The 144,179-nt window shown below is 43.3% G+C and overlaps 2 protein-coding genes across 5 annotated transcripts in view; one reads left to right on the top strand and one right to left on the bottom strand.

The window, feature by feature from the left end:
• Nucleotides 1–35,911: 35,911 nt before the first annotated feature.
• Nucleotides 35,912–115,893, top strand: LOC149433041 (vomeronasal type-2 receptor 26-like). The gene is made up of 5 exons (XM_089664723.1): nucleotides 35,912–36,033; nucleotides 37,456–37,747; nucleotides 85,848–86,072; nucleotides 103,699–103,822; nucleotides 114,974–115,893. The coding sequence occupies exons 1-5, from the start codon at nucleotides 35,912–35,914 to the stop codon at nucleotides 115,891–115,893; spliced, it is 1,683 nt and encodes a 560-aa protein (XP_089520849.1).
• A 12,694-nt stretch (nucleotides 115,894–128,587) lies between these two features.
• Nucleotides 128,588–144,179, bottom strand: part of LOC149433042 (vomeronasal type-2 receptor 26-like) — an 81,279-nt gene continuing 65,687 nt past the window's right edge. For all 4 annotated transcript variants that reach the window (XM_089664720.1, XM_089664719.1, XM_089664722.1 and 1 more), the window contains 2 exons: nucleotides 135,511–135,634; nucleotides 128,588–129,513 (listed from right to left, as the gene is read on the bottom strand). In XM_089664720.1, coding sequence (XP_089520846.1) covers nucleotides 128,609–129,513; nucleotides 135,511–135,634 — 1,029 coding nt within the window. In that variant the 3' untranslated portion in view covers nucleotides 128,588–128,608. The remainder of the gene's footprint in view (nucleotides 129,514–135,510; nucleotides 135,635–144,179) is intronic.

The following is a 144,179-nucleotide window of genomic DNA, read 5'->3' on the forward strand; positions in this document are numbered from 1 at the left end:
TTAGTGTTCAGGATTAACAGGCTTGATATTCTAGTGTCTGCCCGCATTCTGATAGAATTGACAGAAGATGAGACAGACAGTGGATGAAAAATGGAGTAGAAAAGGAAGCAGAAGATGGACTGTTTTGACAACTTTGCTACCTCACTTATTCCCTTGGTTCTATCTAAGATTAGAAATGTAATAAGCAATTAACACCTTTTGCCCACATCAGAATCAGGCCTTGTTGCCTCTCTCTCAGATATAGATTATAACCAATGTGGGTGGCACAGTGGCTAAATGGTTAGCAGTTCTGCCTGGCAGTACTAGGGTGGTTGGTTAGAATCCCAGACACGGCACCACCTGCCTGGAGTTTGCATGTTCTCACTGTGCCTGCGTGGGTTTCCTCCCACACTCCAAAGACATGCTGGTAGGTTAATTGGCTCCTGTCTAAATTGGCCCTCGTATGTGTATGTATGAATGTGAGTTAGGGATCTTAGCTTGTATGCCCCTTGAGGGTTAGGAACCGATGTGAATGTAAAATATATATGTAAAGTGCTGCGCAAAAAACAGAAAGAGAGCAATGGCTTACTTTTATACCCCCTTCCCCTCCATTCCAGGTAGTCACGTCCTTCATGAAGTTCCAGTATTTTGCCATTTCTGTTCAAAGGGGGGCTCTGTGACTTGTGAAAAATATCGGCCATCTGTAGCTCATCAGATGGAATTTATGATAGGCCAATGTCCAGCCGAGCATACCTCCTTTGAAGCCAGTTCCCTCAGGAAGATCTATGACAATAATCCCTAGGAGGTGTTTGGAAACTAATTACAAAGTTTTGACTAAGTGGTACCTAGTCCCGGCGAGGTTTGCTAAATATACCCCCAACTACTCTTCTGAATGTTTTGGGGGTTGCATGATAGTAGGGACTTACTTTCATATCTGGTGGTCCTGCCCGGTTGCCCAAACCTTTTGGGCCAAAGTTTTCCTTATGTTATCCCAGCTTTTTGCAAAATCATTACCTCCAGACCCAACTGTGGTGCTTTTAAATTTGCGCCCCACCTCTCTTTCCAAATCCCAATTTAAACTACTCCTACAAATCACCACCGCAGCTAAACAGATCATGGCCAAATCATGGAAGTTGCCATCTCTGAATATATTAGCAGTTCAAAAAAAGGTCTCACAAGCAATAATCCACGTCTAAATTGAGGCTACCATTTTAGATTCGGTCCCTAAGTTTCCATCAACCTGGACCCCATGGGTGGAATGTTTCCTCCCACCAAACTTTGATGACTCGCTGCTCCTTCCCTGATGTCCTCCGCATCATAATAATCCTAAAAACCGCATCTTGCATTGAACTGGTCCTGAGATTTTCTATTCTCTTCTGGAAGTCATACGCCCTTTCCCTCTCTCTCCCACTCTTTCCATCAGTCTCCCCTAATCCTCCCCCCTCTCTTTTTCTTTCTTCTTTTTCTTCTTTCTGCTCACTTTTATCTCCCTCTTCATGCCTCATACGGAACCCCAAAATGGTCATTGGGAACAGTGCTCCTTCTCTGTTGCTCATTATGGTCCCATCTTCCCTTGTATTTCCATGCCCCTTTATGTTACCCTATGGTTCCTCGCCACAAGTTGTTTATGCAGTAATCCTCCTCTCCGTATATGTTAATGGACTATCCTACAACTGTTTTTTTATGTTACTGAAATTAATAAAAAAGTTTGAACGAGAAATGACAACTCCAGTGTTTATTCAGCCAGGTGGCCATACTGCCATAAACCCCTACAGGAAAGCTTCAAAAAAGGGAGGGGGGGTGTTGAGGTGATGAAACAGATGGTAAATAAGTTGCAGGAATTGAGACTTAGACCCCTATCAGAAGTTCACAATAATGTTAAAAATTATTGTAGGTCCAAAACATCTATCACAGGAGGAAAAAGAGAATAGAAGATGGAGTAATCAGAAATGGTGGCTGATAGGGTGAGCAGAGGATGGAGCAGGGGCAGACTGAAAACTCGTGGGGCCCCCAGGCAATAGGGGATCATGGGGCCCCTGTGTCCTTGCCCAAACTCAAAAAAGCCTATGAAAAAGGTACCAGGGGCATCTCATGGGGCCCCCTACTGACCCCGGGCCCTCGGGCAGTGCCCGAGTTTCCAAATGGTCAGTCCGCCCCTGGGATGGAGTGACAGATTATGTGGAAGTTGAAGATGATGAGGACGGAGAGTGATCGCCCTGGAGTACAAAACAGGGCGTGCAGCAGACAAAGGGGTTATGGGGTGGGCAACCAGGACTTACAGATAAAAAAGATGAAATTTTTCAATTACATATGTAAAACTTTGTTTCTTACTTTCATATATTCATGTATTAGTTTGTGTCTTTCAATTTTAATTTGTGATGTTGAGTTCCAAATGTATACTTTGATATGAAAATTAAGCTGTTCAAATTCTTTTTCTATAAATCAACATTGAATATGTATATACAGTATGTTCCATGTAGAGATTTATTTAACTAAATTGTATTTTTTTCTAAAGAGGGGCCATTGGCACTTAGAATGTGAGCACAAAAGTTTGAAAAAGTTGGCCCATAATGGTTTCATTACCAATATCTGAATATGGTTTGCAGTATATCTTTTAATAACTCCATATAAAGTAAAGTTGGCATCACTGATCTTTTCTTGTCTCTCTCTTTAATAGAAAATAATTATCTTCCATGTTACTATCTTGTCAGGTGCATCTTCGCTCCCCGTATTCCCCTGTCGATCTCCCCATCTCTCTGTACATAGAACTTATCTATATAAAGAGAGCAGAATTTAGCAGGTATCTTCCAGAGCCGCAGATCCCCGAACACTCTGCCGGTAGAGCGCCCTGTAAGTAGAATCATCTTCATCCTTCATGTAGGAGGGAGGGAGGGGGAGATACAGAATAGAGATACACACAGATCATCACTTCATGTCATCTCATCTGACATATTACACACCGAGTCACCTTCCTCTCCAGATAACACGGGAGGGGGACCTACACATCGGAGATCAGTAGAGCTAATCAGAGACATTCACATCTGAGATTAGTAGAGGGGAATACACGAGGCTGAGGATGAATTTTGTACAATGTATCATAGAATAAAGAGACCCTGTCACACACATAGAGTCTTCATCTGACATATAAGTCATCTTCATTCTTGGATGGAATGGAAGGGATATGACACAGAGACATTCACATCTGAGATTAGTAGAGGTGAATACATGAGGCTGAGGATGAATTTTGTACAATGTACCATAGAATAAAGAGACCCTGTCACAGATGTAGAGTCCTCAGCTGAAATATTACAGGCTGAGTCACCTTCATCCCTGAATAGCACGGGGAATGGGGGGACATAGCACAGAGACATTCACATCTGAGATTAGTAGAGGTGAATATACGAGGCTGAGGATGAATTTTGTACAATGTATCATAGAATAAAGAGACCCTGTCACACACATAGAGTCCTCATCTGACATATTACATGCTGAGTCACCTTCATCCCTGGATAGCATGGGGGGCATGGCACAGAGACATTCACATCTGAGATTAGTAGAGGTGAATACACAAGGCTGAGGATGAATTTTGTACAATGTACCAGAGAATAAAGAGACCCTGTCACACACGTAGAGCTTTCATCTGACGTATTAGTTACCTTCATTTCTGGATAGCACGGGGAGGGAATATAACATAGAGACATTCTCATCTGAGATTAGTAGAGGTGAATATATGAGGCTGAGGATGAATTTTGTACAATGTACCATAGAATAAAGAGACCCTGTCACACACGTAGAGTCCTCATATGACATATTACACGCTGAGTCACCTTCATCCCTGGATAGCACGGGGGGAGTGGGGGTGTTGGGGTAGGTAGAGTCCTCATCTGATATACTAGTCCCCTTCATCCCTGGATAGAATGGGGGGGGATATAACACAGAGACATTCACATCTGAGATTAGTAGACTTCATTGTGTCATAGAATGAAGAGATCTGGACACACAATGGGTCTCCTTCACTCTGACACCCTTGTATTTAACATTTCTAAACACAGTAGAAGTCATCTAGGACATATACAAAACTTTTATTCCTCCCAGATCACTTTCTCCGGTGTCCAGATGTCCCTCATTAGTCAGGTTATGAGTGTACAATCAGATCCTAGACACACAGAAGTCTGATTTCTCTAAGCTCAACAAATCTGATCGCACCTAAACTAAACACTCATTGTGAATGGCATCATGGAAGATTCATTACATCCATTTATATGTGTTTACAAATGTCATTTAAATACTTACAAATGCAGGTTAGACAGTGGCGGTGTGAATGGGGCCTTAGGACTAGTTCAATCCGCAATCCCCCGTGCTCAGAATGCTTTTCTATATACGGGTTTACATACATTTTTAATGCATTTATAGTGAATTTCTATAAATTTATAGTGAATTTCTTTGAGTTAAATATATATCAGCCCTTACTGGCATAATCATGATTTTGGCCATTGTGTTATGCTGAAAAAAAAAATCTGCTGAACTTATTTATAAAGCATTGAAACTGAATGCAGTAATAAGGGTGTCATTGCAGCATGTATGCTACAGACAATGGGTAGTAACAATGGGACTTGTAGTAAAGCAAAAAACAGATGCAAATGATGGGACTTATAGCACCAAAGACAATGGATAGCATACTAGTGGAATATAGGAGTGAAATCCCAGCGCTACCTCAATAATGAGAGAGAGGGGAAAAAAAACGCAAACAAGCAGAAAGAAAAATAAAAATTATGATGATAGTGGCTGCTGCTAACATCAAATTGTGTTCCCACAATATTAAAGCAAATTAAAAATAAATAAATGATGTAGCAATGAGGATAGAAATGTGTGACCTCCATCACTTTTAACCCTTTTGCGCAGGCGCCTCCCGGCCTTTATGGGTTCCAGAAGCCGGGAGGTGGGGCGGGGTTTTGGGGTCATGTGACCGCCGTGATTTGCTGTCACGGCGGTTGCATGATCGGGAAAGGTCCCGATCGAAAGAGGAGATCGGGACCATTACGTGAGTACCGAATATGTGTGCTGGGAGCGTGCGGGGCATGCGCTCTCAGCACACATTTTTTTTTTTAATAGAACGCAAATGTGCGGCTGCTCGGCGTCTAGGCCCAGACGCCAGAAGGCCACACATTTGCGTTCGGCCGGCGCCAAGAGGTTAAAGGGACCGATCCCTGGCTCTGGTTTGACAATCTATTGAAAGCTCAAAGGTGTTTGATTACTATCACATGGCTGTGGATTGAAAAAGTGAAGAATCCTTTTGTCTATTTGATATCATAAAGTACATTTCCATGTGCTCCGAGGTGAGAGTTCTGTGAGTACGGAGGTGGCACTATATGTCATGAGCACTGTTTCACTTTATGGTGTTTGGGGATATCAGCACAAGAAGAAAACACATGAATTATGGAAGAATCTTTATTACAAATTGATTGATTTTACATATATTGACTCATTATGGACGTTTTATTCAGCTATGTCACTCTTTTATTTTTTGTAGCTATTATTTAGCAGCGCTACATCACTGATTTATTTTTAATGGACAGCATCATTTTTAGCTTGGCACTAAATAGAAATGTGAGGACTTATATCATAGATATTAACCCCTAAGGGTAAAACAAATCTTAACGCCTAAGCACAATTTTACAACTTTGACATGTGTGTTGTAAAAGCATACATTTCATCACAATTACTTTGTGTATCCAGGTGGATTATACCTTGTTTCTTTTTCAGGACAAATTGGGCTTTCATTTGGTGGCAAATGGTAATGAATATCTCCTGATTTATTTTTATTATCAAAGGAAAACTGGCCAAAAATAGTAAAAAAAAAAAAAATTCAATGTAACTGTATGTTTCTTGCTACTACCATAACCTACCACCAATGAATAACCCCAAATAATTTCTCCTGCTCCTGATGATTGCAGTGATACCTCATATGTATATGTTAGTTGTTGTTTGTAGCCGTAGCACGGCCCAGAAATAATAGTGCACATTTTGCTGACTCTGATACTAATTTAAAGAATTAAAAAAAAAAATCTTGGCAACAAAACAAAATCCTGACCCTTGACCCTGAATTTTGACCATGACCTTTGACCCAAATGTTAACCCTGGCATTGACCTAGATCTCTCTCTCTCTCTCTCTCTCTCTCTCAATCTCTCTCTCTCTCTCTCTCTCTCTCTCAATCTCTCTCTCTCTCAATCTCTCTCTCAATCTCTCTCTCTCTCAATCTCTCTCTCTCAATCTCTCTCTCTCAATCTCTCTCTCTCGATCTCTCTCTCTTTCTTTCTCTCTTCCTCCCTCTTTCTTTCTCAATCTTCCTCTCTCTTTCTTTCTCTCTTCCTCCCTCTTTCTTTCTCAATCTTCCTCTCTCTTTCTTTCTCAATCTTCCTCTCTCTTTCTTTCTCTCTTCCTCCCTCTTTCTTTCTCAATCTTCTTCTCTCTTTCTCTCTTTCTTTCTTATCTAACTCTCTCCTCCATTCAGAGGGAGAAATCACAGGGGCGGGCTTCACGGTGACTGATCCCTGTGATAGCCAATCAGAGGCTATCACAGCGATCGGGTGACCTTGAATCAGGAGTTGCGGGTCCTGATTGTTGTAGTATATTGTTTGTAATATAATTGTTAGAAGAGGACCCAGGTCTCCGTGCTGGGAACGCACTGTGCAGCGCTCTCCCAGCACAAAGACAGCTATGCAAATTAGCGGCCCCACGGAAAAAAGCCCAGTCCAGTGGGGCCCCTAATTTGCATATATGGTTGGCGTGAATGGGGTTAAATGTCAAGTCAGGGACATTTTTAACTACAGATGCTAGAATGTGATGATGTGATTTGTAGTATCACATACACTGGATAGAGATGCTAGGACTTGTAGAATCACATACACTGGATAAAGATGCTGGGACTTGTAGTATCACAGACACTGGATAGAGATGCTGGGACTTGTAGTATCACAGACACTGGATAGAGATGCTGGGACTTGTAGTATCACAGACACTGGATAGAGATGCTGGCACTTGTAGTATCACAGACACTGGATAGAGATGCTGGGATTTGTAGTATCAAGGACATTTTGTAGAGATGTTGGTACTTTTTTTACATGTACAATAGAAAGTAATACTGGAAAACAAAAAATGGTGAAACAACGGAGGAATGAAACATATCAGAGGAGACTGCAGAAATTTAAATTATAACTGAATGCTAAACTTTTTTTTCAGTTTGGATAGAGTGGAGAATGATTAGATGGTTAGGATTATATTTCTATTGGTGTCGGTGTCCTCATTAGGGAGCTTTTCTCTCTCTATTTGCCATTTTGACCGTTATCACCAACAGTGATGGTGAAGGAACAATCCTCCCTTGTGTTGGTGGTCAATGTTATAAAGAATGCCATCTTTTGTTGGTGGTCAGTGTCAAGATCAGGGGCGGACTGACAACTCATGGGGCCCCCGGGCAATAGGACATCATGGGGCCCCTGTGTCCTTGCCCAAACTCAAAAAAGCCTATGAAAAAGGTACCGGGGCATCTCATGGGGCCCCCTACTGTCCCCGGGCCCTCGGGCAGTGCCCGAGTTTTCAAATGGTCAGTCCACCCCTGGTCAGCATTAGGGGTGATCTCCGTGTTCAGTCTAAATGTCAGTTCGGACCAAACACTGGCTGTTCAGATGTTTGTCTGAACATTTAAGGCATTCCATGTGGATGAACATGACAGCTTTCAGCTATTAATGGTTGCTAAGGAAGCAGCAGATGCTTGCACCCACTGCTTCCCTACCAACCATTGACGTCACCCAGCTTTTTTCACTTGCATGGCTGTTAATATCCATTCATATAAATAAATGGGCATCGGTTGGTGAAGGTTACACTGTTGCCTAAATACGATTAAATGGCCATATTTGGACAATGATGTCACCCCTATCCTGGCTCTGTCCTATCAAAGGTTGCTAAGGAAGTAGAGGCTGCTTACAACCACTATGTTCTTACCAACTACTGATGTCAGTCAACCCATTCAATTACATGGCCGGGAATGGAGAATGGAGCATTACAGCATTGCCTAAATATAACCACGGCCATATTTTGGCACTGATGTCATCACTTTCCCAGCCTCTTCCTTCATATAGCTGTTGGCAGCTTTGAGAACTTGTTCTGCTTTGTGTGGGGAGGGTTGACAGGTTATTTTTTTTAGCAAGTTAGGGCTGATATTGCACAGAGCAGACCCAGGCCTCCTATTCTGGGTTCCCCAGCTGGTGCTTTAGCTTTCTCCTCTGCTGTGTCTGCTCCCATAATAAGAGCTTGCTATGGCAGCAGATGTGTGTGTCCATAGACTCAGCCTTGCCTCCCCATCCCGCTCCCTCCTCACAGGATTTGATTGACAGCAGCAGGAGCCAATGGCTCCCACTGTGGACTCCTTGTCCTGTGAGTAGGGCGAGAGCGAACAGTGATGTTGTAGATGGTCACAGCTCTGGATCAAAAGAGAAGCCAAGTAAGTACTGTACATTGGGAGGGGGAAGGGGGGGAGCTGATACTGGAAAGGTTTTCACCCTAATACAGAGAATGCATTAAGGTAAAAAACTGCATGCCTGTAGAACCACTTTATACTTAACGTGTTACTAAACCCCGGACCCTGCATTCACTATATCCAGTCTCCCCGGACCCTGCATTCACTATATCCAGTCTCCCTGGACCCTTCATTCACCATAACTGGTCTCCCCGGACCCTGCATTCACTATATCCAGTCTCCCCTGACCCTGCATTTATTATATCCGGTCTCCCCAGATCCTGCATTCACTATATCCACTCTCCCTGGACCCTGCATTCACTATAAATGGTCTCCCCGGACCCTACATTCATTATATCCAGTCTCCCCAGACCCTGCATTCATTATATCTGGTCTCCCCAGATCCTGCATTCACTATATCCAGTCTCCCCGGACCTTGCATTCACTATATCCAGTCTCCCTGGGCCCTGCATTCACTATATCCGGTCTCCCCGGACCCTGCATTCACTATATCCGGTCTCCCTGGACCCTGTATTCACTATATCCGGTCTCCCCGGGCCCTGCATTCACTATATCTGCTCTCCTCGGACCCTGCATTCACTATATTTGGTCTCCCCGGACCCTGCATTCACTATATCCGGTCTCCCCGGGCCCTACATTCACTATATCTGCTCTCCTCGGACCCTGCATTCACTATAACCGGTCTCCCCGGGCCCTGCATTCACTATATCTGCTCTCCTCGGACCCTGCATTCACTATATCTGGTCTCCCCGGACCCCGCATTCACTATATCTGGACTCCCCGGACCCTGCATTCACTATATCCGGTCTCCCCGGACCCTGCATTCACTATATCTGGTCTCCCCGGACCCTGCATTCACTGTATCCGCTCTCCCGGACCCTGCATTCACTATATCTGCTCTCCTCGGACCCTGAATTCACTATAACCGGTCTCCCCGGGCCCTGCATTCACTATATCCGGTCTCCCCGGACCCTGCATTCACTATATCTGGTCTCCCAGGACCCTTCATTCACTATATCCGGTCTCACTGGACCCTGCATTCACTATATCTGGTCTCCCAGGACCCTGCATTCACTATATCCGGTCTCCCCGGACCCTGCATTCACTATATCTGGTCTCCCCAGACTCTGTATTCACTATATCTGGACTCCCACAGTACAAAAAACATGTAAATGCAATTATTTTAGTAACTATAAACTGCTAAATACCATTTCTCATCAGCAGTTAGAGCAGTCTTGTGACGTCTATCAGTGTTCAGCAGAGCACTGGTTAAAGCTGTTAGGAGGGGTTTTCATTCTCCTCTCACTGCTCTATAAGATTGCATATCCCCTGACCCTCTTTCTGGACAGTGCTGATCACAAGCACTCTTCCAAGTAAAAACAAACAACCTCTCTAGCAATACATACCAAACTGAGCATGTACAGCATGCCCCCAAGGCTCTGTTCTATCAGCAGCAGAAGGAGAGGATCAGAGAAGACAGGATTAAACAGCATTTTTACACAATTCAGAGGGTTAACCCCTTAGGTTTCTTAGTGAGTATAACAAGCATGCTTTACTGCATATACAGACTGATTTTGCTGTTGTGGGTTTAGTAACACTTTAATAACTCTAATAACACCAAAAACTCCCTCTAAATAAAGAAGTGATTTTTTTTCCAGGTAAATTTTGCCTAAGCAGCTCAATAGGTGAAATTAGGAGTTTTCTCTTCGCTGAACCAGAGAGATCCTTTCCACAGTCATCTCCTCAAATAGCAAGGTAAAATTATATGAATTATATGACATGTCACCTAAACAATTTCCTAGTCATATTTCCCATCTCCCCTTTCCTTATTAACTCACATAGTTTACATAGTTAGTCTGGCCGAAAAAAGACAAAAGTACGTATGGTTCCATCATCAAAAATAAAAATAAATAAATAAATACAACTTATAATCGTATACCCACAGTTGATCCAGAGGAAGGCGAAAAAAACCCAGCAAAACATGATCCAATTTGCTCCTGCTGGGAAAAAATTCCTTCCTGATCCCCCGAGAGGCAATCGGATATTCCCTGGATCAACTTTACCTATAAATGTTATATCCAGTTATATTCTGTGTATCCAAGAAAGAATCCAGGACTTTATTAAAGCAATCCACTGAGCTGGCCACAACCAGCTCTTGAGGGAATCTATTCCACATTTTCACAGCTCTCACTGTGAAGAAACCTTTCCATGTTTGGAGATTAAATTTCTTTTCCTCCAGACGTAAAGAGCGCCCCCTTGTCCTCTGTGATGACCTCAGGGTGAATAACTCTACACCGAGTTCACTATAAGGACCACTAATGTATTTATACATGGAGATCATATCCCCCTTATGTATTATACATGGAGATCATATCCCCCCTTATGTATTATACATGGAGATCATATCCCCCCTTATGTATTATACATGGAGATCATATCCCCCCTTATGTATTATACATGGAGATCATATCCCCCTTATGTATTATACATGGAGATCATATCCCCCCTTATGTTTTATACATGGAGATCATATCCCCCCTTATGTATTATACATGGAGATCATATCCCCCCTTATGTATTGTACATGGTGATCATATCCCCCTTATGTATTATACATGGTGATCATATCCCCCCTTATGTATTATACATGGAGATCATATCCCCCTTATGTATTATACATGGTGATCATATCCCCCTTATGTATTATACATGGAGATCATATCCCCCCGTATGTATTATACATGGAGATCATATCCCCCTTATGTATTATACATGGAGATCATATCCCCCCTTATGTATAATACATGGAGATCATATCCCCCCTTATGTATTATACATGGTGATCATATCCCCCTTATGTATTATACATGGTGATCATATCCCCCCTTATGTATTATACATGGAGATCATATCCCCCCTTATGTATTATACATGGTGATCATATCCCCCTTATGTATTATACATGGAGATCATATCCCCCCTTTTGTATTATACATGGAGATCATATCCCCCTTACGTATTATACATGGAGATCATATCCCCCCTTATGTATTATACATGGTGATCATATCCCCCCTTATGTATTATACATGGAGATCATATCCCCCCTTATATATTATACATGGAGATCATATCCCCCCTTATGTATTATACATGGTGATCATATCCCCCCTTATGTATTATACATGGAGATCATATCCCCCCTTATGTATTATACATGGAGATCATATCCCCCCTTATGTATTATACATGGAGATCATATCCCCTCTTATGTATTATACATGGAGATCATATCCCCCCTTATGTATTATACATGGTGATCATATCCCCCTTATGTATTATACATGGAGATCATATCCCCCCTATGTATTATACATGGAGATCATATCCCCCTTATGTATTATACATGGTGATCATATCCCCCCTTATGTATTATACATGGAGATCATTATCCCCTCTTATGTATTATACATGGAGATCATATCCCCCCTTGTGTATTATACATGGAGATCATATCCCCCTTATGAATTATACATGGTGATCATATCCCCCTTGTGTATTATACATGGAGATCATATCCCCTCTTATGTATTATACATGGAGATCATATCCCCCTTGTGTATTATACATGGAGATCATATCCCCCTTGTGTATTATACATGGAGATCATATCCCCCTTATGAATTATAAATGGAGATCATATCCCCCTTGTGTATTATACATGGAGATCATATCCCCCCTTATGTATTATACATGGAGATCATATCCCCTCTTATGTATTATACATGGAGATCATATCCCCCTTATGTATTATACATGGTGATCATATCCCCCCTTATGTATTATACATGGTGATCATATCCCCCCTTATGTATTATACATGGAGATCATATCCCCCCTTATGTATTATACATGGAGATCATATCCCCCCTTATGTATTATACATGGAGATCATATCCCTTCTTATGTATTATACATGGAGATCATATCCCCCCTTATGTATTATACATGGAGATCATATCCCCTCTTATGTATTATACATGGTGATCATATCCCCCCTTATGTATTATACATGGAGATCATATCCCCCCTTATGTATTATACATGGTGATCATATCCCCCCTTATGTATTATACATGGAGATCATATCCCCCCTTATGTATTATACATGGAGATCATATCCCCCTTATGTATTATACATGGAGATCATATCCCCCTTTATGTATTATACATGGAGATCATATCCCCCTTATGTATTATACATGGAGATCATATCCCCCCTTATGTATTATACATGGAGATCATATCCCTTCTTATGTATTATACATGGTGATCATATCCCCCCTTATGTATTATACATGGAGATCATATCCCCTCTTATGTATTATACATGGTGATCATATCCCCCCTTATGTATTATACATGGAGATCATATCCCCCCTATGTATTATACATGGAGATCATATCCCCCTTATATATTATACATGGTGATCATATCCCCCTTATGTATTATACATGGAGATCATATCCCCCTTATGTATTACACATGGTGATCAAATCCCCCCTTATGTATTATACATGGAGATCATATCCCCCCTTATGTATTATACATGGAGATCATATCCCCCTTATGTTTTATACATGGTGATCATATCCCCCCTTATGTATTATACATGGTGATCATATCCCCCCTTATGTATTATACATGGTGATCATATCCCCCCTTATGTATTATACATGGAGATCATATCCCCCTTATGTATTACACATGGTGATCAAATCCCCCCTTATGTATTATACATGGAGATCATATCCCCCCTTATGTATTATACATGGAGATCATATCTCCCCTTATGTATTATACATGGAGATCATATCCCCCCTTATGTATTATACATGGAGATCATATCCCCCTTATGTATTATACATGGAGATCATATCCCCCCTTATGTATTATACATGGAGATCATATCCCCCTTATGTATTATACATGGTGATCATATCCCCCCTTATGTATTATACATGGTGATCATATCCCCCCTTATGTATTATACATGGTGATCATATCCCCCCTTATGTATTATACATGGAGATCATATCCCTTCTTATGTATTATACATGGAAATCATATCCCCCCTTATGTATTATACATGGTGATCATATCCCCCTTATGTATTATACATGGAGATCATATCTCCCCTTATGTATTATACATGGAGATCATATCCCCCCTTATGTATTATACATGGAGATCATATCCCCCTTATGTATTATACATGGTGATCATATCTCCCCTTATGTATTATACATGGAGATCATATCCGCCTGTATGTATTATACATGGAGATCATATCCCCCTTATGTATTATACATGGAGATCATATCCCCCCTTATGTATTATACATGGAGATCATATCCCCCCTTATGTATTATACATGGTGATCATATCCCCCCTTATGTATTATACATGGTGATCATATCCCCCCTTATGTATTATACATGGTGATCATATCCCCCTTATGTATTATACATGGTGATCATATCCCCCCTTATGTATTATACATGGAGATCATATCCCCCCGTATGTATTATACATGTAGATCATATCCCCCCTTATGTATTATACATGGTGATCATATCCCCCCTTATGTATTATACATGGAGATCATATCCCCCCTTATGTATTATACATGGAGATCATATCCCCCTTATGTATTATACATGGAGATCATATCCCCCCCTTATGTATTATACATAGAGATCATTTCCCCCCTTATGTATTATACATGGTGATCATATCCCCCTTATGTATTATACATGTTGATCATATCCCCCCTTATGTATTATACATGGAGATCATATCCCCCCTTATGTATTATACATGTTGATCATATCTCCCCTTATGTATTACACATGGAGATCATACCCCCCTTATGTATTATACAGGTTGATCATATCCCCCCTTATGTATTATACATGGTGATCATATCCCCCCTTATGTATTATACATGGTGATCATATTCCCCCTTATGTATTACACATGGAGATCATACCCCCCTTATGTATTATACATGGTGATCATATCCCTCCTTATGTATTACACATGGAGATCATATCCCCCCTTATGTATTATACATGTTGATCATGTCCCCCCTTATGTATTATACATGGAGATCATATCCCCCCTTAATCTCTTCTCAAGAGAGAATAAATTCAGTTCCTCTAATCTTTCCTCATAGCTGAGCTCCTCCATGCCTCTTATCAGTTTGGTTGTCCTTCTCTGTACTTTCTCCAGTTCCCCAATGTTCTTTTTGTGAATTGGTGCCCAAAACTGAACTGCATATTCCAGATGAGGTATTACTAATGATTTGTACCGGGGGAAATGATATCTCTCTCTCTGGAGTCTATACCTCTTTTAATACAAGAGAGGATTTTGCTCGCTTTACATGCTGGCATTACATGCCATTATTCGGCTTGTGATCTACCAGAACTCCCAGATTTTTTTATCCCAGCAAGAACTCATCTATGTGGTCTTTTATTAAACTCTCCAGTATCTTCCCAACTATAGAAGTTCAACGAAAAGGAACTTGGTAAAGACTTTGATCCCTTTTTAAAAATAGGCACCACATTGGCCTTATCCAATCCAGTGGTACTATGTAAGTAATTAAAGAGTCCCTAAAGAGTCCCTAGTGTTCAGAAAGGTTCTGGGCCCACTTGACTTTGGCCCTTTGGTGAATCCTCCTTTGTATTGGTCCTATTTGGCTTGGTTTGCTAATGAATGTTTTGGAGTCCTAGTTGGCAGATTTAGCCTAGGTGCACACTTGGGCAGGTCAGGAACTAGTGCATAATCGCACACATTCCCGACCCGCAGGCAAAATGCAGATGTGCAGGGGTGACATTCATATTTAATGGCATCCTCACACATCAAAAAACGTGGTGCGCAAAATCGCATGGTGCTAATAATTTTGGTGCTTCCATTTTTTAAAAAAGGCTTGGGGACTTCTTTCCTGTGTTTCAAGTTTAAACCTACTCTTAGGATGGTCACATGATTTCTCTCTGTATGTACCTCATGACGTGATTCCCACATAGTTACCTGAAATGGCGAAGCATCTTTTCTGTTATATTAAAATAAATTGATGTTTATTGGTGTGTACTCTCTATTCACAGGAAAGACACAGGAAACAAGGCCAGAAGAACAGTCATTGCAGAAATTATGACAGTAAGCATTTAAACTATTCTAATGTATTTATGAAGGAAAGGGTCGGATCTAAAATATGTTCCCTTCTAAAAATGTTGCAGCAGCAAATGAACACATCATCTACCATATTATTTATAGCTTTTTTTTTTTTTTTTTTATTCAGCGACAATATTTTACATGGTACTCTACTGTTTACAAAATTCCAAAATTATTATATCATCATATAGGTTCAGTTATGAAGGGGGGAAAATCATGTGTGATTAGGTTCTGATGTAGGCAGCCATTTTCTAGGGCAGTCTGTGGTCTTATAAACACTGCACAGCGCAAATACATTATATGTAAAAATTAAAAATACTATAAATAGCAGTCCAAAAAAATACCTAAAGTCCACACAAAAAATATATATAAATTGTGCTCAATCCAAAAACAAATGTGATCACACCATCCGTGATTAACCACTTGCCTACCGGGCATATATACCCCTTCTTTACCAGGCCAATTTTCAGCTTTCAGTGCTGCCGCACTTTGATTGACAATTGCGCAGTCATGCAAGATTGTACCCATATGAAATTTTTATCATTTTTTTCTCACAAATAGAGCTTTCTATTGGTGGTATTTAACTGCCACTGGGCACTTTACTTTTTGCGCTATAAACAACAAAATTGCAAAATATTTGAAAAAAAAAAGTTTCTTTGTTTCTATTAAAAAAAATTTTTCAAACAGGTAATTTTTCTACTTCACTGATGAGCGTTGATGAGGCTGCACTGATGGACACTAATAGGCGGCACTGATGGACACTAATAGGTGGCACTGATGGGCACTGACAGGCAGCACTGATAGGAGGCACTGATAGGCAGCACTAATGAGGTGGCACGGATAGGCGGCACTGATAGACAGCACTGTTAGGTTGCACTGACTGGTATCACTGCTGGGCACTAACTGGCGGCACTGCTAGGCATTGACTGGCGCAACTGCTGGGCACTGACTGGTGGCACTGCTGGACTGCACTGATGGGCACTGGTGTGTGGCACTGCTGGGCACAGGTAGGTGGCACTTCTGGGCACAGGTGCATTGACTGCTGGGTGGCACAGGTGGGTGGCACTGCTGGAACAGGTGGGTGCACTGCTAGACACAGGTGGGCAGAACTGGTGGGTGGCACTGTTGGGCACCAATCATCAGGGCACTGATCATCAGTGCCCTGATCATCAGTGCCAATCCCTGCTCTGACAACTGCTGGTTCTTGGCAGTACTTTCCTCAAGCTCTGACAGCGTGAGGAAAGTGCAGCCGAGAACCGGCAATTGCATTTCACGGTGATCAGTGTGCCATTGGACACGGATTATCACGTGGTAAAAGGCTGCTGCGATTGGCCTTTTACCACATCACATGATCAGCTGTGTCCATAGGACACAACGATCACGGAGATCGCTGGGTGCGCGCGCATTCTTTCATTTGACGCCCTCCCAGAAATGGCCAGCCGCAGTGTAGCCGTCATTCGGCCATCTGCGGTTGGCAAGTAGTTAATGCTCCATCCCCACTCACCAGATGGGGTGGACTCTTTGCTGATATGGCAAAAGAGTCAAACACGCTAAAAGTGACTGTCATGTCCTCCCAGATAACTCTGTACTCAATAACCTCCAGAAACGACTCCCAGGATTAGATGACAATGGAAAACAAAACAAAAAAACAACAAATAGTGCAATACTGTAAAAAAGCTTTAATTTTTAAAAAAGGCTGCCTTCTATGCACATGTTTAAAATAGTATTCAGGCTTTCATAATAGGCACAAAGGCTCATTCTATAAGGCTGTATCATTTGTAGAAGTGGACTGGCAAAGATAAACCAAAATCCCTTTCCAAATAGCAGGAAATCACTCTGGAACGCCGCAAACCAGCGTGCGTTCCACTCACCGGAAGTCAAGTCACCACACCCCCACCGGAACCGGAAATACATTGACGCGTTTCACCCTCCTCCAGGGCGTTATCCAAGACATCATTTTTCCAGCTCCTAGCATCTATTTATACCTCTCAACTACTCCTACCCTTTCTCCATTCAACCAAATCCATCTCATTAACCCTCTAACACCTCATCCCACCAATCTACTTCCCAATTACAATCTCCAAGCCCACATACACATAACAATATTGATATTAAAACAACAATCACTTAAATTTTACTCCAATTTAATAAAATACATGAAAGAAATATGAAAAACAAACAAAATATAAATAAAAATAAATATAACAAAAAAATAATAAAATTAAAATTAAAATAAATAAAAAACAAAAATAAAAATAAAACAAAAAACAAAAAACAAGAGGTATAAATAGATGCTAGGAGCCAGAAAATGATGTCTTGGATAATGCCCTGGAGGAGGGTGAAACGCGTTGACTTATTTCCACTTCCAGTGGGGGTGTGGTGACGTCACTTCCGGTGAGTGGAATGCACGCTGGTTTGCGGCGTTCTAGAGTGATTTCCTGCTATTTGGAAAGGGATTTCCAATCAGCAGGGGATCAAATACTTATTTCCTTCACTGTATGAGAATAGCTCAGGTGTTTTAGAGTACAGGTGTCTTTTAAGGAATTACCCTAAATAGTGTTTCTTTTTTCAGGCAGGGAATTTTAATGCATTGACCAACATTCTCAATCCACTCCTGCTATCATCAATGTTTCCATTTTCCAAAGACCCTGAAATATACTCAAAATGTGAATTGCAGAAAGCTCTGCTCCCTAGGGAACGACACAGAGAAGGTGATGCGATTGTAGGCGCAGTTCTGCAAATTGGCTATGCTGATTCCTCCTTAGATAAACAATTTTTTATTCTCCCACCCAGACTCGGAGATTGCATTTTGTAAGTATGCACAACATTTACTTGTAATGTTGAAAGTTTTTTTTTTTAATTTTCGAAATGAAGAAAGTGCCCCAACATTACCTGCAAACATTTCTCGCTCCTAGGTTAGGCTGCACTGTGTGCAAAGAGGTCAATGGGACCACCTTTGCTCTGCTGTATGTTGAAAGCCATAAATAGACACTGGTTTAGATGTGAGATTATTTAACCACTTCAAGTCCGGACACTTTCACCCCCTTCCTGCCCACGCCAATTTTCAGCTTTCACACATTGAATGACAATTGCGCGGTCATGCAACACTGTACCCATATGAATTTTATAGCATTTTTTTGAGACAGATAAAACTTTATATTGGTGGTTTTTATTCACCACTTTGATTTTTATTTTTTTGCTATATAAATGAAAAAGACCAAATATTTTGAAAAACAAGTGTTTTTCTTATAAAATTTTGCAAATAAATATTCATTCTTCATAAATCTTGAGCAAAATCTATTCAGCTGTTTTTTAGTAAAAAAAAGCAACCCAAATTAGTTTATAACCAAAAATTATAATTTTTAAAAAATAGTTTTTACATTTTTATTTGATTTTTTTATATTATTATTTGTTTTTTTTTTAACATACTGTCACCGTAGTGACACTGTACTACTTGTGGGGAGAGATGAGGATTTTTTTTTTTACACTGATTGCATTTACACCCATAAAGGCTGTAAAAGCAATCATTTCTCCTTCTCTCTGGCTGCATTCTTGCAGCCATTGAGAAATACGGTGAGAGCTGTGATTGGTCACAGCTTGTCACATGATACAAAGCTATTGTGAATAACCCTGTACCATGTGACCTCTGTGATCATTCACAGATTTAACAAGTAGTAAGCAATGATGTCAGAAGTGACATCTTGTTTACTACTATTCATGTGATCACTGATTGGCCAATCAGTGATCATATGATCGGGACCTCACACAGAGATCCTGTACAGCGATGGGCACAGTAGGCATTGGATCGCGGAGCGTGCGCACCCAGGGAGCGCGCACAGGCAGTGAATACGGGAGGACGTTTAAAAACGGCCACCTGCTCCTGCATTGCTCTTGTCCGGCTGTTTATGTACATGGGTTGGACGGGAAGTGGTTAAAAACCCATTATGAACCTGTCATAGCGATGGCTGTTGTTCTGTCCCCACATGAAGGCGAATAAAGGTATAAATGATAATGGCTGTGTAACTTCCTACCTTCGTATCCAAGCAGTGGAGCAGACCGGACCGGCAGATGCTCAGGTTAGACGGATCCAAAAGTATACACGGAAATGAAATCAGCGTGGGTTTATTTGGTCCAGATACAGCGACAAACAGTGATACAATACTGTAATGTAGTAGAGGTATTGATGCTGTCCTGTGATATGTTTCCTGAGGCTAACTGCTGGTCAAAAACTGATGCCTTCACAAGCCCAGGGTATTGAATGTCCTATCACACAGCTATAAAGCACATAAAAATGGCTGCAGGAAGTGACCAGAACCAAGGCTTGCCTAAAACCATGCCCAGCAGAGAAAACACTTACTAGCTATAACAGAGGCATGCAGCATGCAAATTCTGGCCAGCAGATGGCAGCAACAGATCAAGACATAGAAACAAACATGGTGAAATAAGAATTGGTGATACAATGCACAGTTAAATAACAAATATAAGGGGAACAGCACACTCCCGTCTGAAATTCCATAAGGGATTTCACTATGACGAATGTCCATAAAATATAAAACAACCTGTAACAAAGAACATGTTAGAATGCAATAAACATAACAATATAGTAGATTCCGAGTTGGAATAAGGAAGATCCACAAAGTTCAAGTTCAGTAGAGTTCACCCAGCAGGAATGTTCTCGATGGGTAGTATCAAAATGAGTTCGTTAATTGGCCTTGCAAACGTTTTAAGCTCACCCTTTCTGAAGATCTTCAACTCCACTTTACGGACCTTGCCATCCTTGCTAGGAAGAACCTTTGTAATTAGTCCCATAGGCCAGTCAATCCGTACGGTATGTTGCTCCTTCATCAACACGAGGTCACCTTCTTTTAGGTTTGGTTTGTGGTGTTGCCACTTTCTTCTTCCTTGAAGAATATTGAGATATTCCTTTCGCCACCTGTTCCAGAAGTAATCAGCTAGGTATTGTACACGTTTACAGTGTTTTTGGTAGATATTCGCATGAGTAAATTCTCCACTAGGCATTAGTGTAATCTCAGCTTTTTGGGTAAGTAGGATAGCTGGAGTCAGTACGGCTGGTGTTTCAGGATCCATAGATACTGGCACGAGGGGTCTAGAATTGATGATGGCTGAAACTTCAGCGAGAAGGGTGACTAGAGTCTCATGTGTGAGTCTTGAAGAGTTTACATCCATCAACATAGAATTCAAGATGTTGCGTGAGATTCCAATCATTCTCTCCCAGGAGCCCCCCATGTGGGAACTATTATTATTATTATTATTATTATTATACAGTATTTATAAAGCGCCAATAGTTCACTCAGCGCTGTACATTACAAAGGGGGACAGAACATGTGACAGAACAATACCAATACAATGCAAAACATGAGGGGATCGAGGGCCCTGCTCTTTCGAGCTTACAATCTAGAAGGGATGGGATAGTGGTACAGGAGGAGATAGCTGTGGGGGATGGAGTGGTAGGAAGAGTGGAGGAGGTCAGCAAGTTAGCAGGGGGTGAGGTAGGCTTCCCTGAAGAGATGGGTTTTCAGGGTGCGCCTAAAGGAGAGGAGAGTAGGTGATAATCTGATGGGTTGGGGCAGGGAGTTCCAGAGGATGGGTGACACCCTGGAGAAGTCCTGGAGGCGGGCATGGGAGGAGGAGACCAGGGAACTAGAGAGAAGGAGGTCTTGTGAGGAGCGGAGTGTGCGTGTTGGGCGGTACTTGGATATTAGGTCAGTGATGTAGTTCGGGGCAGTATGGTGGACAGCTTTGTACGTCAGTGTTAGGATTTTAAATTTGATCCGTTGCGCAATCGGAAGCCAGTGGAGGGATTGGCAGAGGGGGGTGGCGGAAATGGAGCGGTTGGAAAGGTGAATGAGTCTGGCAGCCGTATTCAGGATCGACTGAAGCGGGGATAGCCAGCGGCGAGGCAGGCCAGTGAGGAGGGAGTTGCAGTAGTCGAGTCGTGATATGATGAGGGAGTGGATGAGCTGTTTAGTGGTTTCTGGGGTTAGGAACGTGCGGATTTTGGCGATGTTGCGGAGGCGGAGTCTGCACGAGTTTGTTAAAGATTGGACTTGGGGCTGGAAGGATAGGTTGGAGTCCAGAATGACACCAAGTACTCTGGCCTGCAGAGCGGGTTTGATATTGGCGTTGTTGGATGTGATGTAGAAGTCAATGGGGGGTGGGGTTCGGGCTGGGGGGAAGACAAGGAGCTCGGTTTTGGAGAGATTCAGTTTAAGGAAGTGGAGCGACATCCAATCTGATATGTCGCTCAGTAGGTGTGTGATTTGGGCAGAGACCGAAGGGGTGAGGTGGGGGGTTGAGAGATAGATTTGTGTGTCGTCGGCATAGAGGTGGTAGTTGAAGCCGTGAGAGTGTATGAGTTGGCCAAGGGAGGAGGTGTAGATGGAGAAGAGAAGGGGCCCAAGGACAGAGCCTTGAGGGACCCCAACAGAGAGGGGGAGTGAGGGGGAGGTGGTAGCATTATAGGTAACGCTGAAAGAGCGTTGTGACAGGTAGGATGAGAGCCAGGAGAGAGCAGAATCTCTGAGGCCGAGGGAGTGTAGTATTTTGAGGAGGAGGGGGTGGTCAACTGTGTCGAAGGCCGCAGAGAGGTCAAGGAGTAGGAGCACTGAATAGTGGCCATTAGCTTTGGCGGTTAGAAGGTCGTTGGAGAGTTTGAGTAAGGCGGTTTCGGTGGAGTGTAGGGGGCGGAAGCCAGACTGTAGGGGATCGAGGAGGTTGTTGTCGTTGAGGTGAGAGCATAGGCGGGTGTAGACGAGACGCTCGAGGAGTTTAGATGTAAGTGGGAGCAGGGAGATGGGTCTGAGGTTGTTCGGGTCATTGGGGTCCAGGGAGGGCTTTTTAAGTATGGGGGTGATGTGTGCATGCTTCAGTGGGGAGGGGAAAGTGCCGGAGGAGAGGGAGAGATTAAAGATGTGGGTGAGGGAGCGTAGGATGGAGGGGGAGGGAGGTCGTAGGAATTGTGAGGGGATAGGGTCGAGGGGGCAGGTGGTGAGGCGGGCATCAGAGAGGATCTTGGAGACTTCCTCAATGGTAGTAAGGTCAAAGGTGTGGAGTGTTGGGGGAGCTTCAGTATGAGGAATGTAGGGTGGGGTGGGAGTGGAGGTCAGAGCAGTGGTGGGGCCGTGGGAGAGGGGTGATGAGGGGGTAGCTGAGTGAGGGGGAACGGGGTCGGAGGGAGTTTGAGCAGTGACGAAGTCCCTGCGGGTAATGTCGAGGGGGAGGGGGGATGAGGGGGTAGCTGTGTGAGAGGGGACGGGTTGAGAGGGCGTGTGAGTTGCGGCAATGTCCTTGCGAATTGTGTCAATCTTGTTTTTGAAGTGATTGGCAATCTCAAGGGCGGTGAGCGAGGTGCTGGGTGGAGGTGGGGGTGGAGAGAGTAGAGAGTTGAAGGTGGAGAAGAGTCGGCGAGGATTGGAGGAGAGGGCCTTGATGAGGGTCAGGAAGTAGGCTTGTTTGGCTGCGTGGAGGGAGGAGGTGTAGGTGCGGAAGGCAGATTTGTAGCAGGTGAAAGCTTGTTGGGATTTTGTTTTGCGCCATAGTCGCTCCAGGGCACGACTGCGTCGTTTGAGGGTTTTGGTGTGATCAGTCTGCCAGGGCTGGAGCGGTCGGAGTCTGATGTTGCGTGTGGTTAAAGGCGCTAGTGAGTCAAGGGCTGCTGACAGCGCGTTGTTGTAGGCAGTCATAGCCAAGTCGGGGCAGGACAGGGGGAGGATGCGGTCGTGGAGTTGATCAGCTGCAGAGTGGAGGGGGGCAGGGTTAAGGTTGCGGAGGTTACGGCTGGTAGTAGTGTGACATTTGGAGGGGTAGGCGTTGGAGGACGAGGAGATAGAGAAGGTGATCAGGTTGTGGTCAGAGAGAGGGAAGGGGGTGTTAGTGAGGTTGTGGGGAGCGCAGCGGTTGGAGAAGACAAGATCAAGGATATTACCGTCGGAGTGGGTGGTGGATTGTATGCACTGTGCAAGTGCAAAGGAGGAGGTTAAGTGGAGGAGACGGGCTGTGTCCGGGTTGTCAAGGTTGACAGGGATGTTGAAATCCCCAAGAATGATGGTGGGTAGCTCAGAGGAGAGGAAGAAGGGTAGCCAGGAGGAGAAGTCTTCCAGGAAGCGGGGTATGGATCCAGGAGGCCGGTATATCACAGCAATCTTCAGGGGGGTTGGGGAGAATAGTCGGACGCAGTGGGCCTCGAAGGAGGAGAAGGATAGGGAGGGGGGGTTTGGGAGGACTCGGAAGGTGCTCCGCGGTGACAGGAGCAGACCAACTCCACCACCTTTACGACCGTTAGGTCTGGGTGAGTGGGTCCAGGTGAGACCTCCATAGGAGAGTGCAGCAGGGGAGGTAGAGTCAGTGGGCTGGATCCAGGTTTCCGTGATCGCCAGGAGGTTGAGGGAGCGGGAAACAAAGAGGTCGTGGATGGCGGTAAGCTTGTTGCACACCGATCGGGCGTTCAGGAGTGCACATGAAAACGGGGGGGAGATTTTAGGGAGCAGGGGGACAGATACTAGGTTGCGGTAGGACATGGCGGCGGGAGGGTGTTGTGCGGGTGAGGGAGGTGGTGGAGGGCCAGGATTCGGGGAGATGTCTCCCGCGGCTAGGAGGAGGAGAAGGGTGAGAAAGGTGGCATGGGAGTGGGATGTGCAGGAGCGTGAGAAACTCCTAGTGGAGGTGTTGGGGTCAGTGGGAGAGTGGAATAATAGGAGGAGGTGGTGGGTGCCATAGAGGGGCGAAGGAAGCAGTGAGGACACAATGTACAAATGTTTAGGAGGAGCAGAGGGATATAGTGAATGGATTTTGGGAATGGAGGAGAGGAAAATGAGAAGGAGTAGAAGAGGCATTGTGGGGGGTGATGAGAGCAGTAGTAGGGAGATGATAGCAATGAGGGGGAGATGTGCAACTATGAGGAGGATTGAAAATCCAGGTGCAACCCTTTTCCGCCAAGTGATCTTGAATGGATTTGGTGTCTATGTTCAGTTCTCTACAGGCTCCAATGAAGTTGCTTCCACGGTCAGACCTCAACTGTTTCACTGGTCCTCTGATTGCGAAGAACCGTCTTAAGGCATTAATAAGGCTGGATGTGTCCATGGATTCTATGACCTCTAAGTGAACGGCTCGCACACTCATGCAAGTAAATAGTACAGCCCAACGCTTACTGTTTGCGTGACCGCCACGGGTCCTGCGTGCGGACACCATCCATGGCCCGAAGACGTCTAGGCCAACGTAGGTGAAAGGCGGCTCTGTACATAGTCTGTCCGCAGGCAAATCAGCCATTTGTTGGTGTAGTTGTTTTCCTCTAGCTTTGCGACAGTGAACACAGTCATGCAATACTTGGGCCACACGTCTTTTCATACCTATAATCCAAAGGCCAGCAGACCGTAACTTGCCCTCAGTGATTTGCCTGCCCTGGTGTTCAGTCTTTTTGTGGTAGTGTCGGATCAGCAAGACGGTGATATGGTGTTTGCTGGGAATGATGAGAGGATTTTGTTCTGCAACTCCTAGGTGGGCTCGATTCAAACAACCACCAACTCTGAGCAACCCAAAACTGTCAATAACTGGATTTAAGTTGGCAAGAGGGCTTTTTATTGGAATCTGCTGTTTGTTGTATAAGCACTTCCATTCTATATTGAATTCCTCTTGTTGGACGTGACGTATTATGAGGGACTCACTATGAGAGATGTTCTCCGCAGAGAAGGGTTTATGGCAGACGTGCCAACCGTGACAATCCTTATCTTCGTGAGTATTGTGATAACATTTCGCAATGTGCACTAACCTTGCGATAGTACTGACGAGTCTCATCCAACTGGAGAAACGTTCAAAGCGCTGGCAACCGAGGCTGGAGGTTTGCTTTGTTCCAGTGACCAATACACTAACTTCAGCGTGGATTTCTGGATCATTATCCGGATCCTGGATGCTGAAAACTTCCTGTACACATTCGTCCGCCTGTCTTAGCAGAAACTCCGGACCTGTAAGCCAAGTAGAGTTAGTGAAGGAACCTACAGACATAGGTCTAGTGGCATGATATACTCCGAATGAAGGCAAGTAGCAGCACTTGTCGTTCTTCCTTAAGGATGGAGCTGGTTCTGCATGATTATTAAGGAATATTATATCCATAAAGGCAACAATGTGTTCTCTCATTTCAGGCTTGCTGTTCATGGTACGCTGAAGAGAGTTAAATCTAGACAGAGCTTGTTCCCGGTTGTTCGGGAGTCTTACCCTGTTAGCTCGGAAGGGTAATGGAGAAACCCAGTGATTGGTTTTGTCTTTAAAGAACTCACTGTCCATTATCTTGACAAATTCTCTGTCCTCTACTGACAAGGCTACTTTATCATCGTCCTTGGTTGTATGAAAGACTGATCTCCCCAAGTTGTCGGCAAAGAGGGGATTAATGACGTCAGGTAGTTGTACGAGGCTTGGAGACTTCTCTCTCACCTCATAGTGATGAGGACACGGCTTAATGCAAGTTGTGCGTCCATCTGCACGCACGTACGTTTTGAAGGAGTCGATTTTTGGTTGATTTAAGCATACATTTCCTATGATTACCCATCCCAAGTCCAGTCTCTGGGCATATGGCGCATAGTCAGGACCATTACACTTTTGACGCACCTTGTGTACCCTTAGATTGTCTCTGCCGAGCAGGAGCAGAATCTCGGCGTTGATGTCCATAGGTGGGATAACGTTGGCTAGGTGCCTTAGGTGAGGTTGGTAAAATGCAGCTTCTGGGGTAGGAATCTCATCCCTATGGTTGGGTATTTGATCGCATTCGATCAGCGTCGGTAAGGGTATTTCCGTATCCCCACTGACAGGAGAAGCGATGAATCCTTGTGCTCTTCTGCCGCTAGTCTCTATGTGGCCCGAGCAGGTGTTTAAGGTATAGGGTTCGGATGGTCCCTTTATTCCAAAGGCTTCAAAGAATTTAGGACCTGCTAGGGACCGGTTGCTTTGGTCGTCGATGATGGCATACATTTTTACTGCCTTTTCTGGTAGTCCCTCTGGGTAGACCTTGATTAGGCATATTCAGGCACAACATTTCTCACACTGGCCCTCCCCACATACATCCAAGCATGAGTAGGAAACAGCAGTCGCTGCATTAGCGTAATTTTGGGGCTCCCCGCCATGACTTGGAGCAGGACTGGTGGTGATGGCAGTGGGTGAATCTCTGGAGAGTGGGATTGGGTGCATAGCTGAGGCATGTCTTTCACTATGACACTCCTCACACTTGATGACAGATTTACAGTCCTTAGCCATGTGCTCCAATGAAGCGCAGCATCTGAAACATACCCTGAGCTCGGTGAGGATTTTCTTGCGCTCCAGTATGGTTTTGGATCTAAACCCTCTACATTTGTTCAGAGAGTGTGGTTTTTTATGAATGGGACATTCACGATTGAAGGTCTTATCTCCTGATGAGGTAGTGTACTGTTTACCCGTGGGTACTACAGGAAATGGTACTTTAGTCTTTCTAACACTCACGCTGCTCTTGAAGTCTCTGTGTTTATGCGTGATGCTTTCATACCTTGGTGATGATGTCGCTGAAGCTGTAGTGTTGAACTCCAGGAAGTCGAGGCTGGGGTCATTCCTCATCTGGGACTGTTCATCGATAAATCTACAGAAGTGAATAAATGGGGGAAAGGTGATGTCATGCTCTCTTTTGTACCTTGAGACTGATGCCGCCCACTTTTCTTGTAGACTGTATGGTAGCTTCACGACAATTGGGTTCACTCCATGAGCTGTATCCAGGTAGCACAGTCCGGACAGACGAGGGTCACCCTTGGCAAGCTCCAGTTCCATGAGCAGATCACTTAAATCCTGAAGCTTCTAGACATCCTTGAGATTGATTCTTGGAACGTTCTGCAGTCTCTTGAATAGAGCCTTCTCTATTGCTTCTGCACTGCCGAAGGTACGTTCGAGTCTCTGCCAGGCGGCAGCGAGACCTGCTTCTGCTTGTCCCACGTAGACAGTTCTGAGGCTCTTGACACGATTTGTGGAGCCTGGGCCCAGCCATTTGATCAAGAGGTCAAACTTAAATAAAGCTGGCAAACTCAGACATATCTGATTTCTCACTGCTTGTGGCCATGACGACTTGTGATGCCCCTGGGGCGTAAGAGCTGCCTGGCGTGAATGGGTGAGATGCTTCCGGGTAGAATGATGTAGCTGCAGGGTTAAGCTTTCGTTTAGCCTCTGTATATTGTGATGACTGCTGCTTGAGCTGTGGAGGTAGGCCGGAAAACGCCTGATAGCGATCTTTCTGTAACAACCATCCTTGAGAGGGCACATCCGGGTAACGGTTATTAGGTTGCTCGGGTGCTGTGGGTGGCACTGGTACCGCAGGTAGAGCTGACTTGGAGGTTTCAGTGTTGTCGGCTTGGACGGTACTGCAAACTGGGGGTGGCACAGATACCTGATTCAGTACATAGTCACTGGTGCGGTCAACTGGATCATCTATCTCCTGTGGTAGCGAGCAGACTGGATCAAGACCTTGGCTCAATGCTTGCTCAAGTAGTCTTACTTTAGCTAACGCAATATCCTCCTGCATCTCTGATTCGAAAATCTTTATTCGAGCCTCTGCTTCCACTTCTGCCTTCTTGGCCTCTGCCTCTGCCCTCTTGGCCTCTGCCTCTGCTTCTGCCCTCTTGGCCTCTGCCGCTGCCTCTGCCCTCTTGGCCTCTGCCTCTGCCCTTGCAAGAGCTTCTTTTTCTGCGAAGGAGCGTCTCGCTTTGGATTGCTCTGCGTTTATGCGGGCCTCTAGTAATCTGTCGCTCAAGGCTGAGCTTCTTGAGCACGATGATTTGTATGACCGAGAGGAATGTTTAGATGAATTTGATCTGTGTGATCTAGTTTTTTGCAAATGCGAGATACGGAGTTCCGCTTTACCTTTAACATCCAGCACCATGACATCTCTTTGTCTGGCTATTGATTCTGCCTTGCTCAGTTCTGATAGGGCTTCATCGATATTAGAGTCTTTTAGAAAGGTTATATACCTTGTGGACAGTCTCTTGTATCTTTCTTGAGCTGTGTCCAGCCGCCCGATGGCAACTTGTAAGCTTGTGGCATCACCTGAGGAGGATCTAAGTCCAGACATGAGGGAGGAAACTCGTTCCCATTGCTCCTCCAGGTTATCACATAGCTCATCCTTTGTGGTGTGATAATTTTCAATGACCTTTACTGTCGGTTTGAGAGAGCGTCTTGGTCGCACGACTTGTTCTGCTGGAAGTGTGGGTTCTGTTCCCTGCCCTTCATAATGATCAGTATCAGGTTGCATTTGCTTTATTTCATCACTGGGGAACTGTGCAAAGTCCTTTTCGGCCATTTTGACTTAAGGTGCGCTGTCTCTTTAAGAAAATGAACTTTTGAATTGGACGCTGAAAATCGCCGTACAGCTCCGATAGGGCACCTTGACAAAATTTCTAAGATATTTAGAATGAATTGCGGGGTTTTGCGGCGGCCGCGGCAGTGTAAGGAACGTGCATAAACAGTACTTCTGTTATGCGAGGAAAAGTTAATATAGGACTTTAGGAATGGCTTGGCGAGTTGTGGAGGACTTCCAGGCGAGACTATAGATACTGCGTATGTGCAGTGCTTCCGTATAGGCTTGTGGAACATGCACAGATTTGCTGCAAGTGGGCCTGTTGCTAGGGAGATTCCTGAGTGTGGTACTGGACTCTGAGGGAATCTGTAGCGGGGTATGGACTTTAAGGCAGTTTTTGACTGTTCTGTCCCCACATGAAGGCGAATAAAAGTATAACTGATAATGGCTGTGTAACTTCCTACCTTCGTATCCAAGCAGTGGAGCAGACCGGACCGGCAGATGCTCAGGTTAGACGGATCCAAAAGTATACACGGAAATGAAATCAGCGTGGGTTTATTTGGTCCAGATACAGCGACAAACAGTGATACAATACTGTAATGTAGTAGAGGTATTGATGCTGTCCTGCGATATGTTTCCTGAGGCTAACTGCTGGTCAAAAACTGATGCCTTCACAAGCCCAGGGTATTGAATGTCCTATCACACAGCTATAAAGCACATAAAAATGGCTGCAGGAAGTGACCAGAACCAAGGCTTGCCTAAAACCACGCCCAGCAGAGAAAACACTTACTAGCTATAACAGAGGCATGCAGCATGCAAATTCTGGCCAGCAGATGGCAGCAACAGATCAAGACATAGAAACAAACATGGTGAAATAAGAATTGGTGATACAATGCACAGTTAAATAACAAATATAAGGGGAACAGCACAGCTGTAAAAGGGTAATGTATCATCAACACTATGGGGTTGGTTTACTAAAGGCAAATAGAATGTGTACTTTGCAAAGTCAATAGCATGAGAATCCTGAAAGTCAATTCTCTCTATTTTCAAGGCTATTAGGCCAGATTAGGTAGGATCAAGGGAGAGATGATTGCTTTTACAGTCAGCAGTGTAAATAAAAATTCCTGATCACTCCCCACAAGTAGTACAGTGTCAATATGGTGGCACTGTACTGATAGAGCACAGGTATACAAAAAATACATAAATAAAATAAAAATGTAAAACAATATATTTTGTAAAATATATACCGTATTTTCCGGCATATAAGATGACTTTTTACCCCTTGAAAATCTTCTCAAAAGTCGGGGGTCGTCTTATATGCCGGTATACGGCATACTGACACTTTTTTGGGGGGTGGCACGGTGCCGCCGCCACCCCCCCCTTCCAACGGAAGGGACACTAAGTACAGGGGAGGGCAGGGGCTGCTGTTTCTTACCTGGCTCTGGTCCCACGACGATCCGGTCCAGGAAGCGCGGCTGCTCCTTCAGTTCGGCCACTGGATGTTCGCGCGGCTGCTCGGCTCTGCCTCCTCACCGGTGATTGGCCACCAGAACTGTAGCTCAGGAAAGGCACACAGGCGGCCAATCACCGGCGAGGGGGCGGAGCCGAGCGGCCCCATGAAAATCGAGTGAAGGAGCGGCCGGTAAGTGTGCCATGTAGAGGTGCTGCTGCAACTACATATGCTGGCTGCAGCAGCACCATACTAGAACAGGGGTCAGCAAGCGTAATTGGTGTCAGTGGGAGGAATAGTGCCCCATCATTGGTGTCACTGATACCAATGATGGAGCACTATTCCTCCCACTGACACCAACGATGGGGCATTATTCCTCCCCCCCACTGACACCAACGATGGGGCACTATTCCTCCCCCCCACTGACACCAACGATGGGGCACTATTCCTCCCCCCCACTGACACCAACGATGGGGCACTATTCCATCCCCCACTGACATCAATGATGGGACACTATTCCTCCCACTGACACCAATGTTGGGGCACTATTCCTCCCACTGACACCAATGATGGGGCACTATTCCTCCCACTGACACCAATGTTGGGGCACTATTCCTCCCACTGACACCAATGATGGGGCGCTATTCCCCCCACTGATACTAATGATGGGGCACTATTCCTGCCACTGACACCAAAGATGGGGCACGATTCCCCCCACTGACACCAAAGATGGGGCACTATTCCTCCCACTGATACTAATGATGGGGCACGATTCCCCCCACTGACACCAACGATGGGGCACTATTCTTCCCCCTCACTGACACCAACGATGGGGCACTATTCCTCCCCCCACTGACACCAACGATGGGGCACTATTCCACCCCCCACTGACATCAATGATGGGACACTATTCCTCCCACTGACACCAATGTTGGGGCACTATTCCTCCCACTGACACCAATGATGGGGCACTATTCCTCCCACTGACACCAATGATGGGGCACTATTCCCCCCACTGATACTAATGATGGGGCACTATTCCTGCCACTGACACCAAAGATGGGGCACGATTCCCCCCACTGACACCAAAGATGGGGCACTATTCCTCCCACTGATACTAATGATGGGGCACGATTCCCCCCACTGACACCAAAGATGGGGCACTATTCCTCCCACTGATACTAATGATAGGGCATTATTCCTGCCACTGATACCAATGATGGGGCACGATTCCCCTCACTGACACCAATGATGGAGTGCTATTCCTCCCACTGACACCAATGATGGGGGTGCTGTTCCTCCCACTGACACCAATGATGGGGCACGATTCGTCGCTCTGACACCAATGATGGGGCACTATTCCTCCCACTAATACCAATGATGGGGCACTATTCCTTCCACTAATACCAATGATGAGGCACTATTCCTCCCACTAATACCAATGATGGGGCACTATTCCTCCCACTGACACCAATGATGGGGCACTATTCCTCCCACTGACACCGATGATGGGGCACTATTACTCCCACTGGTGTGCATTGGAAGAGGGGTAGTCTTATACGGCGAGTATAGCCCAAATACTACATTTTAGCAGGAAAAGTAGGGGGTTGTCTTATACGCCGAGTCGAAAATACGGTATATATATATATATATATATGTATTTTTTTATATACTGATTTGTGTTTTATTTTATTTAACAAAAAAAGGTAGCAGAATACATTGTGGCCTAAATTTATGAAGAAAGATTATTTTTTTCGAAAAATTATATAAGAAAAACACATTTTTATTCAAAATGTTCAGTCTTTTTTCATTTGTATAGCAAACCCAGTGGTGATCAAATACCACCAAAAGAAAGCTCTATTTGTGTGAAAACAAATGTCACGTCCGACATCAGTACCTGACTTCACAAATGGTCTTCTGGAAGAATGGTCAAACATTCCCACAGACACACTCCTAAATCTTGTGGACGGCCTTCCCAGAAGAGTTGAAGCTGTTATAGCTGCAAAGGGTGGGTCAACTCAATATTCAACCCTACGGACTAAGACTGGCATGCCATTAAAGTTCATATGCGTGTAAAGGCAGGAGTCCCAATATTTTTGGCAATATAGTGTATATATCTACCTATGGTGTCCCTGTCACCCTCTCAAAAGCTAACTCAACTGTTCATACTCCATAGAACATGGTACCCCTCAGAAGTTAATTCAGTTTGGCAGCAGAATAATGTAATGTGTACAGTCCCAACATATGTATTGGAGACGTCCAAAACGTCATAGATATTGGCCGGATGTGTTAACCACAATAAATAATGTTTTTCATATTTCCTTTTTAATGGAACCCAAGCTGTGCTTGCTTGATTTTATGGAAGAAGAAATAATGCCCCCAGCCATTCAGATATCTGTACATTGGGTTCTGTTTTTGGCCCCTAAATTTATTGCACAGTGGTGGACTGCTGCCACTCCGCCATTCCACACTGCATAGATCAACATGGTTAAAGATGTTTTGACATTAGGAAGTTGGGGAAAGAGTGTCTAATTGTCTTAAGGTGGTGTGAGTCTGCATCGCCCTCACCGTGAAGAGTCTGGCAGATAATGTCATGATGCAACTAATAATACTGTGGCTGTGTAAGTAGATGGTCCATGTGTTGGAAAGTCAGTGACTGTGTGCAACGTTTGGTCTGTCAGTGAGCTCTCCCCTGACCCAAATTGATTCCAGGACTCAAGCTTTCACCAGAAGGACAAGCATGCATAATCCAATAAGACGTTGCTTGTCCCTCTGATGACATAGGGTCAGGATAGGTGGATCCATGGATGGACATAGGGAATCAATTAGCCATTACACTGCAAACTGCAGCCACCACATGTGAACCCACCATTACAAGGAGACCCTTAAACTCTTGCTACATTGTATCATAGTGATCTATGGAGGAATCTTATTTACAGCCTTGAGCTCTGAGCATGCAGCCTTCTTTCCTTGTGGTGCCGGTCCTTCCCAGCCGATGACGTCACATCTGCCCGACGAGTTCATTCCTCCTGGTTTTAGGAACTTCCAGGTCCAGCTGCAGCAGCTTTCCCATAAACAGTGATCGTATCTCAGGATCAAGGGATGTTATGGCTGTGGAATCTGGCGGTGCACCTTCATTTGTGTTTACGGGCGGTTTTATATTTCTTATCTCGTGAGTGTTTTTAACTGGAGTTAAATTAAAACTATCTGGCATACTGCACTTAGAAGGTGCTTTTTTCCCTCCCCTCCCTTCTTCTTTTTTCTTTCTTAGAGTTGTCTTGTTCTGGGAAGGCTGCCACTTTGTGCCATATACAATAAGATACATGGACTTTTATAAGTTTATTATGGACTTCTTTTAGGCGCCTTGGAGGCCATGGTCAATTGGTTGATTTCATGTTCTTTTGTGCACTGACCAACTTGCATATACTATTCAAGTCAACCCCATTGTGTCAATGATGTCACCGGAATCCATTGTGATGTCATTCACCAAATAAGGTCATGTCCATATCCATTTGGTCAGTGACATTATCTAGGATCCCATTCTTCTTTGTTTAGATTCACCTGTGGGGCTAGGATATGTCATTTGCACCAAGGTTTTTTGGTGGGTTGACGGGCATCATTTATCATGATTGATGTGACTCTCCATCCCTTGAAGTTCTGATGTGGTGTGATATATTTACATTGTAAATTTCCTCTTATTTATGTAGGGGATGTATATCTGGGTTCCCCTTATTTTAAAGAAAGTTTAAGATTCATATAAGTTTCCCCCATGGATCCCCACATCCACCAGGCTGCAGCTGTGGGGAAGAGGCCACATCAACAAGGAAGCAATGTTTTCCCAGGGGAGGCCTCTCTGGAAAGGTACCCACTTTATGTTGGGGGCACATGACTTGATATGGTTCAGGAGGGGGGTTTACCCCTTTCCCTTTTAAGATCAGGCAGACTGCACACTCTGATAGGAATTTTAGGGGGCCCACATTAACTTTTTTGTGTGGGGTTCCCCATTAAAATCCATACCAGACCCCTATTTAGGATAAGGGTATTTTTTTTAGTTTTTCTTTTATCCAAAAGTATTAATAGTTGTTGTACCATAACAAGTGTAACACCCTGCTATAAATGTCTAATTCAGGATGTTGAAGCCAACACAAGATGGCATTGCCCTGCAGAACAGTAGCAGTCACATGTTGAAGAATAGCCATGTGGAACTTGTATGCTGGATTGTAGGACTTTACTGAAGAACAGTGCACCTAGGAACTACATTTCCCAGAGGAGCTTGCGTGTGGGTGGGGGCATATATAACTCAAAACCCGGGAGACTGGCCAGGATGAGAGCGGGGAGAGATTGAGGGAGGAGGAAGTGTGCTGACTGATGGAGTGTTGTACCAGGCCGCAAACCCAGAGTCAGAGAGAAATGAGGAGCAGAAAAAGTCTGCTGATTGTCAGTCTTACCACGCTGCCCAGTGAGCCAGGCAGGAAACCAACCTGTTGCCTAGTTCTCTCAGCTGCCACCGTTAGAACGTATTTGCATTACAATCCAATCATCCAAACTGACTGCAGGACACAAAGCTGCAGACCAGAGTACAGCAGTGCCAAACTGAAACAGTAATTTACTCTTCTATTACTGTTGCCTGTGGCCCTTGTCAGAGAGAGAGCTGTTCTTGCCTACAGACACTTATGCCAACTGTTACACTTCACCACTTCAAATCTGTCCTTGCTTACTGACTTACAAGGGACCTTACATCAAGTTCACCACCATTAGGAGGAGAGGTACTTACTAACTATCATCTACACTTTAGATCATCTTCACATAATTGGGCCCCAACTAGTGTGCAGAAGACTCCATATTGTTCTTAAAGGGACAATGATTGATTATAGATGAGAGGTCTCTCCATTTTCAAATCTAATCCTTGCCATCAAGTTCTGAGGACCTGCAGTGAGCTTATCTATTTATTGATAGTTGTTCTTGCTCGCTGGTGATTCAACAGCCACCTCAGATTGGAGGCAGTGGATTATTTCTGAAAGCAGGTCTGCTAACAGTTACTGGTATTTTACTGTAGATGCTGTTACTTTACTTAAAGCTGATAAGAGGGATTATATTGTTGCATAGGCTAATGCTATTTTTTTTCACCAAGTTACATTCAAACTCAATATAAACTCCATATTGATTTACACTAACTTGTCTGTGAGTCCCTTTTACAGTGGTGACTTACTCAAGTTACAAGAGTGTGGTGGTGTCAACAGAGGTTGGGCTTTCAGATAGAGGTCCAGAATGACAGGGAACCAAAAAATTACTAAGCAACCCTTAAGGGGGTAAAGGGGGTTGTGCTACACAAATAATGACTGTGAGGCTGCTGGCATCCCAGCTGCCAATGATGTCGCACAGTGTCCTTGGTTGCTAGGATGCAGGTGGCCCCTTGTGTCCTATCAACCAAAGATGCTTACTGCCCTCACAGCAGGAAGTTGTCATTTAGTGGCATGGAATGGCTTCCGACTGCAAACAAAAGTTTGCTTCAGCTGAGCAGGTAAACACAACTTTAGGTGTTCCTATTCATGAACTGCAAGCATCCAGAGTTCATGGCAAACCCTTTGTTATTACAAACTCATCCCTAGTACTTAGCAGATCCCTTTGAGCACCTGGCTGCAAAATCACTGCAGTTCCCCATGTGTCTACGAATTGTTGTTCACTCCTCCGCTTCCTGATGTTATGGAAACCTCTGAAACTGTATAGGAAGGAGGTTGTGTACTCCACAATCGCCATTTGTTCAACGATAAAGATTTAAATTGGCTCCTCATACATTATTTTTTATTAGCATACAATAAAAAATAAAAGCATAAAAAGATTCTTAGGCATACTTTTTAAAAACCACTTCCAGTCCGGACACTTTTACCTCCTTCCCATCCAGGCCAATTTTCAGCTTTCAGCGCTATCTCACTTTGAATGACAATTGCGCGGTCATACAACACTGTACCCATATGAATTTTTTAGCATTTTTTTGAGACAGATAAAGCTTTATTTTGGTGGAATTTATTCATCACTGGGATTTTTATTTTTTTGCTATGTAAATGAAAATGTCCAAAAATTTTGAAAAAAAGTGTTTTTCTTATAAAATTTTGAAAATAAATAGTATTTCATCATAAGTCTTGGCCAAAATTTATTCTGTTATTTTCTTAGTAAAAAAAAATAATCCAAATTAGTTTATAACCAAAAATTATAATTTGTAAACATTTTTTTTTAGTTTTTTTTATATTATTATTATTTATTTATTTACATACTGTCACCCTAGCAGTACAGTGTCACCATGGTGACACTGTACTACTTGTGGGGGGTGATGAAGATTTTTTTTTTTTTACACTGATTGCTTTTACAGTCTTTATGGGTGTAAAAGTAATCATTTCTCCTTCTCTCTAGCTGCATTCTTGCAGCCATTGAGAACTACTGAGTGAGCTGTGATTGGTCACAGCTTGTCGCATGGTACAAGATTGTTGTGAATAGCCTTGTACCATGTGACCTCTGTGATCATTCACAGATTTCACACATAGTAAGCAATAATGTCAGAAGTGACATCTTGCTTACTACTCTGCAAGTGATCACTGATTGGCCAATCAGTGATCATATGATCGGGACCTCGCACAGAGGTCCAGTCCGAAGATTGGTGTTCCACTGTGTCCGGAGGACACAGCGTGCACTGGATCGCGGTGCTGCGTGCTCCCAAGAACACAAGCAGGGGGCGGGGAGGCCGTTTATAAACAGCCACCCGACCCTGCACTGCCACCGTCCGGCCATTTATATACAATGGCCGGACGGGAGGTGGTTAACCTGCCTGATACATTGTCATAGTTAATTTGTTGCTGTCAGGAATTCCACAGCCGCTTAATGAAAAATAAGGAGATTAGGGGTGATTTTTGGTTTACTATACCTTTGTATAAATAATTGTCTCTTTCAGCCCAAGACCAGTTTATCTCCGGCACATGCTGGCATTCATGTTTGCCATAGAGGAAATAAACCGCAGAACAGACATCTTGCCGAACATAACTCTGGGTTACACCATCTACGATACCTGCACTTCACAGCGGAAAGCCATCCAGAGTACTCTCGGTATCATTTCAGGGACAGAGAAGATAGTGCCAAATTACAGCTGTTATAAACAAGGCAAACTGGTTGGAATTATTGGGCACAGGCTATCCTCCTCATCGACTTCCATGGCCAGTGTGACTGGAATCTACAGGTACCCACAGGTGAGCAAATTCTACATATTGAGATTGGCATACTCACAATAATGTTTAGATATTTCTAAAGTATTTGATAAAAGGCCACACAGCACAAACAATGTTCTAAGCCAGAGGTCTCTAAACTTTTTAAACAAAGGGCCAGTTTTCTGGCCTTTAGACTTCAGAGGGGCTAGACTGTGGCCAGAGGGAGTAGAAAATGTGTTGGCATCAGTGGGAGTGAACAATGCCCTATATTTGATATAGTGTCCCATTGTTGGTGTCAGTGGGAGGAATAGTGCCACATCATTGGTGTTAGTGGGCAGAATAGTGTCTCATCATTGGTGTCAGTAGAAGGCATATTGCTTACCGTTGGTATTAGCGGAAGCAATAATGCTCCATCATTGGTGTCAGTGAAAGGAATTATGTTCTATTTTTAATGTCAGTGATATGAATAGTACTCCGAGGGCCGGATAAAGGAAATCAAAGGGCCACATCTGGCCACCACTGTTCTAAGCGATTGTCAGCATGGATTCATTAAAGACCACAAGTATCATGCAAATCTGTCTTTTTATGAGGAAGTAAGCAAAAAGAAAAAAGTTGCTAAACAACCAGCATGGGTTTCACACCAGAACCAGTACCAGACCTTTATCCTTGAGGAGTGTCAGGTATGGATTTAAAGGGGGAACCCCACAAAAAAGTGTAGTTTCCCCCCCAAATCCATACCAGATCTTCATCCAGGCATGCTGCCTAACAGACCAGAAAGGTAGGAACAGCAAGTGTGCATGCCCGCTCCTCCTAAACCATGCTAGACCACGTGCCCTCAAACTTGAAAGGGTACCTTTCTGGTGGAAACCCACAACTGTAATCTAGTGGTTGTGGAGGTCTGTGGGCAGGGACTTAACAGAATCTAGAAGCTCCTTTAAAATGAGAAGGCCCACTGAATGAGTAAGTGGTACAGTACATAATACCCCTTACTGTTTAACCTCTTCTTGACTGTGCTATAGACCAATGATGGCTGCAGCACGGTTATACAGTCCTGGGAGGGCATCATATGACGTGCTCCCAGAATGCGTTCCCCGTGCCCCCAGATGCTTCTTCCTTTGCACACAGATAATCACATAATACAGTAAAGGGCCAATCACAGCTGATCACCATGTAAACACACTTGCCTGTTATCAGCTGCAGTTTCCTCACGCTGTTCCTCAGTTACTGTGTTCTCAGGGAGAAGGCTGATGTTTAAAGGCCTTTCCAATTTTGACACACCAACAATTCTTCACAACATGGCAGGCGTGCTGCCTAATTATTGTCCTCTGGGTGCCCAAGGCTGATCCCCCTCCACTCCAGGAAAAAAAATGATCTATGGCCCTGGGGTATGAGTCACTGGTTGCAAGGACACCAGAGGCAACTGGCTTCTAGCAACCAGAAGCTCCAACAGAAAGCTGTCATTTAGCAGTGCTACTAATACTACTGCTAAATGCAAGACTTTCTGCTGCAACCAGAGCTTTGGCTCAGTAGATGAGAGAATGCTCTATTTAGTTTGCGTTCTCCGAACGCTGAACAGCCAAAGTATTATTATTGGATTATGTGATCATGTATATATATAGACTGATGTTTTATCTTCCTATATTCTTTTTTAATAACATATCTGATTTTTGGATTATCATTTAATGGCCATATTTCTAATACCATAGAATACAGTACATATTTAAAAACACGTTTATGTTTTTCAAGTTTAACCGGTTTCCATCAGAAATTGGCTATGCGCATGTGCGCATTTTATATGGACCTGTATATAATTTCAAATTCTTCCCCAATTAGTAACACGGTCTAAATAGTCCTTTGTTGCAATACATGTGGACACATATTGGAATATTATATACTTTATAATTAGATTATTGGTATATCTCTTCCTGCCTTGTGAGTATACAACGAGGCTGCTGTGAAGTATATCTATGGTAATATGGCGCCCGCATACACGTGGTTGCGGTCTACAATAACATGGCGGCCATGATCTGCGCATGTGCGATTTTATGTATATATAGATCTTACTTTGGCGTCTTTGTGTGCAAGCATACCCCTCATGAATACGTGCCTTAGCAAGAAACGCGTCGGGGAGGAGCCGTGCGCAGTGACGCCTTTGCCGCCGTGACCACGAGGAGGTCCGGTGGCCATCTTAGCACCTGCATGGTCAGTGTTTTACCTGTCTTTACTATACAATAAACGATTATTGCTTGAAATACTGCACAATGGGCTTCCTTCTTTTTGGCTCCCTGTGAGCCGGTACTTGCATAGAGCCCATCCCGGAGAGAGGCCTTAGGTGCTGCTAGCTACCCAGGGGAAGGAGATCCACAGTGGTTTATGACCAGACCTGGCTGACCCGGTTTTGAATGAGGTTTCCAGCAGACATCCTTGGAGCTTAATATACACATATGCGCATAAAGATTGCGCAACTGGTGAATGCGCATTTTTAACAATTTCATGACACATCACCAGAATGTTGTAAGGTGCACGGACTTGGGACTCCCCAGATGGATTTTCACCTCCATAAGCACTTTATGAACTATTTATAGAACTGTGTTTGATCATGAACACCTAGCACATTGACAGTGCTCACCAATATCACTTGTATTTTGCATTGTGCACGTTTGTCACTTTATATCCACCATTTGGGTATATATGCTATTATATTGTATTTATATTGGATTTTAGCCATTTTTAGCGCCGCACCTTTTACTTTTTCTTTGATACTCAGGAGGTTTTTGGTTTACCTTTGGTGCATTGGCTGCTCATGATTGTTATAGCGCTCACTTATTTTATCATTTTGTCAAAGTTTGGACTGACATCAATTGTGTGACGGGAGTCACTTTGGTGTGGGGGTTGTTCATTGTTTACTGCCATGTGGTCCCATTGTTCTATTGTGTGTCTTGCTTGTGAGCAAACTATTATGGGATGTTTGTGTTTGTATATTGGCTTGGTGGGGGGTGTTTCCAGCAGCCCTTCTGTTGGGACTGTCTATTGGTGTGTGTGTCTCTTGTTACTAAGTATAGATTGCCCCACCCTGTGTCATTATGCAGGGAGGGGGGATTTGTTCCCTGAGTGTATAAAAAGCCAGTTCGAGTTTCAAATAAAGAGTTCCATGTTTATACAGACTCGTGTCTTGTAGTTTTGTGTGGTCAACGTTGGTGTCCGTGGATCTGTGTTCGGAAAGGGAAGCGAGAGTCTAACGGAAATACCCTAGTGCAGTCAGGGTCCGGTTCCGTAACATTGGTGGCAAGCGGTGGGATTGTGCTTCCAAGCTGTGAACACGTCCAAACCACCACCGGGATTCAAGATGAGGAAAGTAGATGTCGGTCACCCCAGTGGAGTATGGACCTGGCATCAGAGTTCCCAGGGCTGCTGCGGATCGTTCTTGCAGCATATCCCAGGACTGTGTCTGCGGATCAGTACCTGGAGCTCAGGCAGCGGATTTGGGAGGTGCTTTGGAGAGGAGCCCTCCAGGTTGCTGGTATGTACAAGGGCAAGTGCTATTCAACCCCAGGGGAATGGGTCAGGGACCATCGGATGTTACGGATGCCATTCCTGGGAGAGCGACCCCGGGAGCAATGGGTGACTGAGTTTGACAGGCTGGTCCAGCAGGAGATAGAGCTGGACAACAGATATCGGGCTCTGCACTGGTACGCAGAGCAGAAATATTTAGGGATGACAACAGAATGCTCTCCAGAGGGATATGACTTTGGTGGCCCTGGATTGCTGTGGGAGAGCCTTACAGATCTTTTTGTGTTTGGCGATGAAGGAGAACCTACCCATGAGGACCTGCGAGAAGACAGAGAGGCTATGTTTGGTCTCACAGGGGTCTCAGAGCTTGAACCAGATCTGGAATATCTGCTGATGAAAGAACAGGATCTGGAAAGGGCATACAGGCAACTGTTAAAACATGTTCAGCAGCATGCTCATGAATCAGCAGTGGAAATTCCAGACACTAGGGATTTGATTGACTTTTCTGCTGAGGAGGAAGAGCTGGCAACAGGGCCAAACATTACTGAACTCTGCCCAGCACTGGTAACATCTCCTGAGTTCCATGGACAGGAGATGCTGAACCCTTATCCTCAGACACCAGTTCTAGAGACTGGAGATTTGATTGACTTTTCTGCTGAGAAGGAACCAGCCGGTGAGCCTCCAGCAGAAGAGCTGGCAACAGGGCCAAACATTGCTGAGCTCTACCCAGTACCAACAACAGCTTCAGTCTCCCTGAGAGAAGAGGTGGACGGCCTTTCTCCTACACCACTGACAGGGACATGGGATTTCCTGCCAGCGGCATCTTTGGAGGTAGAAGATACTTCTCCAGTTGAAGCGCTGACAACCGGACAGAGGGTCCAAGACCTCTGCCCCACACCTGCAGTAGTTTCAGAGGCCTAGGGGGAGAAGGGAGAGAAGGTTGTTGTCCTCCCTCCGCCACAGTCAGCCAGAGTGGAGGAAACTGTCTTCCCTCCCAAGCCAGGATTTGTGCAACAGGGACAGAGGAATGCCATCCCAGTAGCAGAACCACAGTCTGGGAGTGGAGGCGGCCAGCCTCCCTCCCCTACGGTTAGCCGGAGCCGATGTGGGGTCCCCAGCAGAAGTGCTGGCAACAGGACAGAGCGCCGCTGGCCTCTGCCTAACAACTACAGTCACCACCTGGATACCCCAGGGAGGCTGGATAGTTGGCCCAGATCCCCCACAGCATGATGGAGTCGGCCCAGCCACCCTGTCTGGATTGGAACCCAAATCTCTTTCCTAATTCTGGCAATAGCTAAAAGGGTTAGTACAGCAAAAATGTATACTATATACAGTGTAGTAGAGTCTGGATAATTAATCACCAGTCTCTTCAATCTCTTGAAACGCTGTTGGTGAGCTCTCTGCTCTTAGTTCCTAGGTCTGCACACCAGCTGTGTCCAGTATGAGGGTTGCCTCCATCTTTGCTGGATTTTATATTGATATTGTGTTATAGAAAATGTAACAGAAAAAGCAGGAATACACAAAGATGTCCAGGAACACTCCATGGAGACACAGGAACACAGAATGATAAGAAGGAACAAGCCATGGAAGTGCAGGAATACACAACGTTGGACAGGAACACTCAAAAAGAAAAAGAAAAACTCCCATGTGACCAGAAAGAGAAAGGGAGATCTCACTGTCGAATTATCCAAGACACATAAGAAAATTAGGTAACACCAGTAAGCTCCACCTCTATGTAAAATATACTATTTAAACACTTTAAAGCTCTACCATATCTGGTAGGAGAGTTGGTTTCTGTGTCTTTGCAGTGGCAATGGCCCACAAACCTGAGTGTGCAAATTTAAAAAAGCTGATTATATTTGAGTTAGACGCGGGGTTATCCTAATGAACAGTTGTCCACCGGGGCCCATAGAAAAATGTAAGGGCTGTGAGCACTGTCCTTAAAGTAAAACTACATTTTACCTTAACATTTGCACTTTTACTCGTCCCTGATTCCTATAAAAATTAGTCAGTATGACAGGTTACCTTTTCTAAAAATGCCTTTTTTTCTGAAGTACCCAGAGTCAGAAGGTTGCAGACTTGCTGAAAAAAAAACTTAAAAATGTTTTTCAGTCATTTTTTCTTTAAATTAAAAGTCAGCAGCTATAAATACTGACTCTTAATAAAGGGACCTTCACCTGTCCAGGGATCTAGCACTGTCCTCACCTGGGCTGATTCTTCGCAGATCTACGAGTCCCCACAGGTCCCTATGTTAACTGCAGTGTAGAAATGGAAAACCCAGATACTCCTGCTCTTAGGGATGGACTCAATGTAGTTAGGACCACATAATGAAATTCTTGGGATATGCACACCTTGCTGCCCTCAAAAGACCGGGGGAGTCCAAATATACTGAATAGAGAAAAACAAACAGAGGGCACACCGTCCTTGTGCATTACCTTACAAATATGTTTATTAAATGTAAAAGTAGGCATTGTACTCACGAATTGTCAATACAGTCAAGGGCGCATCATGAAGGAACAGCTTTGAGGACTAGCCTCTTCCTCAGAGCCACAGAAAGGAAGAGGCCCTCTTGCCTCAGTTAAGGTCAGTATTCATGATTCAACAATAAGAAAGAGACTGGGCAAAAATGGCATCCATCTAAGAGTTCCAAGGCAAAAGGTGCCGACCAAAAAGAATGCAAAGGCTTGTCTCACATTTGCCAAAAAACATCTTGATTATCCCCAAGACTTTTGGACAAAATGGACTGAATGTGACATAAAAAGAACATCTTACCAACAGTCAAACATGGTGGTGGTAGTGTGATGGTCTGGGGCTGCTTTTCAGCTTCAGGACCGGGACAATGTGCCATAATTGATGGAACCAATAATTTTGCACTTGAGAAAATCTTGAAGAAGAAGGTCTGGCCATCAGTTCGTGACCTTCAACTCAAGTGCACTTGGGTTATGCAACAGGACAATGATCCAAAACACACCAGTTAGTCCACCTCCGAATGACTCAAACACAACAACAAAAGTAAGTTTTGGGGTAGCCTAGTCAAAGTGTCGACTTAACTCTAAACTTTAAAAAGGCTGCTCATGCTTGAAAACCCTCCAATGTGGCTGAATTAAAACAATTCTGCAAAGAAGAGTGGGTCACAATTCCTCCACAGTGATGTAAAAAACTCAGTGCCAGTTATTGCAAACACTTGATTTCAGTTGTTGTTGCAAAGGGTATGATGAGTAACAATGACTGGTGGAAATTATCAGTGTTAAGGGTTAGTATAGCTAAAGCCTGGATTGGGGGCAAGAATTCCCATGACATCATATATCACTTTAAATATCTTAAGCAAAAAACTACAAATATTTTTGCAGGATCATAGAATATGGATTACATTTTCTGTTTGCCCACAGTCTCTCCAGCACAGGGGGCTTTGTTCTGAAGAAAAATTTGCTGATCTATATGGTGACCATCTTAAGGATATTTTTTTGTTAATTTCTTAAATGAGAACATTTAGTCACCATAAATACATATCTAAGCTCAGATTTCCATTGTTTGGGAGTACAGCTCATGTCTAGATAAGCTTCCCATTTGAGAAAGAGTGAAGATGTGTTGCATAATAATATGTCTTGAAATAGGTTGTGAAATAAAGATATACAATGAGTTTTAGGTGGGAATAAGTTATAATGATGAAATACCAATGTTGGAAGATGCATGTTCTGAACTGGATTTTTGGAAATAAAATGTGAAATGTTCATATAAGTAATTTTTTCAGAATAAGGCAGAATAAACTCTTGCCATAATTACAATGAATTGTTTTCAAATATTATTATCATATATTATCATATACAGGTGAAACTCGAAAAATTAAAATATCATGCAAAAGTTCATTAATTTCAGTAATACAACTTAAAAGGTGAAACTAATATATGCGATAGACTCATTACATGCAAAGCAAGATAGTTCAAGCCTTGATTTGTCATCATTGTGATGATTATGGCTTACAGCTCATGAAAACCCCAAATCCACAATCTCAGAAAATGAGAATATTGTGAAAAGGTGCAATATTTTCGGCTCAAAGTGTCCCACTCTAATCAGCTAATTAAGCCAGAACACCTGCAAAGGGTTCCTGAGCCTTTAAATGGTCCCTCAGTCTAGTTCAGTAGAAATCACAATCATGCGAAAGACTGCTGACCTGACAGTTGTGCAGAAAACCATCGTTGACACCCTCCATAAGGAGGGAAAGCTTCAAAAGGTAATTGCAAAAGAAGTTGGACGTTCCCAAAGTGCTGTATCAAAGCACATTAATAGAAAGTTATGTGGAAGGGAAAAGTGTGGAAGAAAAAGGTGCAAAAGCAACAGGGATGACCGCAGCCTGGAGAGGATTGTCAGGAAAAGGCCATTCAAAAGGGGACTTTCACAAGGAGTGGACTGAGGCTGGAGTCAGTGCATCAAGAGCCACCACACACTGACGGATCCTGGACATGGGCTTCAAATGTCGTATTTTTCTTGTCAAGCCTCTCCTGAACAACAAACAACGTCAGAAGTGTCTTACCTGGGCTAAAGAAAAACAGACCTGGTCTGTTGCTCAGTGGTCCAAAGTCCTCTTTTCTGATGAGAGCAACTTTGGCATCTCATTTGGAAACCAAGGACCCAGAGTATGGAGGAAGAATGGAGAGGCACACACTGCAAGATGCTTGAAGTCCAGTGTGAAGTTTCCACAGTCTGTGTTGATTTGGGGAGCCATGTCATCTGCTGGTGTTGGTCCACTGTGCTTCATTAAGTCCAGGGTCAACGCAGCCGTCTACCAGGAGATTTTGGAGCACTTCATGCTTCCTTCTGCAGACGAGCTTTATGGGGATGCTGACTTCATTTTCCAGCAGGACTTGGCACCTGCCCACACTGCCAAAAGCACCAAAACCTGGTTCAATGACCGTGGGATTAGTGTGCTTGATTGGCCAGCAAACTCGCCTGACCTGAATCCCATAGAGAATCTATGGGGCATTGCCAAGAGAAAGATGAGAGACATGAGACCAAACAATGCAGAAGATCTGAAGGCCGCTATTGAAGCATCCTGGTCTTCCATAACACCTCAGCAGTGCCACAGGCTGATAGCTTCCATGCCACGCCGCATTGAGGCAGTAATTGCTGCAAAAGGGGCCCAAACCAAGTACTGAGTACATATGCATGCTTCTACTTTTCAGAGGTCCGATATTGTTCTATGTACAATCCTTGTTTTATTGATTGCATGTAATATTCTCATTTTCTGAGATTGTGGATTTGGGGTTTTCATGAGCTGTAAGCCAAAATCATCACAATTATGACAAATCACGGCTTGAACTATCTTGCTTTGCATGTAATGAGTCTATCTCATATATTAGTTTCACCTTTTAAGTTGCTTTATTGAAATAAATGAACTTTTGCACGATATGCTAATTTTTTGAGTTTCACCTATAGCTCTAGTACGTAGTGATGGGACAATCCCCCCCCCCACCCCCCACCCCCCGGCTCGGTTTGCGGTAGAACATTCGAACAGACCAAAAGTTTGCCGTGAACATCTAACCTAATACAAGTCTATGGGACTCAAACTTGCAAATTCAAAAGTGCCCATTTTGAAGGCTTATATGCAATGTATTGGCCATAAAAGTGATATGGGGACTCACTGTGAGGGACATGAATCAGTCAAAACATTTGTTTCAAATAGTACTGTTTTTAAAGGGGCAGTCAATTTTCATTGCTTAAAGTAAAAAAAAATTGAAAAATTCCTTTAGCCACTTGCCTACCAGGCACTTATAACCTCTTCTTGCCCAGGCCAATTTTCAGCTTTCAGTGCTGTTGCACTTTGAATCATGTAACACTGCACCCATGTGAAATTTTTATCATTTCTTTTACACAAATAGAGCTTTCTTTTGGTGGTACTTACTCACCGTTGGGTGATTTTATTTTTTGTGCCATAAACAAAAAAAAGAGTAACAATTTTGAAAAAAAAAAAGTTTTTCTTTGTTTCCATTATACAATTTTGCAAACACGTCATTTTTCTCCTTCACTGATGTGCGTTGATGAGGCTGCACTGATAGGCATCACTGATGGACACTGATAGGCAGCACTGATGGGCACTGATAGGTGGCACTGATGAGGTGGCACTAATAGGCAGCACTGATGATAGGTGGTACTGATGAGCTGGCACTGATATGCAGCAATGATGGGCATTGATAGGTGGGACTGATCGGTGGCACTGACTGACAGCACTGACTGGCGGCACTGATGGGCATTGATGGGTGGCACTGCTGGGCAGCACTGATGGGTGGCACTACTAGGCACTGCTGGGCACAGATAGGTGGCACTTTTGGCCACAGGTGGGTGGCACTGATGAGCACTTGTGGGTGGCACTGCTGAGCACAGGAGGGTGGCACTTATGGGTGGCACTGCTGGGCACTGATCATCAGGGCACTGATGATCAGTGCCTTGATGATTGGTGCCGATCTGTCCTCTGACAATTACCGGTTATCGGCAGTACTTTCCTCAAGTACAGCCAAAATAATCGGAAACTGCATTTACCGGTGATCTGCTGTGTCATTGGACATGGCTTATCACGTGGTAAAAGGCCGTTGTGTTTGGCCTTTTACCACATCACCTGATCAGCTGTGTCCGTAGGACACAGCGATCATGGAGATCGCTGAGTGCGTGCCCCCGGGGGCGTGCTGGAGAGAGCATTCTGGGAGGACATCATATGACACCTTCCCAGAACTGGCTGGCCGCAGTGAAACCGTCATTCGGCTATCTGCAGTTTGCAAGTGGTTAAATAGCATGCCTGGGGGGTCCCCTTAAACTACCTACAAAGTTACTTATCTGTACAATGTATGGAACTGCTGCAGCAGGAATCACACCGTAGCCCTTCAGACTTATTCTTGACAAGTGCAGGATTGGACCCTGTTCTAAAAATTCTAATTATATGCACCTGTCAAACAGGTGCAGAAAAATTGGGCCTTGGGTGTTGGTGGTGCCTGAACACTGTAACCCCTCACAATTACTCTTACTGGGCTCAGGCATAAGACTTGCAGTTAGCAACTGTTAACAATTACAGATAAATAGTAAAAATTAAATAAATAAATTAACATTCACCTGTGAAACAAGTGCAGAAAAATTTGGCCTTGGGTGTTGGTGGTGCCCTAAACCTAGCTAGCATAATCAGGATTGAGGAAAGGACAGGCAGCATAGGCAGGCAGCATAGGAAGTCTTGAAGGGATCCCAGATCCCTAACAAATGTATTCAGTTACATCAGCATCAGGGGCAAGATAGTTGCTGTTGATCCAGGACTGATTAATTTTGATAAATGTCAGCTGCTCAACGGAGTCTGTGGACAGACGCACTCTTTTGTACATCACAAAACCTCCAGCAGCACTGAATGTCCATTTGGAAAGCACGCTGGATGCAGGACAGGCCAGTTGCACAATAGTATATTGAGCAAATTCTGGCCAATGATTCATCCTTAAGACCTAGTAACCCAGTGGATGCTCAGTTGGAAAGGTCTCCAAGTCTGCTCTTGCTCCTAGATAATCCTTCACCATATGATGCAGACGCTGCCGATGGGTGCTTAAACCTAACAGCCCTGGGCGCTGAGGACTAAAGAACTGTTTAAAGGCAGACGGCCACTTTCTCCGCCGCTCTTCCTTTGACAGAACAAAGCCTCAGAAATATGTTGTCCAGGAAATGGTAACCTCCCAGTGTCTGGAAAGGTGTTACACAATAATTTTTTTCAAGGCGTCCTCAAGATGTTTCATCTTCTGCTCCCACTGTGAAGATTGGATGAGCTCTGCAACTTTACCCCTGTAACATGAATCAAGAAGGGTTGCCAACCAGTATTGATCCCTCTCCTTGACAACACGAATCCCTGAGTCCTTAAGCAGGCTTTGCAGAATCAGGGAGCCCACGCAGCCTAAGTTTGAGAAGGAAGGAGATTCTGAGTCCTCTGAGTCACTAAGGATGACATTGTCAGGAACTACCTCCTCCCAGCCATGTACTACTCCTGGCTGAGTTTCTGGGGACTGAAAAGTGCCCCTTGAAGACTGCTTTATGTGACCCTCTGCTTCCATGCTGCTGCAATCCTCCTCCACTTCCTCCTCCTGCTGTGTGTTCTGCGGCCCTGCAGGAATGGTGTCAGGAATCCAACCACGGAAGCCTCTAGCACTCCACAGACCGGAATCCCCCAAGGCGCGGAATCTAAGCTCCGACCTGCTTGTTCACCAGGGCCCCTGATGGTGGGGATGGACTTGGAGCAGGCCGAGACCAGGTCACGGCCCCTGGGTTCACCCAGCTGTGGTAGAGGCACCGTAGAAGGTGTATAGCGGGTAAGAGTCTGATGTGAGGAGGTAACTAGAGCAGTGTCGGGCAGGCCGGGACGGTAACAATGGTGGCGGTGTAGTACAGAATCAGCAGGCAGAGGGATAAACGGGCCACAAGCCGGGTTCGTCAACAGGAGGTCAGAACGTGCAGGGTTAAGCAGGAGAATGGTCAGACAAAGCCAGGGATCAGAACAGGAGACGGACAGCAAATCAGGGTCAGGCAGGGTCGGCAACAAACAATCTACACTCAGGAACTCAGGAATACAGAAAAGACCATAAGGCAATTGAGCATTGCAAGAGCCGGGTTTAAATAGCCCGCCCGACTCCTGACAGGCGCTCCTGGGTCCTGGTGCTTGCCCGGCAACGTCATTGGTGAGAGGCGCGCCTGGGTCCTAGTGCCCGCCTGCCTGTATGTTTTGTCAGGATTCTACGCATGTGCAGATTCGATCGCCGCAGCAATCTTCTCATTCCCTGACATTGCCCTCCCCTTACGGGCAGCCTCCGGATGCCCAACCGGTTTCTCCTTTGAGACTGGTTGTGAAGGAATTCCCGCATTAATCTGGGGGCATGGACGTTCTGGGCAGGTTCCCACGAATTTTCCTCCGGCCCACAGCCTTTCCACTTGATTAAATACTGTACCTGAACACCCCTCCTCCTACAATCCAATATTGCTTCCACCTCAAATTCTTCCTCACCACTGATGTCTATGGCTTCTGGAGGTCTAGACCTGCAGTCTAAAAAGGGGTCTGGAACCACAGGCTTCAACAACAATACATGGAAGACTGGGTGTATCTTGAGGAATTCAGGGAGAGCCAACTTAAATGCTACTTCCTTAATCTTACGTTCTACCTGGAAGGACCCCACAAACTTGGGTGCCAATTTTCTGGATGGGCAAGTCAATTTCAGGTTGACCGTTGATAACCAAACCCGATCCCCAGGATGTATAGCCAATTCTCCCTTTCTCCTCGTGTCACAGAACCTTTTACTTTCCTCTTGGGCCTTAGCCATCGTCTCTTGTAGTAGCTTGTTATTGGTAGTGAAGAATTCTAAGGTGTCCTGAGCCGCCGGGACTTCTCAGGAACCAGGTCTGGCAGGAAGGTAGGGTGAAACCCATAATTAGCGAAACATGGGGATTGGTTGGTGGCGGAATGATTCGCATTGTTATATGCGAATTCCGCCATTGGTAGAAGTGTCAGCCAGTCATCCTGCAGGAAAGATGTATAGCATCTCAGATACTGCTCAAGCGTTTGATTAGTATGCTCTGTCTGCCCGATTGTCTGGGGGTGATATGCTGATGAGAAAGATAACTTAATCTCCAGCCCTTCAAATAATGCTTTCCTGAATCTGGAAGTAAACTGTACTCCATGGTCCAAGACAATCTCTTTTGGCACTCTGTGCAGCCTCACAATCTCTCTAATAAATACTTGGGCTGTTTAGGAGCTGTTTTGGCTAGTGGAAGAAAATGGGCCATTTTAGACAGGTGGTCCACAACCACAAAGATCATGGTGTGGTCTTGTGAGGGTGGCAATTCAACAATAAAGTCTAACGAGATCATACTCCAGGGTCGGTTAGGTATTGGCAAAGGTTTCAATAGGCCCCAGGCCTTGTCTCTGGTGGGTTTGTTTCGGTTACAGACGGGGCAAGATTTCACATATGCTTCACAGTCCTTGGCCATGTTTGGCCACCAACATGTACATGATGGGGGGGACTGAGGGTTGTGTTAGCGATATTTATGGTGAAGTCAATAGGGGTGGTGCGGGCAGGGGGGAATACTAAGTAGTGGAGAGTGTTTACTAAAGACCTCTATGGGTTGTAAAAAGTTGCAAATAAGCTAATGCTTTTAAGCGCCTCCCGCCCGCCATATAAAGTAATGACGAGCACAAGGCAGTTCTCTCGTTCTGGGAGGACGTCATATGATGTCCTGCAACTCTAACCACGCGTGCGCAGCTCCGGGAGCGATCAGTGGTGCGCTGTGTCCCTCGGACACAGGGGATCACCGATCAACGGAAAGAGCCAAAGATGTCAGCTCGGTCATGTGATCAGCTGTGTCCAATCACAGCTGATTGCATGTAAATAAGGAAATGCCGGTTATCGGCATTTCTCTCCTCACAAGCTGTCACACTGACAGAGGAGAGGAGAGCCAGTAATTGGCATTCCTCATAGGGGACATTTACACTGATCATCAGGGCACTGATGATCAGTGTGCCCTGATGATCAGTGTAGCCCCAGCAGTGCCACCTGTCAGTGTCCATAAATGCCACCTGCCAGTGCCCATCAGTGCCACATATCAGTGTCAGTGCCCATCAGTGCCACCTGCCAGTGCCCATCTGAGCTGACTTTCAGTGCCACCTATCAGTGCCAGTCAGTGCCACCTATCAATGCCAGTCAGTGCCACCTATCAGTGCTGCCTATCAGTGCCAGTCAATGCTGCCTAACACTGCCAGTCAGTACCACCTAACAGTGCCAGTCAGTGCCACCTATCAGTGTCAGTCAGTGCTGTCTGTCAGTGCCGTCTATCAGTGCCACATATGAGTGCTGCCTTTCAGTGCCCATCACTGATGCCTGTCAATACCCATCAGTTCCACCTACCAGTGCCTCCTGATCAGTGCCCATCAGTGCCACCTATCAGTTCCCATCAGTGCAGCCTATCAGTGCCCATCACTGCAGCCTCATTAGCGCACATCAGTGAAGGAGATAAATCACTTATTTAAAAAAATTGAATAACAAAAACTAAGAAAAAACTTTCAAATTTTCAGTTGTTTTTGGTTTGTTTAGCAAAAAACAAAAAACCCAGAGTTGATTAAATACCACCAAAAGAAAGCTCTATCTGTCTTAAAAAAAAGATACAAATTTCATATGAGTACAGTGTTGCATGACCGCGCATTGTCATTCAAAGTATGACAGCACTGAAAGCTGCAAATTAGCCTGGGCAGGAAGGGGGTATAAGTGCCCTGTAGGCTAGTGGTTAATTGTATCTTTATCCAATACACAAAGACCCAGGCTTTTGCAAGTAAAGAGAATCTTGGTACTGGGTTCCTTTTTTTTTAATATGACACGATTTGGGCATAGGTATAGTAACTCTTAGGTGGGATTGAAAAGGTAGCCCCCTTTGTTCAAAGGGAAGTCTGAGCACCATTGTTCAAAAAGATAATCCTGCAACAAGAAATTAGATGATCTTTTCTAGAGTCATTGGAGGGCAAACTGTTACTGCAATAGGGGATTTCAGATCCAGGAAGCTGTCTCTTGCTATTATTGCTGCCATTATCATAGAATGGGATATTTTATATTCGTAATCTAGGAATGGATATGGCAATGTAAGGAGCTCAATTTGCCCGAAGCAATAATGGATTGTCCCACTATGCACTAGTGTTTGGTACTAGAGGGAGCAAACCAATGTTAAACTTTGTAAAAATACTGGAGCATAGTAATTCTTTAAATCAGGAAAGCCCATCACACCATCTTTTTGTTTGAGAAGAACAGAATAAGAACATCTAGATTTTTGTCCCTGCCACACAAGCTTACACATTATACATAATATAGAGAATCTTTGGTAAAATTACCATTTTGAATGTTGCCAGCCTGCTGGACCATGACAAGGAAAAGTTTGTTAATCTATCCATGCCTGAGTGGATGGAAGTAAGTAAAGGAAGGTTGTTCAATTGAAAGAGGTTAGAGGTAGGTAGGTACAGGGCAGCAATCAGAAATTTTGGGGCCCCTTACACAGCTTTAGGCCTGGGCCTCCCCGGGCCTGACCACCAACATTACCCTGGGCCTGCTCACTAGCCATCCCACCAAGTCCATCCACTGGCCATCCCATTCCATGTCCTCCTCTTTCTCCATCTCATGTCCTCCTCCTCCCCTAGTCCCATCTCCTTCTCCTCCAGTACCATATCCTTCTCCTCAAATCCCACCTCCTCCATCCCAAGTCCTCCTCCTCCATCCCATGTCTTTTTCCTCCTCCATCCCATTTCCTTCTCTTACTCCATCCCATATGGAGTGCTGCTTGTGCTACTGGGGTTATGTATAAAGCTAAGATTGTGATTAGGATAATACCCTGAAACCCAGATTTAGGCTGGGCCTGGCATAAGTACCTCCCCCTAGTACCAGAAACAGAGAAGGCACCTTGACTGTTTTGGCTACGTACATTAGATTTACGTGTCTTAGAGCATCTGGCTCTTGGCAAACTGAAATGAAGCCAACCTGATCCGCATTGACTAACATTAACATACAAGCTGAAATTCTGTGGACTATAATTTTTGCATACAATTTCAGGTCAGTATTTAATAATGATATTGGATGAAAATCTTGGGGCGTTACTGGCTCCTAACCTAGTTTTAGTATGGTAATAACAGTGACTTACATAGTTCCATATTTAGTCTGGCTGAAAAAAAAAATCCATCTAGTTTAACCATAAAAAAAAAAATTATAATCCTACACTCACAGTTGATCCAGAGGAAGGCAAAAAAACCCAGCAAAGCATGATCCAATTTGCTCCTGCAGGGGAAAAAAATTCCTTCCTGATCCCCCGAGAGGCAATCGGATATTCCCTGGATCAACTTTACCTATAAATGTTGGTATCCAGTTATATTTTGTGTATCCAAGAAAGAATCCAGGACTTTTTTAAAGCAATCCACTGAGCTGCCCAGAACCAACTCTTGAGGGAGTCTATTCCAAATTTTCACAGCTCTTACTGCGAAGAAACCTTTCCGAGTTTGGAGATTAAATTGTAGCATTTCTGAAGGGAATTTGTCAGAGAGTACAGCAAAATTGAAAATGTTCTCCAAATATCATGTAAGTTATATGGAAAACAGATTTTACTATTAAGCTGAGACACTGTCTGGACCTGGAGATTTGGTTATTGGGTAGAGTTGGAATGGTCTCTTCTATCTCTCGAATGGAGAAGGGGACACTTAGCCTTTTTAACTGAGCCGCCGATAGATGTGGTAAACAAATGGAGTCCAAAAAATTAGAAACAGTCTCAGCTGTAGGTTGAGGGATAACATGTCACATGTACCTACTCTGTGCAATGGATTTGCAGAGATCAACACTGATCCTCTTCTTTTTGGATCCCCCACTGGCGGTCCTGGCTGCTCCCCTCTGCCGGGTGCCCCCAATAACAAGCTTCTTGCTATGGGGGCATTCGAGCTCTCGGGCAACGCTCCTGTGAATAGACACACACGGAGCATGGCTCGGCCCCACTTCCTGTTCTTTCTTCATTGGCTAACTGACTGTCATTGACATCAGCAGGAGCTAATGATTCAGCAGCAGTGTGAGCCAATGAGTAGAAAGGGACCCAGGAGAGCATGAACATTGCTGGACTGAGATGGGGCACGAACATTGCTGGATTGAGATGGGGCATGAACATTGCTGGATTGAGATGGGGCATGAAAATTGCTGGATTGAGATGGGGCACGAACATTGCTGGACTGAGATGGGGCATGAACATTGCTGGACTGAGATGGGGCACGAACATTGCTGGACTGAGATGGGGCACGAACATTGCTGGACTGAGATGGGGCATAAACATTGCTGGACTGAGATGGGGCACGAACATTGCTGGACTGAGATGGGGCATAAACATTGCTGGACTGAGATGGGGCATGAACATTGCTGGACTGAGTTGGGGCACGAGCATTGCTGGACTGAGATGGGGCATGAACATTGCTGGACTGAGTTGGGGCATGAACATTGCTAGACTGAGATGGGGCATGAACATTGCTGGACTGAGATGGGGCATGAACTTTGCTGGATTGAGATGGGGCATGAACATTGCTGGATTGAGATGGGGCATGAACATTGCTGGATTGAGATGGGGCATGAACATTGCTGGATTGAGATGGGGCTCAGGTAAGTATTTGGGGGGTTTGAGCTGCACCCAGAAGGTTTAATGCATAGAATGTATTAAGGTAAAAAAAACCTTCTGCCCTGAGGGCCGGTTCACACTATAGAAACTCAGTCCAGATGCATTCTGGATGAGTTTCTGCATGCGCATTTTTGACATGTTCCACTGCGTTTATGATGCATTTTTGACGCGTTCCAGTGTATTTGTATGCATTCCAGTTCATTTTCCCCCCTCTCTTTTTCTTCAATTTCAATAGGGACATGTGCATTCCAGTGCATTTTTGGTGTTTTCGGTACATTCCAGTGTGTTTCGATGCATTTTTGATGCGTTTTACTGTGTTCCAGTACAGTTCTGTGCAGAAAAAAATGCAGCCTGTTCTACTTTTTTTTTCTGCAATCGGAACGCACTGGAACTGCAAGCACTGATGTGAACTATGACATTAACAACCATATAACCTACTTTCTGTGCATTTTGGATGCAGAAAAAAAAGCAACTGAAACGCCTGTAGTGTGAACTGGTCCTTAGAACCACTTTAAGTTATAGTAGTCATGAAATGCATCCGCAATCACTTGGCGGGGTTACATAATTTTTCTCTGGTATGAGGATGGACTGTATAGGATATCTTTTGTTTAATTTAACCATGTGTAATTTGGGCTGCTATAGTTTGCCTTTGCCATAGTTATCTTATTACTATTTACATAAAAACCAATGCAAAATCCAGGAAAGTGAGGAATAGGGACTCAATGGCCGCCTCCATAATTTTTTGAATTTACAGGTACTACATCCTCCATTATTCAGTATACAATCCCTAAGAGAAGAATCTAAACAGGACCGAAAAATGAAAAGCTCAAAATATGCTTGTACACTGCTCAAAAAAATGAAAGGAACACTTTGAAAACACATCAGATCGCAATGGGGAAAAATATCATGTTGGATATCTATCCTCATATGGACTGGGTAATGTGTTAGGAATGTAAGGATGCCCCATCATTTGATGGAAATGAAAATGATCGACCTACAGAGGACTGATTTCAAAGACACCCCGAAAATCAAAGTGAAAAAATTATGCAGCAGGCTTGCCCATTTTCCTGAAATTTCATTGCAGCAACTCAAAATGATACTCAGTTGTTTGTATGGCCCCCACGTGCTTGTATGCATGCCTGACAACATCAGGGTTTGCTCCTACTGAGATGACGGATGGTGTCCTGGGGGATTTCCTCCCAGATCTGGACCAGGGCATCACTGAGATCCTGGACAGTCTGAGGTGCAACATGGCGGCGTCGGATGGACTGAAACATGATATCCCAGAGGTGGTCTATTGGATTTAGGTCAGGCGAACATGGGGGCCATTCAATGGTATTAATTCCTTCATCCTCCAGGAACTGCCTGCATACTCTCGCCACATGAGGCACACTGCACCAGTGTAGGGTCTGACAATGGGTCCAAGGATTTCATCCTGATACCTAATGGCAGTCAGGGTGCCATTGTCTAACCTGTAGAAGTCTGTGTCTCCCTCCATGGATATGCCTCCCCAGATCATCATGACCCACCACCAAAATGGTCATGCTGAATGATGTTACAGACAGCATAAGTTCTCCACGGCTTCTCCAGACCCTTTCATGTCTGTCACATGTGCTCAGGTTGAACCTGCTCTCATATGTGAAAAGCACAGGGCGCCAGTGGCAGACCTGCCAATTCTGGTGTTTAATGGCAAATTCCAATTGAGCTCTAGGATGCCAGGCAGTGAGCAGACTGCCCACTAGAGGATGTTGGGCCCTCTGGCCACCCTCATTAAGTCTGATTGTTTGGTCAGAGACATTCACACCAGTGGCCTGCTGGAGGTCATTTTTAGAGATGAGCGAATCGAACCAGGCGAACCGGAATTCGAGTCGAATTTCAGGAAATATTTATGGAAACAAATAGATACAATGTTTCAACCGCTGTATGGAAGGACAGTCCCAGAACTGTCATTAATAGTCTATTTCTGACAGTTCTATGACATTCCCTCCATACAGCGGTTGAAACCGCTGTATGGAGTGATTGTCCCAGAACTGTCATAAATAGTCTATTTCTGACAGTTCTGGGACATTCACTCCATACAGCTGTTTCAACTGCTGTATGGAGGGAATGTCATGGAACTGTCAGAAATAGACTATTAATGACAGTTCTGGGACTGTCCTTCCATGCAGCGGTTGAAACATTGTATCTATTTGTTTCCATAAATGGATCAATGACATTCTGGAAATACACTTAGAGGAGCGCTGCAGATACACTTTTTGCCGGCTTGGAATTAATCTTATTTTCATCCTACTTCTTCTTCTTCATCCTCATCCTCATCCTCATAAGAAGAAAAAGAAGAAGTAGGATGAAAATAAGAATAATTCCAAGCCGGCAAAAAGTGTATCTGCAGCGCTCCTCTAAGTGTATCTGCAGAATGTCATTTATGGAAAAAAATAGATACAATGTTTCAACCGCTGTATGGAGTGAATGTCCCAGAACTGTCATAAATAGTCTATTTCTGACAGTTCTGGGACATTCACTCCATACAGCTGTTTCAACCGCTGTATGGAGGGAATGTCATGGAACTGTCAGAAATAGACTATTAATGACAGTTCTGGGACTGTCCTTCCATACAGCGGTTGAAACATTGTATCTATTTGTTTCCATAAATGGATCCATTTATGGAAACAAATAGATACAATGTTTCAACCGCTGTATGGAAGGAATGTCCCAGAACTGTCATTAATAGTCTATTTCTGACAGTTCTATGACATTCCCTCCATACAGCGGTTGAAACAGCTGTATGGAGTGAATGTCCCAGAACTGTCAGAAATAGACTATTTATGACAGTTCTGGGACAATCACTCCATACAGCTGTTTCAACCGCTGTATGGAGGGAATGTCATGGAACTGTCAGAAATAGACTATTAATGACAGATCTGGGACTGTCCTTCCATACAGCGGTTGAAACATTGTATCTATTTGTTTCCATAAATGGATCCATTTATGGAAACAAATAGATACAATGTTTCAACCGCTGTATGGAAGGACAGTCCCAGAACTGTCATTAATAGTCTATTTCTGACAGTTCCATGACATTCCCTCCATACAGCGGTTGAAACAGCTGTATGGAGTGAATGTCCCAGAACTGTCAGAAATAGACAGAAACTGTCACAGAACTGTCCTTCTTCTCATCCTTCTCCTTCTTCTCATCCTTCTTCTCATCCTTCTTCTCATCCTTCTCCTTCTTCTCATCCTTCTCCTTCTTCTCATCCTTCTTCTCATCCTTCTCCTTCTTCTCATCCTTCTCCTTCTTCTCATCCTTCTCCTTCTTCTCATCCTTCTCCTTCTCCATCTTCTCATCCTTCTCCTTTTCCTTCTTCTCATCCTTCTTCTTCTGCTTCTCCTTCTCCTTTTTCTCATCCTTCTCCTTCTTCTCATCCTTCTCCTTCTTCTCATCCTTCTCCTTCTCCTTCTTCTCATCCTTCTCCTTCTCCTTCTTCTCATCCTTCTCCTTCTCCTTCTTCTCATCCTTCTCCTTCTTCTTCTCCTTCTTCTCATCCTTCTCCTTCTCCTTCTTCTCATCCTTCTCCTTCTTCTCATCCTTCTCCTTCTTCTCATCCTTCTCCTTCTCCTTCTTCTCATCCTTCTCCTTCTTCTCATCCTTCTTCTCATCCTTCTTCTCATCCTTCTCCTTCTTCTCATCCTTCTCCTTCTTCTCATCCTTCTTCTCATCCTTCTCCTTCTTCTCATCCTTCTCCTTCTTCTCATCCTTCTCCTTCTTCTCATCCTTCTCCTTCTCCATCTTCTCATCCTTCTCCTTTTCCTTCTTCTCATCCTTCTTCTTCTGCTTCTCCTTCTCCTTCTCCTTTTTCTCATCCTTCTCCTTCTTCTCATCCTTCTCCTTCTTCTCATCCTTCTCCTTCTCCTTCTTCTCATCCTTCTCCTTCTCCTTCTTCTCATCCTTCTCCTTCTCCTTCTTCTCATCCTTCTCCTTCTTCTTCTCCTTCTTCTCATCCTTCTCCTTCTCCTTCTTCTCATCCTTCTCCTTCTTCTCATCCTTCTCCTTCTTCTCATCCTTCTCCTTCTCCTTCTTCTCATCCTTCTCCTTCTTCTCATCCTTCTCCTTCTTCTCATCCTTCTCCTTCTCCTTCTTCTCATCCTTCTCCTTCTTCTCATCCCTCTCCTTCTCCTCATCCTTCTCCTTCTTCTCATCCTTCTCCTTCTTCTTCTTCTCATCCTTCTCCTTCTTCTCATCCTTCTCCTTCTCCATCTTCTCATCCTTCTCCTTCTTCTCATCCTTCTCCTTCTCCTTCTTCTCATCCTTCTCCTTCTCCTTCTTCTCATCCTTCTCCTTCTCCTTCTTCTCATCCTTCTCCTTCTTCTCATCCTTCTCCTTCTCCTCAGCCTTCTCCTTCTCCTTCTTCTCATCCTTCTCCTTCTTCTCATCCTTCTCCTTCTCCTTCTTCTCATCCTTCTCCTTCTCCTCATCCTTCTCCTTCTCCTTCTTCTCATCCTTCTCCTTCTTCTCATCCTTCTCCTTCTTCTCATCCTTCTCCTTCTCCTTCTTCTCATCCTTCTCCTTCTCCTCATCCTTCTCCTTCTCCTTCTTCTCATCCTTCTCCTTCTTCTCATCCTTCTCCTTCTTCTCATCCTTCTCCTTCTCCTTCTTCTCATCCTTCTCCTTCTCCTTCTTCTCATCCTTCTCCTTCTCCTTCTTCTCATCCTTCTCCTTCTTCTCATCCTTCTCCTTCTCCTTCTTCTCATCCTTCTCCTTCTTCTCATCCTTCTCCTTCTTCTCATCCTTCTCCTTCTTCTCATCCTTCTCTTTCTCCTTCTCCTTCTTCTCATCCTTCTCCTTCTTCTCATCCTTCTCCTTCTTCTCATCCTTCTCCTTCTCCTTCTTCTCATCCTTCTCCTTCTCCTTCTCCTTCCTCATCTCCAAGGGCATTTAAATTAAAGGTACAGTGTTCTGCACTAATTTAAAGGCTCTCTGAAGCCTAGAAACCCTTTTTATAAGGCATCTTCGTAGCGGAGAAATTCGCATCGAATCGAATTTCATACTGGAATTCGCCGAATCAGCCGAATCGAATTTTTCATTTCTTCGCTCATCTCTAGTCATTTTGTAGGGCTCTGGCAGTGCTCATCCTGTCCATCCTTACACAAAGGAGCAGATACCGGTCCTGATGATGGATTAAGAACCTTCCACTGCTCTTTCCAGCTCTCCTAGAGTAGCTGCCTGTCTCCTGGAATCTTTTCCATTGTCTTGAGACTGTGCTGGGAGACACAGAAAACCTTCTGGCAATGACACATATTGATGTGCTATCCTGGAGGAGTTGGACTGCCTGTCTAACCTCTGTAGGGTCCAGGTATTGCCTCATGCTACTAGTAGTGACACTGATCCTAGCCAAGTGTAAAACTAGTGAAAAATAGTCAGAAAAGATGATTAGGGAAAAAATTGTCAGTGTCCTCCACCTGTAAAATCATTCTAAGTATATACATAAAACATGCAGCGCTAATAAAGATGAAGCATAAAAATCATAAAACTCATCAAACAACAAACTCATAAAAACTCGTAGAGGATTTTTTACGTGTAATAGATGCATGATCTGCATCAATAATGGTATTCACAAGAAATCAGTGACATCCTTTTGCTCCAATCAGACGGGAAAATCTTATGACATACAGTTGGTCATCACTTGTAATAGTACACATGTAGTGTATCTCCTCGAATGCTCATGCGGAAAACAGTACGTAGGAAGAACTACAAGGAGACTAAGAGACAGATTAAGAGAACACCTGTGTAATATCAAGAAAGGGTTTAAAGAACATTCTTTATCCATGCACTTTCGGAAAAGACATAGCAGAAACCCACATTGTCTAAAATTTATCAGTATAGATATGATTAAGAAGCATTGGAGAGGAATGTTCAAACGTCGAGCAGTTTCTATGTTAGAGACTAAATGGATTTTTTTATTAAGAACACTTACACCAGAGGGACTTAACATAGACCTAGACATCAACTGCTTTATTGATACCAGTTAGTTCATTTCTCCCATACACCAACTATATATCCGTTTAAAGTCTATTGGTAGTCTCTATCTATCTTCACATTTAGGATTAAGTCTGTTTATCATCTGTAATTATGGTCTGCTGATTTTCCAATGCATTTTCACCTATTTCCTGATGTGGTCTTTTACCTTACATTATATATTTAAGATCATACGATTAGTTAGATCTCTGTTCTGGGGATGACTATTTTTGCCTACAACTTGGAGTCATATCCCACCATTAATGATTTATCCACCGTGTTTTTTACCCTGTCCCAGTTTTATCGTATTTTTATGCCATTTGGTTTTTAAGTGATTATACTTTTATATATGACGTTTGCCTTATTTTAATTTTAATTTTATTTCATTTTAACTACCATATACTTCATCTGTTTTATCCACCATCAATCCCTGGGTTATGACTCTCACACCCATATTATTGGTTTTTGGATGTTAGGTGATTTCAAATTTCATCATTGTATTTGCTTCAACATATGTTTTTACTTGTGATTGATAGGAGTTATGCATTCATTGATTAATTCCTCACATGCTTTATGTATTATGATTTTATTGATGTTTATGTAATTTTTAAGTAGATGCAAGTTGACCCACATTCTTCTTGTAGTCCTACAGTGTTTTTTTGCATAAGTACTACTACTGGGTGGAGTATCATTTGCCTATTAATGTATTAGCTCTTTTATAAGAAGCATTTTTAATTTTAATTTTAATGTTTATAACTGCACCCATTTGTTCTTACTAATTCCCAACCTTTGCTATTGGCACATATCTAAGAATAATATTGTTATCAACTAGTAAAAGGTTGAATTCTACCAGTCTACTTGCATGTCCTTGAAGTGTGTCACATCACACTGTTCTCCAGTAAAATGGCCGCCGTCCGCGCGCATCTATCATGTGTGAACCGACCGCGATGACGCGATGCGGCGCTACTGTGCATGCGCGGTATGGTATATAAGAGATGTCAGAACAGGAGGCACACTCCCTTTGACAACGTGCACAGGCACGAAACACGTTAGGGAGGTGCCCTATACCCTGTGACGCCACACCGCACGGTCCACGTGGACGGCCGGTGGCCATCTTGGATTTTTCCCTGCCAGCTTTCAGGCTGCAACATGTGAGTTTTCATCTGTTTTACACCCCCACTGTTCTTTTTTTAAATTTAAATATTTATTTATTTTCCATATAAAATACATATTTCATCGTTATTCTCATACAAAAACCATTATCTAAACCATTAATTGCATTTCTTACTATCTTTTTTCCCATTACCTCCCGAACCCTATCTAATACCCCCCATCTCAAATGCCCCCCTTCCCCACTAATAGACCCACCCACTCTGCGTTGTTCCATTTTGTATTTTCCTAGATAGTATACATAAATACTTCCACCTCACACACACTGCTACTTCATATATTTCACCACAAACTCTTCCCATTTTCTCCACTTCTTATAATATAGCCCCATCTTATCTTCTTGCATATAATACAATTTCTCCATCCTACATATCTGATTCACTCTCTCTACCCAATCCTCTTCCCTTGGCACCTCTGGTCTATGCCAAAACCTAGGTATCAGACCCTTTGCCGCATTCAGATAGTACCATATGCCCGAATCCTTGTATTTAGTTGCTGATAGCTCTGTGCTATGTAATAGACACACTCCTGGGTCCGATCCTATCTTTATCCCAGAGATTGTCTCAATTAATTGAACCATTGTCTCCCAGAAACCTTGGATCTTTGGGCACTCCCACCATATATGATATAGCGTGCCTATCTTTCCACACCCCCTCCAACACTCTGGTGTATTTTCCCCACTCATCTTATACTCCACATCCGGTGCAATGTGCCATCTTGTTAAACAATTTTAGTTTACCTCCACCTCTCTCATACTTATATTCTCGTGTGTTAGTCTATATATTTTCCTTTGTTTATCTTCATCTATCTCTATTCCCAAATCTCTTTCCATTTTGCTATGTACATTGGCTTTGTATGTGTGTCTAACTCAGTGAGAATCTTATAAGCTTTTGCCGTGCCCCGTTTCCCATCTCCTCGTGATTCCAACAACCTCTCAAACAAATTCCAATCCTTTCCCAGTCTCAAAGGTTTCGGAAGATTCCTAACAAAGTGTTTTAATTGGTGATATCTCCACTCATCTATTTTAATGAAAAGTTCCCTTTTATCTTCTTTCAAATCCTTAAGTGTTCTCAATTCCTCCCTTCCATAATATCCCTCAATTGGATATCCTCTTTTTTAATCCACTTTCCTGTGCTCTCCTCCCTACCTGGAGGGAAGTAATCCGTGTTCCTCAGTGATATTAATTGTGAGTTAAAATCCCATTACATACATTTATGCAATTTATCCCAAACCTTTAAAACATTTAATGTAAAAACACTTGTGGTATCTTCTAAACCTCTATATTGTGCTGGTGCCCATATAATTTTACTCAAGGTAACTCCACTTAATTCATTCTCAATCTTGACCCACCTTTTCCCCTCTGAGTTATGTGTCCAGTCATAAGTTCTCGCTAGAATTACTACTCTATAATACCTCTTGATATCTGGCACTCCAAATCCTCCCTTCTCCTTATTTCTACTCAACAAGTCATATGATATTCTAGGTTTTTTATTTTTCCATATGTATCTTGTTAACATCTTTTTTATTACTTTAAAAAAAACCTCCGGGAGTTTAACTGGAATTATCTGGAATTTATACAGGATTTTAGGTACAATTACCATTTTTATCAGGTTTATACGCCCTATCCAAGACAGATTGCCTCCTCCCAATTTCCTTAATTTCTCCTTGATCTCATTTAAGAGTGGGATATAATTTAATTTATACAAGTTCGTATATGAAGCAGTAATTTTAACCCCTAAATACCTTATCTCTCTATTTTTCCATATAAAAGGGAATTCTTTTTGTATTTTTTCTTTTTCACTATTTGGAAGATTTACATTTAAGATTTCAGTTTTTGTTGGATTGATTTTCAGATTTGATAGCTCCCCATAATCCTTTAAGCTCTTCATTAAATTTTGGAGTGTTATCCTAGGATTTCCCACATAGAACAACAGATCATCCGCAAATGCTGCTACTTTGTGCTCAGTTCCCCCTATCTGTATTCCTTTTATATCTATATTCTTCCTAATTGTTGCCAGTAAAGGTTCCAATGACAATACATACAGCAATGGGGGCAGTGGACATCCCTGTCTAGTTCCATTTGACATCCCAATAGGTTCAGACTTCTCTCCATTAACCAAGATCACCGCGGAAGGCTCTCTATACAACTTTCCTATCCACTCTCTCATTCTTGCTCCTATTCCTAAAGTCTCTAGAGTATCCATCATAAAGCTCCAATCTACTCTATCAAATGCCTTTTCAGCATTGATCGAGAGCATTACTGCCGGAGCTTTCCCCTTCCTAGCTTTCTGGATAAGCAGCAGAGTTCTCAACCTGTTGTCTCTGCCCTCCCTCCCTGGAACAAATCCCACCTGATCCCCCTGGATCCATTCTGGCATTAAGTCTTTTAGCCTATTTGCTAAAACTTTTGCATAAAGCTTAGTGTCTATGTTCAAAAGTGATATCGGTCTATAACTAGAGCACTGAGAAATATCCTTCCCTTCCTTTTGAATGAGCACCACATGGGCCTGTAAAGATTCCCATCTCACCTCCATCTCTCCTCCCAGGGCGTTCATATATTTCTTCAATTTAGGTATTAACAAGTCACTGTATTTTTTATAGTACCTCACTGTATAACCATCTGGGCCTGGGCTTTTCCCCGTCATGGTACCTTTTAATGCTATTTTTATTTCCTCCTGAGTGATTTCCAAATCAAGGGAATTCAGTTGATCCTCACTTAGCTTCGGTAGTCCTGCATTTTTTAGATATACCCTTCTTTTTTCTCTACTCTCATTTCCACTTTTATTTACTGGATCGTGGGAGGTAATATTATACTGCTTACTATAGTATTCTTTAAACACCTTAACAATCTCTTTAGTAGAATAAACCATTTCTCCCTTGGGGTTTCTTATTTTTTCTATATAGTTCCTATTTTTCTTTTCCCTCAAGGCTCTCATTAAATATTTTCCTGGTCTATCTCCCCATCTATGCCTCTCACTTGCAACTCTATTAAAAACTCTTCTCTTCTCCTCCTCCATTAATAGCCCTAGTTTCTTTCTTTTTTATTACCTTCTGTCTCATCTCTTCTGTTATTCTATTTTTATGTATCTGCTCCAGGTCAAATATTTCTTTTAACAGCCCAGTAAGTTTCTCTCTTCTTTCCCTTTTCTTTTTTGCCCCGGACGCAATCAATATACCTATTTTCTTTTTTTCTTTCCCCTTCTATCATGCAGAGTGTTGTCCCTATAACCCCACCCACCCAACTCTTCTTTCTAACCATATCCCTCCCCCCCTTCTCCCAATGGTCCCCTCAACCCCTCCCTTACCCCTCCCGATCCACCCCCCCTTCTCCTTCCCCCCCTCCCCCTTTGCCCCCCTCTTTTTAGGCCTACAGTTTGCCTATCAATCATTTGTGGAAATAAAATCCACTTTTGATTTAATCCTTAGGGCTAAACTCCGACCCTGGACGACTTTCCCCTTCTTCGGCCCCCCCACTAACCCCCAAGCCCTGCAAAAATATCTCAAAAAATGGAGAGAGGCCGGAAGGGAAAATGAAGCAAAAGGAGGAAAGAGAGGAAAAAAAAAATTTCTCTCCTTCCCCCCTCACCCCCTCCCCCCTACAAGTTGCCAGTCCTCTTTTCTTTTCGTTCTAATTTCCCAATGTTCTTCTTCCCAGCCACGGATTTCCATTCTTTGTAAATTGAGTCTGTCACAAAAGTTTCTCAAGTCCTCTGGGAACCTAAGGTATGCTGTAACTCCATTTTTCCATCCTATTAGGCACTCAGGAATTCCCCATCTGTATTGCACATTGTGTTTTTTCAACTGTTCTAACAGAGGTCTCAGGGTTCTTCTTCTCCACAGAGTCTCTGGTGACAAGTCCGCAAATATCTGGATATCCTTTTCTTCATATTTAATTACTGATTTTCCCTTAATCTTCCTCCAAATTTTTTCTTTGTCTTGAAACTCGTAAAATTTAACAAGTATATCTCTCGGTCTTTCCTTCCCCAGATTTCCTTGGAGTTTTCCTTTTCTAAAAGTTCCTTCTATTTTAGTCCTTTCTAGATCAGTATCATCCATTATAGAGTTTAGTATTTTACAAACCACCTCTTGCAGTATTTCTCCTTTTGGATTTTCTGGGACTCCTCGTATCCTGATGTTTCTCCTCCTGTCCCTATTTTCTTGTATCTCAGCCTTATAAAACAATTTTTCTTGAACTTTCCCTATAATAATTATCTTATTTTCTAATTCGGAGATAGCATGGGTCTGGTTTTTAACTTTCTACTCCGTTTCTTCCACTCTCACCAAAAGGTGTCCCAAGTCATTCCGAATATTTACCATTTCTTGCTTTATTGTTTTTTCCAGTTCTTTAAACATTTCTGCCATCTCTTTTTTATTTGGTATTTGTAGATCTTTTTCCATCTCTATGTTTCCTGATATTTGTTGGCTACTAGTATCTAGGCCTAGTGATAGTCTAGGGCTACTTTCCAGACTAAGGTCTACTTCTCCTTTTTCAAGCATACCCTGAGGCCTTTCTGGGGTTACGTTTCCCTGGGAGGTGTATTTTTTTATTTATGCCAGTCTGGGTCCCTTTAAGCCCGCTTACTTTTGCATTTTTATTTTTCATTTCTTCTGTGGCTCTTATTCTCCTCTATAGTTTCGGGGTTAGGAATAGACAACTATCAATATACAAGTCCCAGGCCTATCCACTTGCTTGACTTTCACACTTTTCTTTCAACAATCCTCTTTACCTTTCTACATCTTTACATTCCCCGACCAGGGGTCCCCCCTTTCTCTCACATCCTGCTTCTCCCTGCAGCTCAGTACATGGTACAATATACCTCAAGCCTCAGCCAGAGTCACTCACCCTCCTCACATCTCTCTTCTTCCTGTGACACGGCTAGAGGCTCTCTCCATTAGACCTTCCAGCTGGGCAGTTGTTCACCAGGGGGACTCCCCAGGGTATCCTCCGTTCTCCTCTCTCCAGACCACTGTTTTTCCCTTGCTCCGTTACGATCGGGTAGTGGCCCGGCAAGCAGGCCGGCTTCTCTCTCTCACCGCAGGACGCCGGCCGGCTTCCTGGTTTCCCAGCGATGCTTAGCGGTTGACCACGTGGTCACGCCGCTCCTCCTCATCTCCCAGCAGCCCAGCACGCCGTCACCGCCAGGCTCCACACCGCTGAACACAGTCTCCTGGATCGCCTCTCCCCCGGGCCACCTCCACTCATCCAAGGGGGACCACCAAACCACAGTGAGTCTTTTCTTCCCGGGGTTTGACGTTGTATACAGGGCTTGGGGAGGCCGGATTACACCCCCGCTGTTCTAATAAAGTACTACACTATCTGGATTCTCTGTGTTTGGCTCGTTACTCCCGAGCCCCCCCCTTCAAGGCATACCGTGATGACCTGGTGACTGCTACACTAATGGTGAGACTGGCTCCTCCTGCTGGTGAGAAGATTGCTTTCCCTGGTACCTGGAGACCCTGATGGTGTGATACCTGTGTGAGACGCTGGCCAGATGACCCCCACTATGTTCCAGTTCCCAGATGTGGATGACCAGGAGTTGGTTATGAATTACTCAAACGCGCATTAAATAGCATTTTCTGGTTAGTGCAATCTATACTCATCACCTTATAAGGGACACGGTCACAGAGTGTAACCAGTTTTCATTACTCTGCCTCAAGAGTTACCATCGTTACCACTGTGCACCTTATAACGCTGATTCTGGATGTTTGCACTTGTCTCTATTCATTACGCCATTGAGCATCATTTTATTCCAATATATTCTTAATACTATTTAGTCACTTATCCCTCTATGTAGAGGACCAAGTTTTTATGAGTTTGTTGTTTGATGATTTTTATGATTTTTATGCTTCATCTTTATTAGCACTGCATGTTTTATGTATATACTTACTGCGGAGGTTTTCGAGGTTTGCCTTTCATGCTAGCTGCTCTTTGGTTTTTATCCAGTGCTCATTCATTTGTTCTGTCATTTATGTAAAATCATTCCTGTTTTGGGGGTCATCTCATTGTTGCCCATCTAGTGCACCTGTTAATTTCATTAACACCAAAGCAGCTGAAACTGATTAACAACCTCCTCTGCTACTTACCTGACCAGATCAATATCCCAGGAGTTTCACTGACTTGATGCTATACTCTGATTAAAAAGTCTTCCTTTAATTTGTTTGAGCAGTGTACATTTTGCAGTGCATTTTTATGTGCTGAGAGGCTGTGAGAAAGTGCGTCATTTTTGCACACATTCCCACAATGCACTTGTGTGAATGAAGCTTCAGGGTTTTCTTCCTTTATTTTCACCTAATAAACCTGCAAACAAAATACTTCCCATCTTAAAGTGGCTATGCTTACTCTTCCTCTGTATGAATGGAGGGATCCATGGTTGTCACCCAGAATGACTACTAAACATGTCTGCCTTTGTTAATCTCTATTGTATGGGGGTTGGGGACGTTGGCAGACAGAATAAAGTATATATTGCTTCATACTTCCAGTTTAACTGGAAGTGACAAGAACACCTGCAGTTCAATTTTTATCAAGGTGGTAAAAATGGTAATTTTTTAATAGTAGATCCCGTTAAGCAACTGTCCATGGCTTCCCTTATGTTTTCACAGATGAGCTATGGGACCCAGGATTCTTTTTTTAAAGACAGGATTCAGTCTCCTTCATTTCACTCCATATTTCCTGCTGGGAGAAAGCAATATAATGCTATCATTCAGTTAATGAAGCACTTTGGTTGGACCTGGGTTGGTATTGTGTATTCGGGTGATGAGAGCAGCCAACGTTCAAGTGTTGAGCTCCAGCAGATGATGGCACAAAATGAGATCTGTGTAGAGTTCACCCTGATAATCAAAGACATCCTCTTTAGTCATGAGCAGAAAGCACTTGCCAGAATAATAACAAAGTCCAGTTGTACCGCTATCCTTGTCATTGGAAACCAAGAAAGGTTTCAGCTATTTTCAGAACTGACCGATAAGCCAGACCTAAGACATGTCTTCATTTTTGTTTTCAACTTTCCAGACTATTTAGACTTTGTTACAGTTGTCAGTCTGAATGGCTCCTTACTGTTGCTTCTCGGTAAAGCGGAGGTTCCGGATCTTAAAAATTACTTGCTGACTGCCAGCCCTGAGAAGTTTCCTGATATTCCCACAATAAAAAAGATATGGAAGATCTTATTTGATTGTTTGCCTAAAAAAATGAAAGAAACAATGTGGGGGGAGTGCAATGGGACAGAGAGCCTCAGCACATTGCCGGAGACTTTCTATGATGTGGAACATTTCCGATTTACCTTCCAGGTATATGCCGCGGTCATTGCCCTAGCACATGCACTGCATGAGATGATTTATTACAAGTCTGGTGGAAAAATAGTTACGAGACGTGAACAGTGGCAGACGTTGGAGGTAACACTCAGACTGAGCTACCATGTATTACATGTTACAGAGATAGGACTACTAAAACATAATAAAGCTCTAAGTGAACATAACTTTGAAGGGTCTCATTTATCAACGTCATTGTGCAGCTAGTATTAATTAGTCACAATCAACTGGACTTGTCCTGTAATGTTGAAGACACTTTGTAGATTATACAAGCCACTTATTTAATTCTGATGAGTGTCAGGAAGATTCCCCATCATTTACTGCACATCCACACAGGTAGCATATGCACCCCAATGTTAGGCAGTTATTGATTGTCCAAGAACAGGATAAGAGGTGTGAAAGATATGGATCCATCCTGTTCTGGTTACTTACTATAATGCCATTCTTGGTCTCATGTTTGTCTGCATAGGTGTCACACTTTCAATAAACATGGCTGAAGATTTGTATTTATAAAATTAATGAAGTGCTGATATTAAACAAATGATAATAAATGAACAGTGCTCTACTTATATAATGAATAATAATATAATAAAGATGATTACGTGACAATCAATATACAAACACACTGTGCTCTGATCTCATATGGATCCAATAAAGTGCAATCTAGTGATGCCCACAAAGTACACGTGTGGTAACACTCCGTGATAGAAAAATTCCCCATAGAATGTGGTGAAAGGCGTTTTTCAATTGGAATATATGTGAGTGTATTATTGGCTTTATCTTGCATTAAGTAATTAAAAACAATATTGCACTATGGAGGAAATTGTTTTTGTATCTCACTAACATGATCCTGAGTGGAGAAGGTGGAGAGTGAGCTGTATTGCAGTACCATTATCTTAAGGAAGCTGAGAGTAGTAGTAGTTGCTGCATAAAGGAGTATATGTGACATCCTTTCCCTGTGATTAGGAAGCACTCTTAACCATTTCAATACCGGGCAATTTTACACCTTCCTGCCCAGGCCATTTTTCAGGTTTCAGCGCTCTCACATTTTGAATGACAATTGCGCGGTCATACAACATTGTACCCAAACTAAAATGTTATCATTTTCTTCACACAACTAGAGCTTTCTTTTGGTGGTATTTAATCACCGCTGGGGTTTTTATTTTTTGCTAAATTAACAAAAAAAGACCAAAAATTTTGACAAAAAAACAAGTTTTTCTTTGTTTCTGTTATAAAAGTTTACAAATAAATAATTGTTCTTCATAAATTTAGGCCGAGATGTATTCTGCTACATGTCTTTGGTGAAAATAACCCAAATTTGGATGTATTTTTTAGTTTGTAGGAAAGTTATAGAGTTCACAAACTATGGTATAGATCTGAATATTGATCAATCCTGAAGTACTGACAGCCAATCTAATTTCTTGAGGTCCAAGAATGTCAGAATAGTACAGATATCCCCAAATGACCCCTTTTTGCAGAGTAGACAGTCCGACGTACTTCATAAGAGGAATGGCGAGTTTTTTGAAGTTGTATTTTTTTTGTCATAATTTTTCGGAAAATGAAAAAAATTATTTTCACTATTTTTTTTTTTTACATACTGTCGCCAGTGCAGTACAGCGTCATCATATAACTGGCATGACGGTGATCAGGGACACTGACTGGTGACAGTATGAAAAAAAATATATATATATTTTTTTTTAATTTTTTAGTACTTTTTTTTTTTTTTAAGATTTCTTTTCATATTTTACTATGACCAAAGTAGTACAATGTTACCACCATAGTAACATTGTACTATTTTGGGGAAGTGATCAGTATTTGGTTTTTTTTTTACACAATTTGCTTATAGCAAAGAATTACTTTGCTATAAGCAAGCATTTACCTGAATTCATTCAGGGTTTTTTTTTTTTGTGCTTAGCTGTGATTTGGCCACAGCTAATCACATGACATGTGTGTGCATGTGACCTGCTGTGACCATTCACAGCTAGGTACTAGTATACAATGGATGGCATGAATGAAGCCATCCATTGTATACAACTGTCATGTAACCTGCTGTGATTGGTCACAGCAGGTCACATGGTACCGGCAACGGGGGCCGGTACTGAGATCTGTCATCGGCCGTGTCCGAGGTACACGGCCGGTGACAGATCGCGCCGCTGCGCAGCTCTGCAACCGCGCGAACTGCGCATGTGCGGGAGGACACCAAATGGCGTACACCCCAGAAAGCTGAAGCATTTTTGTGGCCGCCACACGGCTATAGGCTGGGCGGCTAATGGTTAAGGATCGTTTGGGGTGATCATAAAAGCGTGTTGGCCCTTAGGGTCAAGGTTTGGAGGTGAGAGGGCATTTTTGCTGGTTTGAGAATTTGACACTAGAGTGAAGATCACCAGTTCACTTCATCACCTGCATGATTTTTTTGCTGTTTGGAAGATCACGCATATGTGTTTATTGGACTATTATTTTTGGGGTTATTTGTATAATTAGGCATTGCTTAGAATGTTTTGGATTTATTGTTATAAAAAAGGCACCCCTTTTCAATGTTTTTATAAGGCACCAAAACCCTTTATATTAAGGACCACGATTGCCAAATCACTATATTTAACCCTTAAGGGGTTTATAAAGGGGGAATTTTTCTATCACGGAGTGTTACCACAAGTGTACTTTGTGGGCATCACAAGATTGCACTTTATTGGATCCATATGAGATCAGAGCACAGTGTGTTTATAAGTAGAGCACTGTTCATTTATTATCATTTGTTTAATATCAGCACTTCACTAATTTTATATATATTGGTAGAAGTTGAGTGATAGCAGCTACAAATTACAGTTGCAAGAAAAAGTATGTGAACCCCTTGGGATTACGTGGAGTTTTGCATGAATTGGGCATAAAATGTGCTCTGAACGTCATCTAAGTCACAACAATAGAAGAACACAGTCTGCTGAACATAATAATATACAAACATTAGATGTTGCCATGGTTTAATTGCACATAACATGTAAACATTCACAGTGCAGGGAGGAAAAAGTATGTGAACCTTTGGACTTAATAACTGGTTGACCCTCCTTTGGCAGCAATAACCTCAACCAAACGTTTCCTGTAGTTGCAGATCAGACCTGCACAACGATCTGGAGTCATTTTGGACCACTCCTCTTCACAAAACTGTTTCAGTGTAGCAATATTCTTGGGATGTCTAGTGTGAATCTCTCTCTTAAGGTCATGCCACAGCATTTCAATGGGGTTGAGGTCAGGACTCTGACTGGGCCACTCCAGAAGGTGTATTCTGTGCTGTTGCAGCCATTGTTTTGTTGAATGACTTGTATGCTTTGGGTCATTGTCCTGTTGCATCGCCCATCCTCTGTGGAGCTTCAGTTGGTGGACAGATGGTCGTACATTTTCCTGCAAAATGTCTTGATAAACTCTGGAATTCGTTTTCCCATCAATGACAACAATCCGTCCAGGCCCTGAGGCAGCAAAGCAGCCCCAAACCATGATGCTCCCTCCGCCATGTTTCACAGTGGGGATGAGGTTTTGATGTTGGTGTGCTGTGCCTTTTTTTCTCCACACATAGTGTTGTGTGTTCTTCCCAAACAACTCAATCTTGGTTTCATCTGTCCACAGTATATTTTGCCAGTAGTGCTGTGGAACATCCAGGTGCTCTTTTGCAAACTTCAAACGTGCTGCAATATTCTTTTTGGCCAGCAATGGCTTCCTCCGTGGTGTCCTCCCATGTACTCCATTCTTGTTTAGTGTTTTCCTTATTGTAGATGTGTCAACAAAAATGTTAGCATGTGCCAGAGATTTCTGTAGGTCTTTAGCTGACACTCTGGGATTCTTCTTTACCTCATGCAGCATTCTGCGCTGTGCTCTTGCAGTCATTTTTACAGGACGACCACGCCTAGGGAGAGTAGCAACAGTGCTAAACTTTCTCCATTTGTAGACAGTCTGTCTTACCGTGGACACATGAACATCAAGGCTTTTGGAGATACTTTTGTAACCCTTTCCAGCTTCATGCAAGTCAACAATTCTTGATTGTAGGTCTTCTGAGAGCTCTTTTCTGCGAGGCATGGTTCACATCAGACAGTGCTTCTTAAAACCAGTAAACCCAAAACAGGTGTGTGTTTTTTAAGGGCAGGACAGCTGTCAGCAACACATCCAATATCATCACACTGATTGGAGTCAAAGTTGGCTCACTCCTGGCTCCAATTAGCTCTGGGAGAAGTCATTAAGCTAGGGCTTCACATACTTTTTCCTCCCTGCACTGTGAATGTTTACATGTTATGTGCAATTAAACCATGGCAACATCTAATATTTGTGTAGTATTATGTTCAGCAGACTGTGTTCTTCTATTGTTGTGACTTAGATGACATTCAGAGCACATTTTATGCCCAATTCATGCAAAACTCCACGTAATCCCAAGGGGTTCACATACTTTTTCTTGCAACTGTAAGTTCACCCATATAAGCGCAGGAGGATTTTTTTCATTATATGAAGGTGTGTATTGTTGCCAAAATGCCGGGATAGAGATGATGTAATGTAATATGTGGGAGACAGATGGTGGTATTTACTCACCACTGGGATTTTTATTTTTTTTGCTATATAAATGAAAATGTCCAAAAATTTTGAAAAAGTGTTCTTCTTATAAAATTTTGCATATAAATAATCTTTCTTCATAAATCTTGGCCAAAATGTATTCGGTTATCTTTTTAGTAAAAAAAAAAAAAAAAAAACTCAAATTAGTTTATAACAAAAACTTATCATTTTTCAAAGTTTTTTTTTTACATTTTTTTTTATATGATTATTTATGTTTTTATTTTTTTATTTTTTTTAACATTTTGTCACCCTAGCAGTATAGTGTCACCATAGTGACACTGTACTACTTGTGGGGGGTGATAAAGATTTTTTTTTTTTTTTACACTGATTGCTTTTACACCCACAAAGGCTGTAAAGCAATAATTTCTTCTTCTCTCTGTCTGCATTCTTGCAGCCATTAAGAAATACTGTGAGAGTTGTGATTGGTCACAGCTTGTCACATGGTACAAGGCTGTTGTGAATAGCTTTGTACCATGTGACTTCTGTGATCATTCACAGATTTCACTAGTAGTAAGTAATGATGTCAGAAGTGACATCTTGTTTACTACTCTGCATGTGATCACTGATTGGCCAATCAGTGATCACATGATCAGGACCTCACACAGAGGTCCCGTACAGAGACTGGATAGCGGGCATCGGATCACGGTGCCGCGCGCTCCCAGGGAGCACGCACAGCCTATAAATGTGGGCACCATTTATGAACGGCCATCTGCTCCTGCACTGCTCCTGTCCGGCCATTTATGTACACGGGCCGGACGGGAAGTGGTTAAGGATGTTTTTTCCAGTTTGATATACAGTGTGGTCTCTTTCCAATTGTGCTCTCATTCCAAAATTTGCACTTCTCTGGCCTTAAAAGAATGATCCTTTTCTTAAGGATGCTTTTTCCAGTTTGATATACAATGTGGTCCAGGGGTGGACTGAGAACTCATGGGGCCCCCGGGCAATAGGGGATCATGGGGCCCCTGTGTCCTAGCCCACACTCTAACCACACCTAAAAAAGCCTATGAAAGGTACTAGGGGCATCTCATGGGGCCCCCTACTGACCCTGGGCCCTTGGGCAGTGCCCGAGTGCCTGAATGGTCAGTCAGCCTTTGGTGTGGTCTCTTTCCAAAATTTTCACTACTCTGTCCTTGAAAGAATGATCCTTTTCTTAAAGATGTAGGAAAACAGCCTTGACCTAAACAGTTTTTCCTTCCTACATTAAGCCATTCATTTTCTTTTTCTGTGCTTCTGGTAAGAGCCATGTCACAGTTTACTGAGATCCAAAAAGGGCAAATTGTTGGTGCCACTTAGCTGGTGCCTCTGTGACTGAAGAAGAAAACTGTACCCAACACAGAGTAGTAACTGTGGGGATGTATAATGAAAGATCCCAAGTGCCACGTCCTAATAGTTACATAGTCTGGCTGAAAAAAGACAAAAGTCCATCCAGTTCAACCATTAAAAAAAAAAAGTTATAATCCTATACCCACAGTTGATCCAGAGGAAGGCAAAAAAAAACAGCAAAACATGATCCAATTTGCTCCTGCTGGGAAAAAAATTCCTTCCCGATCCCCCGAGAGGCATTCAGATATTCCCTGGATCAACTTTACCTATAAATGTTATATCCAGTTATATTCTATGTATAATAGGGCTAATAATAATTAAGATCAAGAAAGGCAGGCCAGAAAATTGGACTTTACAGGCACTGGTAAATATAACATAGTACAGTATGGTGTCCATGTTGATGATGAATGATGGTCACCATCAGGGGCGGACTGACAACTCATGGGGCCCCCAGGCAATAGGGGATTATGGGGCCCCTGTGTCCTTGCCCAAACTCAAAAAAGCCTATGAAAAAGGTACCAGGGGCATCTCATGGGGACCCCTACTGACCCCCCGGGCAATAGCAGATCATGGGGCCCCTGTGTCCTTGCCCAAATTCAAAAAAGCCTACGAAAAAGGTACCAGGGGCATCTCATAGGGCCCCCTACTGACCCCGGGCCCTCGGGCAGTGCCCGAGTTTCCAAATGGTCAGTCCGCCCCTGGTCACCATACTATGTTATGCTATGTTACATTTACACCAACTTTTCTCTTATGTAGTAAATCTGGAAAAAGCGATACTCTCACGAAACATGTTGAGTCACTATGGTCATTAACGCCTGATTCATGTCTCCTTATACCCTTACCGGGCTACTTATATGAATCAGTATTTTATGTATCTACCAGATTTGTAACTACACAGAGAGATTTGTAACTACATCACCCCAACGGGGGGGGGGGGGAATTATACTCTTTTTTTATGTACTGCTGCATAATTGTGTACAATCAAATAAAGAAACACGTTTTAAAGAATATTTTCGCAGTGCCTGTAAAGTCCCTTTCTTGGTCTTAATTATTATTAGCCTCTGTGACTGAAGTTGCCAATTGAATTGGCATGTTGTGAGGTACAGTGTCAAAGGTTATGCTGGCATGTACAGTTTTCGGAAAAAAGTCGTCTGATGAGTGTAAGCGCGGTCGACACGGTCAACTGAAAGAGACAAAAGGACATTGCGTAGGATTGTGACCCGAAATAAGAAAACAACTGCTACAAAAGTGACTGCAGAGCTCAATATCAGCCCCATAAAGACTTAAGTTGAACTCTGCAGTCACTTTTGCAGTAGTTGTTTTCTTTTTCTAGGTCACAATCTAAGTGGCCGCCAACACTTTGCCCTCTTTGAAGTTCAGTAAGCTCTGACATGACTCCGTATTACCAGCAGCACACGCAGTGAATGATGGACATTCCCACCTGTTAGCTCGGTGTCTCGTCACGCAGCAGAATTAAAAGAATGTTACATCACTTCTGCTTTCAATGTGAAACGTGGTCACTTTCACATTTGCAAATCATGTAGTGTTTCCATTTTTTTGTCTGACCTCTGTATCTGCCTAACTGTTACCAAACTTGTGATCTGACTCCTGGCTTCTGCTCATGCCACCCCAGCATGTCCAAGTTCGCTGCACCAACCGCTTGGCACCTCCACCCTGTCTCCACCACTGGTGTTGCTTGCATGGGATTTGCACAAGAGACCATGGTCATCACCTCTAGCTCCACTAACAGGTATGTGACAGTGGAAAGGAGAGAGGAATTGAGCAAGATTGGAGCAACCAGAATCTGAAGCAGTTAAGTCTAGCAAACAATCAGCGTCTAGAACAAGCTGAAGTAAACTGCTCCAAATTTTGTCTGCCCAAGTCTTAGGAAGTTCCCCTCAGAAGCTTGCATATCAAAAAAGACCCAACAGGCAAGAAAGTAACTTGGTATATGCAATACAGTGTAGCGAGTAGAGATGGACTTCATGTTGGACTCGAACATGGGCCGTTCATGTATTCGGCGAACACATGAACGGTACGGGTGTTTGGCGTGCTGTTCCCCCACCATGCCACCACTGCGCCCTGACAGTGCATTGTGATTGGTCAAAGCAATGCACCTGACCGCAGGTCAGATGCAATGCTCTGACCAATCACAGCACGTGATGATGTCACAAGGGGGCGGGGTGAACCCTGCCCCCTTGTGATGTTATGACAGTGTATAGGAACTGTCATCACGGGCGCAGCTATCAGACGGTGGGAACCGTCATAGCGAGCTGAGCGTTTATTTTTTTTCTTCTTTTGGGCATCGAGATTGACAAGGATCTACTTCGGGGGACTTGTCAAAGACTGTCTCCTGTATTTTTTTACACGGCACTTTTTTTTTGCGAATGGGTAGTGGTACCAGGTATCCATGCTAATTCACATGAGGGGGTGGGACCTGGGGGCTTCCATATTCTGATAAGCCCCCGCCCACAGACCACCACAACCACCGGCTACGGTTGTGGGGAAGACACATCAACATGGTGACAAGGTGCTTTGGGGGTGGGGGAGCCCCCCTGCCCCAAAGTGCCCCCCCCATGTTGAGGGCACGTGGCCTGGTATAGTTTGGGGGTGGGCGCTTGCTAGTTCCCCCCCTTTTCTGACCTGCTGGGCTACCTGCTCAGAATTAAGAGTCTGGTATGGATTTTGGGGGGACCCCCACACCATTTAAAGAAAAAAACTGGTGTGGGGGTTCCCCTCAAAATCCATATGTTATCTGTGCTTGCTAGTCCCCCCCCCTTTTCTGCCCTTTTTTGACCTGCTGGGTTACATGCTCAGATAAGGTATGGATTTTGGGGGGACCCCCACGGCATTTAAAAAAATAAATTGGTGTTGGGGTTGCCTTCAAAATCTATACCAGACCCAAAAGACCTGTGCATTGAGGAGACAAAACAATCTCTTAACAAACAAACAGCCCAACAAAGGAGACACATTACACAGGGCAAGTTTTCAGGACAGTGAGGTGCAACTTTTGCACTTAGAGAATAAATGTCATTTCAAAGAGCGTGAAAGAAATTGAAAAAAAAATCCTTGTACAGAGGTGGGGGCCTTTGACACTCTTGATTACCCACATTTAAAGTGTTACTAAACCCCAGACCCTGCATTCACTATATCTGGTCTCCCTGGACGCTGCATTCATTATATCCGCTCTTCCCAGACCCTGCATTCACTATATCCAGTCTCCCCAGACGCTGCATTCACTATATCCGGTCTCCCCGGACCCTGCATTCACTATATCCGGTCTCCCCAGACCCTGCATTCACTATATTCGGTCTCCCCGGACCCTGCATTCACTATATCCGGTCTCCCCAGACCCTGCATTCGCTATATCTGGTCTCCCCGGACCCTGCATTCACTATATCCGGTCTCCCCGGACCCTGCATTCACTATATCCGGTCTCCCCAGACCCTGTATTCACTATATCTGGTCTCCCAGGACCCTGCATTCAATATATCCGGGCTCCCCGGACCTGCATTCACTATATCCGGTCTCCTAGGACCCTGCATTTACTATATCTGGTCTCCCCGGACCCTATATTCACTATATCTGGTCTCCCCGGACCCTGCATTCACTATATCCGGTCTCCCAGGACCATGCATTCACTATATCTGGTCTCCCCGGTCCCTGCATTCACTATATCTGGTCTCCCCACACCCTGCATTCACTATATCTGATCTCCCCGAACCCTGTATTCACTATATCTGGTCTCCCTGAACCCTGCATTCACTATATCTGGTCTCCCCGGTCCCTGCATTCACTATATCTGGTCTCCCTGAACCCTGCATTCACTATATCAGGTCTCCCTGAACCCTGTATTCACTGTATCTGGTCCCCCACAGTACACACAACATGGAAATGCAATTATTTTAGTAATTATAAACTGCTAAATACTTTTTCTCATCAGCAGTTAGAGCAGTCTTGTGACTTCTATCAGTGTTCAGCAAAAAACTGGTGAAAGCTTGTAGAAGGAGTTTTCTTTCTGCTCTAAGAGGATGCAGTACCCCTGACCTCTGTCTGGACAGTGCTGATTGGCCCTGTGCTGGTCACATACACTCCCCCCCCCCCCAAAAAAAAAACTTTCTAGCAATACACACCAAACTGAGCATATACAGTGTCTCCACATGATATGTCTTATAAGAAGATAAGAGGGAGACACTGGAAGAAGGCGAACATCAGAGAAGACAGGATCAAACAACACTTTTACACAATGCAGAGAATTAACCCTTTAGGTTTCACAGTGAGCATACCTAGCATGCTTTACTGCGTATACAGACTGATTTTACTGTTGTGGGTTTAGTAACACTTTAACTGCTTGGGGACCACACACATTATTTTTACTGCTGCAGGGCGGCCCCTGTGTGCAGGATCACATATATATACATGATCCTGCATTTCCAGGTAGGCGGCATGCGCGAGGCATGCGCCCAATCTATCCGCACCGCAGATTGCGGCCCCAGGTGTCAATCACCGAGTCCTGGCCAGTGATTACCCGCCAGAGCCCGGTGATTACCAGCAATCACCAACAGGGAGGAGGACTGCATTGTTTACAATGCAGCCCTCCTCCCTCTCAGTTTGGGCACACTGCTCGGGATGGCTGTCCTCAGTATGCTTACAGTGAAGCACACATCCCCTGCCCCCTAGTAAAATACTCCCATCACACAGTTAACCCTTTGATTGCCTCCACATGTTAACCCCTTCCTACCCAGTCCCTTTAGTACAGTGTCAGAGCTTTTTATTACACTGATCACTGTTCCCCCTCAGTGTCAGAATGTCTGCAGCAGTCCCGAAATCCCACTATAAGTCGCTGATTGCTGCCATTATAAGTATAAAAAAATCCCAGTATCTATACCACCATTTGTAGACACTATAACTTTCAGGTAGACCAATTAATTTACACATATTGGGATTTTTTTTTAGCAGAGACATGTCGCAGAATACATTTTGGCATAAATTTATGCCGAAATTAGATTTTTACATTTTTTTACTGGACAGGTTTTATAGCAAAAAGTCCAAAATATTGTTTTTTTCTAAAAATTGTCGGTCCTTTTTTTTATAGCGCAAAAAATAAAAATGCACAGGCGATCAAATACCACAGAAAGAAAGCTCAATTCATGGGGGGAAAAGAATGTAAATTTCATTTTCGTGCAGCGTTGCATGACCGTGCAATTGTCAGTTAAAGTAACACAGTGTCGAAATGCAAACTGCTTCTGTAACTGCTACAGGGCAGCACGGGTGAGCAAAATCACGAATATATACGTGATTCGTGCTCCCATGGTTTTCACGCCCCTCCCAGATAGTACACAGTACACCAGTAATCACATTTAACCCCTTTATGGCCAGGAACACGCTCATACACAATAAACCTCCATTGCTAGTATACAGTAGTGTCTGAACGGATCAATATATTTTCCCCCAGCAAGTGCAGTGTCAGTAGGTTACTGTCCCTTGATACATTGCACACAAAACAGCAGTATTCGCAGAATCAGGCCTGATCTCTGTTAGCACTTGCTGGTAAATTTTGATGACTCTCATATGCAGCAGAGTGCCAGTACTAGTGCTGCGCTACCTTTTGGTGAACTGGCAAGCACCAGCGGCCTAGTACATCCTGGTTTTTCAGTTACCAACACTGCAGTATCACTTGGTGACATGGTGAGTCCCATAAGTGCAGTACAAGCTGGTGCGGTGGTGAGCACAAGTACTGTTCCGCAACCACTACAAATTCGCACACAGGCCCGTAGAGCCCCTAGTATCCTTCCAGATGTGCTTGCAAATGCCGATTGGCAGCCCACAAATTCTACAGCACCTGTACTTCCCCCATTCAATGCCCATCCCAGAATTCAGGTGGTGTCAGACACCGCCTGGCGGTACCTCTAGCAATCCACAGGACAGGATTCCCAAGAGCGTGGAGTCTAAGCCCCAGTCTGCTTTTTCACCAGGGCCCCTGATGTTGGGGATGGACTTGGAGCAGACAGTGACCAGGTCGCGGCCCCTGAGTACACCCACCTGTGGTAGAGGGATCCACCAGAGGTATACACTGGTAAGTGCCTGACGTGAAGAGGCGGATAGGCCCGTGCAGGACGGATGGACAGATGGATGGCAGGTTAGCAAGCGTGGTCAGACAGGCCGGGTCGGTAACAGTGGGGACAGCACGGTACAAGGCAGCAGGCAAAGAGTAGTCGAGTCACTCTCCGGGTTCGGTAACAGGAGTTCAGATCAATAGGGATATCCAGAAGAGTAGTCAAACGAGCCAGGGATCAGAGCAGGGGAAGTCAGCAAGGTCAGGATCAAGCAGGGTCGGCAGCAATCAAATAACAGATACACAGAAGCAGGAACAGGGTACTTAGATCATACGGCAACTAGTGTCTGTGCAGAGCTGATTTAAATAGCGCACCCTGTGCTGTCATTTGTGCCAGGCGCGGGTCCACAATCGCGAGTGCGCATGCGCAAGTGCCATTGCGGGCACCCAGGACCTATTGTCCGACCGCTAGTTTGCATCGGCACACCGTGCATGCGCAGATCCACACGCCGCGATGGTCGCTGACATTGCCCCCCCATGGGCATCCTCCAGATGCCCAACTGATCTCTCCTCCGTGGGTGGTTGCGATAAAACTCCCAGACAAGTCTGGGGACGCGAACATTTTGGGCTGGTTCCGATGAGCTCCTCAGGACCATAACCCTTCCATTTAATCAGGAACTGTGTCTGGCCGCCCCTCTTCCTGCAATCTATGATTACTTCTACCTCAACTTCCTCTTGTTCATGGTTACAGCCTCCGGGGGTCTGGACCTCCGATCCGGGAAGGGGTCTGGCGTTGCTGGCTTTAGTAGCGACACGTGGAAGACTGGGTGAATTTTAAAAGTTACTGGAAGTGTAAGTTCATAAGCCACTTCATTGATTTTCCATTTCACCCTGAATGGACCCATAAACTTCGGCCCCAGTTTCTTAGAAGGGCATGACATCTTTAAATTAGTAGTCCCTAACCAGACCTGATCCCCCGGTTGCAGGATTAGTTCGCCTCTTCTTCTCCTGTCAAAAGCCCTTTTACTGTCCTCCTGGGCCTTCCCAATTGCTTCTTGTAGCACCTTGTTGTTGGTAGAGAAAAAATTCAGCATATCTTGTGTAGCAGGAACTGAGCTTTCTGGCATCAGATCAGGCAAAAACTTGGGATGGAACCCGTAATTCGCAAAAAATGGGGATTGCCCTGTAGCAGAATGATTTGCGTTATTGTACGCAAATTCAGCTAATGGCAAGAGCGCCAGCCAATTGTCCTGGAGAAAAGACATATAGCATCTTAGGTACTGTTCCAACGTCTGGTTCTTCCTTTCCGTTTGCCCATTTGTCTGAGGGTGGTAAGCGGATGAGAAGGACAGTCTGATTCCTAAGACTTCACATAAAGCTCTCCAGGGGGGGTTGGGGCTATCCTGGCATGTCAGGGCCTTCAAAACTTTGATAGGTAGTGAGGAAGTATAATGAGGAAGTTACGCACCTTCAGACTTTCAAAGTGGTCATTGGATTTCAGGCTCCTGTATGTGGCTAGGCTCCCAAAAAGTCTCACGCATGTGGTATCCCCATACTCAGTAGAAGTAGCAGAATGTATTTTGGGGTGTAATTCCACATATACCCATGGCTTTGAAATAAATCATTTAAATGACAACTTTGTGTAAAAAAAAAAAAAAAAAGTTTTTGTCATTTTCCAGGAAATTGGTGGAAAAAAAATAAATCTTCCATGGACTCAATATGCCTCTCAGCAGATAGCTTAGGGTGTCTAATTTCCGAAAAGGGGTCATTTGAGGGTGTTTGTACTATCCTGGTATTTTAACACCTCAAGAAATGTGATGGGCAGTCAGAAAGTAAAAGCTGTGTAAATTCCATTATCTATACCATAGTTTGTAGATGCTATAACTTTCACAAAAAGCAATCAATATACACTTATTGGGATTTTTTTTACCAAAAACATGTAGCAGAATACATTTCGCCCTAAATTTATGATGAAATTTTAGTTTTTTTAGATATTTTTTATGACCAAAATGAGAAAATATTGTTTTTTTCAAAAAAAAATTTTTTCTTCAAAAAGTTTTCTGGTTATAGCGCCAAAAATAAAAAGTGCACAGGTTATCAAATACCACCAAAAGAATGCTCTATTTGTGTTAAAAAAAGGACAAAAATTTCATTTATTTAACGTATTGCATGACCGCGCAATTGTCCGTTGAACTAGCGCAGCGCTGTATAGCAAAAAAATGTCATAAATTGCAGTATTTATACCATAGTTTGTAGACGCTATAACTTCCACACAAAGCAATCAATATACACTTATTGGGATTTTTTTTACCAAAAACATATATTTTTTATAGCTGAAAGTAAACAAGTTTTTCTTCAAAATATTTGGTCTTTTTTTGTTTATAGCATGAAAAATAAAAAGCGCACAGGTGATCAAATACCACCGAAAGAAAGCTCTATTTGTGTGAAAAAAAGGACGTAAATTTCGTTTAGGTGCAGCGTTGCATGACCACGCAATTATCAGTTGAATTAGTGCAGTGCCGAGTAGCAAAAAGAGGCCTGGTCATTAAGGGGGGTAAATCCTCAGGAGCTCAAGTGGTTAAAATGATAACTTTATTTAAAAAATAATAATTTCTTTATTTTCCAAAAATTGTGGGAAAGAATTATAACTTTAACAAACTCACCATGCCCATGCATCTAACTAAATAGCTTGGATGTCTACTTTCTAAAAAAGAGGTTATTTGGGGCTATTTGTACTGTCCTGGCATATTAGGGCTTCAAGAAATGAGATTCAGTCAGCCGTCAGTACATCAGTAATGGTCAATTTTCAAATATATATATATATATACCATAGTTTATAGACTATATAATTTTCACACAGAGTAAGTAATATACACTTATCTGGGTTATTTTTACCAAAGAAATGTAGCAGAATACATTTTGACCCAAATTTATGAAGAAAGATTATTTATTTGCAAACATTTATAACAGAAATGGAGAAAAGCATGCTTTTTTAAATGTTCAGCATTTTTTCATATATATAGCACCAAAAAAGATATCTATCTTAAAATATTACAAAAATGTTTGTTGGGTACAGTGTTCCTTGAGTAATAGTCATTCAAATTGTGACAGCACTGAAAACATAACCACTTGCCACCCCCCTACAGTACAATTATTGCGACAGGGCAGGATATGCAGGCTCAGTCAGGTATAAATATATATATATGAGATTGAGCCTGCCCTGGTTTAGGAGTGTACTGCATCCCCGCTAGACACTGAATCACTGTTACCGGTAACTGGGTATTATGTGATTGCTATGATTGGTCACAGCAATCGCATAATAATAACATGGAAAACAACCTGTTATGAATAGCGTTCCATTCATGAACAGCTTGCTTATTGTTGTGATCTGTGATTGGCCCACAGCAATCACATGGTATCTGGCTTCCTGTACCATGTGATTAGCTTAGCCAATCACAGATCACAATCAAAAGTGAGCTGTTCATGAATGGGAAATCCATTTATGACCGCTGTAGCAGAATACATTTTTGCTTAAATTTATAAAGAAATTTGATATTTTAATTTTTTCACTGGATATATTTTATAATAGAAAATAGAAAATATCTATTTTTTCCAACATTTGCTGTCTCTTTACATTCATATATTAAATAATTTAAAAAAAACAGTAGTGACCAAATACCACCAAAAGAAAGTTCTATTTGTGTGAAAAAAATTTGATAACATTTTCATTTGGGTACAATGTTGCATGGCCACGCAATTGCCGGTTAAAGTAGTGCAAACACCAAAAAATGGCCTTGTCGTGAAAGGGGTAAAACCTTCTGGAGTTTAAGTAAATAAAAATGTCCTGGGCAGGAAGGAGGTGAAACTGTCCAGTACTGAGGAGGTTACAGGCAGATTTGTTTGGAGGGGCTAGGGAGGAAGTATTAATTTTGTTAATGGTACAATTGATCCTTCGACAGTGTCTTCTGAATATGTAATTAACACTCTATTTTTCTTTTTCATAGCTCAGTCATTATCTGAAGAATGTTTATTTTAAGACCCTCGGTGGAGAGGAGGTGTATTTTAATGAAGATGGGAGTTTTCCTGTAAAATTTGATATTTTAAATTTTTTGGCATGGCCAAACAAGACAATGGAAAGAAAGATGGTTGGATTTTATAAGCAAAAAGATGACAACTATGAACTGAACATTAATAACAATGCAATCCAGTGGAATCCACATTTCGTTCAGGTATACAACCTAGTAGCAGTATCCTCTTAAATAGGGATGAGGTTCGGATCTACTGCCACCATGGTGTTGAGGTGACTTCAAAGGTTTGAGATTTAGATTTGTGGCCCCAGAAGAGTTATGTGCAGATTTACCCAGGAGAATTCTTTTGAATTGCATGACCTGTGAGTTATAGCCAGCAGGCTTAGAAGGGCCAATAAAGGGTCCTTTGGGTTAGGAGAGTCAGTGTATTGAAAGTTGTTGTTAGGAAAGCGTAATGAAAGCTGACCTGAGGGCCTGCTAGGAAACTGAACCTTAACCTCCCTGGAGGTATTCCCGAGTGTAGCTCGGGGTAAAGTTTCAGCACCACAAGGGGTAACCCCGAGCTACACTCGGGAATACTCTGCAGCGCTGCTCCGAGATCCCTTCTGCACTTACCTTGTCCTGCGCTTCCGAGATGTCCCCCCTGCAGTGTCCCCGGCAATGTTCTCCGGCCGATGCCGGCATCTGTCTTCCGGGTTCCGGTCTCTGTGACATCAGGACGTACGGGGACAGAACCGGCGGGAAATTTAAAAATGTCAAAAAGTGACATTCACTAAATTTACTAAAATCACATAGTAAAACATTACTGTATCAAACCATTTCACATATATTTTGTCCCGAGTGCTTTGTCCTGTGCTCTGCCTGCACTTTTACTGTTCTTTCTGCCTGGAAACTGAGAAACACCCATGGCGTCCAAATAGCGTCCCTTTAGGTCAAAAGCGGTTTTAGACCAGCTAGAGAACAGCGATAGTAAATTAGAACCACTTGCAGAATTGAGTGATAACACAGGTCTGCGACTAAAAAGCTGTTTGATTATTTTCATCTAATTTTTATGTATTTTGGTGTGCTGAAAACAAATAAAATATTGAAAAAACTCCTAGACGTCATGATTTGACACAAAATGCAAAATTGTCTTCAAATTTATCAAATGTTTGGTATTTTTTTATTTATGGGTTTTTAACCAAATTTAAAGTCCAAATTACTATTAATTAATTCACATAAGTGCATGTAAAATATAAAATGCCAAAACAACCTTAAAGGGGTTGTCCGAGTTATGTAAAAAAAAAAATAGCACTGTAAATCTGATGGTCAGCAATATATACATAAGCTAAGCAAGTTTTAGGGAAACATTCAATTTCCTCATTTCCATAGTTCTCTTCTGGCCCTTTGTTGTTGTTTGCAGGTAAACAATCTCTGCCCCTCCCCCCTGAAAAGGGGGTGAATACAAGTGCAGCTCTGAGTGACATGTCTGACTACTGGGATACTCAGCAGCATGCTGTATGTGTAAGCCTCAGCCCTGAGTCTGTGCTTCTAATGGTAGAAGGGGTTAATCTCTCCTGAAGAATCCAGTGGGTGGGATATCAAATACCCTTGTTTTCTGTGTCTAGGGGACAGTCGAGACCGACAAAATCACTGGACCAAGGAGAGTTGGCAGCCGAGGGTGCTAACAGTCGGTGAAAAAAAAATGTCCTCCGAGAAACTTTAGTACCTTCCCATAAAGTTCTTCTACCACCTCTCCACGTAAAATTGGGACTGATGAAGCAATTCGTAAAATCACTTCCAAGAGATGGAGGATGCTTCAAATACTTGGTCACCAAGTTTCCAGGCCTGTCGGAGGCAAAATTGAAGGAAGGTGTGTTCGTCGGACCAGACATTAGAAGGCTTCTAGTTGATCAAGAGTTTGTCAATACCATGACGGATCCTCAAAGAGAAGGGTGGATTGCATTTAAAGAAGTCGTACAGAAATTTTTAGGCAGTAACAAAGATCCTCACTACAAAAAGATCGTAGGACGAATGCTGAAAACATTTCAAGCTTCAGGTTGCCTGATGAGTTTGAAGTGCATTTCCTCCAGTCCCACCTTGACTACTTTCCTGAAAATTTGGGAGCTATGAGTGAGGACCAAGGTGAACGATTCCACCAAGACATTACAGAGATGGAAAGGAGATACCAGGGAACATGGAGCATTACAATGATGAGAGACATTCCAGATGCGACTCACAGGCGTAAATGCACCAAGAGGAGCCTCACAGGGAAGAAGAATCGAGTTTAGTGTGTAGGTGAGCTCATTTCATTTCAAAAAAGGATTTTCATGAAAAAATTGTAATAAAACTTTAATTTTATAAGTCTACAGTTGTGACCAAAATTATTCAACCCCCACTGAAATTGAGTGTTTTGGCCAGTTTGACATTGCTTTTGATCATTCAGTCATCTTGCTTACATTTACATTAAAGAGGCACTTGTAGGTCAGACAAATATAACATAACAGTTATAATGAAATAACCACAAATGTCTTTTCTGTGCTCACAGCATTATCAGTTTTATTCAACCCCCAAGTGACATTCAATCTTAGTACTTAGTACAGCATCCTTTTACAGTTATAACAGCTTTTAAACGTGAAGCATAGCTTGACACAAGTGTCTTGCAGCGATCTACGGGTATCTTCGCCCATTCTTCATGGGCAAAGGCCTCCAGTTCAGTCACATTCTTAGGCTTGCGCACTGCAACTGCTTTCTTTAAGTCCCACCAGAGGTTCTCAATCGGATTTAAGTCTGGTGACTGCGATGGCCACTCCAAAATGTTCCAGCCTTTCCTCTGCAACCATGCTCTAGTGGACTTGGAGGTATGCTTGGGATCATTGTCCTGTTGAAAGGTCCAACGTCTCCCAAGCCTCAGGTGTGTGACGGACTGCATCACGTTTCCATCCAATATCTCCTGGTACTGAAGAGAATTCATGGTACCTTGCACACGCTGAAGCTTCCCTGTACCTGCAGAAGCAAAACAGCCCCAAAGCATGATTGACCCTCCACCATGCTTCACAGTAGGCAAGGTGTTCTTTTCATCATAGGCCTTGTTCTTCCTCCTCCAAACATAGCGTTGATCCATGGGCCCAAACAGTTCTAATTTTGTTTCATCAGTCCACAGAACACTATCCCACAACTTTTGTGGTTTGTCCACATGGCTTTTGGCATACTGCAGTCGACTCTTCTTATTCTTTGGAGACAGCAAGGGGGTACGCCTGGGAGTTCTGGCACGGAGGCCTTCATTACGCAGTGTGCGTCTTATTGTCTGGGCTGAAACTTCTGTACCCACATCTGACAAATCTTTTCTCAGTTCCTCAGCAGTCACACGGGGACTTCTCTCCACTCTACGCTTCAGGTAGCGCACAGCAGTCGAAGTCAGCATCTTCTTTCTGCCACGACCAGGTAGCGTTTCAACAGTGCCCTTTGCCTTGAATTTGCGAATGATGCTTCCTAAGGTGTCTCTTGGTATGTTTAACATCTTTGCAATCTTCTTATAGCCATTGCCCTTCCTGTGAAGAGAAATCACCTCTTCTCTTGTCTTCCTGGACCATTCTCTTGCCTTCACCATGTTTGTAACCACACCAGTAAATGTCTAGAAGGAGCTGAGTATCACAGTCATTTTAAAGCTGCCTAATTGGTGCTTATTATGCTTGATTGCTGCTCGGTGACATCCACAGGTGTTTTCAATACCTGATGGAAAGCACCTGTATGAACCTCTGTTCTTCAGAGTGGTAGTCTTTAAGGGGTTGAATAATTGTGGCAATGAAGAAACCACATAAGAACCATTTACTACTGTATTACATAAACAATTGATGTCATTTTAGTTGCATTTGGGTAGTTACAACGTCCTTGTAGGATTTGATTCTGAATACAATTCCAAATGTACACTATAGTCCCTAAACCCCTTTACAGCATTGGGGGTTGAATAATTTTGGTCACAACTGTATTTGCATTTATTTTGAGGTATTGCCTTATTTACCATAGTTACCTAAATTGTCAGGAAACGTGATGTCCTATGACAAAATGGTCATTTTCAGAGTCAGCGCACCAAAAAACATAAAGATTACGTGGAATAACCAAAACAGCTCTTGAAAAACATTTTTTTGCAGACCTGTGTAACGATTCGTGGGGAAATTTGTCATCAGACACTGAATACGATTCTGCAACTTTGCTCAGCGATGTGTGAACTTGGCGCTCTATTTCAAATTTCAGTGTTTTTGGTTTGAATATATTATTTAATTAAATTTAATATTATTATATTATTATTTTTATGATTATTTATTCAATTATAATTTATGATTTCGTGTTTCAAATTTTATCATACCCGGGATGTTTACTAGACTCTTGTTCGGACAGATTTCAGTGAGTTATTCCTAAAAATTACAGGCCTACAATAAAAAAACGACATATTTCCATGCAAAAAAATGTACCGCTTTGAGCACAGAAATACTGACATAATCAGACCGCTAGGGAGGTTACAGACAAAACTGGCAACAGCGCAAAACCTTAATCAGCATATATGCACATTTATTGAAAATAAAAACATAACACACTTACACATTAAAACACAGGTGTCCAGCACAGGAGAATCACAGAGACATCATCAGCAGATGGAGGGAAGCCACAGACAAAGTTCCTTTCTTGCCAGCAGGGAGAGGATGTGTTTGATCCAGAGGCGGACTGACCATTTGGAAACTCTGGCACTGCCCGAGGGCCCGGGGTCAGTAGGGGGCCCCATGAGATGCCCCTGGTACCTTTTTCATAGGCTTTTTTGAGTTTGGGCAAGGACACGGGCCCCATGATCTCCTATTGCCCGGGGGCCCCATGGGTTGTCAGTCCGCCCCTGGTTTGATCTGACAGCTGTCAAGGACTAGCCAGAAATTGGCACCCTGGAACACTGTAGTCAGCCTCGTGGTGATTCCCGTGTGTACCTGGGAGAAGTGGGCACTGTAGGGGGTGGTAATGCGTTTCAAAGGGAAATCCTTTGTCATAACCACTTTTGTCTTTGAGTTTCCCTTGATCTTCCTGGATCTGTGCTGACAGCTGCATGATTTTTCATCGCATGACCACGTATCCTGATCTACTCATCAAAATTATTTAATTGGAGAGCTGGAAACTGGATTGGTTTGTTTGTTTCCTCGTGGCTATTTAGAAAAAAATAAAAAACCCAGAGGTGATTAAATACCACCAAAATAAAGCTCTATCTGTCTCACAAAAATGATAAAAATGTCATATGGGTACAGTGTTGCATGACCGCCCAATTGTCATTCAAAGTGCGACAGCACTGAAAGCTGAAAATTGCCCTGGGCAGGAAGGGGGTATAAGTGCCCGGTAGGCTAGTGGTTAAGGAAAGTCTATCTTCAGAATCAACACTTTGGGAGGGTTTACTAAAACTGGAGCAAGCAAAATCTGGTGCAAGTCTACATAGAAACCAATCAACTTCCAGATTTGAATGCCAAAACCTAAATGAACAAGCTGAAGTTAGAAGCTGATGGGCTGCCATGCACAGCTGCACCATTTTCTGAGTGCATTGGTTTTAGTAAATGTAATCCTTAGAGTTCATCCTTGTAGCCACAATCAGGTCCTATTAAAGGGTATCACTGCAGCCAAATGAGATCTAATAACGCAGAGAGTCTTCACCACAGAGTTCCAACATCATGGACTGCAGCATGAGGTCAGTCCTCCACTCTTTATATCACCTAACAAGGAGTGACTCCCATACAGGGGACGACAAATCACAGTGAAAAATACCTAACTTCTGTAATACCAGCCAACATTTACCAGCATAACATAAAAAATAACTTTATGTAGGCACCTGCCTATGGGTGGACACACAGCACATACTCTCATAATCAGTTTTCAGCTGCCTTTGCTGAGGAGCAGGCCTGTAGGGTCCCAGCTAAGCTCCTTCCCACCTGAAGCAATGCCTAGACCACTGTTCGTTAGATTCCTAAATTGCATTCATAGATCTTATTTTAAAAGAGGTCAGGCAAATGGGCCCTATAAAATTTGAGAATGTGGATATTTCTATCTTGCCAGGCTTTTCCCTGGAACTACAAAAGCAATGGGCATGATATATTGAAGTCAAATGTTCAAAAGCTCGTTTCTGCGAGGCATGGTTCACATCAGACAGTGCTTCTTGAAACCAGTAAACCCAAAACAGGTGTTTGTTTTTTAAGGGCAGGACAGCTGTCAGCAGCACATCCAATATCATCACACTGATTGGAGTCAAGGTTGGCTTACTCCTGGCTCCAATTAGCTCTGGGAGAAGTCATTAAGCTAGGGTCTCACATACTTTTTCCTCCCTGCACTGTGAATGTTTACATGTTATGTGCAATTAAACCATGGCAACATCTAATGTTTGTGTAGTATTATGTTCAGCAGACTGTGTTCTTCTATTGTTGTGACTTAGATGACGTTCAGAGCACATTTTATGCCCAATTCATGCAAAACTCCATGTAATCCCAAGGGGTTCACATACTTTTTCTTGCAACTGTATTTCTATCTTGCCAGGCTTTACCTGGAACTACAAAAGCAAAGGGCAGGATATATTGAAGTCAAATGTACATTCCATAGTAAAGGTGTAGTGTGCCTTATGGCATATTCTGCAAGACTTTGAGTCCTTAACGATGGCAGGGTGCTATCTTTCACCACTCCAGAACAGGCTGTAGGCTGACTGCACGCAGCTAAAGTGGGCTGATTGGCTGATGTCTCTGCACTCTATCTTCTCTGCCTTTTGAAAACTAAAAATTTTGTTTGTACAAATTTGCAGCAGAGGTTTGTTTTAAAGCCTTTTTGATTGTCTGCAATTTCAGAAGGGGAGAGCAGGCAGATTTCACATATAAAAAATAAAATATGGTCTTTCCTATAATACTGAGAAATGAACAATTGTACTGATTCAAAGTAAGCTTTTATTGTATAGGTCACAATTTTTAAGGGTGAGGGAAAGCAGACTGAATTTAGAATAAAAAAATGATTGTCTTTTCACTGAAACCAAAGATGGAAAAATTGTACAGACTTGCACTATAGCTTTTAAATCCTTTGGGTCAAGCCACAATTTCAGGGTAATTGAGCAGACATATCGTATCTGAAAATGAAAAGTTAGTGTCTTTTTGTTTGAAATTAGTGACATAAAAAATTCACACATTTGTACCAGATCTATATTTTGGTTTTTTTTTTGACAGGCGATGGTGATTGAGTGGGCATGCAGTATTGCGTCTAAAAAAAAAAAGAAAAGTTTATGCTGTTTTGTTTGAAATTGCAAACACACAAATTTTACACATTTGCACCACAGTTTTAATCCTTTTTGGACAGGCTACAATTTCTGAGTGATTGAGCCATCATATTACATCTGAAAATTAATAAAACAATGTATTTATGGTTATGTAACAGTTTTGCACCCCAGTTATTAGATCTGTATGGACAAGCTGACATTTATGAACAATTGAGTGGGTATATTGCATCTGTAGATTAAAAAAAATTTAAAAAAATTAGGGTAACCATTGAACAAATTTGCAGCACCCCTTTGAAGAGTCCACAATTTATGATGGATAGAGTAGACAGATTGCATTTTGCAATAAAAATTGTTAATGGAACCAGCAGGTAATGGATCTAGCAGACTATGATGATAGGTCTTAGAGGTCAACTTTTGACACTCTAGAAAAGACTCACAGTAGTTTTTGCTGCTGCTTGTATCCCAGGCCAAAATGCTTTAAAATACATTTTTTGGTGTTTTAATATGCCAGGTGAACCCCTGTCCATAACGTTGTAAAATTGCTTACTTAATTCCTGTTCAGCTGAGAACAGTATTGGGAGGTACCAGTCCCCATTGCTTAGGTTTCTAAGGCACATCTACCAATACAGAAGGTTTTCCATAACAAATATGTTAAGATGGGTGTTTTGCCTGTAAATGCTGTTGTCCCTCTACCCATTGTTAGGAAAGAGATGACTTTTGTACTCAGCAGGGTGAAGGGAAAGGGTCCTGGTAGCACTGCCCACATGGCACATGTGGTGAGGACATAAAGGAGGAAGGTTCACATGTATTCAAAAGGCACAATTAATAGTTCTTCCATATTGCTATATTAATTGTAAGTGTACTTATGCCATTGAATAATATATGATGGACTACATTTGGTATGTATATACACAATGGTTTGCTCATTAATATGATGTAAATCGTTAACCCATACTTTTCCTGAAGTCAATATCTTACACTCAAAAAACATGTCTAGAGTTTTCATTATAACTCCTTTAATGTGTGACTCTGAGACAGTTGGATACATATATTACAATCAGTGATTCCTGTGTTCATAGGTCCAAGTTGATATACTTGGAATAAATGTATTATCATTATGACATTGTAACTGTACCAGCCACTACCTTTCAATTTGGAGGTTTTAATTAAATATTAATAAATAATAAATTTGTATTGACCTCAAGTATTTTGAAAATTTCTCATAGGACTTTGTCGATTTCTTGTTGGCATTTTGTAGACCTGTCTACCAGACTCTGACATCTGGAAGGCCTGGTTTTTGCCTACATGTTCAGTAACAAATTGCAGTTTTTCTCTATTCTTTGTACAGTTAAGGATATTTATGAACACACCTATCATGCAGGTTAAATTGGTGCAATCTCTTTTGACCTCAGCTGTTGGAAGAGTTACCCAAACACCCCGTAATTACATTTTGGAATGCTTGGAGACTTCTTAGCATCCAATGGTCAGCTCTTTGATTGCATTTGCTGGGCCGCCTAGACCTGAAAAAACTAGAAGTATTTTTAAATCTACGCCACCATCATTTGGCAATCTCTTTAAATCGATTACCAGATTCATAATTATCCAAAATCTTTTTTCTGAGGGCCTTATAGCAAACTCTTTTGATCTTGGCGTCATGATACAACACATGTTAATAGCAAAGGGAACAACAGATGTTAGATATCTGAGGTTTAAATAAGACAGGTCCCACCTGCATACTTACTAAGGAGGTTCTAACGATTTTCATAAATTAAAAGTCATTTGAAATCTTAACCACTTTAAGATTATTTTCTTTTCAGTGGAATGATTGATTTCATATCATTTGGTAATTTTTTTTAAATCCTTTCCCAGACTCATATACAGTCAGAGTTATCCATATCTCAAATCTTCTTTCTGAGGACCTTAGAGAGCTCTTTTGATCCTGGCATGATGACACAACACACGTCAATAGCAAGTGAGAACGTCACACGTCAATAACTAGAGAACACTAGACCCTATATTGCTGAACTTTAAATAAGACAGGTTCCATCTGCATGCTTACTAAGGAGGCTCTAACCATTGGCACCAGGGGTGTCCCTAGGCAGGTGCGGGGGGTGCACGCTGCACCGGGTGACACCTATTGCATGGGGTTGCAAAATGGAAGTATCCTCCTGCGCTTAATACAGGTAGAGTCCCTAAAATAACAGCTGCTGTCACTCTGCCTTAAACCATTAAGTAACCAATTGTGTAACCTCGAATCAGTGAAGCGCTAAAATAATAAATCTATACACATATTAAAGTGCCATCAATAAATGATAGTGCTTAGTAAACAATAATAATTAGACCTTTCTAAAGATCAATAAAACACTATAAATAATATATACCTAATTGGCATTAAAAGCTCCCGGTGATATAAATTAAACTAATCCTTCCATATAAATTAGTGATACATAGTATAATCCGTGATAAAAAATATATATCTACAATTAATTCATACTTCAAATCAAAAAAGTGATAAATAATTTAAGTGAAAAATATATATCCAATTAATTCATAAAAAAATCATTAGATATCCTAATCTTTGTGATTAATACACATAAACTTTCAATGTGCATATACAAAAAATAAATTACCAAAAGTCCATGCAGGTGTAACTTGTGACAAAACGAACAGTGATCTTCACTTCTAGTGCTCAAAAGAATCCTCAAATGGCAGCAATGCCTGCTCACCTCCCCACCTTGACCCACACAGGGCCACAAGGCTATAGCTCTCCTCAAAGGCAATCCTTTAATCCAGGCAGCTCAGCAAGGGATCACAGGACTTCCACTCCACCTCCACTCAAACGTCATATAGGACACCAACAGAACTTCCCATAGTGTAATACTGTTTAATTGGACACTTAGTACAACATATTGTTTCCACTCACATTTGTTTCCTGTTACAAAACGCTTTCCACCTCATTCCATGGGTGTATTCACATGCAGAAAGGGAAACCAATATGGCCGCTGCGTCCGGACATGCGTCCTCACGTGACCTGAAGTGGCGTATCTCTAAACTTGGAATGGCGTTCCGACGCGTTGCGTCACGTGCGTCGTGACTTCATCAGGGTTAACGCCCACCAGTACCAAAATGCATTTAAATAGGATCCAGCTTAATCGCTATTCCTAATTAGAGGGCAGGCTCTAGGCGGCCATTTTCCCGAAGCCCGCTAACCTCACCTTATCTACAACGGAGGAGTATTATTATAATGTCCCCTTTGGGAATACACCTCGATCATTACCACTATTTGATACCGTGATTCCAGTATCCTATTAACATACAGTAATCTTGTGGAATGCAACAATGTAATTTTAACCCATATTTATTTGATTTATAAATCCTATACAATCAAAACCTATATTTAAAAACCACTTTATTTATTTAATTTATTGCATGGGGTGACACCAGACCCGCTCCACGAAACGGTATGTTTTAAAGCAAGCTGACGGTCCCCGCAGGATGGATCGGATCTGCAGATTGAATATAATGGATTGGAGTCCAATCCATTATGCTCTCCAATCCACAGATCCATGTTACGGGGATCGGGGGATCGTCGGCTTGCTTTAAAACTTACCTTTTCGTGGCGCTTGTGGAGAGATCAGTTAACCCCGTATAGATTGCAAGCCGACAATCCCCGCAGGATGGATCAGATCTGCGGCTTGGGGAGGATAATGGATCTGACTCCGATCCATTATGCTCAATCCGCAGATCCGATCCATCCTGCGGGGATGATGGGAGGGAGTGTCACCAAGTGTTCCGGCTCCGGGTGACACCAACCCTAGGGACGCCCCTGATTGGCACCCAATCAAAAACACCAGATTTTAATTTTATAGATTTGAAAAAGTGGAAAATGTGGGGGCGTACCTACATTTTACAAATGACAAATCTGTATTTTCATTAATACAGATCATAAAATTGAATACACATGTAAATGTTGCATGTTAACGTATATCACCTTTATCTATAGGTACTTTTTGAATAAAGTGCTAATGATTGTCTGTCCAAATAACTGTATGTTGAAACAGTCAACAATTTGAGGTGTACAAAAAGTGAAAAGGCAAACTAATGCTGCCCATACATTATCCAATTTTCTGCATATTTGCATGTTTAAAGTCCTGGTCCTGGTATAGACTTGTATTTTTTCCAATTTAGTTTTTTTCAAATGCCCAGAATGCTATATTGGGTAGCACTGGTGGTGAAAGATTCACAATGAAGAATCTAAGTGCAGCAGGGACCAATGGGTGGGGAGGGTGTGGTCACTCAATTCATCTTTTCAATATTTTGTGAAAAGGTGAACTAATCCTTATTTTTTTATAATTTTTAAGACCTAAATGAAAGTATAAAAAAAATAGAAAAAAAAGTAAAAAGGACTGCTGGCTCTATGCACCATAAACACGGAGGGGTTCCCAGTAATAACCAGTTGGGGACCGGCCTATAGCAGCTTTACTGTTACAGGGCAGCTGCTGTGTGCAGAATTAAATATATATATTGCATTTAATATATGGTCAGATTCAACACTCTATGAGGCTCTATGTATAAAATGTTATTTGTGTGGATGTTACGAGCATTAACACATTTAGAATGAAATTCGTCATATTTTTTCTAATATGTGTAGTTCTTATATCGTCATTGCTACCTAGTGGCCATAATGCTTTTTTTTACCTGATTGAGGTATTTATAGGGAAAAAACACCTTGTAGCCAATTATGTCTCCCCACTGAGCACCTTTCAAGTCCTCCCTAACCCTCCCTCTCTATCCTTCTCTTCTTTCAAGACTCACTGTATTCGGCTGTTTTCTCCCATTTCTCTGAGGATTGCAGTGATCTACCGACCTCCTGGACCCGTGTCACGCTTTCTTGGTGACTCCTCTGCCTGGCTACCCTACTTTCTCTCCTCTGAAATACCCACTATCATTCTTGGAAATTTTAACATCCCCATTAATGTGAACAACCCGGCTACATCCCAACTCTTCAACCTAACCTCATCTTTTGTCTTAACACCATGGACACAGTCCTCCACTCACTCTGATGGGAATACATTAGACATTGTTTTCTCCCATCTTTGCACTCCCTACAACCTCACAAACACCCCTTTTCCTCCTCTCTCTGATCACAATCTCAACACCTTCACAGTGTCCTCATCTTCAAACACTTTTACCTCCAAGCAGCAAACAATTACCCGCAGAAACCTTCACAACTTGAACCTTTCTCTTTTTTACTCTGCAACTGACTGCCTCTATGACAGAATTTCTCCCCTGTCCTGCCCTGACCTGGCCACTGCTGTCTACAACAGTTCACTTTCATCCACACTAGACTCACTTGCTCCTCTAACTACACGAAGCATCAGGCCCTGACCATTACCTATATGGCAGACTGACAACACCAGAAATCTTAAGCAACATAGTCGTTCACTGGAGCGATTGTGACATAAAACCAAATCTCACCAAGCATTCACCCTATATAAATCTGCTTTCTTAACATACAATTCCTCCCTCCATACTGTCAAATACGCCTACTTTGTCACTCTTATTAATACCTTGTCATCGAGTCCTCATTGTCTTTTCTCTACTTTTTAACTCTCTACTTTCTCCACCTCCACCCAGTACCTCACTCACTGCTCACGAGAGTGCAAATCATTTCAAAAACAATATTGAGGCAATTGGTAGGGACATCTCCGCTACACAGACATCTATCCCACTTAGCATATCTTGTGCTAAATCTTCCTCAACACTTTCCTCTTTTGACCTTGCTACTACTGAAGAGGTCACTAAAGTTTTCTCTGAAGCCCGCCTCACCACCTGTCCCCTGGATCCTGTCCCCTCTCAACTACTACAATCACCCTCTTCTTCCATCCTATGCTCCCTCACTCACATCTTCAATCTTTCCCTCTCTACTGGTGCCTTCCTCACCCCTCTAAAGCATGCACACATTACTCCCATACTTAAAAAGCCCTCCCTGGACCCCACCAACCTGAACAACTTAAGACCCATCTCCCTGCTCCCATTTACCTCTAAACTCTTAGAACGCTTAGTCTACAATCGCCTGAATTCCTGCCTCATTGACAACAACCTTCTTGACCGCTTACAGTCTGGTTTTCGCTCACTACACTGCACTGAATCTACCCTACTAAAACTCACTAATGATTTACTATCTGCTAAAACTAATAGCCACTGCTCCTTACTCTTACTACTTGACCTCTCTGCGGCTTTTGATACTGTTGACCATCCCCTCCTCCTCAAAAAACTCCACTCTTTTGGCCTCCGAGACTCTGCTCTCTCCTGGTTCTCCTCCTACCTATTGCAGTGCTCCTTCAGCGTTACCTATAACTCTGCCTCCTCCTCTTCACTCACTCTTTCTGTAGGGATCCCACAAAGTTCTGTTCTTGGACCCCTTCTCTTTTCCATCTACACCTCCTACACCTCCTCCCTTGGTCACTTGATAAACTCCCATGGCTTTAAGTACCATCTCTATGCTGATGACACAAATCTATCTTTCATCTCCTCACCTCACCCCTTCAGTCTTTTCTTGCATTACTAACCTACTAAGTGATATATCAGCATGGATGTTACATCACTTCCTCAAACTAAATCTTTAAAATATGGAGCTCATAATATTCCCTCAAGCCCGTGCCCCCTCCCCTGACTTCTCCTTCAAGATTAATAATAATACAACTATCAGTCCCTCCCCTCATGCCAGGGTACTAGGTGTACTCCTAGACTCCCATCTGTCCTTTCAGCCCCAAACCTTGTAGACTTCACCTCTGCAACATCTCCAAGATACACCCGTTCTTAACCTCTGAAACTACTAAGAAACTTATTCGCTCCCTTGTTATATCTCGCCTTGACTATTGTAACTCCCTCCTCATTGGCCTACCTCATCGCAGGCTATCCCCTCTTCAATCTATCATGAATGCTGCTGCCAGACTCATCCACCTTAATAACCATTCCGTATCTGCCACCCCTCTCTGCCAATCCCTCCACTGGCTTCCCATTGCCCAACGAATAAAATTCAAAACATTAACAATAACATATAAAGTCTTTTGTAACTTTGCCCCAAATTACATCACCAACCTGGTCTCCAAATATCACCCAAACCGTACTCTCCGCTCCTCACACGTCCTCCTGCTCTCTTGCTCCCTTGTCTCTTCCTCCCATGCTCGTCTCCAGGACTTCTCCAGAGCCTCCCCCATCCTCTGGAACTCTACCCCAGTCTATCCGACTATCGCCTACTATGCCCACTTTTAGGCGATTTCTGAAAACCTCTTCAGGAAAGCATATCCTGCCTTCAGCTAATAACGGAATTCTTTACTCCTCCTATCAGTCCATCCCCCACAGTTATTACCTTTTGTACCACCAGCCCCTCCCTCTTAGATTGTAAGCTCCAAGGAGCAGGGCCCTCCTAACCCTCTTGTATTGCACTGTATCATTGCTGTATTGTCTCCCTTTATATTGTAAAGCGCTGAGCAAACTGTTGGCGCTATATCAATCCTGTATAATAATAATGTTGATTTTGATTTTAACCACTTTACTTCCAGCCGCAGTATATACACTGCGGCAGGGTGGCATCGCTGTGCTAGAGCACGTTAAAAAACGGCGTCTAGCAAAACAGGTAGGGGACGCACGCGAGGCGCATGCCCGCCCTACCCATCCTGCAAATCGTGACAGCGGGAGTCCATCACCGGCTCCCGGCGGGTCATGAGCCACCGGGTGCCGGCGATTACAAGTAATCACTGACAGATAGCATGGCTGCATTGTTTACATTGCAGCTTTGCCATCTGTCAGTTCAGAGCAAGCTGAACCTGAGAGAACACTTTATCTCTCAGGATCAGCTTGTTCCTGGGAAGCACACCCCCCCCCCCACCCACTAGTAAAACACTCCCCTCACACAGTTAACCCTTTCATTGAATAAAAATGTTAACCCCTTCCTCCCCAGTGCCATTAGTACAGAGTCAGTGTTTTTTTTTCACTGATCACTGTATTGGTGTCACTGGGGATGTCAGTGACCCAAGTGTCAAAATGTCCACCGCAGTCCCGCCATAAGTCGCTAATCACTGTCATAAATTGCTAATCACTGCCATAAGTCGCTGATTGCCGCAATTAGTATTATTAAAAAAGAAATCCCAGTATCTTTCCCGCCATTTGTAAACGCTATAACTTTCGCGTAAACCAATTTACACGTATTGGGATTTTTTTTTAGCAAAGACATGTCGCAGAATACATTTTGGCCGAAATTTGACAAAATTTGATTTTTAAATTTTTTTACTGGACATGTTTTATGGCAAAAAGTCCAAAATATTGTTTTTTTTTTCTCAAAATTGTCAGCCTTTTTTTTTTATAGAGCAAAAAATAAAAACTGCACAGGCAATCAAATACCACTGAAAGAAAGCTCAATTTTTGGGAAAAAAGGACGTAAATTTAATTTGGGTGCAGTGTTGCATGACCGTGCAATTGTCAGTTACAGTAATGCAGCGACGTAACACAAACCACTTCTGTAACCGCTTCCTGACTGCCCTAGAGCAGAAAAACTACTACAGGGTGGCATGGGTGCGCAAAATCACACATATATATACACACACACATACACACACACACACACACACACACACACACACATATACATATATATATATATATACACACACATATACGTGATTCGCACTCTCGTGGCTTTCACGCCCCTCCCAGATGGCGTCAGATTGCCTGTCAGTACACCAGTCATCACATTTAACCCCTTGATTGCCAGGAACACGCTCATACACAATAAATCTCCATTGCTAGTATAGTGTCTGAACGGATCAATAAGAAAAATATCTATCAATATCTAAAATTTTTCTGGTTATAGCGCCAAAAATAAAAAGTGCACAGGTGATCAAATACCACCAAAAGAAAGCTCTATTTGTGTGAAAAAAAGGACATAAATTTCATTTATGTACCGTATTGCATGACCACGCAATTGTCCATTAAACTAGCGCAGCGCTGTATAGCAAAAAAATAGCGTAAATTGCAGTATCTATACCATAGTTTGTAGACGCTATAACTTCCACACAAAGCAATCAATATACACTTATTGGGATTTTTTTTTTACCAAAAACATGTAGCAGAATACATTTTGGCCTAAAATTATGACTAACTTTGAGTTTACTATATATTTTTTATAGCTGAAAGTAAAAAATATAATTTTTCTTCAAAATTTTTGGTCTTTTTTTGTTTATAGCATGAAAAATAAAAAGCGCACAGGTGATCAAATACCACCAAAAGAAAGCTCTATTTGTGTGAAAAAAAGACGTAAATTTCGTTTGGGTGCAGCATTGAATGACTGTGCAATTATCAGTTGAATTAGTGCAGCGCCGAGTAGCAAAAAGAGGCCTGGTCATTAAGGGGGGTAAATCCTCTGGAGGGCAAGTGGTTAAACATGCAGTTGTTTGCCACATGAGCATTTTATAAACTACCATTTTCTCTAGTCATCTTCCAGGAAGGCACACCTGAGAGATGACTAGCTCCACCTGACAGGAAACACACTCAACAGTTGACAGAGATTACATTCTTCACCCTTCCCTCCTCTCCTTAGCTTATGAGCAATCAGGGGTTTCAGTTCCCTCACACCTGAGGGCTCACTCTACTAGAGCGCTAGCGACCTCCTGGGCGGAGAGGGCCGGAGCATAGATTGAGCAGATCTGCCAAGCGGCCACATGGACAAGCCAGGACACCTTTTGTGAGACACTACAGGGTAGAGTTGTCACCTCAGGACCTGATGTTTGGCAGGAAAGTATTACAGACAGTGGTCCCGCCCTAAGGTAGGCCTGAGTACCTTGCTTATTGTCTCAGGTGTTCCATCCCGGCAGATGACTAGAGGAAAGTACCAGTTACACTTACTGGTAATGGTATTTCTGGGAAATCTTCCAGGATGGCGGGCCTACTTCACACCCTTATCTGGTGATGGTTATTTCAAGACAGGTTACCTTTCATGCACCAGGGTGTGGGTGTCTCTCCAATCTAAGCATTGAAATTGTGATCTCTGTAACTTACAGTTGTGATGAGATAGTGATAACTCCAATCTTAGTTGAATAACACAGGCAGTGACTTGATCAGATGACACCTTGTAGATCTTGTGAAGTTTATTCCATAAACCGAGAGAATCTTACAACAATGAACATCGGAGAGGTCAAACGATCATAATGTGATCTACTTCATAACAGCTGAAGCTGAAATACGGTACTGGGAAAAGGGGTGGGGCTATCTATATAGCATGAACTAAACCAGAGGAAAGGGAGGAGCAGAGACAAAATACAGAGAACACTTAAAGGCATATGACAGTCATGTGAAACATGACAGTGGGAATACTCTTATATAACTGAGGAGTGGAGGGAAGGGCAGGGAATTGAAACTCGGTCAATTGTGGATTGTGTCTCCTTCAGGTGGAGCTAGTCATCACTCAGGTGTGCCGTCCTGGAAGATTTCCCAGAAATGTATTTATTTATGTATTTATTTTTTATGTATTTGAGAACTTATTATAGTTGTAATCATGGATTTTGTCTTTAGACTCCGCGTTCCGTGTGCTCTGAGAGCTGCCTCCCCGGATACCAAAAAGTCCAACAGAGAGGAAGACATTTCTGCTGCCACATCTGTGTGCCCTGTCCGGAGAACGAGTTCACCAATCAAACTGGTTGGTACCTCTTGTGATGCTGAGTTCATCTAGGGCTGAAATTTAAGTTAGCAATGTGATGCATTGCAGTACCGTGTTACCCCAGCTCATGTAAACGTGTATTATAACAATACATCACCACACCATTCAGCTCTGTTGCATATGTGCTGCAGAACACTGCAACACACTGTAATGCAGGGGCGGACTGACCATTTGGAAACTCGGGCGCTGCCTGAGGGCCCGGGGTCAGTAGGGGGCCCCATGAGATGCTCCTGGTACCTTTTTCATAGGCTTTTTTTGAGTTTGGGCAAGGACACAGGGGCCCCATGATCCCCTATTGCCTGGGGCCCCCATGAGTTGTCAGTCCGCCCCTGCTGTAATGGGTACCCCTTGTAATGCTACGTTCACCTACGTTCATCCAAGTTAGCAATGAGATGCATTGCAGTAATGCGCTACTCTGCATTATGATAATCTGCATCAGGAAAAAGGCTGCATGTCCATTTTTCTGTCCGTTCAGAATGAATGGGCTGCCTTAACATTACACATGGTCAAGGTTAGGCCCACCTTTTGCAAGAAAAATAATAAATACACATAGGCTTTCAACAAAAAAATGCATTTATAATTTTTTGCATATGAGCTTGCAAAGTTTTGCAGCCACAATTAGTGGATCTCAAGTGCAGTGCAAAGCTCCTGCAGGCTGTTCCCCAGCTCTGTCTTTACTGAAGTATGGACTTTCAGCTGTTAAGCTGGAGGTCAATGGACTACTAATGTGGTGATCACCGCACTTCCATCGTTCATGGTGGAAGATGTGATTTCGAGTTCATTCATTCCACCCCCCCGGCATGCTGTCAGACTGGGTATGTTATGTGGTTGGGTGATCTGATCAGCATCACATTCCATGCTACACCCTAAAAATGAGTATCAAATGTAATATTATTATTATTATACAGTATTTATATAGCGCTAAAAGGTTTGCTCAGCGCTATACATTTTAGTGGGGGACAGTACATAAGACAATACAGTAACAGGACAAAACACGAGGGGTTCGGGGGCCCTGCTCTTTCGGGGGTAGAGGTACAGGAGGAAGTGGCTGTGGGGGATGGAGTGGTGGGAGGAGTGGAGGAGATCAGCTGTTAGGTGAGGCTTCCCTGAAGAGATGGGTTTTCAGGGTGCGCCTAAAGGTGAGAACGGTAGGTGACAGTCTGATGGATTGGGGTAGTGAGTTCCAGAGGATGGGGGAAGTCCTGGAGAAGTCCTGCAGTCGGGCGTCGGAGGAGGAGACCAGGGAGCGAGAAAGTAGGAGGTCTTGTGAGGAGCGAAGATTACGGGTTGGGTGGTATTTGGGTATCAGGTCGGTGAGGTAGTTTGGGGCAGCGTTATGAATGCCTTTGTATGTCAGTGTTAGTAGTTTGAATTTAATGCGTTAGGCAATCGGGAGCCAGTGGAGGGAATGACAGAGGGGGTGGCAGAAGAGGAGTGGTTGGTAAGGTGGATGAGTCTGGCCGCAGAGTTCAGGATAGACTGAAGTGGGGATAGTCTGCGACGAGGTAGGCCGGTGAGGAGGGAGTTGCAGTAGTCAAGGCGTGAGATAATAAGGGAGTGAACGAGTTGTTTAGTAGTGTCCGGGGTTAGGAACGAACATATTTTGGAGATGTTGCTGAGGTGGAGCCTGCATGAGTTTGCCAATGATTGGACATGGGGTTGGAAGGACAGGTTTCAGTCTAGAGTGACACCTAGGACTTTGGCTTGTGGGGTGGGACTGATGGTGGCGTTGTTGGTCGTGATGGAGAGCGGGGGGGGCACGGGCTGGGGGGAAAATCAGGAGCTCGGTTTTGGAAAGGTTCAGTTTGAGGAAATGGAGCAACATCTAGTCTGATATGTCGTTCAGTAGGTGGGTGATACGGGCGGACACTGAAGGGGTGAGTTGAGGGGTGGAGAGGTAAATGTGCGTGTCATCGACATAGAGGTGATAGTTGAAGCCATGGGAGTGTATCAGTTTGCCGAGGGAGGAGGTGTAGATGGAGAAGAGATGCTCTCAATGGTGCAGTTAGCCTTTACCACATTAATGCAGCATCCAAGAACTGCTCAATGTATAAAGGCCTGACTGTGGTTAAAAACCACGAACAAAGACTGACCTGGTGGTTTTGGTTGGATTAGGGAAAAGTCCTCACACATGATAAGTAGGAGCATGTACATAGTATTTAACCGCCTCCTGCCCGCCATATAAGGAAAGGACGGGCGCAAGGCGGTTCTCTCGTTCTGGGAGGATGTCATATGACATCTTCCCACTCTAACCGCCACTGTCATGCCACTCTAACTGCGCGTGTGCGGCTCCGGGAGCACGCAGTGCGGCAATATGTGGTACGCTGTGTCCCTCGGACACAGCGGCTCACTGATCAATGGAAAGAGCCGAAGACGTCGGCTCTGTCATGTGATCAGCTGTGTCCAATCACTGCTGATCGCATGTACTGTAAATAAGGAAATGCTGGTTATCGGCATTCTTCTCTTCATGAGCTGTCATGCTGACAGCTAGAGAAGAGAGGAGAGCCGGTAATTGGCATTCCTCGGAGGGGACATGTACACTGATCATCAAGGCACTGATGATCAGAGTAGCCCCATCAGTGCCACCTGTCAGTGTCCATCAATGCCAGCTGTCAGTGCTCATCAATGCTACCTGCCAGTGCCCATCAGTGCCTCATCAATGCCACATATCAGTACCTACCAGTGCACATCAATGCCACATATCAGTGCTCATCTGAGCTGCCTTTCAGTGCCACATATCAGTGCCAGTCAGTGCCACCTATCAATGCCAGTCAGTGCCGTCTACCAGTGCCGTCTATCAGTGCGCATCAGTGCCGCCTAGCAGTGCTGCCTAGCAGTGCCAGTCAGTGCCACCTAACAGTGCCAGTCAGTGCTGCCTATCAGTGCCAGCCAGTGCCGCTTATTAGTGCCACCTATCAGTGTCATATATGAGTGCTGCCTTTCAGTGCCCATCGGTGATGCCTGTCAATGCCCATCAGTGCCACCTATCAGTGCAGCCTATCAGTGCCCATCACTGCAGCCTCATTAGCGCACATCAGTGAAGGAGAAAAATCACCTTTTTAACAAAATTTTATAACAGAAACTAAGAAAAAACTTTTTTTTTTTCAAAATTTTCAGTTGTTTTTGGTTTGTTAAAGAAAAAATAAAAAACCCAGAGGTGATTAAATACCACCAAAAGAAAGCTCTGTCACAAAAAAAAGATAAAAATTTCATATGGGTACAGTGTTGCATGACCGCGCAATTGTCATTCAAAGCGTGACAGCGCTGAAAGCTGGAAATTGGCCTGGGCAGGAAGGGGGTATAAGTGCCCTGTAGGCGAGGGGTTAAACAATTGGAATGCTGTGCTGCCACTCCTAAAACTGTGAGACACTGGTTAGAGTGACAATTATATATGTGACTTAGAAAATCAGTGATTGGGTAAGTGTATTGTACTACAATACACCTCCCTCCTTCGTGTATAATTGTGTGATCTCCACTCTAAAGATAAACTAAAATGCCAATAGTGTGTACCGTGCTACAATACACCTCCCTCCTCTGTGTATAATTGTGTGATCTCCACTCTAAAGATAAACTAAAACGCCAATTGTGTGTACCGTGCTGCAATGTACCTATCTCCTTAAAAAAAGGGATCCTACAAACCACCGTGTTGCATCGTACTACCATGCACCTCCCTCTCATATGAAAATGCCTGTGTGACACTCTATAGTAAAAGAATGGTAAATCGGTTACTTTTGGTAAAAATCATAAACCATAAGTGAAAACCCCTATATACTGTATCAATATGTAAATATTGTGGAGACTACAAAACACCTTCCACAGAAATACACTATATTGATTGTGCTGGAAATTGTCCTTTAGGAAAAAGTGTCCTTAGAAAAAAGGTTAATATATTGATGTAATAAACGTGCCATTTCATTTTATAAAGTCCTTGTACTATAAATCACCTTCCACAACTTAAATGCCATAGTAACTTGGTGATATGCTGGTGATCTTGACAAATATTAGTGATACGTACTGTCACTCGTTCTCCCCCTCCAGAACATCACTCACCTCAATGTACTCACCACCTAAGCTTAGGTAGGTCAAAAGCGCTTTTAGGTGCTTTCCTTCCTCAAGCCCCTGCAATGGACCAGCCACCTGTAAGTCTCTAAGACCGTTGTCCACTGAACCAGGATCCTCCCTGCAAGAAGGAAACACTCCAACACTCCAAACAAGAGTGAGCGTACCCCTGAAGACGTGCATGTGCACGAAACGCGTGGGGTGGAGCCACACTTGCTGACGTTGCGCTGCCGTTGCCAAAGTTCAGAACGGCAGCTATCTTGGTACTCCATTCTACCTTCATTCTTACTTGTTTCCACTCGGATTGTCTTTTATTCGTTATTTAATAAAATACTACACTATATACTACCTTTAGCTCCTGTGGTGAGCTATTCCTCATAGGAGAGGGTCCACCTGTGTTTTTTGCCCTTGGCTGAGCATCCCTTACAGAGGCTTCATTGCTGTTACCTGTGCCCAGATGAGATGTGCTTACATGCTGTATACCAGTAGATGTCTGGTGAGTGTACATCTGACAGAGGTGGTGGATTCCCTATTGGATCACTTCACAATATTTCCCCTGCTCTGTCCGCAGTCTCCGGTCATCCCCTGCTCTGTCCGCAGTCTCTGGTCATCCCCTGTACTGTCCACAGTCTCTGGTCATCCCCTGTACTATGTCCACAGTCTCTTGGTCATTCCCTATACTGTCCGCAGTCTCTGGTCATCTCCTACACTGTCTGCAGTCTCTGGTCATCCCCTGCACTGTCCATAGTCTCTGGTCATCCCCTGTACTATGTCCACAGTCTCTTGGTCATTCGCTATACTGTGCGCAGTCTCTGGTCATCCCCTGTACTGTGTCCGCAGTCTCTGGTCATCTCCTGTAGTACGTCCGCAGTCTCTGGTCATCTCCTGTACTGTGTCCACAGTCTCTTGTCATCCCCTGCACTGTCCGCAGTCTCTGGTCATCTCCTGTACTGTGTCTGCAGTCTCTGGTCATCTCCTGTACTATGTCCGCAGTCTCTGGTCATCTCCTGTACTATGTCCGCAGTCTCTGGTCATCTCTTGTACTATGTCCGCAGTCTTTGGTCATCTCCTGTGCTATGTCCGCAGTCTCTGGTCATTCCCTGTGCTATGTCCGCAGTCTCTGGTCATTCCCTGTACTGTGTCCGCAGTCTCTGGTCATCTCCTGTACTGTGTCCGCAGTCTCTGGTCATCTCCTGTACTGTGTCCGCAGTCTCTGGTTATCCCCTGTACTGTGTCCACAGTCTCTGGTCATCTCCTGTACTGTGTCCGCAGTCTCTGGTCATCTCCTGTACTGTACTATGTCTGCAGTCCATGGGTTCAGAATATTTTTTTTCTTGTTTTCCGCCTCTGAAACCTAGGTGCGTCTTATGGTCAGGTGCGTCTTATGGAGCACAAAGTACGGTAGGTAAAATCACATAAATTTGCACTTACATCATATCTATGTATGTGGCGCTTTAAAACAACATGTCCTGGAACGCTGTTGCGCTCTGCATTCACCCTCATGTAGACCAGAAGTGACCCAATCAGCCCTGCCCCAGATCTCTGTGAATGAGTGCCTACAAGTTCTGACAGTCTTAGCGGCTGTGGCCTTGTTGTATTCAGTGGAGCACCGTGGTAGTTCATTGATTCTTCCTGTCAGTATATTGCTCATACATTCTGTACGGCAAGCAGATATTCTGACAGGTCTGCAGGAGACCTGCATGGCATCAGTGGTCTACTGATCGCTGGTGCAATGCTTTCCAGGCTCCTATAGACAAAAATAATAAATGCACATTTTTTTATCTGCAAAAAAATGTGGATTTATTATTTTTATCTAAAAGGTGAACTTATCCTTTAAAGCTACAAAATGCATTTTATTCTGCGAAATAAAGTATTTGGATGTTTTACTAAAGCAGATGACTTGTGCCTATCCTTTGGAAAGCCACATTGAGCTCCTCTGCCAATTGAACTACCAACTGGCTTTTTTTCAGCTGATTCTTCTTACCAATTTGTTCACTCACCTGAGAATCCCACAGAGCACCCAGGATGGGAATGCCGGAGACATAGAGAGTGACCACACTGACCTTGTGTGGAGACAGGCTTTCTCCACCCATGCACTAGGAAGGCCACGTGCCCCCCATTGTTGGGTGACCGCTGGCTCAACAGTTGCCTCAACAAGTCTAGTCTGAACTTTTTTCCTTTTATGAGGAAGCATTTTACCCTTGTATCTGAATTATTCTACTACACTATAAGGTCTCTCTCACCTCCCTCTCTTTTCTTTTTTAGTGGACATTCTGAGCTTTACCAGAGACTCCTGGTCATCTCCATTGGTTTGCCATCTACCACCAAACCCCAGACCCTAAACAAAGGCATGGAGGGTTGGGCAATGACTTGCAGGTCCAAAAAAAATAGTTTTCAAATTTTGTTTGGTGGGGAGACTTTATTTTCTAATGATTAAAGTGAAACATTTAAAATGCAAAACTCCATTAAACAGCATGCATTCTCTTCATCTATACCAGACCCTTAGGCCTCGTTCACATGGGCAATGATGCCTATTTATCGCAGTGAAAAGCTGTTTTTTTTAAGCATCTGTAACTTCCAGGTGCTGTGTGCAGGTAGCCTATTGAAGTCTATTAAGAGGCAGTGGCTGCATAGACATAGTTGCTGGTCCTAATTTAACAGGCATGCAGGTGTGCTTGAGTGGCCCCGAACATGCACTATATTCAGGGCAAATCACCTACACCTCCATGCCTCAAAGGTCCCTCTTTCAGCTTCTCCTCAGCTTCCAGCCTGGAAGCAGAACCCCCCCTTCTCCTGCAGGGCTCCCTTCCAGGTTACACTGAAACACGTCTCAGTAATCCATCTTCCACCTGACTAGCATGGCTCTCTCATATTTATGGGACTTGTGAGACTCCCATAAATATGCAGATTGAAGTCTCCACCCTTATGTTCTTTGGTTCTGGAAGCTTCCATGGACCTCCAGAACCAGGTGAAGGCAATAGAGTCCCAACCTACTGAGTCATCCAGCCTGACCTCACACTGAACCCTCAGTAATTTGGGTCACTCACTACCATGAGCCAAAAATGAATTTACCTCACAATAGGCCGACCTAGTGGGCACTGCAAAATAAACTGTAAACAAGGTAAATCTGTTCAACAAGGCGCTGTCCTAAAATGTTTACCATATATCTCTAAGGTAATTGCTCTATAAAATATAGAAGTCATTAGGTATCCCTGTGGGGGAATCACAAATGTGTGATTTGAGGGGAATTGTTAGCTTTGTTGGCCCAAGTGAAGAAAATACACCAAGCTAAAGTCGTGGGTCTTACTGACCGAATACATGTGCTAGAAAATCTCCATAAACACTCTTGTGCACAGCAGACTTTGTTGGAGCTTTCTCAACTGTGCTCTCTCCTATTAGAGGAGTTGGGCATACAAACAAGACATCGGTATGCAATGGAGCAGAGAGTGTTCTACGAGTACGGAAACAAAAGTGGGAGACAGTTGGCTAGGACGGTACAGACGGTGAGATCGTCACTACAGATGTACCACCTTCGAGGACCTCACGATAAGCTACTCTCCTGCAATGAGGAAATAGCACATCAATTTGCATGTTACTATAGGAATCTTTATAATTTGCGATCGGAAAAATGGGTTACTTCCATTACCATACCCAGCACATTAGGCGATTTTTGGCTAAATATGACCCAAAGGCTATCTCCCATCAGGTGGCTTGCGATCTTGAGCACAGTCATTCCCTGGAAGACCTTATTACTGCCCTGACACAGATGAAATCCCTGTAGGAGTTCCGATTCTGATGGCCTGACTTGAGTTGAAAGCTATAGGCCAATATCGCTTCTTAATGTTGATTTAAAGTTGTTCGCAAAGATGTTAGCAAATAGGTTACTTCTTTTGTTACCCTCCTGGGTAGGGCTGGACCAGGTGGGTTTTGTTCCGGGTAGAGAGGCCCATGATAATACAATTAAAGTCCTTAACCTTCATCCAGGGGCGGACTGACAACCCATTGGGGCTCCGGGCAATAGGGGATCATGGGGCCCCTGTGTCCTTGCCCAAACTCAAAAAAGCCTATGAAAAAGGTACCATAGGCATCTCATGGGGCCCCCTACTGACCCCGGGCCCTCGGGCAGTGTCCGAGTTTTCAAATGGTCAGTCCGCCCCTGCCTTCATCACTGGCTTATGGCCAGTCAAACCCAGGGTTTTTTTCTATCCCTTGATGCTGAAAAGGTATTTGTCAGGGTTGCGTGGCCCTACATGCAAGAGGTTCTCCAAGCAGTTGGGTTGCTCCCCAGGATGGTGGCCAATATATTGGCATTGTATTCCAACCCGACTGCCTGGGTCCGACACTTGTCGGAGGCCTTTCCTATAACTAATGGCACCCGACAAGGTTGCCCTCTTTCCCCTCTGATTTTTGTTTTAACTCTGGAACCTTTTTTGAATAGAATTCAATCGCATATGGATATAAAGGGCCTTTTTGGTAGGAGGTAGGGAATACAAGGTGGCTGCATTTGCCGATGATCTCATGTTGTTTTGACAGTCACCCCAGCTTTCTTTGCCTGTTTTGCTCTGCCAATTGGACTGTGTACATACTCCAATTTGAAGATAAATTATCACAAATCTTACACCCTGAATGTCTCCTTGCTGCAATCTGTTGTTGCTCAGTGTATGGAATACTTCCCATTTACTTGGCAAGGCCGCGATATTACCTACTTGCATATGCAGATTCCAGCTTCTTTGGCTGAACTCTATGACAGAAATTTTAAATCACTTTTTCATACAACTCAAGATGATCTCCAGCGATGGGCCAATCTTAATGTCTCATGATTTGGGAGGGCGGCACAGATTAAAATGAACATATTTCTCAGATTGCTGTACATGATGCAAACCGTTCCCATTGCTCTCCCAAAGTTGTTTTTTAAAACATATAAGACGGCTTGCCTATAGTTTATGTGGAAAAACTTGGTGCCCCATATTAAATATTCCTGGTTTACTCTCCCAAAACTGAAGGGGGTTTCGGCCTCCCAGACCTCCATAGATATTATTTGGCTTGCCAATTGGTTTGTATTGTAGACAGATGTATCCATACTGCGGGGAAAACATGGGTGGATCTGGAAAGGGATTTGAGTCATTGAACTTTGCGGCTCTTGTCCTGGACCCCCCCCCCAACCAAAATTGGCTGAAAGCAGTGCTAAATCATCCTCTTATAGGCCCCTCACTTAAAAATATTAAGGAGGCATGTAAGTCCCTGCTTTTTTCGTCCAACCCTGGTCCTTTAACATCCCTCCGTGGCAATAAGGACTTTCCTCCTGGGCTTTCAGACACGTTTCTAAACTTAGGGTGGCCCCACAGTGATATTTTGAGTTGTCACTTCTTTCTTCAGTCCAGTGCACATCTTGAGTCCATTTCCTCTACAAAGGCTTTTTCGTCCTGGATCTACAGACAAATTAAGTATTTTCTACAACCTACCACTGCAATGCAGCCGTGGAATAGGTCCCTAACGGCTTTTGAATCCTTGTGTACTCGAAAACGTCCCCAATGCCATTTGATTTCAGCAATATACTCTATGCTGCTGGCGTGTTCTTTAGATGTACCGGATAAAGCGAGAGGAGCTTGGGAAAAGTATCTCCAACTCACATTTGTGGAGAGCAGGGCCCTTGATCCCCTCATGTTTTGCATTGTATTGGTATTGTTCTGTCACATGTTCTGTCTCCCTTTGTAATGTACAGCGCTGAGCGAACTATTGGCACTTTATAAATACTGTATAATAATAATAATAATAATAATAATGATGTCTGGGAAAAGCTTACTGAGTCTGTGCACAAGAGCTCACTTAATGTGGCGGTTCAGGAAAATGCCTACAAAGTTAGGACGTGGTGGTATAGGATTCTGATGCTCCTGCATAAATGCTACCCCTCGGTATCTAAACTTTGTTGGAGATGTGGTAGACAAGAGGGATCTATGCTTCACATTTGGTGGAGGTGTGACCTTCTGACACCCTTTTGGTCTACTATCCAAAAATTTATTTGCCAAATTACAGCATTACCCATGGATTTTACTCCATCTCAATATCTATTGCACCATGCCACCCTCCCTCAAAGGGAATATTTTAAATCCCTTGCCAGGCACGATGAATGCGGCTAGAATATGTATACTATTCCACTGGCTCTCACAGACTGTCCCAATGATTACAGAATGGTTTCTGAGGATTAACAAAACTGAGGAAATTGAAGAGCTTATTCATGTTTCATGTGCAAATATACAGAAGTTTCACACAGTTTGGTCTGACTGGATTCACTTTAAGTCCACTGCAGATTATCTGGGATGTATTTGAATGACCTTGCTGGATAGCCCCTCTTTGGGCATCTAGAGATGCTCCTCCTCAGTTATATCCCCCAGACACTGTCAATAGGGGTGGTATTTTTGACACTTTGGCATTTTTGAGGTGCCTGTGGGAGAGGTGGACTAATCATTTGTTAATTGTTTATTGGGGTTTTTTTATTTTTTCGGTAATCCCACTATATTTGTAGATCTGGCATACTAAAGCTGTTATCAGAGCTACATTATTGCCTGTTTTTTGCACCTGTACCAGTGGCTTGACAGATCTACTCTTCTGACAGAATACGGTTTGCATATTTCTTTTCTTTTGTACCCACTTGACATTGAAATGGATTGTATTTTGCTGTAAACCAACTGTTTGTGTCCTATTTTTCTTTTCTAAATGTCCTCTTTCTTTTTGCTGTGATGATTTCACATAAAAATAATTCTGGAATGCTATTGCTGTTGATACCATTTGTTCTTAATAAAAGACTTTATGGAAAAAGAAAGTAATTTAGCATTTTAAAGCCCATACTTCCAATTACTTTATGAAAAGGTTCCTCAGAACACAGAAAATGATTTAAAACATTCAGAATCTGATCCTTCCTCATTTCAAATTATATACAACACAATACAGGACTTATAAATGTAGCTTACAGTATATTCATTAGATTGTTTGTATCTTTGAAATTACAGTAATATCAGTCAAACATATGCCTCCTCCAGTTTTTTAAATGCTTGAACTTTTTTCTTTTCTCAGACATGGAAAGATGCTACAAGTGTCCGGAGGATCAATGGCCCAATGAGAGAAGAGACGCCTGTATACAAAGAGCAACTGAATTCCTATCTTATGGAGATACATTAGGATTATCTCTTGCAGTTACAGCTTTGTCGTTCTGTTTTGGAACTATTATCGTGTCTGGAGTGTTTTTCAAATACAAAAAAACTCCAATAGTAAGAGCCAATAACCAGAACCTCAGCTTCATCCTTCTCCTCTCGCTGATCCTCTCCTTTCTATGTCCTCTGCTGTTCATTGGACATCCAACAAAGATTTCCTGTCTTCTCCGACAAACTGTTTTTGGAATAACTTTTTCTGTTGCAGTTTCTTCAGTTTTGGCTAAAACAGTCACCGTGGTTTTAGCTTTTAACATGACCAAACCTAACAGCAAACTGAATAAATGGGTGGGGAAACATTTTTCTATATTTCTTCTGATTGTCTGCTCTCTAGCAGAGATTGTAATTTGTATCCTTTGGTTGACTTTGTCTCCACCATTCCCAGAGTATAACACCCAGTTAGAAATGGGAAAGATAATATTACAGTGTAATGAGGGATCTGTCACTGCTTTCTACATTGTGATTGGATACATGGGAGGTCTGGCTATGTTCAGCTTTATTATAGCATTTTTTGCCAGGAAACTTCCAGATGTGTTCAATGAAGCTCAGTACATCACATTCAGCATGCTGGTCTTCTGTAGTGTTTGGATCTCCTTCATCCCAGCCTACCTCAGCACCAAAGGGAGATACACAGTGGCTGTGGAGGTCTTCGCCATCTTGTCTTCCAGTGCTGGACTCCTGGGCTGCATCTTCATTCCCAAATGTTACATCATTCTGATCAAGCCAGAACTAAATGTGAAGGCAACCGTATCCCAAAGAAAAGCAACATCTGCATTCAACTCATAAAATGTTGTAAATTAGGGATAGTGAGTTTTAGAAAACTACAATTGTTGCTTAATGTTTTCATTTTGTAAAAGTAGTAAAAGACTCATTTGAAGAAAAAGAAAATCATTGAAATGAAACAAATGTTAAACAATTTCAACCAGTCGTCTCTGATGTGGAGGCTTCATGTTATCTCTAACATTTTTTATTTTGTAATAATTTCAAACACATCTCTTTAGTGACTTTAAAATTAAGGCCTACGTGGCAACATTATTTTCTTTAAACCTCGTTTTTCTGCTTATCATTAACATGTACTCTTGCTATGAGTTTATCTCCCAAAGAAATGCTCATCCTTTATCACCCTAAAGTCCTCCATATCAACAGGTAAAGTAGTCAAAGTATGCAATTGTGAGTTTAGAATATTCATATTAAAGCTTCTATCTGTTTCTGGAAAAGAGACTATTCTATCCCTTCAGCTGTGTTTCCCATGCTTTGTGTGACACAAAAGTTCTTTAATTCATTTAACATGCCTTCTACATTTTTTACTGCCCCAGAATACATATAAAGGTGCAGCGCTAAAATAGCATAAATAAGGACAACATAATATAGCATAAAATAAAGTGCAGAGTATCGGATCACACTGAGGTGAACTTGAGTGAGTAAAAAGTCCCAAGATAAATGAGGGCCCACGTAGGGATCCAGTAGATCCTATTGAGTGCGTGGGGCAGGGTTCCAGTGTACCACACAGTGAATCTAGGGTAAAAAAGTGCGCACTCACCAGAAGTGCTTCAAAACGGTTCCTTTAACTGTCATAAGTCATTTTGCAAATGTTCCAATATCAGTACCACCAGTGCTCCCATCTTGTACTTGGGAATTAATATCAGGTGTCCCCAAAATCGAGAGCGCCACACCATTTGTGTGCACTGCAACTGCAGAAGAGCTCCAGGGGACCTCATGAATTATTTATACTGCTGTAGATATAGTTGAGACTGATGCTTGGACCACCTTTAACTGTCATGGAGGCTGTCTTCATGATGCCCTACTCGTTGTCCTGATTTGCATGAGTGACATCAGGTCATGATATTCCCCAGCCTGACCAGTACTGAGACTATAGAATAGTTCTCCTACTTCCCATTGAATCCATTCAGGCAGGAAATGAAGGAATTGTGCACTAGCTAACTTCAGGTTTACAGTATATTATTAAATGTATTTTTTACTAAAGCTGAATGGCCACCATTTCCCACAGACACACTCTAAAAACCTGTAAAAAGCCTTCCCAGAAGAGTAGAGGCTATTGTAACTAGTGATGGGCCGAACACCCCCCTGTTTGGTTCACGGTTGAACATTCGAACCTACTGAAAGTTCAACTGCAATCTTCGAACAGGGACAATTTACTGAGCGGTATCTTACAGCATCTGAGTATGCAGTAAGATACTGACCAGCTACTAATATGAGTTATATTATTAAGTCATGCAGCATTTTAGTTGTGAAATATTCTTTAATGTTTCAGCTGTTATTGGGGTTCCCCTTCCCCGCTGACAGCTGAATGTCAAAAGAATTGTCAGCATTGCCCAACAATTAATATTTAAAAAAAACAATGGTGTGGGGTTCCCCCTCCCATCCATACCAAACCCTTTAGGTCTGGTATGGACTTTGAGGAGAACCTTAAACTTACATTTGACTCAAACATGAAGACCATCACTAATTGTAACCATAAAGGGAGGCATCTCCATATTAGTGTCTCTGGTTTTGGATGGGATGTTCAAAAAACTCCTACAGGACTAAAGTTAATGTGTTTACATTTTTATGCCATATTGGATGTGTATGTATTTGTGTGTTACAAGAAAGAGACTAAATCCCTCTTCTTATCAGTTAACATAGACAAAGTGGTAATGTACAGATTCAAAGAAAGACATTACAAATTCTGTAAACGGTTGAGTTCAAGAATAATTTTCTGGCTTTTAACAAGGTCACAATGACTGAATATGAGATATCTAAACGCTTACATTTTTGCCTTTCAATCAATATGCCATCAGCGTACGAAGTCTGATGTTTTAGATGTTGGAGCTTGCCTTGCATTAGTAGATCTGGATTTATTGCCAATAAAATCAATGGTTTGACTTTCATATTTCTAAGTACCGTAAACCATGATCTTTTGGGCTTGAAATTTAGAATTGTGATGGCTGATATGTGCTCTTTGAGTTTTGAGAAGGGCTTTAAAGCAACCGGTGGAAATACGTAGTCCCAGACTACCATCACAGCATCTTTGTCTGAGGATCTTGAAACCTGGAGAAGTAGCAGGAAAGTTGAACGTTGGAGGTTGAAATTATCAAATCTTCCTCCAGATATCCTCATTGGTCAAAAATCAACTGTTCAGGGACCATTTGTTGTGATAGCAGAACTTTCTGCTGGGCTATTCCATAGTTCGAACGCCCAATAAAAATTAATCTGTGAGAAACTGTTTTGCACACAAGAAGATCTTTTTAGAGATCTGTAATAATAGAATACTCCTGGTCCCTGTTAGCCTGACCACACAGGCATCGTATTGTATGACAAGATATTGACATCACGACACTGCAATTCAAAATTCGGGATCATAATTGTGCTCAGCGGCCCTGTGCCTGTTGCCTCAGACAATGCACCCCCTAGCCTCTCTGACTGGAATGAGTGATTAGAACAATTGAATTTTTGGCCAGTGAGAGAATGATGGATTCTACCCACCAGGTCAAGGATCCTCTTATTAAAACTGTTATAGAAATCATTTGGAACGAGGAGGTTCAGTTCCACTGTTGGAGGAGGTATACTTAATACCTACTGATGCCATTCCATCCACATGACTACTAGAAATGTGGCTGACAGTAGGTCCAGAATCCTCATACATTCCCACACTGTAATTATGGTACTTCTCATTTATGAACAAACCACAGACAAACTGTCAGTTGTTTTTACTCTGTGTCTCATAGGGGTATTTGAAAATGGAGATTTCCCTTCACTTTCTGTTCCATAGCCAAGGAAGTGATAGAAAATATCCCCCAAAGTGAGGGAATCCCAGGGGTGTCACCGGGGTCACCCATACAAGTGTCTCCATTGGCAGATTTCCCCTCTTATTATGTTCTGGTGTTGACCCAAAATGTAGGATTTTCTTTTGCTTTTATTTCAATGGTAAACAGGACAAATAGATAGGGTGAATATACCTTTTAGGGGACCAGATGAAAATAAAAACTGACCGGTGCTCTAATCCTTCTGTACTCTATCCAATACTAAAAAATATGTTTTGTCTTCACTTACACTTTAAAGTTCAGTCTGAACACAAGTAACCTTGACAGAGTAACAACCTTGACTGTTTTGGCATTCTGGAGAGCTGTCATTAGCAACAGGAATGTTGCTTGACTGACTTGTTAGAGTATTGATGATGTTTTTTTTCACCTTTGACAATCAGTGGGTGATAATCGGCAAGTGTCATTCATAATGATCGATGGCGTTACATCACTGAATTTTTTAATAAGGGACTTGTCAAAAGTTTTTGTTTATTTATTTACAACATACTTTTTTTATGAATGAGTAGGGGTACCCGTTTTCTGGCCAGTATGGGCAGGTTGCTTAGATTAAGGGCCTGATATGGATTTGGGAAGGGGGGGGCATTGGGTTTTTTTTTTGTGCAGGGTTCACATATAAAATCTATATCCCATGTCAATTTTCTTACATGTATAGTAAAAGTTACTTCATTTTACTACATGATTTACTTTTCCCTACAAGCTTCCTTTATTTTATAAATAATGGAATAATGAAAATGTAATATTTATAGGAGGCTGGAGCCAGGGAACACAACTGCCAAAAATGTTTAATGAGTTGTCCAAAGAATACCAGCATCCAAAAGGGGTTAGGCACACACGATGTGGGAAATAAATAGCAAAATCAAAATGAGAGGCCCCCCGAAAGTAGTTTGGGATGTTGGGTGAGAAACAATGGGAAAGGTTCATATTTAGCTTGAATGTTCCTCTAAAGAAATAATTGATTGATTGATTGATTGATTGTAAAGAAATGTAATTTGGGATTGCTGCCCAATGAAAAAAAAAATAGAGGGTTAGGACCCATGTTGCAGATGGCATCAGAGAAGAGATACCCATTGTTATATCGGGAATGTTTAGCTCAGTGGCAGATGAAATTTTTATACAGTGAGTCAATGCAGGCATTATAGTTAGGGGCCTGGTTGCCCACTTTTATTAAAAGAGAGAAAACAACACAAACGTCCATCCTGGACTCCCATGAAGGGCATTCAACTTCATTAAGCACACATAAACAAAAAATACCAAGCCACCTGGCTCTTTGGTTAGCAGTGCCTCTGCTTGTTTTGGTCTTACAGACCACTTGCTATTCAGGTTCTCTCTCTCTGTAGGTAGGTTGACAGAACCTTGCTGTTCAGGTCCACAAGGCCTCTTGAAAGGGTTTTGTCAGTATCTCCAGCTTGCATCCACCAATGTCCCACAGATTCTCTCCACCCCCACCTGTACTCACTGGCCTCCACAGCTTCCTCAGTCTCCCAGACCCTCTCTTGGTCTCCCAGACTCTCAGCACTGGCCAGACTTTCCAAGTCCTCTGGCCCAGAATCCCCTTCACTCTCACCACCACCACCTACTGCTCTCACCAGCCCATTGTTATAAGGGCTGGGCGCACACCCTGCTGGTTATCCACAACACCCGGACACAGGATTGGAGATTTCATCCCATCCAAGACTCTTAGGAATCTCCAAACCACAGAGCCCCATCTGGCAATACCAAGATCCAGGAAAAGCTTCAAAAGCAGTTTTCTCCACTCCAAATCTATGCTATTTAGCATTGCAGACATGCAAACTCTGTGTCTTTTCCCTGGCCATTTTCATAGTGAAAGAGCCTCGCACTGTCACACCATAAGAAAGTTTCCTTCATCTGATCCATTTTCAAGGATTTTAGAGGCAGCTTAAAGAGGACAAGAATGGTCCGGTAAAACTGATTACCAAAACTTTCCTCCAACATCAACATGAAGCTCAGAGTCTCATTTAGAGTACAGGGAGTAATATAAATAGTTCAAAAGATACACAATGGCCTAATGCCATACAAAAAATGATTAACATATCAGCTTTTACTAGTTCAATTGATGTTTTGCTCTAAAACAGTCATTGGGCACAAAAAAAGAAAATAGACTGATTTAGCTCACATGGATTGGATTTTCTATCAGGTTTGATCACTCCCTATGAAAATCTGATTTTTTTTTACTTAACCATAATGGATTTTTAGTGGACATAATTCATTCCTACAACGATATATAGAAGGAAAGTATTATGTACATGACCAGAGCGACTTCTTAGAGGAAATACGTTCCTCAGATAAAATATTTCCAGTTACTAAAGCAGATTTACTGTACATGAAGGAGTCCTTCTTGTAGAATTCCTATAAAATGATTCATAATATCCTAGCATTGGATTTGCAGTGCTCACACCAAAATTACAGCATAAAGTGTTGTAGAAAAGTCTTTCAAACAATAAATTGAGGACTTTGATAATGAAAGGAAGAGAAAACATGTAATAGTAAAGTCTTTGCACTTATTGTAAAATGTATTGCCCACTGTTACCACATGTTCTCTTATCCAAGACCATTCCTTAGACAGGGCTTAGAATCTGTATAAAAGAGTACAGACACAGCAATTATGGGAAATGTGATCCCTTTAAATTACAGGTAGAAGAAGAAAGGGTTTTGAAAACTTTTGCCATTCACCTCCATTACCTGAATTACCAAGATAAAATAACACCTTCATATACTTTTAAGGGTTCAGGTTCAAGAGATCAGAGTCTGCTAATTTGGTTTATATATGCAGTATAATAGTAGAGTCTTGTACCTTGTTATCCATCAATCAATTCCTAAAGTCTGTAGTTTAAATGATACCTTTTATTCACTAATTTCCAGTAAGTTATTAAACATGCAAAGGGACCATACTGTATGTCTCATTCTAGGGCATCACCAAGCAAAAAAACCCCAAACAATTAATTGCTATAACACTGCTATTACATAAGGGGTAATACCCAATCTCCTATGTTTAGGCAAAGTCTAAGCAAGGTGTAAAAAAGAAATTACATTTTCATTGTAGAAAATAAAAAATCCAAGCTTCACCTCCCATTGACTTCAATGCAATTCATTTCATTCACTTCAAATTACAAAGCAGTAAGGCAATGACTTGTTATTACACTGTTTTTATTTCAAGGGTAATGCCAAACCTGCCACATTTAAGTGAAAGAGAAGCAAGCTACCAATAAAAAATCAAGTTCACATTTTCATTGTAGAAAATAAAAAATTAAAATTCACCTCTCAGTGAATGCAATGCATTTCAATTCAAATTAGAAAGCAGAAAAGCAAACAGTTACTTGTTATAACATTGTTATTATTTTAAAGGTAATACCAAATCTACATTGGGGTGAGGGCTAAGAAAGCTAAAAAAAAAATCAGTTAACATTTCCATTGTAGAAAATGGAAAAATCTAATCTTCCCCTCTTTATGATTTCAATGCAATTCACCTCAAAATACACCTTTGGACCTTTGGCAAATTTTTCATTTCTTCACTAAAATCTGGGTGAATCAAATCTCTGCAGATCTGCTCACCACTACAAAGGACATGTGACACCTTGGTGTCAATATTTGAATCTAAAATCAAAGCACCACACCAATATATTTGGGTACATAGTAAGGTTTTATTCCAAATATTGCTTTAGTAAAAGAGACAAAGTGTTTCTGGGGCCACACTTCACGCCTTCATCAGGACTAGTGGAAATATGAAATCTGTGTCTCTGGCGATCATTTTTCTCTGAATATGGCATATTGTTCAAATTAACTCAGCAGCTGGTTGGATGTCATGGTGAATCGAGTAGAAAACTGTTCAGAATGTTCCACTATATGGTCCAGTCCCAATACCCACATATATGTTTGCATACTTGTCCACCCTGGTAAGGGTCTTGACTGTATTAGTGTCTTTTTAAGTGCACTGCCTATTATTGTTGTATGGATAAACAGGCTGCTATGGCTGCTAAGCTTCCTCATATACTGTATATCATGAGTGATGTTCCTCTGTGACTATATGAACTGTACAATCCAACAAGAGGATTGGAATACAATATAACTTAATAATGCAGTTGGTGGTCATCAGTCACCACATCTTAAAAAAAATTCACATATATGCTAAAACATCCTTTAGAAGGATTGGGACTTTTTAGGTGCTAAAATCACATGCCACACAAATTATCACATATAATATATTTAAGTCTTTATTATAACTTAAGACTCAAATATTACATAAAAACAAATGACTCTACATTGGTTGTCATCTGAAGCATAATTATAATGCCTAAAAAATATGTCAACACTTATTGCCTCATAGCCACAGAACTTTTCTATATATTATAATAGGTTGTATCTTTACTTATTTTGGAGAACTTTATATATGAAACTTCAATATGTGGCGGCCATGTAGTCTCAAGAAATTTGCTGTTCGCTTCTTCAGGAGAACAAGAGGCAGTCTAAGTTGATAACATATAAGTGAGTATAAACAGGAATATATACACTATTCAAAAAAATTAAAGGAACACTTTGATAACCCATCAGATCTCAATGGGGAAAATTCTCCTGCTAGATATCTATACTGATATGGTATGGTATGGTAATGTGTTAGGAATGTAAGGATTTCCCATTGTTTGATGGAAATAAAATTTTCAACCTATAGAGGAATGAATTCAAAGACACCCTGAAAATCAAAGTGAAAATATTATGCAGTAGGCTAGTCCATTTTGCTGAAATTTCATTGCAGCAACTCAGAATGGTCCGCAGTAGTTCGTATGGTCCCCATGTGCTTGTATGCATGTCTGACAACATTGGGGCATGCTCCTAATGAGATGATGGATGGTGTCCTGGGGCATTTCCTCCTAGATCTGAACCAGGACATCACTGAGCTCCTGGTTGTCATTTGAAGCATAACTTGAATGCCTAACAAATATGTCAACACTTATTGCCTCATAGTCACAGAACTTTTCTATATATTACAATAGGTTGTACCTTTACTTATTTTGGAGAACTTTATATATGAAATTTCAATATGTGGCGGCCATGTAGTCTCAAGAAATTTGCTGTTCGCTTCTTCAGGAGAATAAGAGGCAGTCTAAGCCAGGGGCGGACTGACCATTTGGAAACTCGGGCACTGCCCGAGGGCCCAGGGTCAGTAGGGGGCCCCATGACATGCCCCTGGTACATTTTTCATAGACTTTTTTGAGTTTGGGAAAGGACACAGGGGCCCCATGATCCCCTATTGCCCGGGGGCCCCATGAGTTGTCAGTCCGCCCCTGGTCTAAGCTGATAACATATAAGTGAATATAAACATGAATATACACGGTTCAAAAAAATTAAAAGAACACTTTGAAAATACTGTACATCAGATCTCAATGGGGAAAAATCTCATGCTGGATATCTATACTGATATGGGCTGGGTAATGTGTTAGGAACATAAGGATGCCCCATTGTTTGATGAAAATGAAAATTATTAACCTATAGAGGACTGAATTCAAAGACACCCCAAAAATCAAAGTGAAAATATTATGCAGCAGGCTAGTCCATTTTGCTGAAATGTCATTGCAACAACTCAGAATGGTCCTCAGTAGTTTGTATGGCCCCCACGTGCTTGCATGCATGCCTGACAACGTTGGGGCATGGTCATAATGAGACCATGGATGGTGTCCTGGGGCATTTCCTCCTAGATCTGGACCAGGGCATCACTGAGTTTCTGGACAGTCTGAGGTTCAACCTGGTGGTGTCAGATGAACTGAAACATGATATCTCAGAGGTGGTCTATTGGATTTAGGTCAGGTGAGCATGGGGGCCATTCAATGGCATCAATTCCTTCATCCTTCAGGAACTGCCTGCATACTTTTGCCACATGAGGCCGACATTGTCATGCACCAGGAGGAACCCAGGACCCACTGCACCAGCAAAGGGCCTAACAATGGGTCCAAGGATTTCATCCCTAATGGCAGTCAGGGTTCCATTGTCTAGCCTGTAGAGGTCTGTGTGTCTCTCCATGAATATGCATCTCCAGACCACCACTGATTCACCACCAAAACGGTCATTCTGAACAATGTTACAGGCAGCAGAACGTTCTCCACGGCTTCTCCAGACCCTTTCACGTCTGTCACATGTGCTCAGGGTGAACCTGCTCTCATCTGTGAAAAGCACAGGGCACCAGTGGTGGACCTGCCAATTCTGGTGTTCAATGGCAAATGTCAATCAAGTTCTATGGTGCCTCGCAGTGATGGCAGGGCCCACTAGAGGATGTTGGGCCCTCAGGCCACCCTCATGAAGTCTGTTTCTAATTGTTTGGTCAGAGACATTTACACCAGTGGCCTGCTGGAGGTCATTTTGTAGGGCTCTGGCAGTGCTCATCCTGTTCCTCCTTGCACAAAGGAGCAGATACCAGTTCTACTGATGGGTTAAGGACCTTCTAAGGCCCTGTCCAGCTCTCGTAGAGTAACTGCCTGTCTCCTGGAATCTCCTCCATGCTCTTGAGACTGTGCTGGTAGATACAGCAAACCTTCTGGCAATGGCACGTATTGATGTGCCATCCTGGAGGAGTTGGACTGCCTGTGCAACCTCTGTAGGGTCCAGGTATCCCCCCATGCTACCAGTAGTGACACTGACCCTAGCCAAATGCAAAACTAGTGAAAAAAAGTCAGAAAAGATGAGTAGGGAAAAAAATGTCAGTGTCCTCCACCTGTAAAACCATTCCTGTTTTGGAGATCTCATAGTTGCCCATCTAGTGCACCTGTTGTTAATTTCATTAACACCAAAGCAGCTGAAACTGATTAACAATCCCCTCTGCTACTTACCTGACCAGATCAATATCCCAGGAGTTTAACTGACTTGATGCTATACTCTGATTAAAAAAGTGTTCCTTTAATTTTTTTTGAGCAGTGTATTTAGTTCAGCCATGTAATCAATACATAACTGATCCATAAAACTGAACTTACAAAGTAGCATAAAGGTTAAGTTCGCCTTTTGATAAAAATGCATATTTTTTGCAGGTAAAAAAATGTGCATTTATTATTTTTTGTTGCAGGAGCCTGGAAAGCATTGTACCAGTGGTCAGCAGACCGCTGGTGCCATGCAGGTCTTCTGCAGATCTGTCAGTATATCTGCTATCTGCTTGCCCACATGGGATGTACAAGCAAGCAGATATACTGATAGGAAGACCAAATTAACTATAATTCATTCAGAACTACAAACCAACAGCCGCAAAAGCTGACTGACCTTGTAGTGTCCTCATTTACAGAATACTGCCCCGCATGGCCATGTTTTTTTTTTAAACTTGACAGTTAGCACGCGCGGGGGGATCCCCCACTAGCTGTCAAAGTGGAGGATCAGCCGGGAGCTGGGGCCAGTGCTTTCATTACATGTTACACCATGAATATCAATGTAACATGTTATGAAAGGTGAACTCATCCTTTAAAAGCACAGAGCATCTGATCACACTGATCTTGGTGAGATTAGATAATGTAAGGGCAGAGGAGATATCTAGAGTCTGATAGACCCCAGATTTCTCAAACAAGAATACCTGCCAATGCTATGTCATGTTTCATATCTATTTACTCGACATACCATCATCTTTTATATTTCACCAAACAATTGGCCAATATATTGTGTATTTGTGCATTAACAGTAAAAAAATCGCTGCAGGAGTACTATGTGACATAAAAAATTGCAGCACCGACCAGTTTATTCACCAGGGTGTCGGCTTTAAAAAATATATATATATTTGGGGGTTCAAAATAATTTCCTAGCAAAAAATACAGATTATTTTTAGGTGAACAAAAAGTGTCAGAAAAGACTTGGTCTTCAGGTGGTTAAAGAGTAAGTGACGTGTGGCATAAACTTCTAATGCTGGGTATTTATAGAACCTACAAGTACTATAAAGGATTTTTTTTTATTCTTTATTTAAAGCGGCAAATTATAATAAAATAATACAAACAATTGCATTCCTTAATATACAAAAATACCCATATTACATTTGTTTCTAGCAAAGAGATGTACCCCTTATTCACTTCAAATGTACAGTATCTGTATCTGTATTTGTTTCCAGGTAAAAGTAAGCCCTTTGTAAGCTTTTTTGATAACCTCAATTTCATCTGAAGACAAAACCTGTGAACATAAATTCACAATGGAGCTACGTTGATCAAGAGCTGGTGACCTATAAAAAAAAAGTCTCAGATAATTTGCTTTACTCAAGTAGAGATTGGTGGTTCTTATTGATGCATTCGATCCAGAAAGAGTGTCCAAAAGAGTAATTTTTTACTCCTTGTAATTTTTTTTTCCTTATGTTAAATAGTCTCAATCTGTAATTTATGAATTTGAATTTCTCGATGGTGAAACTGTTCAGCATGGCATTAACACATCAAGTGCATCACATTTTGTATGCATTGTTTCAAATATTTCTAACATTTGTATTTAAAATGGTGGGTAAATTCAGGGACAAGTGGGGAAATTTGTATTCTAATGGCAAATCATGTAATGTTAAAGCGGACTTCCACTCAACCTATCAAAAAATAAAAGTCAGCAGCTACAAAAACTGTAGCTGTTGACTTTTAAAAAACAGCCACTACCTGTCCCTCAGTCCCATGGTGTGTCCCCCGCAGCTCGTTTCACAGGCCGTCCTGTATTCCAGGAATCTTCAGTTTGGCCACCCGGCTATGAGAGCTTGCGGCTTCACAGCCGGGTACCCACTGCACATGCACAAGTAGTGCTGAGCTTCGTGAATGGTCCTGTAGTCTTCTGGGACTTGTCACATGTCCCAGTAGACTACAGGGAGGGATGGAGGACACCTAGGCGATCGGACTGGAAGTGGGAGCGGGTACCTGTCAAATTCCCCAACCCCCGCTCCCCAAAGTGACTGTCCGCAATAGGGAGTGTAGACATCCAATAGGCTGGCTCAGTGGCTCTGAGGAAGAGGCAAGTCGCTCGAAACGCGTTAGCCTATTGGATGTCTACACTTCTTATTAAACATTTTTTATGGTAATGCACTAGGCCCGTGCGCCCTCTGTTTGTTCTTTCTTCATTCAGTACATTTGGATTTCCCCGGTCTTTTGAGGGCTGCAAGGTGGGCATGTTCCAGGAGATTCTTGATATGGTTGTAGCCTGCGTTGACTCCATCCCCAAGCACAGGAGCATTTGTGTTTGCTGGTTCATTGGTGATGTGTTGCCTTATTAGATAGAAACAAACTCCCCTAACTGTTTATATAATCACCTTTTGATATACACATTTCTGGATCTATTCAGGCTGAAGAATATTTTAAAATAAAAAAGAGCCTTAGCAAACATCCTCCAACCATAATATAACTCTTGAAGCACCATAATACCGTATTTTACTGATTTTGATTTGATAAACTGATATTTCCTGACCGAGGTCTGATTAATACAAGTTGGAGACAGATCAGATTTTCATTGCATTGCTTATCTTTACATTTCTGGGTAAAAACTTATGATTTTAGTCATCGAAACCATAATTTATGAAAACACAATCTGGCTATTTAAATCATATTTCCTAAAAAAATCATAATTCCTATGTTGTACCTTTTGCCAGAGGATTCATTCATTTATGCATTTTTTGTAGTTTTTAAATTTTTTTAAATTTACTTTTAAAGAATTCATAAGTATGTTTGAGTAAACTACATTGTAGATTGCTATGATTTCCATGCAGTCTTTAAATTAGCCTTGGTGTTCAGTTCTGGTCTCATCAGAATGATGTAACATTTGGGAATGAAGATACAACCCAGGAGTCCGGCACTGGAGGACAAGATGGCGAAGACCTCCACAGCAACCATGTACTTCCCTTTGGCACTGAAATAGGCTGGAATGAAGGAGATCCAAACACAGCAGAAGACCAGCATACTGAATGTGATGTACTGAGCTTCATTGAATGTGTCTGGAAGTTTTCTGGCAAAAAATGCTACAATAAAGCTTAGAAAAGCCAGACCTCCCATGTAGCCAATCACAATGTAGAAAGCAGTAAAAGAGCCCTCATTACACTGTAATATAATTTTCCCCACCTCCAGCTGAGTGTAATAATCTGGAAATGGTGGAGAGAAGATTAACCAAAAGATACAAATTAAAATTTGTCCGAGGGAACATATTATAAGCAATGAAATTGAGAAGTGTCTGCCCAACAACTTCTGGTACGACTTGTCTGGCTTGTTAATTTCAAAAGCCAAGACAACAGTGACTGTTTTAGCCAAAACGGAAGAAACAGAAATGGTAAATATGATCCCAAAGGCCACTTGTTGAAGAAGACAGGACATCGTTGAGGGACGTCCGATGAACAGCAAAGGACATAGAAAGGACAACCCCAATGAGAAGAGCAGGATGTAGCTGAGATTTCTATTATTGGCTTTTACAATTGCGGTGTCTTTGTATTTGATAAAAATGCAAAACACGACAGCAGTAAAAAAATTAAACAAAAGAGCAACCATAAGAAGACACAACCCCAGTGTATCTTCGTAAGACAGAAACTCAATAGGTCTTAAGATACAATTGTCTCTTCTCTCATTGGACCAGTGATCTTCGGGACACTTCATGCATCTCTCCATATCTACAAAACAAAAATAATCATTTAGAAACTGATGAAATTTTATACTGTTTATAAAATGTAATTAGAGATTGTTATGGTTTGTACAAACTGTATAGAGTTTTATAAAGGTTGGGAATGGTTAGTCAGGTTTAAAATTTAAAGCCCTAATCCAGGCAAAAGATTTTTTTTCCGGTTTGGAAAAGTATTGCTGTTTGTTTTCCCATTGAAGAGTGTTCCCTTAGTTCCTGTCCTACTCCGCTGATGGGTGCAATTAGCATGGTGGATGGCAGTCTTCCCAATGACATGGGACGCAATAGTAATCTGATAGAGGTTCTATACCCTAACCTCTTCCAATCCACAATCTTATAATTACATTCATTGGCATGATGCTTCCTATCATTGACATAGTAATAGACATTCTGCCCTATGAGAGCTAGCAGCTGACTCTTTAAATATAGGTGTAGCGATACCCCCGTATCACTACTACGCCCAAAAGGGGAGGTTCTGCTGTTCCTCCTCCTCTTTAACCTTTGGCACATAATTTACATTTTTTTTGGGGGGTGGGAACCTGGTTTTGGCAGGTACACACTCCCATTTCTGCTTGGATCACCTAGGCCACGGATATCAAACTGGCGGCCCTCCAGCTGTTCTCAAACTACAAGTCCCATGAGGCATTGCAAGATTGACAGTTACAAGCATGACTCACATAGGCATGATGGGACTTCTAGTTTCGCAACAGCTGGAGGGCCAGTTTGACACCCCTGGCCTATAGTAAGGGTATTATTCAACTTTGGTCAGAGCCGCACAGTTTGTTTTTTATCTACAGACGACCCTTATCTGCAAAGGCATTTTTTGGTAAAGGTGAACTAACCCTTTACAGTGAAACTGCAGCAGTGAAAGATCAAGTCTCCTCCACTGCCAGACAGGTCTGCATTGTGTTGCAGAGCTGTTAAAATCTCAAATCTGGATGGACAGAAATACAAATAGTATCAAATATGTATTTCATCTGTGTATGTAGCTGTTTGTCTGGAGTTCTGTTTTAAGTTAACAACACATGCCGACACTAAATATGGTCTGGACATCGATGCAAGTAATGAAATCGAGAAGTATCTTCCCAACAACTTCTGGTATGTCTTGTCTGTCTTGTTAATTCCAAAAGCCAAGACACCGGTGACTGTTTTGGCCAAAATGAAAGAAACAGAAATGGTAAATATGATCTCAAAGGCCACTTGTTGAAGAAGACGGGATATCTTTGAGGGACATCCGATGAACACCAAAGGACGTAGAAAGGACAACCCCAATAAGAAGAGAAGGATGTAGCTGAGATTTCTATTATTGGCTTTTACAATTGCTAAATATGGTTTGGACATCGATGCATCAATGACCTCCATACAAAATAAAATACATTTATGTAGCACTACTCCCATAGGAGCCGCAGGAAATTACAATTTGTACGAGAGAGCAGATTACAAGTAATGAAATCAAGAAGTATCTTCCCAACAACTTCAACAACAAAATCGAAGAAACAGAAATGGTAAATATGATCTCAAAGGCCACTTGCTGAAGAAGACGGGATATCTTTGAGGGACGTCCAATGAACAGCAAAGGACATAGAAAGGACAACCCCAATGAGAAGAGAAGGATGTAGCTGAGATTTCTATTATTGGCTTTTACAATTTCTAAATATGGTGTGAACATCAATGCATCAATGACCTCCATACAAAATAAAATACATTTATGTAGCTCTACTCCCAGAGGAGCTCCAGGAATACTGTCTAAGTCCTCCCCAAATACATTGCCCTGCGGCCAGGCACATAGCCTTATTCACTCGTTTCTCCATCAGTCTAGGGGGTGTTGTTTTTTGTTGGTTTTGTTTTGTTGAAAATTTAGGATAGGGATGAGGAAAGTGAGTGGGATACTTCAAAATAGGAAAAATATACATCGAAGTCTTTGTCTAATCTTCAGGGCAAGCTATATTGTAGTCCTTACTTGAATCTAACAGTGAACTTCAGCTTAAAGCAGTAATAGTAGTAACAGCAGAACCAAAGAGCAATTTCCCTTTAAGCAGTGGTGGACAGATGGACGAAGCTCTTCGGAACACCAACCCGTGTAACCTTTGCTAGACCCACAGCTGACTTTCTAGCAACAGAGGGGGTTTAAAAGCATTCAGTTCCTAAGATCTTTAGGGATTTCTGTACTCACAAGGCCCGAGAGCAAATGGACGCCTTGCTCCCTGATACCAGACCAGATCATCAGGAGACAACCCCTTAGTCAGCATGGCACAACCCAGATCTCAGAAATTCAAGCCCTCAGATTGCCCATCTGAGGCAGCAGATGCCTAGGAGAGCAAAGCACCCTGTCCCAGGCTTGGACAATCCTATGCAGGAAAGACCCAGAGCCCTATGTGCTCACTGAATATTTTCAGTTACCCAGCATGCCGTAAAGCCCTTCTCTCTGGGATAGGCTGAGGCTACATCCATATTCATGCTACCATCTGCATAACTCCACACCTATCATCTAAAGACTTCTACCTTTTCCTGGATGGAGAGGAAGCTAGACACACTAGCAGCAGCTAATTAAATGATCACAGCTCACCTAGTACAGCGAGCTAGCTATGCTTTTACCTAGCAAATATTTACAGCCACTCTGACTACAGAGTGACAAATAAATTTACCTATCAAAAACACAACTAATCCTATCTATCTAATCCTAGCACCTACCTAGGAGGGTGCTACAGCTACAATCAATGGCAATCAATGGCTGTGGACACCTCAGACCATTCACTCCATAGGGACATAACCATACATCTTGAAGTTGATGTGTAATTCAATGGCAAAAAAAAATACAGTTACAAAAATCTAAATGGGTAAACACCCAAAACATTACACAAAAATAGTGAAAACTGGAAAAATAAAAATTGAAAATAAGGAAAAATAATGGGAAAGTCGGTATGTAAAGGATACATGTACAGTGAGGCGTCTAATTATGAAGAGAAATACAAAGTTCATAATGTCTGAGAGGCTCAAGGTCTTTAGTGACCATGGCCAATGATGAGGTCCTGCTTGTGCTCGAAACATTGTGCTGCATTATTGGTGTGATCACCCATGATGCAACAAAGTGGGCTTTCTAGAGTTACTTAACCTCCCTGGTGGTATTCCCGAGTGTAGCTCGGGGTAAAATTTGAGTACCAAGAGCGGTAACCCGGAGCTACACTCGGGCTTACCATGCAGCGTTGCTCAGGGAGTCCCTGCAGCGCTAACCTTGTCCTTCGCTCCCCTGCAGCATCCCCGGCCATCTCCTCCGGCCGATGCCGGCATCTGGCTTACGTGTTCCGGTCCCTGTGACGTCGGGACGTACGGCGGCAAATTTGAAATTTTTAAAAAATTTAATTTTTTTAATAATGATTATTATATATTAAACATTGCTGTTTCAATGCATTTCACATACATTTTGTCCCTACTGCTTTGTCCTGTGCCCTGCCTGCATTTTGACTGTTCTTTCTGCCTGGAAACTGAGAAAAGTCCATGGCGTCCAAAAAGCGTCCCTTTACGTCAAAAGCGGTTTTAGACCAGCTAGAGAACAGCGATAGGAAATCAGAACCACTTGCAGAATTGAGTGATAATGATTCGTGGGGGGAATTCATCATCAGACACTGAAAACGATTTTGCGACTTTGCTCAGCGATGTGCGAATTTGCCTCTGTATTTCAAATTTCAGTGTTATTAGTTTGATTATATTATTGAATTACCGTATTTTTCGCTCCATATGACGCACTTTTTCCCCCCAAAAAAGGGGAGAAAATGTCAGTGCGTCTTATGGAGCGAATATAAAGCGGCCGGTCCGGTATTTCTGCCGCCACCATGTCAGATTACCGGGCCGGCCGCTCAGCTGCTCTCTCCTGCAGGACCTTACCTGGTCCTCGCTCCAGCGCTGCACAGTCTTCCCACGCTGGCTTCTATGACAGCCGGGTGCCCACAGTGCATGTGCTGCGCTTTGTGAATGATCCGGTGTCTTCTGGGACACATGACAGGTCCCAGAAGGCTCCGGGCCATTCACAAAGCGCAGCGCTTCTCGCTCCCCCTCCCTCTCCAAAGGTCAGCAGTCTCTGGTCATTCCCTGCACTGTCTACAGTCTCTGGTCATTCCCTGCACTGTCTGCAGTCTCTGGTCATCCCCTGCACTGTCTGCAGTCTCTGGTCATCCCCTGCACTGTCTGCAGTCTCTGGTCATCCCCTGTACTGTGTCCGCAGTCTCTGGTCATCTCCTGTACTATGTCCGCAGTCTCTGGTCATCTCCTGTACTATGTCCGCAGTCTCTGGTCATCCCTGTGCTATGTCTGCAGTCTCTGGTCATCCCCTGCACTGTCTGCAGTCTCTGGTCATCCCCTGCACTGTCTGCAGTCTCTGGTCATCCCCTGTACTGTGTCCGCAGTCTCTGGTCATCTCCTGTACTATGTCCGCAGTCTCTGGTCATCTCCTGTACTATGTCCGCAGTCTCTGGTCATCCCCTGCACTGTGTCCGCAGTCTCTGGTCATCCCCTGCACTGTGTCCGCAGTCTCTGGTCATCCCCTGCACTGTGTCCGCAGTCTTTGGTCATCCCCTGCACTGTGTCTGCAGTCTCTGGTCATCCCCTGCACTGTGTCCGCAGTCTCTGGTCATCTCCTGCACTGTGTCCGCAGTCTCTGGTCATCCCCTGCACTGTGTCCGCAGTCTCTGGTCATCTCCTGCACTGTGTCCGCAGTCTCTGGTCACCTCCTGCACTGTGTCCGCAGTCTCTGGTCACCTCCTGCACTGTGTCCGCAGTCTCTGGTCACCTCCTGCACTGTGTCCGCAGTCTCTGGTCACCTCCTGCACTGTGTCCGCAGTCTCTGGTCACCTCCTGCACTGTGTCCGCAGTCTCTGGTCACCTCCTGCACTGTGTCCGCAGTCTCTGGTCATCTCCTGCACTGTGTCCGCAGTCTCTGGTCATCTCCTGCACTGTGTCCGCAGTCTCTGGTCATCTCCTGTACTGTGTCCGCAGTCTCTGGTCATCTCCTGTACTGTGTCCGCAGTCTCTGGTCATCTCCTGTACTGTGTCCGCAGTCTCTGGTCATCTCCTGTGTTGTGTCTGCAATCTCTGGTCATCTCCTGTGTTGTGTCCTCAGTCTCTGGTCATCCCCTGTACTGTCCACAGTCTCTGGTCATCTCCTGTACTATGTCCACAGTCTCTGGTCATCCCCTGTACTGTGTCGGCAGTCTCTGGTCATCTCCTGTACTGTGTCTGCAGTCTCTGGTCATCCCCTGTACTTTGTCCGCAGTCTCTGGTCATCTCCTGTACTATGTCCGCAGTCTCTGGTCATCCCCTGTACTGTGCCTGCAGTCCATTGGTTCAGAATATTTTTTTTTCTTGTTTTTCGCCTCTAAATCCTAGGTGCGTCTTATGGTCAGGTGCGTCTTATGGAGCGAAAAATACGGTAAATTTATTATTATTATTATATTATTATTTTTTATGATTATTAATTAAATTATAATTTATGATTTTGTGTTTCAAGTTTTATCATACCCGGGATGTTTAATAGACTCTTGTTCGGACAGATTTCAGTGAGTTATTCCTAAAAATTACAGCCTACAATAAAAAACTACATATTTCCATGCAAAAAAAATGTACCGCTTTCAGCACCAAAAATCGGAAATAATCATACCGCTAGGGAGGTTAATATGCTGACGACATATTCTGTTGAAATTCAGCATCAAGACGTATACTCAGGAAAGATTTTGGGGTCCTAATAAACTTTTATATCACTTCACTAGCAATAATATACCCTCAGAACTCAGATTACTTCATCAACCTGCATGTACTCAACCATCAAGGAAGCCTATATCTGGAGGGCGTATGTGAAAAGATAACATAGAAGGACAGACATTCCAGAGGCAAAAACAATTAAACATACTGAATACATAATGTATTTCCTCTATGAATATTAGGATACTTGTTAAATTCACTGATATATACATTTCCTCTGTGTCATTGAGTCACTCACCAGTTCTATTAGTGATCTCCCCCTCTGGGCAGGGACTGCAGCTATAGCAGAATCTTTGGAGTCCTTGCTGGGAAATTTTGTAATATCCCGGCTGGCAGCTGACACTGCAAACAGAGCTAGGAGTCTGAGATAAAACAGTAAGCATGTGTTAAAAGTTTTTTCTTCTTGAAATGTACCCTGGGTTTGACCATTATCAACTATGCTTATGTGTAAGGCATGTAACATGGAAAGGTTTCTTCACAGTGAGAGCTGTGAAAATGTGGAATAGATTCCCTCAAGAGTTGGTTCTGGCCAGCTCAGTGGATTGCATTAAAAAAAGTCCTGGATTCTTTCTTGGATACACAGAATATAACTGGATATAACATTTATAGGTAAAGTTGATCCAAGGAATATCCGATTGCCTCAGGAAGGAATTTTTTTTCTCTGCAGGAGCAAATTGGATAATGCTTTGCTGGTTCTTTTTGCCTTCGTCTGGATCAACTGTGGGTATAGGATTATAACTTTTTTTTTTTTAATGGCTGAACTGGATGGACTTTTGTCTTTTTTCAGCCAGACTAACTATGTAACTATGCAAGTCATTTGCTACAAAGTAGATTTAGCGCACTGTATCCTGGGTTGACCTGTTGAGTTGGTGCTTTCGGAGAAGGAAGGGTTACCGCTGCTGGTCAGGTTTTCACGGTCTTTTCAGGAAGGTTACCGCCCACTACAGGTCATATAATATAATTAGGGGCTCTTTAGTGCCCTTGAGAATTCCGCAAGGGGAAAGACAGCCAATATGTAGCCTTTATGCTGTTGGGGCTTACCACCCCTTGGGGGGGGAAGCCCAGTTGGGGTCCCAGTAGGATATGGAAACTTTAGATGTACATTGACATATGCTGCCAGTTATGGATTTACTACATTTTATGGATTTCTGCTACCTCATTACTGCCAGTTATGGACTCTGCTCTGAAGTTAATACAGGGGTACATTACATGGCATATCAAAAGAACAGGGCTCATAATAGGGGGCTGGAAAGGTTAGAGAAGATACAGTACAGACCATGGCCAGATCTAGGGGGGTGCTGGGGTGGGCTATGCCCCCCCCCCCAAATTTCAGCTGCACCTCCCTAGTCAACCCTTGGACTTTGGCCAACAAGAGAAGATGTCTGCAGCAGCTCACACAGCCCAGACAGCACATTCCCCTTCCCTGCACTGACAGGAGAGGAGAGAGGAGATGATGTACACTGCCTCCTCCCACCCCTCTCCTCCTGTCTGCAACACCCACATTCTAATTCCCGGCCAGTGCTGTGCCTAAGAAGATGTGTGGGTGGGAAATTTGAAGCACTGCAGCCAATTACATGGTAGCTGCTGGATTGATTCCTCTGTCTGCGCCTGCAGAGGCCAGCCTGGGTGAATGAGCTGAGCTCTGCACTACTCTTGAACTCTTCCCATCTCAGTCCCTTCTCTCCACCTCTCCCCTTCTATCTCCCCTCTCCTCTATCTCCCCACCTTCTCCTCCCCTCTATAGCCCTCTTCTCTCCCCCTCTATCCTCCCCTTCTCTCCCCCCTCTATCCTCCCCTTCTCTCCCCCCTCTATCCTCCCCCCTCTATCTCCCCACCTTTTCCCCCCCATCCCTTCCCCCTCTATATCCCCCCTTCTCTCCACCCTGTCTCCACCTTTTCTCTCCCCACTCTCCCCCATCTCTCCCCCCTCTATATCCCTCCCTTCTCTCCCCCCTGTCTCCCCTCTCCCCCCCTTTTCTCCCCCCCTTCTCTCCCCCATCTGTCTCCCTCCCCCTCCCTGTTCCATGTTAATACTCAGGGACAACTTTAGTATTATTAGGGATGGTTGATTATCTGAAGGCTGGATAAACTGATGGAGTTATTACTCACAAGGTTGTGATACTTCTGTTTAACCCCTTCCTGCCCAGCCCCACCATCCCTTTAGGGAATTATTCACATGAACTTTGGTATCTGAAGAGCGATCTGCATTCAGATCACTCTTCAGAGAGCAGTAGGTTGGCAGTGAGGAGATGTATAACTTCCTCACCACCTGCTTTATCCCCTAGAACCGTACACTAGCTTTGCACGTAGTTGTGGGGTGCTTGCAGAGCAGCCTCATTCACTTCAATGGGTCACATTCAGCAGGCACTGTGCCCACAGAAAGCAACAGAGGATAGAATTTCTTCCATGGCCACAAAACATCACAATGGCAGTATGTGTACACCCCAACCCTGTGTTTCCAACCATCCATAAATGTACAGTTTGTATAAAACAGACACTTTTTTACTGTCCGAAAATGTTCATCGACAGGAGAAAAGTACCTGTAAAAAATCCCTTTGTCATGGGCTCTGACTGCCAGACTCTGATGTAAGGGGGCACTCCGCCAAACTCTGATGTAAGGGGGCACTCCGCCGGAATCTGATGTAAGGGGGCACTCCGCCGGAATCTGATGTAAGGGGGCACTCCGCCGGAATCTGATGTAAGGGGGCACTCCGCCGGAATCTGATGTAAGGGGGCACTCCGCCGGAATCTGATGTAAGGGGGCACTCCGCCGGAATCTAATGTAAGGGGGCACTCCGCCGGAATCTGATGTAAGGGGGCACTCTGCCGGAATCTGATGTAAGGGGGCACTCTGCTGGAATCTGATCTAAGGGGGCACTCTGCTGGAATCTGATGTAAGGGGGCACTCTGCTGGACTCTGATGTAAGGAGGGAACTATAGACTCTGCTAGACTTTGATTTAAGGCGAACTCTTCAGACTGTAATGTAAGGTGGTTTCACTCTGGGGACAATGATGTAAGGGAGGACTCTGATGTGAATGTGGCTCTCATCCTGACTCAGGGGTGGACTGACCATTCGGAAACGCGGGCACTGCCCGAGGTCAGTAGGGGGCCCCATGAGATGCCCCTGGTACCTTTTTCATAGGCTTTTTTTGAGTTTGGGCAAGGATACAGGGGCCCCATGATCCCCTATTGCCCTATTGACCCCTGTATTCTGTACATTATACATAGATATACATAGACCTGACCAAGGTGTTCATTTTCTCAACAGCTGCTGATATTAATGGAGTTCCTCTTTAAGGTAGGCTCAGTAAGGTGGCCCAGACATTGGGTATTTTTTTTTTTCGTTCAATAATGTGTAAAACAAAAAAAAAATTACTCGATTCATTCATCCACAAATTCAATGTGGATGGGGAATCACTCCCGCTGAGGTAATGTGTTCTGACAGAGAAGAGACTTCAATGCCACCAGAATACACTGATCAGTGCTGACAGCTATAGCTGGCGGTGCTAATTGTGCAGAAATTTTCCTAGAGGCTGATTGTACAGAAGTTGATTGGTAGAGCGACTTCTCTACAACCACCCTGCCCATATATGGATTGAAATTCAACAGGTCGATACTGAAGCAGATGAATTTTGATCCAAGTATGGCCACCTAGGGCACAAATATCCTTTTTGTGTGGATATGCAATGGAAACAATGCATAAAAAAAAAATGTTCCTTTGTCCGGTTTATTTGTGTCTTTGTGGCACAGTATTTAGTATTTTGTGGGTACGAAGACTGTGGTATATGTGTGCATTGTATACAGCAGGCACAGAATATGTTCAATCCCCCTTTAAGACCCTCTCACTGCTGTCTATTGTCCTTTTGCCATGTGCTGCCCCATTGTTTTGTGTCTTGGCTGGATGGGGAGGGGTGATGATGTGTTTCCTGTAGCCCTCCCCACTGATGGGGTGGGCTGATGATGTGTTTCCTGTTCCTGGTTGTGTTTCCCCGTCCTGTGTATATAACTTGTTGTGTGTGTAAAATAAAGGAGTTGACTTCCTGTTTTAAGAAGAGTCGGGTGCTGTCTATTTCCCGAGGGATATCAAGGGTGTGGTCCGTGGATTTGTGTTCAGACAGGTAAGCTGCGGTATGACGGAATATATCCAAGTGCGGTCTGGGGTCCAGTTCCGTTACGTTTATATACTTGATCCTGCGCACAGGGGCCGCCTTGTAGCAGTATATGTACTGCGGGTGGTCCTCTAGTGGTTAATAAATTGCAAAGATTTCAAAATGAACTTCTTTCATGTTGTCATTATGGGGTATTGTTTGTAGAATGTTGAGGGAAAAAAATGAATTTAATTCATTTTGGAATCAGGCTGTAACATAACAAAATGTGGCAAAAGCGCTGTGAATACTTTCTGGATGCACTGTATAATATGTTTTTAAAGGCAAACTTAGCCTCTAAACAGTATAAACAATATGTAAACATGGTGTCAGGAATCAAGGAATGACCAGAAAGGTGTGGACTGACACAGGGAAACGCAGGTTCCAGGTATAGTATAATAATACAGTTTACTATTAGCCACCCAGATATATATAGAAACGCACAGTGAACAAACCAACCTTCCACTAATCTTAGTAGGTGCAGGAACACAGGCGTAGTCAGGGCTGGAGAGGTGGAACGGTCAGGCCGGCCGTAGGGTTCTGTAATGACCGTTTGGTGGTATCTCTAGTGGTCCGCAGGACAGGATTCCCCAGGGCGCGGAGTCTAAGTCCCAGCCTGCTTATTCACCAGGGCCCCTGATGGTGGGGAAGGACTTGGAGCAGACAGGAACCAGGTCGCGGCCCCTGAGTACACCTGCTAGTGGTAGAGGGATCCGCCAGAGGCATGTGCAGGTATGGCTGGATCCGTGCAGGATGGATGGATGGCAGAGTAGTTAGCGTGGTCAGACGGGCCAAGTCAGCAACGTGCGGGCAGCAAGGTACCAAAAGGAGCAGGCAGAGAATGGTCAAGGTCACAAGCCGGGTTCAGTAACTCACGGGCAGCGCGGTACAGGGGATCAAGCAGAAGGATGGTCAGGCAAGCCAGGGGTTCAACAGGAGATGGTCAGCAGAGGTCAGAATCAAGCCGGGTCAGCAACGAAGCAGGAACACAGGATACCAGGTACAGAGGCTCATGGGAAAACATACACCAAGGCCCAGAGCACAGGCCTGGTCATGGCTTAAATACACCTTTCTGCAATCAGCCCCAGGTTTGGCTGATTGTGAGCTTCTGGCTGCTAAGAGCACCCGCTGGTCAGCTCTGGTACTGCAGCCCACACGGCAGGTGAGTCCCACCACCAGTGCTGAGTCCATTCCTGACACATGGACATTATTAACAATACTCATAACAAGTAATCTGACTGGCTTTACAATAAGTCAAAAGAGGATGACAAAATGTGAGCAAGACTGGGATCATGAAATACATGGGGCACCCTGGGAAAGAACAGAGAAATAAGTTCTGAGGCTGGCCAGTGGGAGGGTCTTATTAATCCATTTTGGAATAAGGTTGTAACATAACAAAATGTGGCAAAAGTTAAGTACTGGGAATACTTTCTGGATGCACTGTATGTCCTGTGCACTGCTGGCCCCTGTACACTGCCATACTGACCACTGTACACTTCTCTGTCCTGCTGACCCCCTGTACACTGGCCTACAAACTGCTGACCCCTGCAATACACTACCATACTGACCCCTGTCCTCCACCCTGCTGACCACCCTCCTCTGCCCTGCTGACCCCCTGTACACTGCCCTACAAACTGCTGACCCCTGCAATACACTACCATACTGACCCCTGTCCTCCACCCTGCTGACAACCCATCCTCTGCCCTGCTGACCCCCTGTACACTGACCTACAAACTGCTGACCCCTGCAATACACTACCATACTGACCCCTGTCCTCCACCCTGCTGACCACCCATCCTCTGCCCTGCTGACCCCCTGTACACTGACCTACAAACTGCTGACCCCTGCAATACACTACCATACTGACCCCTGTCCTCCACCCTGCTGACCACCCATCCTCTGCCCTGCTGACCCCCTGTACACTGGCCTACAAACTGCTGACCCCTGCAATACACTACCATACTGACCCCTGTCCTTCACTCTGCTGACCACTCATCCTCGGCCCTGCTGACCCCCTGTACACTGGCCTACAAACTGCTGACCCCTGCAATACACTACCATACTGACCCCTGTCCTCCACCCTGCTGACAACCCATCCTCTGCCCTGCTGACCCCCTGTACACTGACCTACAAACTGCTGACCCCTGCAATACACTACCATACTGACCCCTGTCCTCCACCCTGCTGACCACCTATCCTCTGCCCTGCTGACCCCCTGTACACTGGCCTACAAACTGCTGACCCCTGCAATACACTACCATACTGACCCCTGTCCTTCACTCTGCTGACCACTCATCCTCTGCCCTGCTGACCCCCTGTACACTGGCCTACAAACTGCTGACCTCTGCAATACACTACCATACTGACCCCTGTCCTCCACCCTGCTGACCACCCATCCTCTGCCCTGCTGACCCCCTGTACACTGGCCTACAAACTGCTGACCCCTGCAATACACTACCATACTGACCCCTGTCCTCCACCCTGCTGACAACCCATCCTCTGCCCTGCTGACCCCCTGTACACTGGTCTACAAACTGCTGAACCCTGCAATACACTACCATATTGACCCCTGTCCTCCACCCTGCTGACCATTCATCCTCTGCCCTGCTGACCCCCCGTACACTGCTCTACAAACTATATCCCAGCCCTTTGCTCTGATAATTCCTGTCCAATGCCCTGCTGACCCCCAGTACACTCAGCTACGGATTTCTGTTTTTGTGCACTGCCTTGCTGACCTCTTATCCTCTGCCCCCTGACATTTTTTACTGCACCCCCATATCAGACTGGCTAGATCCCACTGATCATATCAGACCGGCTAGATCCGGCCCTGGTACAAACATATCAGTACAGTGAGCAGAGAAGATCTCCTTGAGGAAGTGGACTTTTGAACTGCGAAACATGTCGTAGCTACTTACATCTAGGAGTTATATACTGTATTTTCCGGCGTATAAGAACTTTTTTTTACTTAAAAACATACCCCAACAATTGGGGGTCATCTTATACGCCGGGTATAGAACGCTGGATGTGCGGTAATACTGTATGGTAGCTTCAGCTACATACAGTGTACTGCGCTGAGCCAATCACGGCGAGTGATGTATTCTATTAATGAATACAGAGCCTGCTCGGATTGGCTGAAGTTGTGACATCATCAGCCCACCTCTCTGACACAGCCAATCCGAGCAGGCTCTGTATTCAATAATAGAATACATCACTTGCCGTGATTGGCTCATATGACGTTCTCCCATTCTCCGCGCATGTGCGGAGATGCGCTGTGTCCCTCGAACACAGCTATCACCGATAACGGAAAGAGCCGAAGATGTCGGCTTGGTCATGTGATCAGCTGTGTCCAATCACAGCTGATCACATGTAAACAGGGAAATGCCGGTTATCGGCATTTCTCTCCTCTCGAGCTGTCACGCTGACAGAGGAGAGGAGAGCCGGTAATCGGCTTTCCGCGGAGGGGACATCTACACTGATCATCAGGGCACTGATGATCAGTGTGCCCTGATGATCAGTGTGGCCCCAGAAGTGCCACCTGTCAGAGTCCATCAGTGCCAGCTGTCAGTGTCCATCAGTGCCACATCAATGCCACATATCAGTGCCTACCAGTGCACATCAATGCCACATATCAGTGCCCATATGAGCTGCCTTTCAGTGTCACCCATCAGTGCCAGTCAGTGCCACCTATCAGTGCTGCCAATCAGTGCCACCTATTAGTGCCAGTCAGTGCCCCCTATCAGTGCCATGTATTAGTGGTGCCTTTCAGTGCCCATCAGTGATGCCTGTCAATGCCCATCAGTGATGCCAATCAGTGCCACCTATCAGTGCCAGTCAGTGCCGCCTAACAGTGCCAGTCAGTGCCGCCTAACAGTGCCAGTCAGTGCCGCCTATCAGTGCCATGTATCAGTGCTGCTTTTCAGTGCCCATCAGTGATGCCTGTCAATGCCCATCAGTGCCACCTACCAGTGCCTCCTCATCAGTGCCCATCAGTGCCACCTATTTCATGTGGGTACAGTGTTGCATGACCGCACAATTGTCATTCAAAGTGTGACAGCACTGAAAGCTGAAAATTGGCCTGGGGGGAAGTAAGTATAAGTGCCCTGTAGGCGAGGGGTTAAATGGTGTTGCCTCGGAAGGGGGGTAGTCTTATACAACGAGTATAGCCCAAAACCTATGTTTTAACTGGAAAATTAGGGGGTCGTCTTATACACCCAGTCGCCTTATACGCCGGAAAATACGGTATATCACATTTTGCTTATGCATTTTATATGTAATCCCGGAGCTAATTATATTAAGCTTGATGTTTGTATTGTTACAACATGCAATGGCTTATATGCTTTTAGGAGCCTGTTGATGCTCTATTTTTTTTAATACAATCATGTTTTTTAATACTATATAATAAAGTTATGATTATTTTATAATATTTGTATGTATAGCACTACCCTCTTAGGAGTCACTAAAAGATTTGGGTCCCCCTATAGTCCTGCACAGCCAGGCAACATGCATGTTCACACTGGTTTGCATCCAGAGTCAGAAATCAGTCCTTGAGCTTTGGTTTTGTTGTTTGTTGGGATTTGAACTGGGATAGGGTTAGGGGTGTACAGGATGCCCAAGGAAACTGATGAACTGAGGACAACGTCCTGGAACTATTTACATGTCTTCTCTGTATCACAGTCTCTGTTAATGTACCACCCCAGACCCTAGATCAACTCCTCTTCTTCACCCAGCAATCTGGAGGTATCCCTGAACAGGGTATCTGGT

Source organism: Staurois parvus, unplaced genomic scaffold (genome assembly GCF_062004578.1).
Source record: "Staurois parvus isolate SC_StPar_1 unplaced genomic scaffold, SC_StPar_1.0 ptg002010l, whole genome shotgun sequence".
NCBI lineage: Eukaryota > Metazoa > Chordata > Amphibia > Anura > Ranidae > Staurois > Staurois parvus.

What these genes read in the sequence shown, in the direction of transcription:
- LOC149433041 (XM_089664723.1), top strand. Translation starts at nt 35,912, where the DNA reads ATGCAGGTGGCCCCTTGTGTCCTATCAACCAAAGATGCTTACTGCCCT. An exon ending in AGTTTGCTTCAGCTGAGCAG is followed by an intron (nt 36,034 to 37,455) that starts GTAAACACAACT and finishes TGTCTCTTTCAG; the next exon opens with CCCAAGACCAGTTTATCTCC. An exon ending in GGAATCCACATTTCGTTCAG is followed by an intron (nt 86,073 to 103,698) that starts GTATACAACCTA and finishes TTTTGTCTTTAG; the next exon opens with ACTCCGCGTTCCGTGTGCTC.